The sequence below is a fragment of the Xenopus tropicalis genome, chromosome 2, assembly GCF_000004195.4.
Source record: "Xenopus tropicalis strain Nigerian chromosome 2, UCB_Xtro_10.0, whole genome shotgun sequence".
Lineage (NCBI taxonomy): Eukaryota > Metazoa > Chordata > Amphibia > Anura > Pipidae > Xenopus > Xenopus tropicalis.
The window spans coordinates 60765810-60892712 of record NC_030678.2 but is presented as its reverse complement, the minus strand read 5'-3'; the positions used below and the strand labels follow the sequence as shown (position 1 = coordinate 60892712).

General features: G+C 39.0%; 3 protein-coding genes across 5 annotated transcripts; 1 reads left to right on the top strand and 2 right to left on the bottom strand.

Annotated features, from left to right (window-relative positions):
* Positions 1-11552: 11552 nt before the first annotated feature.
* Positions 11553-47466, top strand: rhoc (ras homolog family member C). 2 transcript variants are annotated; one of them, XM_012962520.3, is made up of 6 exons: positions 11553-11806; positions 13065-13125; positions 37292-37449; positions 39505-39625; positions 43383-43513; positions 44366-47466. In XM_012962520.3, exons 3-6 carry the CDS (start codon positions 37294-37296, stop codon positions 44537-44539), a joined length of 582 nt encoding a protein of 193 aa, XP_012817974.1. In that variant the 5' UTR covers positions 11553-11806; positions 13065-13125; positions 37292-37293; the 3' UTR covers positions 44540-47466.
* Positions 47467-50262: 2796 nt separating this feature from the next.
* Positions 50263-84769, bottom strand: mov10 (Mov10 RISC complex RNA helicase). 2 transcript variants are annotated; one of them, XM_002932117.5, is made up of 22 exons: positions 84648-84769; positions 83260-83356; positions 82418-82554; positions 82108-82346; positions 81463-81706; positions 78680-78820; positions 77266-77428; positions 75352-75506; positions 74130-74303; positions 69792-69939; positions 68802-68963; positions 68363-68466; positions 67961-68058; positions 66732-66851; positions 65157-65259; positions 64484-64601; positions 63706-63897; positions 63208-63273; positions 61393-61518; positions 56917-57005; positions 52235-52350; positions 50263-50828 (listed from the first exon to the last, which is right to left on the bottom strand). In XM_002932117.5, the coding sequence occupies exons 1-22, from the start codon at positions 84707-84709 to the stop codon at positions 50764-50766; spliced, it is 2919 nt and encodes a 972-aa protein (XP_002932163.1). In that variant the 5' UTR covers positions 84710-84769; the 3' UTR covers positions 50263-50763. The 2 variants fall into 2 exon arrangements, with proteins under 2 accessions (XP_002932163.1, XP_031752670.1); XM_031896810.1 differs by lacking the exon at positions 84648-84769 and adding an exon at positions 83642-83728.
* An 8344-nt stretch (positions 84770-93113) lies between these two features.
* Positions 93114-122351, bottom strand: capza1 (capping actin protein of muscle Z-line subunit alpha 1; the record flags this gene model as incomplete). Its single annotated transcript, NM_001017324.3, is given in 10 exon segments — positions 93114-93733; positions 94760-94822; positions 96626-96697; positions 99232-99310; positions 100588-100667; positions 101041-101247; positions 103506-103569; positions 106539-106590; positions 111038-111101; positions 122250-122351. Coding segments are annotated over 10 exon segments (861 nt in total). The 3' UTR covers positions 93114-93592.
* Between the last annotated feature and the right edge of the window lie 4552 nt (positions 122352-126903).

Sequence of the window (126903 nt, the reverse complement as noted above, 5' to 3'; positions counted from 1 at the left end):
AGGACTGGAATTATGACTTTGGAAGAATTTTGTTGGGGAGTAGGAATGACATTGCCCAAGCAGAACTCCCCAGATCTGCTTAGGCTCTGTCGTTTTCCAGCCTCTTGGGACAAGTGCTGTGAAAATGACCCCTATCCCCACAATACAGACACAAGCCATTAGCCCGTATATGGCCTTTTTCCTCAAAAGATAAACGGGTAGAACCCAGCTGCATGGGTTCTTCAGATGACCTAGGGCAGAGGTCGGCAACCCGCGGCTCGTTTTGGCCTTAGGTGCGGCTCCGGTCAGGCTGGTGACTAACATCCTCCGCGGCGAGCAGCGCGCCTGAAAAGTCACTGAAAGACTACTGACTTTTAGTCTTTCAGTGGCTTTTCAGGCGCTGCTCTCCGCGGAGGATGATGTGTGTGCTGCCGCTGGCCGGCAGCCTATCAGAGAGGCCGCCGGACCGCGATGACGTCATCGCGCCGCCAGCGCTGAAGAGGACTGAAGCCAGACTGCAGGAGGACCGGACTGAAGGAAGGCGCGTGATTCGCTCTCAGGAGGTAAGTCACACTTTTAGGGGGGCCTGGCACATTAGGGGGGACTCTGGCACATTATAGGGAGGACTCTGGCACATTATAGGGGGGACTCTGGCACATTATAGGGGGGCCTGGCACATTAGGGGGACTCTGGCACATTATAGGGGGGCCTGGCACATTAGGGGGACTCTGGCACATTATAGGGGGGCCTGGCACATTAGGGGAGCCTGGCACATTAGGGGGGACTCTGGCACATTATAGGGGGGACTCTGGCACATTATAGGGGGGCCTGGCACATTAGGGGGACTCTGGCACATTATAGGGGGACTCTGGCACATTAGGGGGACTCTGGCACATTATAGGGGGGCCTGGCACATTAGGGGGGACTCTGGCACATTAGGGGGGACTCTGGCACAATATAGGGGGGCCTGGCACATTAGGGGGGACTCTGGCACATTATAGGGGGGCCTGGCACATTAGGGGGACTCTGGCACATTATAGGGGGGCCTGGCACATTAGGGGGGCCTGGCACATTAGGGGGGACTCTGGCACATTATAGGGGGGCCTGGCACATTAGGGGGGACTCTGGCACATTATAGGGGGGGCAATTGGACTCTGGCACATTTTGCGGCTCCAAGTTTTTTTTTCTTTTCGAAAACGGGTCCAAGTGGCTCTTTATGTCTTAAAGGTTGCAGACCCCTGTGATAGGGAAAGGAAGTCTTTTTTCTTGTGTGCCTGTAGGACTGTAATTGGCTATCCCCCTCCTACTGTGCTTCTGGCAGGACACACCCACCCCACATTTGTAACAAGGACAAGGATATTAAAGTAAAAGTAATAGTTTTAAAGCATTCAAAATACTAAATGGTTTGCAGGATAGGGCAATTATTGTGGCAGGGTAGAATAGAAAAATGTTTAGTGTTTAGTGCTCCAATATAGAGCCCATTTTATGATCTTTTTAAGCCCAAATTGAAAGAGAAACCATATATTATTTATTATTGCCTACAAAGGAGGGAGTTTTAGTTATGCTATATGTCTCCTTTAACCAACAGCTTCAGCAATTTGATAAAGGTTGACATGACAGTGGTCTCAATGAGCTAAGGCCCTAGACACTTCAGATAGCATATCAGAGTCTAAAATAATCTCTTTTTCCCCCTCTTCTTTTTTGATGCTGCTAAAACAAACTAAAAAAAATGCAAGGACTTCCATGAGAAGAAGTTGAACAAGAGCAAAGATTTAAACCACCCAATTTTAACACGATATGCTAAAATTGATAAGTGTTACATCCTCCTATTAAAATGAAATATAAACTCACAGTGGGCTTTTGATGAACAATGCCTGCAAAAACTAGCTCTGCAGCTCTTAGGGTACTATGGTTAAAGACAGGGCACAGGGCAAAGATCTCATTAATGGGATAAAAGTGGTGCCATCGCATAGATATCAGGTTAATGGTAAAAAAAATATAAACACCTTTCTAAGTAATAACCTAACTAAATGAAACATCCAATCACATTTTATTAGATCCATCGATACAGTGCTTTGTAAGTGCATTTTCTAGGACCAAGAAAACATTAAGCATACTTGGTCAGTGTCGGCTGAGCAATGCTTTGGTAATTTAGGAAACAAGTTTCAAGTGGTGTTCCACACACAGACTATTTCAGGAATTAGCAGGGTCACTTGCTGTCAGGAGGGACTGTCCCACAAAGATTTTTTTGCAGGGAAGCCCAGCACTTTTCAAGTTACACCACTGCATATAATATATTTTTAGGTTGCCATTGGGCTTCATGCCAAGTAGAGGAATTTGCTTAAGACAGCACAAAGGCAGCACAAAAATATAATATTTTAACCTCAACCACATAGTTTAACATAACAGAGCTCAGGCTCTTTTCTTCAAAAACAGAACCTTCTCAGACAAGTGTAAGCTCCTGTGAGGGCCCTACCAGGGTCCTGTGCACCTTTCTTATTATTTAAACCTTGTTTGTGAAATGATGAAGATTTTTCCTAATTGGAATGACACACATTTTAGTACATTTTCTACAACTGTCACAAGTCAAATTTTACGATGTATGAATGACCAATGTACAGTTCTCCAGCCGCCCCACATCTGCTGTATAATTTACTCAGAGTATCTCCAATCTTAATGCCCTGATACATACTACTAAACTTTGAACTAAACATGAACACCAAGATAAAGTCAAATGCCACCAAAGTCAACTGTTAAACATTGGGGTAGACTAATAATTGTATGGGGGTGGGCATATTGTGGAAGTCAATTTTACAAACCCTGATTAATATAATCAAAGAACAGATAGTGATGCTGGAGAGACAAATACATTTTCAATTTATGTATCCACCCCACCAGACCACTTTTGTTTTGCGTGATAGTTCCCTATGACCTCCCTCTTCATAGAAGGAGCAATCTTGAGTAACCTAAATAAGTATGACCCTTTTTAGAAAATGCTTAAACACTGGTATTGTCACATTTCCCAAAATGAAAAAAGATCTATGTTGTGAGAAACATAACTGATATATTATTGGAATATACAGCATTTTTAGAAGGATGGACCATTATTTGTGGCTCCTAGCACCCCACTAATACAGGGTACATTACTAAGGACAGGGCTGTCCAACAGGAGGCCAGTAGACAAAAGTGGCCCTTCAAGCCATTTGTATGACCCATTGACATTGTATTAAAATGTGGACCTCAGACATCTTCTATTAAATTATGATCTCACTACATGGAAATTTGACAGCATTGTTACTTATACAGTAAGCTTTATTCTCTTGTGTATATTTATGCATACAGAGAGGAGGTTTTGCCATGAATAAATGCTCATAGACTCCAATGGGTGAAAAAAAAAGTCACACTGTTTAAAAAAAAAAAAATGGTAGGTGAGTTTATTTATGTCACTAGAGCTTCCTTTTCAGGCCAGCTACTTCTAAGTTTGTTTTTCTGGTTTTAGTACTTTTACTTGAGTAGAAGGTTCCCAAATAAGAACAAAATGTTTACAGTGGTGGAGGGACAGTATCTACAGTATATCTTTTTATATGGCACTGCCCTGTGTATGAATATAGCCATCCTCAACAAAAGAATGTAATAAATACACTATGTAGAGGTTTAATAATAGGTGAATTTAAGAATACCAATGCTTTTCCACATAGTAGATGTAACTGAAACTGTAAAATCCTTTGTTAGAACTAAGAATTATGATTTTGGTCTACTAACTTGAACAAAGACTGGCCATATACAAAGTCACCAAATGTGTGATAAGCTTATACGTATCTTTGCCAGATTTGGCCACAAACTCACTGGCCCAAATCTGGCTGATGTGATTGTTTGGCCCCTTGGCCAATGTCTTACATAATAAGGGTCTATGGAGACACACTGGGTGAAGACCACATGAACATGCTGACATCTTGCCACCCAATAATATATCCTAACCTGCCATATAGATACCTGGCAATTTTTGGTCAAATATTGATTAAGCAGGCAATGATTTTGCCTAATTAAAGAAAATGTAATTCAATGCAAATTTCCAATATAAGCTTATCACACATTTTCAGTGTATTTAAAGATATTTGTAAATGTTATTGAATTCAGTGTCTGAATGTGTATGACGAAGTGCCCCATCAGGAATGAAATGCATTATCAATATAATAAATAGCATTTCCTTTTTGACTTGTATAGGTTAAAAACTCCTAGCAATACACTACCGTATTTCCAAAGCTACAAAACCTGGCATTTAAGGCCACAAATTCCACTAAGAGTAGGTTTACTCCAGGAAACCATATATTTTTGCTAGTCCAAAATGGGAAAATATGTCTTTCTACTTCCAAAAAACCAAGCTGTAATGGGGCAGATTTATCAAAGCACGAATTTCGATTTGTTAAAAGTACGATTGGAAAAAATTTGGAGTGACCACGATAATTTCTGATGTGTAAAAATTGTGTGAAAATTCTTTTCTTGTCGTATGAAAATTTTGTGGCTGCGATCCGATAGTTACGAAATGTTCATATCTGAATGATTGTAAAGGGGGTGAAACCATTCTGGTTTTGAAACTTCAATTCATGATTTTGGAAGCTTTCCATAGGACTCAATGGCACTCTGCAGCTCCAACCTGGCCAAAGAAAGTCACGATTCCAAAGCGGAAATTGACACAAGCCACGGAAAAGTAGCACAAATTAACAAAAATATAGTGGAAATAACGCCCAGTTCTAAAAATGTGATAAAATATGAATTTTTCTCGTTCGTACTCATTCAGACTTTAATGAATGGGCCCCCAAATGTAGCAGTTTTAACCCTTTAAGTGCCAGCCGAATTCATCATTTCGGTTCCCCCCAGTGCCAGACGTTTTTTAAGCATTTTGTACTCATTCACTTTAACAATGTTTTTTGGTAGGAAAACCTCCACGAAACTAGGGAAATTATATATCGTTTTTTGTCACTAATTGGGCTTCGACATACATACCAAATTTTATAACTTTTCTGGAGATATGATGTGTATTTTGGGTGAAATATGTAAAAAAAAAATAAAATTATGAAAAATTTCTGTATATTTTGAGGTTTTTTTCCATAGAAAAGTTAATTTTACTCACTTTTTTTTATTGTTTGTAAAAGCCCTGATACTCCCAATTCCAACGATACCAAATATGTGGTGGTACCCCACAGTTCCTGTCCAGAAGTAACCCCCAAACTAAGGCAATACTTAGTACAATATCACACCAGAACAAAGCAGAAAAGCGCTTGTAACAGTTAATGCAGCATAACTTATATGTAAATCTAAAATATCCCCTCATGTTTGGTATCTTTAGAAACTACAGACCTTCAGGTTTCTAGGTGCAATGTAGTTTTCACTCAAAAGCCAAATACCTTTTGTCAGTGCATTGTGAAATTTGGAACTTTTTATGACATTTTTTTTTTTTTCTAAAACGTAAACTTGGACGCATGATCAAATGTGGATTTGACAAAAAAAAATCTCATAAAAATTTTCTAACAAAGGCATATTTGAAAGACAAACTTCTCCTGAATAAAATGATGCCCCATATGTATGGGTGCACATAAAGACATGGGCACCAAACACTCCAAAGCAGGGGCAATGCACAAGGGCAATTACAGCTAAAAATGTGGGGGCTGCGCTCTATGTGCACTTCCTGCAGTTTTTCAGTGTTAACCCCCCCTACCTGTGAGATACCCCCACAATCTATATATTTACGAAAAGTGCACACCTTCAGCTATTCAGAGACACCACTCTTCTCTTTCTACATGGAAAATTGTGGCCACAGTCCCTTGCAGAAGTCGGCGCTTTGGTCAGAAATCAAGGAAAAACCAGATACAACCCTAGATTTTGGTCAGAAATCAAGGAAAAACCAGATAAAAACCTAGATTTCTCCCCAAAATCTCCATGGCAACTACCAAAAACTTACTAAACCTCAATTTGCAAGTTCCCCTGAATAAAACGATACCCCATATGTATGGGTGCACATAAAGACGTGGCCACCAAATGCCCCAAAACAGGGGCAATGCATAAGGGCAATTTCAGTTGAAATTTTGGGGGCTGCGCTCTATGTGCACTACCTGCAGTTTTTCAGTGTTAACCCCCCCTACCTGTGAGATAACCCCCACAATCTATATATTTACGAAAAGTGCACACCTTCAGCTATTCAGAGACACCACTCTTCTCTTTCTACATGGAAAATTGTGGCCGCAGTCCCTTGCAGAAGTTAGCGCTTTGGTCAGAAATCAAGGAAAAACTAGATACAAACCTAGATTTCTCCCCAAAATCTCCATGGCAACTACCAAAAACTTACTAACCATCAATCTGCAAGTTCCCCTGAATAAAACGATACCCCATATGTATGGGTGCACATAAAGACGTGGCCACCAAATGCCCCAAAACAGGGGCAATGCATAAGGGGAATTTCAGTTGAAATTTTGGGGGCTGCGCTCTATGTGCACTACCTGCAGTTTTTCAGTGATAACCCCCCCTACCTGTGAGATACCCCCACAATCTATATATTTACGAAAAGTGCACACCTTCAGCTATTCAGAGACACCACTCTTCTCTTTCTACATGGAAAATTGTGGCCGCAGTCCCTTGCAGAAGTCAGCGCTTTGGTCAGAAATCAAGGAAAAACCAGATACAACCCTAGATTTTGGTCAGAAATCAAGGAAAAACCAGATAAAAACCTAGATTTCTCCCCAAAATCTCCATGGCAACTACCAAAAACTTACTAAACCTCAATTTGCAAGTTCCCCTGAATAAAACGATACCCCATATGTATGGGTGCACATAAAGACGTGGCCACCAAATGCCCCAAAACAGGGGCAATGCATAAGGGCAATTTCAGTTGAAATTTTGGGGGCTGCGCTCTATGTGCACTACCTGCAGTTTTTCAGTGTTAACCCCCCCTACCTGTGAGATAACCCCCACAATCTATATATTTACGAAAAGTGCACACCTTCAGCTATTCAGAGACACCACTCTTCTCTTTCTACATGGAAAATTGTGGCCGCAGTCCCTTGCAGAAGTTAGCGCTTTGGTCAGAAATCAAGGAAAAACTAGATACAAACCTAGATTTCTCCCCAAAATCTCCATGGCAACTACCAAAAACTTACTAACCATCAATCTGCAAGTTCCCCTGAATAAAACGATACCCCATATGTATGGGTGCACATAAAGACGTGGCCACCAAATGCCCCAAAACAGGGGCAATGCATAAGGGGAATTTCAGTTGAAATTTTGGGGGCTGCGCTCTATGTGCACTACCTGCAGTTTTTCAGTGATAACCCCCCCTACCTGTGAGATACCCCCACAATCTATATATTTACGAAAAGTGCACACCTTCAGCTATTCAGAGACACCACTCTTCTCTTTCTACATGGAAAATTGTGGCCGCAGTCCCTTGCAGAAGTCAGCGCTTTGGTCAGAAATCAAGGAAAAACCAGATACAACCCTAGATTTTGGTCAGAAATCAAGGAAAAACCAGATAAAAACCTAGATTTCTCCCCAAAATCTCCATGGCAACTACCAAAAACTTACTAAACCTCAATTTGCAAGTTCCCCTGAATAAAACGATACCCCATATGTATGGGTGCACATAAAGACGTGGCCACCAAATGCCCCCAAACAGGGGCAATGCATAAGGGGGGGCTGTGCTCTATCTGCAGTTATTTAGTCTAAACACACCCATAACCTGTGAAATAACCCCCGCAAACTATATATTTCTGAAAAGTGCACACCTTCAGCTATTCAGAGACGCCACTCTCCTCTTTCTACATGGAAAATTGTGGCCGCAGTCCCTTGCAGAAGTTAGCGCTTTGGTCAGAAATCAAGGAAAAACCAGATACAAACCTAGATTTCTCCCCAAAATCTCCATGGCAACTACCAAAAACTTACTAACCATCAATCTGCAAGTTCCCCTGAATAAAACGATACCCCATATGTATGGGTGCACATAAAGACGTGGCCACCAAATGCCCCAAAACAGGGGCAATGCATAAGGGCAATTTCAGTTGAAATTTTGGGGGCTGCGCTCTATGTGCACTACCTGCAGTTTTTCAGTGTTAACCCCCCCTACCTGTGGAATAACCCCCACAATCTATATATTTACTAAAAGTGCACACCTTCAGCTATTCAGAGACACCACTCTTCTCTTTCTACATGGAAAATTGTGGCTGCAGTCCCTTGCAGAAGTCAGCGCTTTGGTCAGAAATCAAGGAAAAACCAGATACAAACCTAGATTTTGATCAGAAATCAAGGAAAAACCAGATAAAAAACCTAGATTTCTCCCCAAAATCTCCATGGCAACTACCAAAAACTTACTAAACCTCAATTTGCAAGTTCCCCTGAATAAAACGATACCCCATATGTATGGGTGCACATAAAGACGTGGCCACCAAATGCCCCCAAACAGGGGCAATGCATAAGGGCAATTTCAGTTGAAATTTTGGGGGCTGCGCTCTATGTGCACTACCTGCAGTTTTTCAGTGTTAACCCCCCTACCTGTGAGATAACCCCCACAATCTATATATTTACGAAAAGTGCACACCTTCAGCTATTCAGAGACGCCACTCTTCTCTTTCTACATGGAAAATTGTGGCCGCAGTCCCTTGCAGAAGTCAGCGCTTTGGTCAGAAATCAAGGAAAAACCAGATACAAACCTAGATTTTGGTCAGAAATCAAGGAAAAACCAGATAAAAAACCTAGATTTCTCCCCAAAATCTCCATGGCAACTACCAAAAACTTACTAACCATCAATCTGCAAGTTCCCCTGAATAAAACGATACCTATGTCTGGTTGCACATAAGTACATGGCCGCCAAACCTGAAAATGCATAATATTGGGGCTGCACTCTATGCACCCCTTTTTTTTTGCCTGCACCCGAATGAATGGGATACGCTCGGGTGCAGGCACATGTAGCCGATATACGCATGAAAACGCGTGAGAATGCAAAGTCTCGCGTTTTCTTGCGTATATCGGCTACACGTGCCTGCACCCGAGCGTATCCCATTCATTCGGGTGCAGGAACAAGTAGCAGGCGTAGGGCTGAATTTTCGGCAAGCGTTTTTCCACTTGCTGAAAAAATCAGCCCTACGCCTCGTGTGGCATCAGCCTAACCCTTGGCAATAGAAACTACCAGAACAATCTTAGCTCCTCTGGACCTTTCTAGAACAACTGAAATCAAATGGAATAAAACCACTAAAAGCAATCAAAGAACAATAGTTGCAATGAAATCGGTAAGAGCCCTGGATCCACCAATGTCACTGCAAAAGCAACCTTTTTGGGGGCACTAAACACACAATAAAGAACAATGCAAAGATAAAACACCGTAAAATCCAATAAAACCACCTAAACCAACAGAAGAACAATAATTGCAATGAAATCGGTGGTCAGAGCCCTGGATCCACCAACGTCACTGCAAATTCAGCACCAAATAGCAATAAAAAAAAGTTACAGTGCAATAGAATAATTCAAAAACAGAAATCAATTATGAAAATGCCAAAAAAACACTAAAATGCAACCAAATAAATCAGATAATTATAGAGCAAGATCAGAAATAAAGTTTTAGTAAAAAAAAAGACTGCCAAAGAAAGCAAAGAAAGAAAGAAAAGAAAAGAAAGAAAGAAAAAAAAAAAAAAAAAAAAAAAAAAGTGTAAGTGTAAGTGTGTGTGTAAGTGTCTGTGTGTGCTTGGGAAAGTTGTAAATAAGTGTGTATGTGTACAAAAGTGTAATAATGACAAAGATAGAAGAAAAAATGCAAAAAAAAAAAAAAAATTTTTTTAGACAGTTGAGATAGAAATAAGCAAAATAAACAGTGGTAGAGAGTTGTAGTTCAGCTTACCCAAGGCAGGCAGACGATCAGGGGCGATCAGGGGCGATCAATCCAGCAGGAAGGCAGCAGGGGAGCTCCATCTTGTCCGAAGTGCGCAGCAGGAGTGAGGAGCCGACAGTAGGCGGCGCTATTTAAAGGGACAGCAGTGGACACGTCATCAACGCGTGTCCACTGCTGTCATTGGCTGGCGACGCGATCGGTGCGGCTGGGGGACCCGGATCGGTGAGTATGTTCTTCATTGCTCGTTGCCTAGGGGGATCTGAGGGGTTTACAAGCGCTGCGCTGCTTTAAAAGCGAGCGCAGCGCTTGTAAACCCGACAGTGCCATTGGACGTAGATTCTACGTCCCATGGCACTTTGGTCCTTTAGTGCCTTGGACGTAGAATCTACGTCCCATGGCACTTAAAGGGTTAAAGAAAAACTAAAGCTTAACTAAAGAAATAGGCTAGAAATGTCCTACATTATCTTTTGGGCTTCTGTACCAGCCCAAGGTGACCACAGCCCTTTAGCAGGGAAGATCTGTGCCTGCAAAGATGCCCCAGTAGCTCCCCATCTTTTCTGCTGATTCACTGCACATGCTCTGTGCTGCTGTCACTTACCTGAGTTTAAGGACCGACTCAGTATTCTGCAAAAATAGAATAGAAATATAACAGTATAAGGCATTATACAGGGCATCAAAACTGAATAATTAGCCCTGTAGCATCAGCTTATATGACAGACAAGTCTCATTTCCTTCTTGATAATTTGCAAGATCCCTAAGCTCAGCTTCTGAACAGCTGCCCAGCGCACACTGAGCATTTGCAGTGTCCCAGACAGTACGGAATCCAAGATGAGGAGCTCCTTTGACCACTGTAAAGACCTGTATCATTACTACTATAGAGATGCTGAAACTAAGCTAGTGCAGTCAGTTTATTATATAAAATATAGCATTTCTAGCCATATTCATTTTTAGGGTTTAGTGTTAGGCACCCCCAAGTGACTTTAATCGCTTACCTTGTACCCCAGCACCAGCCCGGGGTTATTGTAGTGAGCACTTCCTCCTTCCTGCTTCGTTTTGCCAGCAAATTCCCGGGACCGGCGCATGCGCATTAGAGTGAAAAGCCAACTTCTCTGTTAAAGTTTGGCTTTTTCACTCTACTGCGCATGTGCGCGAGCAAAGCAGGGAGGAGGAAGCGCTACAGCTACCCCGGGCTGGTGCTGTTCTCTCCGAACAGGGGCACCAGCCCGGGGTAAAAGGTAGGTGATTTAAGTCACTTGGGGGTGCCTAACATTTTGGCACCCCCAAGTGACTTTTCCTTTCCTTCTTCTTTAAGCATCAAAATAATTGATTCATAATATAAGCATGGGATTTAAAATCTGGAATAATTCCTTTGCACTAATGCAGATATTTTCATACACTTATATACTGTGCCTGTGAAAAAAACAGATACCATACCTGTACAATTTCAGATTTGCTTCTATTTAATTACTATAAATCAAAGAAACATAACAAACATTTTCCTTAAAGAACCTACAGGTGCTTACTTAAAAAAAATACCCATTAAGTTAGAAAAAGACAGTGTGTTAGGCAGGCTGTTCTGTTTTAAGTTTGGTCACATTACACCGCTGTGTCATTTGTAGGGGGCGGGCGTTCAGCTCACTAAGTTAATATGTAGTGACAGGGTCCAGCACTAAACAGGTTAACGAGCTCTTTCCCACCTCCTCTCCCACAATCCTTTGACAATGATGTCATGTAGAACCCTGAGGGGGTGGAGGATTTAATTCTTCCTCTAGCAGGCAGCTGCCCCTCCTTCCTTCAGTGCAGCCTGCAGTCTGGAGAGTAGGGAGTGGGAGGTTGGCACTTGCACTACTCAGATACTGCTTGTCCGATACTGTAGCCCAGAAGCCCGCACTTGCCCCTGAGTGAAGCAAGAGGTCCCTCCGTACTCAGGAGAGGGGAAACAATTTGCCGTGTTCTAAGGTAAGAAAGCGCTCTACTCCAAGATCTTGTACGAGTGCTGTCTCCTGACCCTTCAGCTGCCACAGAAACTAATCCTTTAGATACCATAGAAACTAGCCCATTAACTGCCACAGTCTTTGCATGTGTTTATTCTTCATTTTTGTATACGCAACAGGGATGTCACACCTGTGGCCTTCAAACTCTTGTAGAACTACAAGTCTAGCACGTTTTGACTAAGGAGGAGTACTGGGAAATGTTTTGCAACCCTTGAAGGAGGGGCCACCCTTGCTCTGTACAAAGGGAAAAGAACTTAATTTTGTTTCACTCTTACACATTTGAATATATGTTTACTATATATTATGTAATATATTTCCTCTCAGCATTCAATGTTTAGGATGTGTCTAAACCAGAGCTACAATAAACTGGTGCCACCTGTTAAGTCCCTTTGCGCTTTAAAACGAAGGTCTATTTGAAAATTAAAATTGCCTAGAAATCCTTGTTGCCTTTATAGAGAAATGTTATCCTATTTATGGGAATAATTCCCCTCTACTGTCCTATACAGTTTAAAATTGTAGTCAGATGTTAACATAGAACCTTGTATGGCTGTATAATTCCACGTATCCTTGTGTAATGTATAGGCATCAATATGACACTACCCCCAGTGCCCATTATATATATATATATATATATATATATATTAGCATCTCCAAAGCTGTAACTTTTGAATGGTGCGTACACCCATACATGAGCATTTGTAACTGCTGAGTATTAAATCATAGCAAATCATGTCTGTTCAGCCTCTTCTAGCAGTTGTAGTGTAACTGCTGAATATTTCTGATCTGCAGGTGAATATGTGCATGTATGTTTACATGTCACAGTTGGTAACCATACATAAATTTATAAAAGCAGGCATTTGAAAAGCACTTTCTGTACTTTTAAAGTATTGATGTTTGGAGATCACTGAAGAGATACGAATTCAGATGCACCTTAACCACGTTATAAATTTGTATAGATTGCAGTTCTTTAGGCCCCAGTGCAAATAAAAAAGTCTTTAAAGGCAAAGAAAAGTGGCTTAACTCAAGCACAAATACTCATAAATTGCTTCTGTAGCTCTAAATGGGCTGTACCTATTTCACTGCTGAAATGGCATGTGCAATAAAAACCCCTGTAAATGTGGAGTATGTGTGTATGAATATGACGTTTATTATCAATATTTTTCGTTGAAAAAGACAAAAACAAGTTTGGGTTGCCACTTACTGATATTGTGCATTTTACTTAGTATTTTAGCTGCATGGTAGAGTAACAGAACAGGCTAGAATTCTGAAGGAGCCCTGGAGAAGGTATGATACTATGTGTGTGTTTTTGTGATCTGAATATGGCTGGTAAATAACACAGCAAAGTACACACCCTATCTTGATCCCTCTTTTGCTGTCCAGAGCTCATTTGCTGCAAACCTGTTTTGCTTGTGGTGACAGAGAGGGACAAGAGTGTCCTGTTCAGAGGTGGCATTCAGAAAAACTAATAGGAAAGAGGTGGAGGGGAGGGTGGGGGAATTTAGGAGGGGAAGATGAGGGTGTGGGTTGCTCTTTAGAGACAATCGGCTTGGGGAGCTATCAAATGCTCCGTGTTACAGTTCCCATGGAAACCAGTTTAAATAAGTTTCTTCAAAGATGCCATTCAGCTTTGCAGCTAGAATACTAAAGAATCAATATTTAATTTACCTTTAGAATTAGTTTTTTCACATTTTGCTTAATATTATCACTGTATTTTATTTGATTATGCAGTTAAATGAATTTATATTTGTGCTTAGCCTTTCAAAAATGTCCATTGAACCAGTTAGAATATCTGGGTATAGTGTAAGGAGTTGCTAAGCTGAGCAATACTTTTCTTGTAGAGCCTGCTTTAAATATATATACAAGTATAGTAACTAATTCCAAGTAATTAATTTTTTTCTTTTTTTTTACCCGCTACAGAAACTTACTCATTACTCCTCTAACTCATGAGTAGTTTATTCATTCTTAATTTTCTAGTGCTCATCCAGTGCTGCCACTGCTTATGTGTTGATTTATGCACAATGACTCAAAAAACTACTAGGCTTTACCTTTCAAATAAAAGTTATTTTTTTTTTGTTAACCAGATATGAGTTGCAGCCAGTTAGTGCGTCTCTAGCATCAAACATAATTTCACAGCCATGAAATGGAACATGAGGAAAAAACTTTGCAACCGTGTACCTTTGAAATATACCAGTTGTCATAATGTCCAATGAAAATGGACAAAACCAGTAAAATGGAACATGCTATGCTTGTTTACCTTTATAGGGTTGGTGCAGATGGAGTGCAAGTATTTGCCTATCCCTAGAGAAATATTCAATGTGGTTAAAGGAGAAGGAAAGGTAGAACCTCATTGGTGGTTGTTGCTTACTACCTTCCTCAGGCTTGCACTCTTTTAAAAAATGCACAGGAACAGTGTACTAAAGAGTAAACATTCCCTGTAAACTGTGGCAGTATAAGCTCGAACTGTCAAGATCAAAGGTCTTAAGGAAGACCAAAACTTTGGTATATTAAATGAACTTTATATTTTTTTTTTTTTTTTTTTTTTACCATATTCTAAATCTTTGTGAGTTCCTACCACTATATGGTATTCTATATTACTTGTGGTGTGCACCCAGGCATTTTTTCAATGAGTGCACTTAAAGACTTTAATACCATTAAATGTTTTAACATCCTAGAGAACTAGGGAGCACCAAAACATCAGATTTTTGTACAGGGTGTTGAAAATTAAAATTACGCATTTTAAGGGGTGTGCCATTGTTTGTATGTATTTGACTGTGCTCCCTTTTTTTGTTTTCGATACAACATGTCACATTAAGCATAATGTAGATCTTAACAGGTTAACTTCAGGATGTAACTTATCCTGTAAGTTACATCCTGATAAATGGTGCTTCTCGATGCTCTTTCTGTCTCATGACTGTTGAAAAATATTATGATATAAGAAGTCATCTTGGAGATCTGTGGCCTGAATAAAAGCACTTGGCCTTCAGCCTTGTGCTTTTATATGGTCATGCAACATTTCCATGACTTAAAATATCCTTATTTTACAAAAGGTGGTACTTTATTCAATATGTTATGGATATTGTGCAGTGTTTTACACTGGTGTTTGCAAGGTCCATTCCTGCTCAAACACATACTGCATTTTATCCTAATGTCCATGTGCACATAGAAAAGAATAGCCATTTCTATTAGACTGTAGCACTTCTGCAAACTGATTTTTTCAATGGCTCAATGAATAAGTAAACTTTACATGCGTTCAAGGAAGTACCATTTGCACTTCATGCATTGCTGCACAAGAACTATTACATTACATTACATTAACATTTATTTATAAAGCGCCAACATATTCCGCAGCGCTGTACAATAAGTGGGTTTCATACATTGGACATACAGAGTAACATATAAAGCAATCAATAACCGATACAAGAGGTGAAGAGGGCCCTGCCCAAAAGAGCTTACAATCTACAAAACTATCCATTATAACTGACACTATCAGTCTTGTATTAGTTCTAAGTTTCATCCCATGTGCTGGCAACCCTCTTCTTATATACGCTGGTTTAACCTATCTAATGGTGCAGTTCTAGTTTAGCAAGACGTGCATTTTCTACATTTCCCCAGCAGTGTACACACCCTTGCGTGCATGCTACAGTGCTACTGCTGGGTCTGCATGCCTGGACGAAGGCATGAATGGCTTCTTACAGTCATTGGTAACTTTAGTTCTCTTTGTTACTGGTGATGTGTGTGAGCTTGTTTAACAAGCAAATAATTCCTCCCAAACTCTCATACTTCCTGCACATTTTGTTTTTTATACAAATGTATATATGCTCTACAAAGGTAGTGGGATAAAGATAAACATCACTGGCAGTCGGATGCTTCATCCCACCATAAAATCTTTCTGTGTTTTGTTTCTGTATCTTATCCATCTGGCACTTACTCATCTCTAGAGAGTGGGCCAAAGCACAGGGCTGAGACAGATCTGGGCACATCACTTGGATCCCTGTGCCCCTGGAACCCTGTCAAATGAGACTGTGAGCAGATGCTAAGCTTAATGTTCTTATTCTTTGCAAGTAAAGAATACATGTATATATTTGTAGTATATTATAACATTCGGAAGTGGCTTTCACAGAGACAAATATTGACACCAACTGACGATTACATTTCATGTATTTTGCATATGACTGGTTGTGGGGTGAAGGTGCAAAAAAACAAACAAACAAAAAATCCAATAAAATAAGGGAGCGGTTGGCCACGTCTGATTATAGACTGGCCATACCCCAGTCATGCCTCAAAAGCTGTATGGAAGTCTGGACTGCTACTCTGGACTGCTAATGAAGGAGCATTTCCAGAATTTTTTACGGTGGTGGTGGTGTTAATTTCTTAAACACAGGCAAAATTATGGTGAACCACTGAAGGTGACTGGGAGACTTGTGGCCAAGAAATGGAGATAAATTTGGGAGAGCTGGCATTTTTGTGCTAGGGTGTGATCAAATAAGCTTTTATGTGTGTCCCTTTCACATAGGCAGGAAAAGTGCCCTACTCGGTCAGGTTGTTGTCCCTACCCCCCTCTTGTGGATCCACACATAGTACTTCTTACTACTAATTAGAATTGTTGTTTCATGAATTGTAAGTTCTTTAGCCTTTTGTGCAAAAGTTGATATGTTTCATGATATATGTTTTGCACTATTGTCTGTTTTATATAATATCCAGACATTCATGCATATCCTAATATTCCAATTAGACATATATATTGGGGAAATGGATAACCTTTTTATTTTCGTATTATAACCTGACATCAGTATCTATTTGTTGAAAGTTTACCTGGATGATTTAGCATGTGAAATCTGATCCATACAAAGGTAAACATTTTTGTAGTTTCTACTTTCACCCTATTGAGCCTATTTCAGCGCTGTCCAACTTCTTTGGTACCGAGGGCCGGAATTTTTCTGCCCAAGCGGCAGAGGGCCGATATTGAAAGCCAGTTTGACCACTCCCCCTTTTTAAACCACACCCACTTAAAACCACACCCATGTTATCACAAGAGTTTTTAAGACTATACCCACATTAATGGTGGTAGCGCAGCAAAACCCCAAATGGTTGGTGCTCACTGTAGGGATATCACCCTTCATTCATATGTGAAAGAATTATATTATGGCACATTAAGACACAACCTTAAATCCCTATGTCTCCTCTTCCCCTGTGGATAGCACAGCAACCCCCAGCACATAATTACACATCTTAGGGACCATATAATGACTATTTTCAAATGCTAACAAACTCCACAGGCAGCATAGGGCAGGCAGAGTATGGCACACACAGGCAGCATAGGGCAGGTAGAGTATGGCACACACAGGCAGCCTAGGGCAGGTAGAGTATGGCACACACAGGCAGCATAGGGCAGATAGAGTATGGCACAGGCAGGGTAGGGCAGGCAGAGTATGGCACACATGGGCAACATAGGACAAACAGAGTATGGTACATACTCTGCCTGCCCTACCCTGCCTGTGTGTGCCATACTCTGCCTGCCCTATGCTGCCTGGTGAAGAAGAAAATTCAGTATAAGTATTAATCCTCCTGAGAAGAGGTTGAAAATTAGTTTGGCATCCTAAGAATTGTGTCTTTTGCCAACCAGGGCATTCCAAATTAAACACCTTTATTCAGACTGGCAGAACTCATGTCGTTCTTTTATACAGACAACTGGGGAATTTTGTAAAAAGGGGAATTATAACACACTGCAGTAGAAAGTGTAGTGCAGTGCGTAGACTAATGCCATGCTGGTTTTTTTGTCACAATCCTTTATGAGATTGACGACCTTCATTTCAACAGCAGGTGTATTTCGGCTGGCAGAGAAGTTCCCAAAAACATCCGTGTCCCCACCCTAATAAACTCCAGAGGAGGCAAGACTGGATTCAGAACTTCTCCACCAGCTGAGAAACGCTCGTTTTTGTTTAGTCGACTGACAATGCTGACATTTGTAGCTTGGTAAAAGAGCCTATTTGTCTTCTCATACCTTTTATAATATGTCATGCTGATTTTAGCCTTTTCATGCAGTATGGAATCTGACACATTAACAGGAATTTGTTGCAGGTAGCATAAATATTTTGTTACAAAACGGTGTGTTTTAATTGGAAACCTTTTTCTAAGCCTTATGTAAATAGAATGCTGTGATTTAAATATTGTGACAGCAAATAGCAATGATTAAATTATATTCATGGACAGTATTTCAAAGCATTTGTTTCTGTGCATAAAAGATGAGGCCAGCATTACTTTAATTTGGTTTATGTACTTCATGTATATAACCCCATAACACTGTAAGCAATGTATAATTTAAGTTGTTTATGCATGCTAGTCAAGCCAGAGCCCCGTGCAGTGGCAGTTTAAATTTTTGATGATGAAGTCAAGGTTTATCATACATAATACATGGGGTGCCAACAGGAAATTCACACTCTTAATAGGGCAACACCAGAAAGAAAGCAAGATGGAAGCTACCAAAAGGGGGGCCATACAACGTTAAGCTGGTATTCCACAGGGAGACTAGTTGCCTGTAATAAATTTCTGCTACCACGGCAGATTAATCTCCCCCAAATGCCTTCTTACTTGCAATAATGTGAATCTCCAGTGGGAAGGCATACACATCGGTAAGTCTCCCAAAGTTTCATTGCAAAGATTAGCCGCCTGTGGTAGCAGAGATTTATCTCTGGCGACTAATCGAAATTAATCTTTGGTTTAGCTAACTCTGTGGAAAAGGTGGTACTCAAACTTAAAACTAACTGAGTTGATTTTTGCCTGCGTGTGCAATTATTGGGTTTTTTTCTGACCTTTTTTAGCCAGCAGTTTAAAATTCAGTTCTAGTTGCTAGGGTCACTGGCCCAGACCAGAAAGAGACTGGATTTTTCTTACAGTCTGACTAAATGCTTATCTTTCAAAAATACCAAAACATATGTAAATTGTCTTCTGATACTACTTGAAGGAGAAGGAAAGTGGTAATCACTTAACCTTATTCCCTGGGCAGGTGCTCAGCATTTTTCTTTTGCTTCTTTGTGGATGTGTATGTACAGTAGAGCGAAAAGCTAAACTTTAAAGAGTAAATAAAACTTATTTCTTCCAACTGTTCTCCATTAAGGGCTGTGGCAGACGGGGAGACTAGTCCCCGAAATCACGGAAGTTTCCTTTCAAGGCAACTTCCGCGATTTCCCCAGAATCGCGGCGCTGCGTATGCCATCCCTCCGGCGATTTACATTCTCGCCGGTGGGATGGTATTTCGGGGAGATTAGTCGCCCGCAACAAGGGAGATTTGTCGCGGGCGACTAATCTTAGCGTGTGCCACAGCCCTTACATTCCAGTGGATATGTTTGGAACCTGGAGACCATTCACAGGTGTATTCATTTATAGGAAATGTCCTTAAGGTACAAACAAATCAAGTTCCAGTACCATCCTTGTACTAATCTATCATAGAGACCTTGTAAATCTACTGATGTGTTTCTCTTATCAGTATATATGAGGTAACAGATACAGCTACACCCATGCTATGCTTAGGGCTTGATAACGCTGTTTGTTTGTTGAGAAAATAAATGAGGTAGTTTGGGGATTCTCACTTCACATTCCCTAACAATACCTGCCTGACAACACCAGTGTCTGCCATAGGCACCATGCTTTCCATTTATTTGACAGAAAGTCGCTTCAGGAGATAAAAGATATTTTAACCACAGCCTTTCTCCATAAGAGGACTAAGGTGGTCAGAACCAACCTTGTGACAAACTCCTTACGATCTTATGGAAATAAGCATTTAAAGCCTACATTTGCCTACAATATATATCAGTTGGTCACTTCTCCCCCACCCAAATGGCATAATTTGTACTGCATATATCCCCTCCGCTTGCCAGCACCAGCAAATAGCAGCTTTCACCCGGTGGCCATTTTTCCTCTGATACATAATCAGTTATATTTATATTTGCAAACAGCATATACACACAGACCCATATTCAGCATACATTCTGTTTACATATCCTTTAAGAGGACACGGGCTGATTCTAGCTGCCGATATCTGTCCCTTAGACTGATTCGGCAGCTAATCGGGCCGTGTATGGGCATTACAGATGGGCCTGCCTGACCGATATCTGGCCTGAAACCGGCCAGATTTTGATCGTGCAGGTTAAAAAATCTAGTCGGATCGGGGACCACATCGACTCGTTGATGTGGTCCCCGGACCGACTTTTCCTATACCCTGGGGCCAAACGTTCGAATTAGCCTGGATTCTCCCGATATCGCCCACCCGTTGGATGTCGCCAAGCGAGCGGATCTGAAGGTGTATGGGCAACATTTACAGGTAACAGTCTTCTTAAGATTATCAAGTGACAAATAGGTGAAACTGATTGTGTATTCAGAGTGCATGTGAAACACAAATTTCTTCATGATGGACTATCATTTTGTTAAAATTGCAATAGTTTATAAATTCAAAATAATTTTTACGATAATGGTTTATTACACTTATTGACCATTGTTTGACATTTTTTGTTGTGCTCTAATAAAAATATCCACAGGGAGATAATGTAAAGTCACCAAAAAAATCTATTAATCATTCTGTATGGGGCATATTTATGAAAGTGTAATAAGGCAGATAATCAAAGTCCACAAGGGCAGAAGTTGACATTGTACAGTTTACCAGAGTTTTCTGGTGAACTACTTGCTTACCCTTTGTTTTATAAACACTACACTTAACCCAGAAAAAGGTTATGCCCGTGGAACCTTCCATTATGTCCAATGTAAGTGTTTTGCTGTGTATGGGTTGTTTGGATTTTATATGAAGCAGGGTGAGGCGAGTCATATACTAATATATATTTAGTATCCATAAAACTATCCAACCATTGCTTTGCTTTGTAATATACTAAACAAAACACATTCTTAATTATGTACTGTTTGTTCCTGCATTTTGCTGTCCTTGAATTTGCAATACCTGTAATGGGGCTTCCTTTATACGTGTTGCTAAGCTGACACCTAGAATTGTCAAGCAGCTAAAAATACAATTCACAACTCCAAAATGGTTAGTCATATCTATCAAGTGATCAAATGAGCTGCCTAGCTCCTGAAGTTTCCATAACAACATAATAGCTCTTTTTTCTAGACCATTTAATTTGGGCATTAAACTTGCAAGATCAAGTTTTTGCCAGACTAGTACAATAAAAGCTTGTCCATTTTCATATGTGGGTGTTGTATATGGTGTATTTTCTCGGTACTTAGGTACTCTTGTTTTCCTCCCACATTCCAAAATCATACAGAAAAATAAACTGGTTTTCACCTTCAATGTTCAAATCTTATTAAACCTCCAATGCTCTCAGCGTATTAGAAAATCCATGTTCCATAAAAAAAAGGAACCATGGTGTGTAAATATGAGACTAGTGAAACTAGATTGCAAGCTGTATTGGGGTGTGACTAATGTCATTAACAGAGCTGTTAAAGCTGGCCATACACGGGCAGATCCGCTAGCTTGGCGATGTTTCCAAGCGAGCGGATCTTCACCCGATATCCCCACCTACGGGTCATCAACTGTTTATATTGGGATCTGTTACTTCCAAAGAAACTTATGTAATTATGTGTAAACTCCACTGACCCCCAATTAAAATTCCGACTTATTAGCACATTAATAATTTTTACTGTTTTTATGAACTACTTCTGACTAGTTATTGGGCCTCACAGCAAGATCACTGAATTATAAGCACAGTAATCAATGGAACTCTTTATATGATGGGCTTATTATAGAGTAACATCAGCTGTTTATATTGCACACACAAGGGATGTGGCCAAAATTTTGGTACTGTGTTCGTGGGGAGGGAGGGGGGGGCATATAAATAACTTGTGCGGGCCCCCAAAGTTTCCGATGGTGGCCCTGTCTGTAAAATATAAATATGAACTGTTTAGGGGAAAACATTGTGGATGTTGGAACTATCCAGAAACATTTTTTGCCCTTTTTTAGCCACCCCCAGTGATTATAAACATCTACCTGATACCCAGGGCCAGTTCTTTTAGCGGAAAGCTGCACCAGGCCAGGGTATTTTTGAGCAAGTGTCATGGAGCAATCTTCTTTTTCCTGCTTCTTCTCCGAGAAGAATTGGAGTGGAGTAAAAAGCAGAACTTTAAGCAGAAAGCTGGCTTAATCACTACTGCACATGGATCGGCCCTTAGTCATTTGAAGAATAAAAGACAACGATCACTCTGTAATGCCTCAGTAGTACCCTGGCCTGGTGCAGTTTTCTGGTAACAGGAGCACCAGCACAGTGTTTTAAGTAAGTAAATATAATGACTGGGGAGTGTACAGGTACACTGTCTGTGGATTACTGGATATGCCTCTGGTATTACATACAGCAGGGGTCTCAAACTTGCGGCCCGCGGGCCATTTGCGGCCCTCGGTACAGTATTTTGTGGCCCGCACCAACGCCTTCTCAAAAGCAATGAATGGATCGCGATTTTTATTGCGATTCAAGGGATAATGCAAGGCACGGCGGGCGGGAGCTGCTGATTGCGGAAATGACGTTATGCCATCATAACAGTTATTATGGGAAGACGTTCTGTGTGCACAATTAGCTCCTTAGCAGCTAATTGTGCACACAGAACGTCTTCCCATAATAACTGTTATGATGGCATAACGTCATTTCCGCAATCAGCAGCTCCCGCCCGCCGTGCCTTGCATTATCCCTTGAAAGCCAATTTTTTGTGAAATCTCTTATGCGGCCCAGCCTCATCCTGACTTTGCGTCCTGCGGCCCCCAGGTAAATTGAGTTTGAGCCCCCTGACATACAGTATCATAGTGTTACAGATAAAGGGTCTATAGTTGGATTGCCCTAGGGGTTTTCAGGAAAAGTGGTCTTTCCATTCTGTGGTGTACCATCCATTGAGGCTACTAAACAGTTAAACATAGAAAAAAACCTATAGGATTATTTTGCCATTAACATGGATTTATGTTTAATTAACATTAAATGGAAGATACTGTCTTGCTATTTCGGAGAAAAGGCTATCATAATACGAAAAATTACTGCTCTATATTAGGGCTTTCTGGATAGCAGGTTACTGATTTATAGATGTCAAAATGGGAAATCAAAACACCATGCTATTCTCCTGTCTGGGTAGGCTGCAGTAAGAGTGAATATATGTCCATTTTTTTTACTAGTTAATGTTTTAATGAGGCATAAAGAGACCCTGTTTTGTTGCCAATACAGCCCACCTGAACTCATAATTAAAGAATAAGTAAACCTTTACTCTGCACAAGGAAGCAAAGAAAAAAAATACCTTCTGACTGAGGAACACGGTCAGAGAGAATGCGAGAGAAAGGTAGGTAATTCTGGAGGCTTTTTAGAGTAATTTTACTCATAGAAAAAAAAGGTTTACTTATTCTTTAAGGTCGGGCTTTTTAGAGTTAGAACTAGTATGGCAATTTATGTACTGTATTTATTTACTAAACGGAAGAACAGAATTTTATTATAATGAATTATAATTGTTGATTTTGTTTTTACTAATAGGTTTTGTTTTGACATCTTAAGTGGTTTCTAAGTATGCTTATGCAACTTAAAGAAAAAACTGTGCTCTCAGACCATCTGATATGATGGTCCTATCTGTACTTGGCCATCTGATATTTAACATCATAATAAGTGACCTGTTAAATAATCTTACCAAACTGGAATATATAAATATTTCCCTTTTACATCTTTTCCCTTGAGCCACCATTTTGTGATGATCTGTGTGTTCATCACCTGACAGGAAATAATGCAGTAAAAGACAGAACTTTGCATGCTGTCAGTGCATTGCAAATTGCTGATACATTCTGCAACCAAGACCCATGAGCAGTGGGAATTATCAGCATCAACCAGAAAACAAACCTTGAACAAATCTTGAACTAGACTTGTCTGTCCATCTGCCTGTAATCTGGCCAATAACCACCTGATGTCACGGGCCCCCACAAGGCAAAATGACACCCCAAAAAGTCATGAGTCACTGGTATGCGCCTGATTTCATCGCCCCGCCCTCTTGTTTGTTTTTTGCCAGGGTCAAAGTTGGCAATTGTAACTCACAAAGAAATCATTACATTTTTAAAAGGACAGTATGAAATGCAAACTATTTAAGAACCAGGTTCTTTCTTTAAATGTCTACTATGGGTTCCTTTATGGGTTTCATACTTGAGTTGGATGATGTTTACATTTGGGTATTTCTAGTCTAGGCTAATATCACACTAGGCTTTTTGTCTGCTCATGGGAGAAGGTACCCAAATTAATACCTTTACATTTTTGTGCCAAAATCTGCTTTGTGTATCTGTGCATGCAGGCTGAGGCAGTGCCTGCCAGTGCACTTAACCCACAGAGCAGACACTGAAGGGTGTATCAAGTTGTTTTAAACAAAATGGAAAGCAGGTTTTTTACTCTCTCTGAAGTAGGTCCTCCTTTCAGATTTTCTGTTACCAGCTGGCAACATGTAATACAGGCATGGGATCAGTTACCTGGAAACCAGTTATCCGGAAAGCTCAGAACTACAGAATGGGCATCTTCTATAGCAGAGTTCGGGAACCTTTTTGGCTGAGTGAGCCATGAAGACCACATATTTTAAAATGTAATTCCGTGAGAGCCATACAGTATGTTTGGCCGCGGATGCTGCAGGGCAAGGTAGGGGGGGGGGTGCCAAGGATGCCGGATGCAGATGAGATGCAGAGGAGGGCATGGCCTGCGCTCGGCAGATAGAGGGCTTAAAACACGTCTTCTATCCGCCGAGCGCAGGCCACGCCCCCATTATTTTTTTTTATTAAAGATTTGGCAGCGAGCCAGATGCAGCCATCAAAAGAGCCACATCTGGCTCACGAGCCATAGGTTCCCTACCCCTGTTCTATAGACTCTATTTTCAAACCTCAAACCTGTTTTTTTTTTTTTTAAATGATCCTTTTTCTCTGTAATAATAAAACACTACTTTATCAACGCTAATATATAATGAATCCTCTTTGAAGGCAAAACAATCCTATTGGGTTTATCTCATGTTTAATTTTTTAGCAGACTTAAAGTATGGAGATCCAAATTACAGAAAGATCCCTTATCTGGAAAACTCCAGGTCCCAAGTATTCTGCATAATAGGTTCCATACCTGTATAGTAATAAAATGTGTGTGTGAGATGAGAATGGGCAAGTAGTATGACTATGAAAAATCCTGAGGATCCTCTTTCCATATTTATAGTCTGTGTGTATCTGTTTTCTACTGCAAGGCATCCTTACTGACAGCTTGATTATTGAAACTTGACAAGGCTTAACCTCACATGTGACACTTCTGAGCATGCTTGTAAAGAGTGCCCAGAGCAGTGTTCGGTCAAAAGCAGGGCACAGACCTATGTGGAATGTTGCTTGTTGCTAAGGATACATATGCAGGATTTTCTTATTCAATCTTACCTTTCACAGATGCTTCATTGTGCCTCCAGCTAACCTCCATAATATCTCAACAGTGAAGCCATAAATCACTGTACTAGTGCCTATAGAGGATGTTCCTTATCCACATCTGGCTCTGGAGCTTAAAATCTAAATTTCCTATCACATTTGCATGCTGGGGTCAATTTTATCAGAAGCAAGTTAGCCTGCCTTTGTGTGTTTTGGAATGTAATGTCCTTTCTGTTAAGCAGGGAGATGTATAGTTATGTTCCTTTCTTGATGTGGAAGCTTGCAACCCAACACTAAGGAAAATACTTTTCAATGTGTGAACAGACGATTTATCAAAGGAAAAAATGTATGAATAGCTCTATTCAGATGTCCTAGCACTGTGCCCCCAAGAATTTGTGTTTAAATCCTCCTAGCAGTGTCATTCTCAACTTCCCTGCAACATAATTTCAGCCAATTTAAGACACATGCACTCTGTTGTGCAATAGTGCCAAACATATCCCTTTGAACATCCTGCAGTGGACAAAGTGCAGTCTGAAATGTCAGATCGGAGTTCATCTGTAGGAATGCTTATGACTGATGAGATTACCTACTTACATGGTATGTCTGAGACTACTCTGACAAGTCGCACTTTACATGCTCACTTTTGTATAGATGCAAAAAAATAAATCTGGTCCTAAAGAACCTGCAACTTCATAAGGAATAAATATTTTACTCAAAATAATAATATTTTGGAAGGGTGGTCAAATGAAATAAATCAAATCTTAAGGGAACAGTAGCACAAAAAGTTTAAAGTAATTAAACTATGTAAAGTTTCCCACCACTGGTAAAAGTTCAGTGTTGCTTCATAAAGACTGCTCTAGTTTATATAGATAAGCTGCTGTGTAGCCACAGGTACAAAAGTGTGAAAAGGCACAGGTTACATAGCAGATAACACATAAGCTATGTAGAATAGAATGGTATTCTACAGAGCTTATTATCTATTATGTAAACTATGCCATTTAGTCCTGTTGCAATTTAAGTAGCTGCTCCATGGCTACACAGAAGTCTTGTTTATATAAACTATAGTAGTGTTTCTGAAGGAAATGCACAACTTTTACCAGTTCAGGGCAGCGTTGCATAACATTCTAATTACTTTGATCTGTAGTTGGGGAAAAAAAGCAATGGAAAAGGAATGGTGATATGCAACTCTGTTTCATCTTTGTCAGTTGAAGCCATCCAGATACATTTATCAAGGTTTTGTTTAGTTTTTGTGCAGTTTGTAACTGGTTCTGGGACTTTTGTTCAGTATCCTACCCTCCCCCCCTGCTACTTTACTTCCTCATGTACTGATGCACTATGTACTGGTCAACCTGGTGCATTGGCAGATTGAATTTTTTTTAAACCTGTCCTATTAGTGTGCCCCATACACCCACAGATAATCGTATGAAACAAAGATCATATGACCATTTATGTGGGTGTATGGATTGTTGAACTGCGTTTTTGTCTGAATTAGTTAGATATGAGTCTTTCAACACAGTCTTCCAGTATGCTGTAACTTCTTCCCATGTGTTGACAAATGCTAGTGTGAACAAAGGCTAAAAGGTGCAAATACTAGCAGCAGTAAAATGTCAAAAAAGATTGCTAAGAACACCCCCAATAGTTTTAGCTCACTCTGGTATTTTTTTTAACTTCCATGGACGGTTCATGGTTTTGACTCTGTAGTCCAGGGATCCCCAACCTTTTATATTTGTGAACCACATTTAAATGGAAAAAGTGTTGGGGAGCAACACAAGCATAAAAAAATGTTCCTGGGGGTGCCAAATAGTAACTATAAATAGTTACTTAATAGCCCCTATGTGGATTGGCAGCTTGCAGAAGGCTCTGTTTGGCATTATGTTTGGTTTTTATGCAACCAAAACTGGCCTCCTTACCAGAAATTAACAAATGAGCACCTGCTTTGAGGCTACTGGGAGCAACATCCAAGGGGTTGGTGAGCATGTTGGCATGACATGTTGCTCACAAGCCACTGGAATTTTTTTACATTTACTAATCCACGAATCCGAATGGGAATAATTCGGATTGGAAACTAACATTTTGCGACTTTTTCGTATTTTTTGCGATTTTTTTCGTCGGCGTTACGACTTTTTCGTAGCCGTTACGACTTGCGCAAATTGTCGCGACTTTTTTGTAGCCGTTACGATTTGCTCGTATATTGTCGCAACTTTTTCGTATTGAGCGCTCGTAAACGGCGGGCAAACCTTTTAGACTTTGCATGATTTTGGAAGCCTCCCATAGGACTCAATGGCACTCTGCTGCTCCAACCTGGCCCAAGGAAAGTCCAGATACTGAAGCTTGAATGAATCCGAAACTTTCGTACTCGGCACGACGGCTACGAAAAAGTCACTACAATTTACGAGCAAGTAGTAATGCTACGAAAAAGTCGCAACAATTTACGAAAAAAATCACAAAATACCGATCATTATGGAAAAAAAACGCTTTCGGACGTTCGTGGATTAGTAAATGTGCCCCTTACAGTGGATATAAAAAGTCTACACACCCCTGTTAAAATGTCAGGTTCCTGTGCTGTACAAAAATGAGACAAAGATAAATCATTTCAGAACTTTTTCCACCTTTAATGAGACCTATAAGCTGTACCACTCAATTGAAAAACAAACTGAAATCTTTTAGGTGGAGGAAAGAAAACAAAAAAAAAAATGTGGTTGCATAAGTGTGCACATACTTTGTTGAAGCACATTTTGATTTTATTACAGCACTCAGTCTTTTTGGGTATGAGTAATCAGCATGGCACATTTTGACTTTGCAAGATTTGCCCACTCTTCTTTGCAGAAACACTCCAAATCTGTCAGATTGTGAGGGCATCTCCTGGGCACACCCCTCTTCAGATCACCCCACAGATTTTCAATCGGATTCAGGTCTGGGCTCTGGCTGGGCTATTTCAAAACTTTAATTTTCTTCCGGTGAAGCCATTCCTTTGTTGATTTGGATGTATGCTTTGAGTCGTTGTCATGCTGAAAGATGTTCAGCTTTCTAGCAGAAGCCTGAAGGTTTTGTGCCAATATTGACTGGTATTTGGAACTGTTCATAATTCCCTCTATCTTAACTAAGGCCCCGGTTCCAGCTGAAGAAAAACAGCCCCAAAGCATGATGCTGCCACCACCATGCTTCACTGTGGGTATGGTGTTGTTTTGGTGATTTGGTGCAGTATTGTTTTTGTGCCCAACATATATGTTTTTTGGAATTATGGCCAAAAAGTTCAACCTTGGTTTTATCAGACCATAACACCTTTTCCCACATGCTTTTGGGAGATTTCAGATGTGTTTTTGCAAAATGTAGCCTGGCTTGGATGTTTTTCTTCGTGAGAAAAGGCTTTCGTCTTGCCACTTTACCCCATAGCCCAGACATATGAAGAATACGGGAGATTGTTGTGACATGTACCACACAGCCAGTACTTGCTAGATATTCCTGCATCTCCTTTAATGTTGCTGTAGGCCTCTTGGTAGCCTCCCTGACCAGTTTTCTTCTCCTCTTTTCATCAATTTTGGAGGGATGTCCAGTTCTTGGTAATGTCACTGCCATATTTTCTCCACTTGATGACTGTCTTCACTGGTATATCTAATGCCTTGGAAATTCTTTTGTACCCTCCTCCTGACTGATATCTTTTAACAATAAGATCCCTCTGATGCTTTGGAAGCTCTCTGTGGACCATGGCTTTTGCTGTGGGATGCAACTAAAAAAATGTCAGGAAAGACCAACTAGAGCAGCTGAACTTTATTTGGGGTTAATCAGAGGCACTTTAAATGATGGAAGGTGTATGCTGACTCCTATTTAACATGATTTTAAATGTGATTGCTTAATTATGAACACAGCTACATCCCCAGTTAGAAGAGGGTGTGCACACTTATGCAACCACATTTATTTGTTTTTTTTGTTTTCTTCCCTCCACCTAAAAAATTTCAGTTTGTTTTTCAATTGAGTGGTACATTTTATAGGTCACATTAAAGGTGGAAAAAGTTCTGAAATGATTTATCTTTGTCTCATTTTTCTACAGCACAGGAACCTGACATTTTACCAGGGGTGTGTAGAGTTTTTATACCCACTGTAAGTTGTAATGGCATTGACTACAGATTCATAATGAATGTACACTGTAAAATAAATTTCAGTTGCTGCCTCATACTGTGCAACTGTGCAACTTGGTTAGTTTACAACCTTTTATTTATTTTTGGATGAGTTTGACTTTTCAATTTTGCATGTGCCTTTTAATAGATATCTTCAATATTTTTCTGTAATTAATTGAATTGAATCTGAAGTTTAACATTCTCTATGAAGAGGGTACCCAAGAGGGATGTAAAACCAGGTCAATTTTTGATATTTTGGATATATTTGCATTAATCCAAGAATTTCCATTTTACAATGGCTTAAACTGCATTGTTCATAATGGCTTAGGGAATTGTAGCTATAATAAGCCCTAGAGTTCCTATTATTAGTTTATATATTTTTAACTCAACCCACTAACTGAGCGATTAAGGGGAGCCCATTAGACAGCCCAAACTTAGAGCATATTGCCTAGGTTTCATACAATTTTATCGTGTATGATAAGCTTTTATCATTGTTGGACCGTGTGTGCTCTCCAAATTAATGTCCTGATAATTTCTGTACCATGGCGATCGGTCATATAGTTAATTGCCCAGGTTAGAAAATTCTTGTCTGATAACGATAAAATCTGAGCATGTATGTGTATCAGACAATATCCTTGAGTGACCTACAATGGAAGTCATTTTCATACGATTGGCGTCTGCCAACTATTTCATGTTCAGAACATCCTCCAATTTGTATTTTAAAGGCTTTATCCTACAATTTCAGTCTGAATGTTGGTTTCAGATACGACTGGTATTTGAACATTCTTCAGAAGACTAAAATCTGAACGTGTATGGCCACCTTAAAGGTGACCGTACATGGGCAGATTTAAACTGCCAATTTTTAGCCCTTCAGACCATTTTGACAGCCTATCTACCCAAATGCTATGCATAAATCTTCTTGGTGGCATGTTGCCTTAGAATAAAATAGCTCAGTGTATCTGTCGAACTGAATTTTTTATCATGGCAAACTTTCCTTGGCATAGCTAGTGATTGTGAGCAAAGGTCAGTCTGCTTCTTGAAGAAACTTGTAACTGTTGGAAAGGGATGCTCTGAAGAGGCCAAACTTGGATGGATTTCATTAGCTTTTACTTTGAGATAGGTATTAGCCTTAGAGAGCTTTTCTCTATGAAAGGCACAGATGTTGTTATTTCAAATTAATTGAAATACTTGAAACATTTCTTATTTTATATGATAAAGCTTATACAGGTATAGGACCCATTATCCAGAAAGCTCAGGACCAAGGGTATGCCGGATAAGGGGTCTTTCTGTAATTTGGATCTCCACCCCTTAAGTCTACTAAAAAATCAATAAAACATTTATTAAACCCAATAGGATTGTTTTGCATCCAATAATGATTATTTATATCTTAGTTGGGATCAATTACAAGGTACTGTTTTATTATTACAGAGAAAAAATCAGTTTTAAAATTCCTGACTGGTAAGGTGTCTAGGTGCTTTTTTATATTGTAATAGTTTTTAGTAGGAAAGGTAAGCCTTATTTAACGTAAAATATTTTACACACCTATATAAATTAGCCCCTGGGTGGATTCTCTGTAGCCTGAAGAGTACACTTAATAAAAAAAAATATATTTATATATATTATGCATGCACATATACACGCACTTGTAAGAACACCTGATTTGATCAAACCTGAATTTAAAAGAGTCCAGCAGCATCAGATAACAAAATTCTGTTTGTCTTTTGTGTGGAGGGGTTACAGGATTCTCTCATTTGTAATATTTATGATCCATTTTTGGCTCTTTTGGCAATGGCCATACACAGGCAGGATGGGAAGTGAATTGTGGCCAATATCAATAGGCAGGTTTAAAAATCTTGCTTGGGCAAGGACTGCATTGGCTTGCTGATATGGTTCTCGGCCTGATGGCCTGCGTTCCTGTTGCTGTGTACCAATCGTTTGGCCCGGAGGCTGTTATCACCCCCCTCAAGGTGGGCACATCAGGGAAAGATCCGTTTACATTAGATTGCAGTTTTGTTATTATCTTTCTATTCAGATGTCATTCATACTCTAATTTATGTAAGATTGATGTTACATCATGGTCTGAATTTTTTTTTTTCCTGGGTTATGCCTACACTCGCACAAGCCTGACGTCTATTGTCAGTCAATGATAGCAGATTTAAATAATCCCATGATGAGGTGATGAGTTTAAAAATGTTGTGGTCCAAGTATCACTTTAACAGTCTGCTACACATGTATAAAATACAGCTAAAGAAATAGTTGCTTAGGAAATTGTCTGTAAATCTCACTTTGTACATAAGCGTGACTTGGCAGTGATCCTCTGTGGGTCTCGGTCAAGTTATTGAGTTACCCAAGAAGCTTGTGGCTAAGAGCTTGCTTTGAATATTTTAAATCAGTTAAGTGCATTGGTATAAGTAGAGGCTAATCGGCTTTCTGGTGGAATGCGGCTGGAATTCTATGAATGCTTTACTCTCCCTCCAAGCAGAACCCAAGCTTCCCTTCTTCTAACTGATTCTAAAAGTACAGCCTCCAGGATTCATACTGTGTTGTTCATATATATTTTAAATACATACATATTCTGTAAAATAACTTTTATTTTGAAAAAGTCAGTGATTCCAGATGTTTTGTAGTGAACAGCATATTAATGCAAGTCTCTGGTAAAATAAGGGGCGTTCTAAAAAGTTAAGTTGCCACTGTTTTGGTTTTTTTGTAACTTTACAATAAGAGTAAGGATTTTCTCGCTAGGCATGAAGATAGATGGTCATAAAATTGGTGATAACAAAAATCTCTTAACTTCAGCCTAAAAAACAGAAAGCAGCCATTTTCTGTCCATTCTCTGCTCTGTGTAGCTGCATGCAGGTAGAAGCTGTAAATGCCTGTGCAGCTACAGGGAAATGTTGAGTAAAGCAGATCTGGTTCTCTCCTCCTGATTAAAAATTACAGGCGGAGAGCAGCGGCTGCGGGGCAAACAGCCTACTAAAACTCCATGTGACCATGCCCTAACTAACTGAAAAACCAGAAAAAGTAAAAAATGAATACCAATAGCAAATTGTATTTGAATACCACTTTTGACATAATACTAAATTTTAAAGGTCAACTATACTTTAAGAGATGATTTTGGAAGTCCATTTGCCATCTGCTAAGTTATTGACTGCCAAAATGCATTGCTTATGCCCCCAGAAACCTCTACAAATTGTATGTACTGCTTCCTATAGTTTTGTGTGTGTCACTTATAGACAGACTTTGGGGAAGCGTATGTTACTTCCCCTTTAGCTATAAATAGCCTCCGGTGTTATTTTCCTTTTGGGTAGCTGCTGCTTTTGGTGGTTCTTTTCTTTTCTTACAGTATATCCTCAGTGTGAGTTCCACTGCAGAAATATTGTATTTCCCCGTTACTATGAAAGCTCATCAGTGTTATGTACTAATGACTGAACAGCAGAGCAGTTGTTAAGTTTATATTTACTACAAAGGCTCATTGACAAATGACTTTGTTACAGTTACTACCTAGCAATATAAGCTGCTCTCTAGTTGTCTTTAGGCTAATGTCATATGGAGAAATACAAAAAAAAACCGCATGGGAGCACATCTGCACCTATGCATATTCAAGCCACAATCTGCTGTGTGTGTGTGTATGCACATATGTAACATTAGTCTTGTTGCTGCTGGCCTCTTCTTAAATCTGCAATACTTTGAGCCCAATGATATATTGTATATACAAAGTTCATTACATTATAGATAGCTTGTACAATGTGTCAGCATCCTTGCTGTTTTTATCTCTGTCCAAGCCAATCTGAAAAGGTTGTTGGTTTGCAGGTATTGTAAAGTAATGGTCAGAGGCAAGGCACTATTGTGTTATAAAGGTCTAGAAGGTAAAAGTTTGCCCACATCTAGTAACCCACAACAATCAGATGCGCCCCCAGCACTTATGCCTTGCAGAATTTGGTTCCTAAGTTCAGATTGTCTCAAAAATAACCATTGGTATGAAGTAGACCATGATATTCTAAGTTGAACTGCCCCTTTTTTTTTTAATTTGAGAATTTTTATTGAGTTTCACAAGAAAGAAAACAGTACAATCAACATATTTGTTTTGTATTCTAACATCATTGTATGCTCGTTTGCAATAAAGGCTTCGAATTTGCTGACATATTGGTTTTGTGCTTATTCTTCTTTTTGGTTTCATGTTTATTTCACACTTTCAGTGGGCTGTAGTTGATTGGTTAAGAGAAAGTGATATAGTGGGGTGGGTAAAGGTATGGGGAATGGGTTGCGGGGATGGGTAGAGTAGGGTGGAAGTAGAGGGAAAGTTAGAGGTTACCGGTTCAGGTTGGTCACTATTCCGAGCTATCTGCCTGCTGGTTCTCCAGGTATTGGGCCCACGGATGCCACTCCAGTTCCCCCTCGTAGCTCTTATCCAGTAGTCTGTTCCTGATCGATTCCATGGCTTTGATCCAGTTTATTTTTGTTATGAGTGTTGGTGTGCCTGATATGTTAGGTTGCTTCCAGTTAGCTGCTAGTAGTGTTCTTGCTGCCGTTAGGATGTGAGCTGTCAGTTTGCGTGTTTGTTTGGGTTGTGTGTTACTTGTTTGTATTCCTAAGAGGAAAAGTTGTGGTGTGGGTTCAACAGTGGTGTGGAGGACCTCGGAGAGTAGAGTTGCTACTTTTTGCCAGAATTCCTGGGCTATTTTGCATGTCCACCATGTGTGTAGGAATGAACCTTGTTCTCCGCAGCCCCTAAAGCAGATTGATAGTTCTGGGTTGTTTGAGTTTACTAATGCGGGTAGGAGTGTAGTACCATCTGTAAATGATCTTATATGCTCGTTCACTTGAGGTTGCGCAGATCGAGGTTTTACTGGCTGTGGCCCATATATGTGACCAAGTTTTTTCTGGTATTGTGTAGTCTAGGTCTTCTTCCCATTTTTTCATGTATGTTTGTTGTAGGGGTGTTGTGTCTGCCGCTAGTCGGTGGTATAGTAAGGATATTAGGTGCCTTGGCTGAGTTTGTTTGTGGCATATGTTTTCGAAGTAAGTGAGTGTTTGGTTTGTTTGCGTTTTGGTTTTTGTTTCTACGAAGTGTTTGATTTGTAGGTATTGGAAAAGTTGAGTGTTTGGGATCTCGCGTTTGTCTGTGCATTCTTGAAATGTTATGACTTTTTGTTCTGGTGCGAAAGCTTTTATCGTGGTCAGGTTTGCATCTATCCAGGGCCTGAAGTTTGTGGCTGTGCAGCCTGGTATGAATTCTTTGTTGTTGAATATTGTTTTAAGTTTGGAGTTGGCGGGGCTTAGTTTTGATTTGTGTGCTATTGTGTCCCAAAGGTCTAATGCGTGTTTAGATGTTGGTAGTAATTCTGTAGTAGTTATTCTTGACAGTTTAGGTATCCAAAACAGGTGTGCTAGTTGTAAGGGTGAGGTAAATTGGTTTTCTATCGCTTTCCATGGCTCTCTTGTGGGTATGTGGGCGTTTATCATGGCCTCTAGTCTGCTTGCTAGATAGTAGCGGTATATGTATGGGAGTCCGAGGCCCCCCAGAGATTTGGGCTTGGTCATGATTGGTGCTTTGATTCTGGGTTTTTTACCTTCCCAGACGAAGTTTGTTATGGATTTTTGGAGGGCAGTTGCTGTTTGTTCTGGGAATTGTATTGGGAGTGTTCTGAATAGGTATAGTATTCTTGGGAGTAGGGTCATTTTTACTGCGGCTATCCTACCGAACCAGGAGAGGTGGTATGAGTGCCAAGTGATTAGGTCCTTTTTGAGTTTTTCTATTAATTTGGGGTAGTTGGCGTTATAGAGGGTTTGGTAGGAGGGGGTTAGGTTGATTCCTAGGTAGGTTATTGTGTCTTTTTCCCACTTGTAATAGCTTTAGTAGTTTTAGTTCTGGATTTGGCATATGTAGGGGGAGTGCGTGTGATTTGGTTGGGTTTATTTTGTATCCCGTAAGGTTTTGGAATTTTTCCAGGGTGGCTATCAGGTTTGGTAGTGTGGTTTGTGGGGAGGACAGTGTAAGGAGGATGTAGTCGGCGAACAGGCTGATCTTGTGTTCTGTGGGGCCAACTTGGAATCCTTTTATGTTGGGGTTTTGCCTGATCGCGTGGGCTAATGGTTCTAAGGAGAGGGCAAAGATTAGTGGAGACATGGGGCAGCCTTGTCGGGTTCCCCCGCGTATCTCGATTCGGTCTGAGTGGGTTCCCATGATTGTTACTTGTGCTGTCGGTTTTGTGTATAATTGTTGTAATCCCGTTATGTATGTTTTGGGCAGTCTCGATTTTTCTAGTACTGCGAACATGTATTTCCAGTTTAGTCTGTTAAATGCTTTTTGTGCATCCAGGGACAGTAGGAGTGTAGAGGATTTTATTTTGTGAGCTAGGGAAATTAGATTGGTCGCTTTTCGGACATTGTCTGCGGCTTGTCGGCCCGGTACAAAGCCTACCTGATCATGATGGATTAGTGTGGGGAGCACTGTGTTTAGTCTGGTGGCCATGAGTTTTGCAAATAGTTTAAGGTCTACATTTATCAGTGAGATAGGTCTGTTGTGGGGTGAACTGCCCCTTTTAATTAGTGAACTGCAAGCTTTTAAGTCACTGCACCAGATGGGGTCCCTGAGACAGATAACATGCTTGTCATTTTAAAAATACTTTCTAATGTGCCAGAGTTGCTCTTTTTCTGCAAGCACAGGAACAGCACAAAGTTTACCCTCCTGCTGTTGTGTTTTAGCTGGCAATATTGAAGTAAAAATATCCTTGGAGATAATACATGGGTCAATAAATATTGGCACTTTCGTTGCCCAAACATAAAGGGTACACATTTTGAGAAAGTTTCATGTGTTGAAATCATGGCTGGTTTAAAACTTGATTATCTTTATCCTGGTCCACAGTATAAATATAGCAAAGGCTGCTGGGAAGATCCAAGTGTTAATGCTTTTTAATGGGAGGAATAGAATAGGGAATGGTGATATTTTTTTCGGAGACGTTTAGCTTGTACTTGTAGAAACAGCAGTGGTCTATTCTTCTTACAGATAAACTATTTAGATTGCATTGGGTTTAGCACTTGCTGATAAGCTGGGGTGATATTATAGTTAACGATAAAAACGATATAACGATAAAACACTTTTTAGGGCAGGAGCATATTTAGCAGATTGTCTGCTTTGCTTCTCCTGTGTTTTGTACACATGTGGAGGAGAAGGGATTCACTTTAATGTGCTCAATCCTGTAGCTCTATTTATAGGCGCTGAAATCTGCTCAAAGGCCAACACCAGTAAACTAAGTGCAGTTCTGGAACGCCAGAACCTGTGTTTGCAAGGAACGGTGTGTGAACTGGGGCAGGTGTGTGCAAGCTTGCCTCCCCCCCCTTCTCATCTTATGTGTGTGTCATTAAGATGCACAAGTTAGGGAATTCCAGCAGGCAGTAGGGCAAAGGGAGCATGTCCTTACCTCCTACTCTGTGGCACAAGGTGCAGGGGACAGGTATGATACGAACACAAAGTGTTTGTTAGAGGGATGTGATTTTGTGCATCCAGGGCATCTGTAAATGAGGCCTTCTGTGAAGTAAAGTAAGATCTCTCAAATTAGAAAATTGGCAAAGAACATGTTTGATGCACAACCATAAACTGGTTTGAGCTTGAAGAATTAAACAAAACTGTAATACCTGTGGTAAATACAGGAAGGTAACACCTTGAGATAACAAGAATACAGTACGTTTCCCAGGGGACCACGGCAAAACATTGTAAATTCTGTGAAAATGTTCAATTCATGAAAGAAAAAATACAGCTTGTCTGAATGGGGACCGCAACTGATAACAATTCCAGAAGAAGAAAAAATCCAGGGGCATAAAATTGAGGTTGTTCTGTAATTTAGTTAAGTGGAACCATTACAAATTTTGTGCTGTCTAATATATTTTGTTCCTTTGGGTCTGGTCTGACTTTTTTTTTTTTTTCCTCCCCCAAAATTTGTTTTTGCAGCAATGGCAGCAATTCGGAAAAAGCTGGTGATCGTTGGAGATGGTGCATGTGGGAAGACCTGCTTGCTCATCGTATTCAGCAAGGATCAATTCCCTGAAGTCTATGTACCAACAGTCTTTGAGAACTACATTGCTGATATAGAAGTAGATGGAAAACAGGTGAGCTTTGGGGGGGTGAAAATATACTAAACATAGGGGTTTCTGAGAAATGCCATTTCTGCATTTATTGCAAATGCAGGAAATTGACACCTGAAAACTTTGATGTCTGGGTTTTGGCGTGATAATATCTGTCTAAGCCATAGTGACAGCAATTGTCATTTGTTTTTTCACAAAACAAGTTTAGCTTGTTCTGTTTAAAAAAAAAAATCACTGAGGCAAGACACCATAAGCTGCCCTTTGCAATGTAAACCTAAAATACGTTGTTTGCCCCTAAACATGTATGACCTAGTCCAGTAAAGTGAAAAGGTGTTTTTTTTTGTTTTGTTAGTTTGTTTTTTTGCCATTTAAAGTAGCAGTGTACCCCCTTGTATAGCTTAAATGGCACCTATCACCCTAAATTTGCTTCCCCCATCCGAGGTGCGGGCTAATAGAGCTCTCCGTACTCCGATTGGGGCAAACAATAGTGGAGGGTTTTTAGTTTTGTTTTTTCAGGAGCTCCCTCCCAGTGCGAGCAGCCTAATACTGTAGGGGGCTATTTTCTTTTTAAAAAGACTATTGTTTCCCCAACTATTAGCCTGCACCTCTGGTGAGGGAAGCAATTTTTTGGGTGATACGTGCCCTTTAAGCACATTGAATAGGGCTTATTGTTCTTAATCACAAAAAAACTCTCTTGGGGTTTTTTTATGGAGCAGGGGCAGACAGGGAACCTGAAGCAACTCCATGTTTGGTCCTTGCAAGGCAGATAATTAGACTGCAATGCAACAACCTTCACCCTACCTGTTTGATGTGACTGTTTCATCTTACAGTTAAACAGAAATGCATTTTGCAGGGGGATTATTTTTTCCCCATTTGCCCAGTTTATCTCAAGAAATAACAAAACATTAGGTGTTTCATGATTAATAATAGGCAAAAATATATTTAGCAAACCTGATTTATTGACTTCATGTTAAACAAGGAGGTATACTGTCCCTTTAACATTTTATATCTGATTAAGCACCTACAAATATTACACCAACAAATGCACATTTTTATACAAGAAAGGTTTTCATCCTGTACTTGTAGCAAGCCATGAATAGCATTTGATCCTTGTTTTTATTCCTGTGTAAGAACTAAAAACCATTGTCTTCTACACCTTTTTATAAGTTGTGTAAACATGTGCCATTTAGCTTTTTTCAGATCAAACGGCTGCCGCCATGGCTACACAGCAGCTCTGTTATTTAAACTGTAGTAGTATTTCTAAAATACTTTTTTCTGTTACTGTTCATTTTTCGTTAAACACTTAAGGTGGCCATACACCGGCAGATCCGCTCGCTTGGCGATGTCGCCAAGCGAGCGGATCTTCACCCGATATCCCCACCTACGGGTGGCGATATCGGGGAGGCATGTCGGTGAATTCGATCGTTTGGCCCTGGGGCCAAACGATAGAATTCTGCAAGCGGCAATGGGGCAGTCGGTTCGGGGACCGCATCAACGAGCCGATGCAGTCCCCGATCCGACGGGATTTTCTAACCTGGCCGACCGATATCTGGCCAATTTCAGGCCAGATATCGGTCGGCCAGTCCGATCGTTTCTGCCCCTACACGGGCCGATAAGCTGCCGAGTCGGTCCAAGGGACCGATATCGGCAGCTTCTATCGGCCCGTGTATGGGGACCTTTAACCCAGATGTCTTAAAGGTTTAACTGATGCAAAAAGTCTTTTGTGTAGGAAGATAACAGGAGTTAGGTGTCATTCATGCCTTCTACAGGGTAATGAGACTCTTAGTCATATAAAATAGGAAATTTGTTTCCAAATAATAAGTTATTTGTTGGTGCTTGATCAATATATATATAAAAAAAATAATAATAAAATGTTTACTTTGACATTTGGTCTACAGGTCTGTTAAAGTCCTGTTATTTTAATGACCTGGATTAGTAAGCCAAATTATTATGTATGAATCGGGTCTGTATTATGTGTTTTGTAAAATGAAATAACTCTTTGTTTCTGCTTTGCTCTTTATCTAATCTGATAATCCTTCCTCTCCTCTTGAACAAGCTAATTAGGTTATTTCATTATAGGTGGAATTGGCTCTGTGGGACACAGCGGGACAGGAGGATTATGACAGGCTACGCCCCCTTTCTTACCCTGATACCGATGTTATCTTGATGTGTTTCTCAATTGACAGCCCTGACAGCTTAGGTATGAATCCCTTTTGTGCCTGTTCTACACTGCTTTTCCTTCTGCATGACTGCACAGAAAAAAAATATTAAAATGTGATTTTCCTCTGGAATTTAAACAAGCAAGTCTGAGTAGTGTGAGAAATATAACCATAAAGGTAGGCATGAGAAAGATACAGCTTTGTATGTATATTTCACAGCTTGAGAAATAGCCCAGCTTTGCCTAAAGATTGCAGGTAGGTTTTTGATTTCTGCATTCCTATGCCTGAAGCTGGCATAACATTGTAAGGTCCCCTCATTTGGCAAGGTCGCCCCATACACGAGCCAACTTGTCAGTTGGCAGATTTTATCGACACATGTATGGCCTCCTTGGGAGGTGCATTTATCAACATTCTAATTTTCTTGGCATTTAGAGGTTTTTGAAACCATGATTAAACTCTTTTTGCACTAAAACCACAAATATCTAGTCCTTTATTAAAAGATCTGAAGTGAAAAAGTACAAGCAGGAAAAAACTTGAAAACCATGACTTTTTCATATTGTTACTAGCGCCAAAACCTCTAGAATCATAAAGCAAAGAAAGGTCTTCCATTTTAAAAAAAGGACACCTGCCTTTGACTTTTTTACATGATCTCTAAACAGCTTTTAGAAGTAACCTTGTTGTACAGTTGCCAAAAGAACTATTTGGAGGTGGTTTGTCCAACAGTATACTAGTTACTCAAAAGGCAGTAATAAGGCAGCCAAGAGACCTGCTTTCGTTGATATCAGGAGGTTTTACAGCAATGCCATTTTCTTGTAAAGTTTTCTATACTGAAATGTTTTATGGCATACTCCACCTAGTGGAATGATGCGGAACATTTAAAAAAATGCATATCTTTAACCTAAGACATAGCTTTAATTGAACTTAATAAAAATATTCAAATAGTTGTAAATAGTGTAAATGCTACACTTTGATTGGTTGTTGTGGGTTTACTAGAACAGGAGCAAACTTTAACCCTTTCACTGCCAGCCGTTTTGGACAAAGTGGAACTTTTACTGCCAGACAGTCTTTGAACATTTTGCACTGTTTCACTTTAGGGGCCTTTCCTCGGGGGGACTTTTAGTTTACCCAGGAAAACTATATATCGTTTTTTTCAGGACAACCTAGGCTTTCAAAATATGGTGGAATTTTTGTGTAATTCCAATTCTGTAACATAGACATATATTTTTTATGTCTAAAAAATGAAGAAAATTTTTTTTCCATAATATAAACACATACACCAGAAACTAAAATTATTTTATGCATGAAAATACAACTGATTTGGAAAGTCCCATGTCTCCTGAACGTGCTTTACCTAAATATGTGGCATGTAGGGGCCCCAATGTGAACATACCCCCAAATGATCTATCATTTCTGTCATTTCAGCTTCTGCAAAATCAACATTTACATCATTATATGTGGGATAACGCTACTAAAAAGTACATTCACCCCAGAAAGTCATATATTTTTTATTCAAAATAGGTAAAGTTATTTTTGTACACCAAAGTTACACATGGCAAAGCTATGCTAAAATCAGACCAGGAACACTAATATAGGGATAAAAATGCAATAAAACCACAAAAATTGTGCAAATCAATGAAACAACAAAATAATGACAGCATAATTAGTGGTCAGAATATCTGATCCAATAGTCATGCAGTTTTTAGGGAAAAAACTAAAGACAAGGGGTAAAAAAAAAAACTTAAAAAAAAAAAAAATTGTGTATATAAGTGTGCTGAAGAGTGCTAGAGTGTGCTAGAATGTGCAAAATAGCAAAAAAAAAAAAATCTGTGCTAAATTGTGTGTATTAGGCAAATAGACAGCACTTACCATTAGAAGGTCTTAGGGATCGCAGGCAGGGCTCCTCTCTGTGGTCCTTCCAGCACAGGAAGTGCGTGGGCAGCGCGGGGGGACAAGCAACAGATGAAGACACAACACAAGCAGCAGGCGCAATGCGATTGCGTCTGCTGCTTGTAGGTCCATGCTGCGATGCGACATCTTGGACCGACTTGCCAGCCCCCTTGGCTCGTTGCCGAGGGGGTTGGGGGCACAGCTGACTCTCTGCACCGGCGGCTTTTGCATTGAAAAAAAGCATTAGAACCAATAACGTAGGTACTACAGCAGATAACTGCTTTTTTTAAAACTATGTTGTACCTACGTTGTTGGCAGGGAAGGGGTTAAAGGGATGCTATTGGGCTAAAGTAATAAAGGAAAAGTATATATTCAGAATAAATACTTAGCCAACATTTAAATAGGTGACCTATTAAAGAATCTTACCAAACTGACATATAAATATCTAAAATATTTCTTTTAGATTGTAAGCTCTTTAGGTCAGGGCTTTATATCATGCATAGGTTTGTTTCTTGTATGTAATCTGTATTTTTATTGTATACACTTATTACTTATGTACAATGTTGGATAATTTTTATATTGTTTATCTGAACCACCATTGTGTGATAATCTGTATCACTGACCATCTGACAGGAAATAATGCAGCTTCTACTGGTAACAAGAAGCAGCCTTGGCGTAAAAGATATAACTGTCTGTTGGTTCATGTAACCTTGCATATTCATGCCCTTTGTCAGTATCAGACTGGGAACCCAGGGGCCCACCAGAAAACCTTAGACCATAGGCCCGTTTTCCAAACTATTTTTCCTCCTTCCTCACCCAACCTCTTTATTTTCCTAGTCCCTTTTATTTACATGGTAGCATCTATTCTTCCATCTATTTCTCCTCTTTCTTCCCATTCACAAATAGGGAATGACCATGAAACAGGCCAAATGGTCAGGAGCAGGAGGGCCCACTGACACGTGGGCCCACCGTGAGTTTTCCTGGTATCCTGGTGGGCCAGTCTGACACTGCCTTTTTTTTTGTGTACTTAAATAGAAAGTTTTTTAAATAGGGAGTTATACAGTGGCACATACTATTAGAAATTTATAGTTTTCCTAAAAAGGATTCATTTATATGACACAGCGCTTTACATATGGATTGTTTTATTGATATCTGTTTGCTGGTTAGGCTTTAATGCCCCTATAGTAAACAAAATACTTATCTCTTGCAATTGACCAAAACTATTAATCTCCCAATTTCATAAGCAAAAGGACTATGAAACAACTCATTTGCTGGAGAAAGGGGGCGGGGCTAAATACAGCCCTGGTCTAAAGGTGGCCGTACACACCACAATTACAATCTTTCACACAATCATTGTTCATAAGAAAGATCGTTTGTCCACTCTACTGACGTTATGAGCTAAATCGTCAAATTTTCAGGTAGAAACAAAGGAATTCTTTACCCCATCAGACGATTTAGCATGAATGTTACAATGTTCACCTTTAAAGGTGCCCAATCAAAATTTTCAGTCTTGTCTAATCGCAGAGGCGACTGATATCCAAGACTTTTACCAGTATCGGTTGCCTTGTATTCTACTATACACACACCGATGTATCAAATATAATTTGTTTGTACGATAATATCATTGTGTGTTTTGCCCACCTGAAGCTTAGTGATTTATATTCATAGGATGGTGCCTCATAAATTGGAATGCCTCGGTGAATAGCACGTTCCTTTTCCTTTTAATGACATTTTCCTTCAATATATTGTAGCAGTATGAAATCTTAATATGAAGTGCTAAAGTGTAAAATCACGTAGTTTTTGCACATATATAGCAAGTTTATGTAAAGCACCTGAACTTGGCTGTAAACTGAAATACATTTTCTCTTATTCACATACAACCATACTTCTCTCCTCTTGTCTTTCCTTCAGAAAATATTCCCGAGAAATGGACACCGGAAGTGAAACATTTTTGTCCCAACGTACCCATTATTCTTGTTGGTAACAAAAAGGATCTAAGAAATGATGAACACACTAGAAGAGAGCTGACAAAGATGAAGCAGGTAACATACAGAAAGCGCAGCACACATTCACAAAACTTTTTGGTTAAATGAGGCAAACTTTTTGTGTGTAGGAACTAATTTTTCTGTGGTATTTTTATTTATCTTATGCCACTGACATTTTTTGAAAAAGTTACCGTATATACTCTAGTATAAGCCAACCTGATTAGGTACCTCGGCTTATAATTTTACCTAAAAAAAACTGGAAAAACTTATTGACTCGAGCCTAGGGTGGGAAATGCAGCAGCTACTGCTAAATTTCAATAACCAAAATAAATTCCAATAAAATTACATTAAATGAGGCATCAGTGGGGTATATGTTTTTAAATATTTATTTCAAAGAAAAACAGTAAACTAGCTCTGTAAGTGGAGAAGAGGGTCAACAAAAACAATATGGTATCAACAATGATACCTTAAGAGTACTACCCCCTTAGCTCAATCAGCAATCAAGCTACAACAGAAAGAGTTAAAATCCTTCAAAACTATGTATAGTTCATATAGAAGTGCAATGTCAAGTGCAGCATGGGACAGGTGAGGATGGTAGATGAAGATGAATTTGGGACGGGCCAGGGCACAGGAGGGTCTGGTTGCGGGTTTCCTAATTTGCACACAAAGGACAGAGGGTGGTAGTCTGGAGGGACCCATGGCAACCGACTCGAGTATAAGCCGAGGGTGACTTTTTTCAGCACATTTTGGGTGCTGAAAAACTAGGCTTATACGTGGACACTGCACAAGCTCACCTCCTTTTATTTATATCCCTTGCCTTTATTCCCCCATGCCACCTCTCTATATATTGCACCCCTACTTGATTTTTAACCATTCCTTTGCCTTTGTTCACTTATTGCTCATTTGCAGGAGCCAGTCAAACCAGAAGATGGCAGAGAAATGGCCAACAGAATCAATGCATTTGGTTACCTGGAGTGTTCTGCCAAGACAAAGGATGGTGTGAGAGAAGTTTTTGAAATGGCCACACGGGCTGCCTTACAAGTTAGGAAACACAGGAAGAAGCAACGTTGTTCCATTCTATAAGAAAAGTCCTAAAGCCTTTTAGAAAACCAAGAAAAGAACAACATGAGAAGCTCTTTTTTTGCTGCTGCACCACCTGCTATGTTGATGCCAGAGACTTCAGTAGCAAAGAGCTATATGCACAGTCTGTATTGTAATTGTATGTATCTATGTTTGTTTGTTATTTTTTTTTTTTAATTTGTTTTTCCCACCTATTGATCTCTCTAGAATTAGGCAATGTCTGGGATTGCGATAAAGCAGGGGATGATTTTAAACAACCCTGTCTCATTATGGGACCCATATTTTTTTTTTCTTCTGGTTTTAGACTTAAAAAGCACATGTGGGATTCTGGTTGGCTTTTTCTCTGTGCCATATTCTGGCTTTTCTAGTCAGAAAATATTGGTGTAATATTTTAAATGTCCAATGATCTTTTTATGAAATGGTCTATTTATCATTTTTGTCTGGCAATGGTCAGGGGTAGAAATTTCCCTTACTGTACTTAAACTCACTTGAATGTGTTTAGACTCTACATACATACATACTCTACATAACACAATACAGTCTACAATCAACTTGCCCTAATCACTCATTCCTGATGTTTTGCAGTGGCCTCCCTACTGCCTTCTATATTACCCTAGGTATAAACATATTTTGTGCCCAAATGGACCAAAAGAATTAGGTTCTCAACATGGGTTTTCTGAAGTTGACTTTAGGGCTCTTCTCTTTTGTAACAATGTGTTACTATTATTGAGAATATAGAGGGTTTATTTATGAATAGGTTTTTCAGTGTATTCAGTTAAAAAGTATGGCAAACCCAAAGATTTCTTCTTTGCATATTTACATATAGACCTAGAAATAATGCCAAAAGTAACATTATCACAGAATGTCCCTGTTAAAGTTTACAGAGAATACATCAGTAATATGGCATCTCCTATTTATAGTGATATGCAAAATAAGTACCAATGGTGTGGTAACATTCAGATGATAGTTATACTTTACAAGAGGAAAATACATAAAATTTTGTTAAAATGATTTCCTTATAAGGGATTTTAAAATGTCCAATAGTTTCATGAAAGGTAAATGGATATTTTTGTTTCCTACATGGCCTTTTGCTAGTCCCTTGTATAAAAGTCCATTTGTCATTGTGATGCCCAAGATATACATATGCATTTTCAATCTATAGGCAAACATAGAATAACAACAATATGTTATGTTTGTTTTAACAAACAAAATGTTGCCTCCAGGACTCCTTATAGTGCTGCTTAGCTAAAGAATATCATTAAAGGGTTTTTAAGGGTTTAGCACAGTGATCTGTATTTTTTGGCCTAAACGTCAGTCCTTTACACTGTCTTTCAAAATTTCCTTTTGCCTTCTTAATTTGTACCTTCTTTTTACAGACTGAATTTTCTCCCTATTTGTAAAATATTCAGGAAAATATACAAGCATGGCTATTTGTGTGTTTAGAGCATTATTTTGGCAAATTTGCCGTTGCACACATAAAGGTCACTGCCATACTGTTTACAGGTGCTGTGCCAGTGTTGCTAGAATCCAATAGCACAGTGTTCTAGCAGTTTAGCAGCTCCCACTCATCTCCATCTGGATATCTAGATAAATGTTTTTGCGCACAATCTATATCTAAGGGGATGGAATTGGATGGTAAAAAACTGATACAGCAACTTCTTTACAAGCTTTATTTATTGCTTGCTCCAGCTTACGTCAGTAATCATTTTCATTACATTAAGACCTGTGCCAAATGTCTATAGCTTATTTTCCCCTATCCACGTTCAGATAATATATATTATCTTCTAATCCATTCATTGTCTTAGGGAAATGGCACATAGGGTGTTTTTTCAGTGGAGGGAGGGGGGGGGGACAAAATGCCCAAAACTACATTGCCATTGACCTGAATGTAAGTTGTCACTTAAATTATATAATCAAGAAAAAAATCATTGGCTGACATTCTCATACTGATGCTAGGGCAATAGGAGTGTATTTTGTTGCCTATAGTGAGCACCGTTTCCCAACTAGTCCCAGTCAATAATCAAGATCAGAAATCAAGAATGCCATTCTTTAGCTGATGATAGGATATCGTTTTACTAATATTGTACTTCCAAACTGTGGGGCTGGGCCCCCTGGGTGGAGCAGCAGTAGTGGTAAGGAGGGGCTAAACCAGTTAGGGTGAGATGTGAAGAGAATTACTTATTATAGATACTTCTGAAAACTTAGCATGAAGGTAACATTCAGTGTAATTCGGGGAAGCTACTATGGTTGATAGCACAATTTTAGAATATATTCATAACTTTGCTGTGAGCTAAGAGGAGCCCTCATGAAAGGTTTAAGCTCTGGGGCTTGAACCAAAAAAGTCCAGCAACCACTGGACTAAGGGTTGAGATATGACCTTTTCTGAAAGGTCTGATAGCTGATCATAAGCCACTGGCTGATTGCAAATGACTTTCTACAAAGACAAGAATTTCACATATTTCTTTATCAATAAAAAGCACATATTAAAAATGTACAGCAGGTGACTGCACCCACCAGAAAATTATTTATACTAAGGAAACAAGTTTTCTCTCCCTGTTTTGCTTTCCTGCTTCCCAAAAGCCCCTGCGCTATCACTAAATAATGCACACATTAAACACCAGCATTTTTGATAAGTGTAACAATCTGTTTGAAGAACCCTGTTTGTGCTTTGTCTTCTAAAAACATTATTGTATGTGCTGTGTACAGCAAAACAACAAACTAGCTTTATCTTCTTTCAGACCTTTGGCTTGTGTCCCACATATTTGCCTTTTTAATTAATAGAAATAAAGCCTATAACTGTAAGATAACTTTGTCTGTCCGGAATTCTGTTCTTTGCCTGACTGCCTGTAAAGTTTGATCTGACACATGTGACTTTTCAATTGTAAAAATAAAAATGTATAATGGGAAAATAAATGCAAAATGGTATTTTACTCTGTGTTTGTTCTTGGAGACATCGATGTGGCTTTTATAAATGCTCCCGAGTTGCTAACAAAAGATTAGCACAAAGGATTACCTACACAATGAGTCCCCATTGTAAGGGTCTCTCAAGCTGTTTTTTTTTTTTTTTTTAATGTGATTTAAAGCATGATTGACCAGTTTTAAGTGCGTGTTTTTGTCATATAGCTGGCAAAGAAATCTTTGCCTTAATATGTTTATTTTAGGCCATTACATTGGTTTGCCACTTCCCATTTAAGAGGTTGCTACATACCTCTCTGTGGGGCTTATGTATCAAAAAATTTGCCCTCTGTTGCAGGTAGAATAAAGTATCTGGTTGTTATGGACTACTGCGCTAAGGTAAATTTGCCCAATTTTAGTAGATAAACCATAGTGTGTCTCCGCCCATGATATGATGTGTCACACAGATCAGTTCCAAGAGGAACTCGCTGTTCATAATGATTAGTGTCATGGTTTGTTGTAATACAAGAAAAAGAGCAAGCACTGGCACTCCAAAGCAATTATAAGCAAGGCAAGCCTTTGCAAGGTTATTGCGAACGTGCAACTGCATCTGTGCACCAAGCATCACTGTTTGGAGAGCCAGAGTGTGCGGGTAAGAGTTTTTCTTTTTGTGTATTAGAGCACAAGTCACATGGCTGTGGCACCCTGGGAAATATGGAAGAATATGGCTAGCCCCATATGAAAAGTCAAAATTAAATATAAAAAAAATGTTTTTGAAAAAGATTTCAATGCAGGATTCTGCTGGAGAAGCTCTATTAACTGATGCATCCTATGACAGTATTCCTTTAAGAGAGTCCACAGTGACACTCACTGGGTTGACACTAGGAAAAATGGGAGAAGGAAAACAATACCAATTTATTTTTAAAACATAAATAAAAGTCAAGTAACAGGACCCTTGTCTACTGTCCCTGCAGAATAAACACAGCTATAATAGTTTTGCCCCCATTGTCATGTCCACTTAATGGTTGAGATGGTCCTTTGATGACTAAATCTTCCTTTAAGTATAGTACTTATGATTGGGTGCATGCCTTATACTTCACACACATAGCATTGACTTAAGTCCAAAAATGACAGGTATTCATCATCACATAAAGATTGTAGATGGAGACATGCCAATTACATCTTTATGGCCCTATGGGCAACTGAAACAATTGTATGTCAGGGCCTCAAAATTTAAAATTGCAGACAGATTGTTTTGGTACTGAATGCCAATTTACAAAGGGATAGTATACTTGGCCTTGCCTTCAATTAATTTGATTGTACATATATGTAATAGAGAACCAATATCCATTGGCACTTAGTGGTTCTCTGTCTCCCCTTTTAGTTTCGTCTCTAGAAAGTAGTAAAGCAGGCCATTATGTTGGACATCTGCCTGCTCCAGCCTTTATAGATTACATTTTTGGCTAACTAACTATATTGAAATTCATTTGATTGAAGACATTCACTCCTTCAGTACCAAAGTAAGTAGAAATGTTGTTAAACTATAACCATATTCATGTATTGCTGGATGCAAAATAAAATAATTGATGGATCTGAAGGCAGATGCGTAGCAGTTTCTATTAAAAAGTTTGTGGCAATGCTTATTTGCTGTTGCTTAAATTGGGAAATGCAAAAAAAAAAGTTAACAGAAAAATATTTGCAATGTGAAAATGTATGCCTTTGTGTGAACAAATTTTTCCTATTTGTGACTACATTTTTATTACAGCAAACTGCTACAGGTTGCATAAAGCCATGACTAATGCAGCGTCGAGCCCGTTGTACCCCTCTACCCTCCCCCTGTGCCCACAATAAAGCACGGACAACTTAATTGGGGAGAGAAGGCCACAGTTGTTTATTGCAAATTAACATAATCAGCAATTATATAGATATAAACAACCATAACTTTTATTAACCATTTTTAAATCCAAACATTAAATAACAGTCAAATAACTTATATCCTCCAAAGAGGTCTGACCCTGAGCCCAGGCCCGGAGCCTGTGTCCTGTCTACTATCGAAGTCCCATTCTGGATTATCCATCTCCCTGGGGACCCCAGGCCTACCCAGTTACCCACTCACCTTCCAACTGTACCTTTTTAATTTCCTCTGGGGCTCAAAGTCGACCCCACCCCCCGCACTGCGACTATGGTTTTCACCTATTTGGGAGGGAGGGAGACTGGTGAGATCACATCCGGGGTGTTCCTCCTTTTCTCTTGCTGAACTATCAACTAAGATCCGGTGGGGAGGGGAGGAAAAGGGCTGTCCTCCTAGCTTAGTCATGCCCTTCTTCCCTTCCGTTTTACTCGGGTCATTGGGTTCCCTTCTCTGCATCCAGAGTAAAAGAGAGTGGAACTGCAGCATTGAAACTGACCCGTTCCTATAAAATAAGAATCTGTCAGAATTACTGGGGGAGTGTAAACATCAATTTTTTTTCTGTTTAAAAATGCACCCAAGCACCCCCGGCCCAGCATTACCTACCTAAAGACAACACTCCGACAGTTTATTGCCTGTTCCATTCAGTCACGCTGTGCTGGAGGCGGTGTGATCCTGTTTTCATTTATAATTGGCCTATGGAAGGATTGTGCCACCTCCAGCACTTTATATTATTTATATGAGTTTTGTTTTACCAATTCACAGCAAATTGACCATTTTTTTTTGAAGAGCTTTACATAAAATGCAGCTTCCAAATAGGGGAGTACAACCAAGAGCTGGCATATGAAATCCTAGGAGAAATAAATTCTGTCCCCCTGCAATTGTGAAAAAAAAAAATCCCCAACACATTTATTCTTCTATAAATGTATATTTATTTCCATAAATTACAATATTTTTCTTTAATTAAATAGATTAACATTTACAATATGCTTTTTTGAAATAATGTACACCTTATTTATATCCCAGTCTCTTTATTTCTAAAATATTTCACAATGTTTTATTATTTCTTGCTTCGATGCTTGCTTACCATGTGTGCTGGATATAAAAATAAAAATACATATAACAGTTTGCTCTGCTATACCCATACAATTAATTTTACAGCAGAATTTATATGTGATGTGCTCATATGTGATGTGATATAACTCATTTAAAACCCTTTTATGCAGTGAAGGTGACGAAGGAAAAAAAACACTTAAATGCATTTACTTTGTGGTTTGTGATAACATGGCATGTTGTGGTTTTTTAGGGATTAGTTGAATTAAAGTTGCAAAGTGTGGTTTCCACGCGTGTTTCTAGAGAGGGTTTGTTGCCCTGTGTCTCCGATTTGACATTGCCCAATACAACCAAGTAAAGTATGAATGATTCAGTGTTCGTGTCTCCAATCTGGCTCAGCTTGCTGCTGGATAAAGCTCTCTCCAGTCTCTTGCCCTGTAAAAGAGAGCAGTTGCCACAGAGTAATCAGCATTGGACATCTCTTGAGATTAGAAGAAAGGAGGATTTATCTTCAGTTACCTGAAGGTACTTTTAAGGGTAAGGTTAAGGCTTAAGGTTACTGGTATTAAGAAATAGCCCAGTGTTTTTCAAGGAATTTGTCACATAATCCAGGATTTCTTTAGCCCTTTTCTCTGGATTAACTAGGAACTGTATAAGTTTGTAAACATGCCTTTCCCTAGCCTTAACAAGAATATATTGTATGTATGTATGTAAGTAGCATTATGGCTTATGCACTATACCTTCAATTGGTCATACATACAGGCTTAACAACTGGCCAGCTGGATTGTATTACATCAGTGCCATCAGTGCTGTCCAACTGGCAGCCCGCATGCGCCCCCCCCCTATTGTTTAAACATGTAATCCCCTGTACTGTTCACACCTTTTAATCTCTGCATTGTTCACACACTGCATTGCTCATACCTCAGACTCAGGCTGTAATCACCCACATTGTTCTCCTGTTCACACCTCAGCAGGAGCAGTGCCAGCATTGGCACACACAGGCAGCATAGGGCAGGCAGAGTATGGCACACACACAAGTAGCATAGGGCAGGCCGAGTACTGCCTGTGTGTGCCATACTCTGCCTGCCGACTGCTGCCTGTGGGAGGTGAACCTGGCAGGGGTTTGTTCTGTGAATTTGTTAGCAGTTGGAAATTAAATGGTCCTTAAGGTGTGTAATTATGTGGGGTTACTTTGCTATCCACAGGAGAGGGGGCATATGGATTTAAGGGTGTGTCTTAATATGACATAATATAATTCTTTCACATATGAATGATGGTGGATATCCCTGCAGTGAGGACCAAGCATTAGGGGTTTTGCTGCTCTACCATCATTGTGATAACATGGGTGCAGATTAAAAAAGGAAAGTAGTCAAAACTGGCTTCCATTAGTGGCCCTCCACCATGTAGGCTAGAGAAATTCCTGCCCTCGGCACTGCAGAAGTGGGACAGCCCTGCATTACATTTTCAGACTGCAGTCAAAAGACAGCACTGGGCATCTGTGCTGCTTCTCACATGCAGATGCCCGATTCCTGTTCAATTATGGCCTCAATGCCAAACCAAGTACATTCTAGGGTTTATGTGCACTGGTAAGTAGCACCCTGGGGATGTGCACTGAGCTTTCACTATGTTTCAGCACAGTGGGCTTGTTACTGAAACTGTATTGGTATGAGTTTTTAATAATTCATAGACTGCATCATAACTCTTACCAGACACCTTCTAATTCTAAATGACTTTCTCAGTTATAATAAAGTGTAAGTTTCCTGCATTACTGTGCCAGACATGGTTCACCCTATAACATATTCACTCTTCACCGCTTTCAGAAGTTGGTTGCCTCAACTTACCAGGTGGTGGGTCATTTATATCTAAGTCAGCCAGAAGATCTTCTATACCGCTATCAAACACATCTTCAAGTGGAAAGCCTGTGCAACTGCCATTATCTGAACAATACTTCAGAAACCTAGGCAAAAAAAATTGGACAATTTATGAATATCATGTCCCTAAACAAAATAAAAGGGCAGTGGCACACATAGCATTTCATCATCCAGGTCATGTCTCCAAGGGACTTCTGGCACGGTGGGGTGTAATCTAAAGTTTGGTCTCTTGCCAATGGAGCAAATAATCACCTGGGCAAAATAATGCCTAAAATTGCTATTTATGCAATTGTCCTAATGTATTAATAAAATGCATTCCCTATTTTACCCCAAAATGTTTCAATGTCTGTATATGAGATTATAAAATGACCCTAAGGTTCTTTTTTCTCCCCCATCTTTTGTGGTAAAAGATATTTACACTCATGGCTTTCCCAAATCTAAATTTGAACATGGCTAGAAATGCAGTATTTTACATACTAAACTTGCTGTACCAACAGACCTATAATAGCAACGACCAGGCCCGGATTTGTGGAGAGGCCACAAAGGCCCGGGCCTTGGGTGGCAGAAACCTGGGGGCGGCATGCCGCCCCGCTGCACTAAAATCTTTTAAAATTTTTGTTCACATACGGAGCAATGGGGACTTCTCCCTACTGCTCCGTATGCAACTTTGGCCAACCACGCATGCAACCCTCCTGTTCGCGCATGCGCACTCGGGGGGAGGGGGGCGTGCGACTGGGGGCGGCCTAGAGGTTTAGAAATCCGGCCCTGGCAACGACACCCATCTTCAAATTTGTTTACAGGAGCTTGCCATCTTGGATTTATAAGGCCATCTTTTGTGTGTCAGTTATACTCACATGCTCATTGTGTTCTGGGCTACTGTTGAGAAACTAACCATAGGGGTTGTAACAAACCATCAAGTAGAGAATGATGTCAATCTGCCCAAAAAGCTGATGCTACAGGACTATTTTTTAATTAAGATGCAGAACTACCATGTAAAGTGAATATAAACAATATACTAATTGGCCTTATATTGCAAACATTTACATTATATATTTATATTGTATATTGAAAGTTGAACCCTAAACTTAGGCTATTGACAGCAGCCAGAAAAATTAGGGGTTTCATATACTGGGGGCATTATCAGTGGAAAAGATGCTCACTGCTAAAAGGTCTGTTGTTTCCCTGGACTAGTAAAGAAGGCCCAAAAACATATACCTCCATATGTAATAAAAGCACTAAATTTGCCCAGGAGCAGTAACCTGTAGCAACCAATACAATTAAAACAGGTGACTGCTATGGGTTACTGCTCTTGGGCAACTTTAGTGCCTTTTATTAAATAACCCCATACATCTCACTGCCAAGATATTCAAAACTATTAGCAAAATACTTATTCCATTTCTGCCAACTGCCTCCTACACAGATGGAGGGCTGGCGCTTCCAAACTTACAATTGTATTATATGGCATCACAGCTATACTATTTATACTGGTGCTTCCTCCCAGACCCATACAACCCAAACATGACACTTCAGGCTCTCATCCTGGGCCCAATAGTAACTAAGTAACTTCAGTAACTTAAAGTTACTTGAAGTTAATGTGTAAGTTCCCCTATCGACGTGTAAAGGACTTCCCAAAAGTACCCTCTACACTCTTTCTACCCTATAGGAACTGGATTGCAACCCTGAAACTCCATATAAAAGACCCACTGTTGTTCTCTCCTAGGCTTCCATTATGGGACAGTTCATATCTTTAACATCTCTGATACTTACAAGAGTTCATCTTTTGGCCAACCCAGAACCTTAAATACCTTGGTGACCTTTTTTGTAAATTCCACCTTTCCCACATATGAGTAAATTAAAGTGCCAACCCCAAAAACCACAATTCTACAAATACAATTTCAGCACGCTTTTAATGCCCAATTCACTTCCATTATACCAGAAATAAGTTCACCAAGTATAGAACACATCCTCCACAAGCCTGAAGCCCCTAAATTAGTATTACAAATCTATGTGTATACTTCGCACTGCCAAACCCAAACCATTTGAAACAGCTAGAGCCTGATGGCTTGTTGACATCCCTCAACTGACCTTGGAGGACCGGGAGGAAGTAATTGTTACAACCATCCAATATCAACTAGGGATCGTCTTGTACAATATAAGATAATGCACCAATTATATATTACACCACATAAACTATGCAAAATGGGGAGGAAACCAGACCCCTCATGACCCAGGTGCAATGCCTCACCAGCAATTTTTTTGCATCCGATATGGTCGTGTCCTGACATTGCTAGATACTGGCACAAAATTCTTAAGTCACTAGCTGAGAATCTGGACTTCCCCCACATTATTTCTCCTTCCATATGCCTTTTGGGAATCCTAGAGGACACAATACTAAGAAGCTACTCCAGAAACAGATACGGTACCAAACTCTGCTTTTTTATGCCAGGAAAAATATTGCTATGCAGTGAATGGGAGCTTGCCCCCCTCCCCATCCATCAAAACATGGAAGCACTTGGTAAACCAGTCAATCCCATTAATTAAACTTACTTTAGAAGCGAGAGAGAGAAACACAAACTAAAGTTGACCAGATTTGGACCCTGTGGATTGAGGCAGGACTGGACTGATTCTGCACAGCATGATTCAACAGTAATGCGACATACCTACCCTTCACAGAGACTAACCTGTTTATCTGAATAGATAACCTAGAACTGTGGGGGAAATGTATTTTGTAAAATGTCTGGCACACCTGTCTGTCTGATGTTAATAAAATATACCTTTAAAAAAAAATAAAAAAAATAATCCCCATAACAGGTTACTTTTCTAAACTAATTCTGTGTTAATCTTTAGTTCTCCTTTAAGCCCATCTGTAATTTTAATCCCAAACCTATGGGAGCATATCATGTTATCTGCCTGTTAGTTATTTCTTAATGACCCTGAACATAACACATTAGGAATAGAAGGGAATTTTTTGCCAGCTTACAAACAGAATCAGTAGCACTAGCATTTTACGGCAACATCTGTTACCATGTAGTGTATCAGTAGGTGGCAGCATTACACTGTACTGCTAGGCAATTATGAAATATATTGCTGTTAAACATCAGAGAGAGATTCATGTCGATTAGGGGCACCGAGTATGAGTGCAACTTTTCCTCATGTGTAGGGATGTAGTGAACCTCAAAAAAAAAGTTTGCGAACTTACGCCAAAAAGTGCGAAAGTTTGCGAACCCCATAGACTTCAATGGGAAGGCGAACTTTAAAACCTAGAAAAGCCATTTCTGGCCAGAAAACTGATTTTAAAGTTGTTTAAAGGGTGTCACGACCTGGACAGTGGCATGCAGGAGGGGGATCAAGGGCAAAAATTTCAAGGCCGTTTTTTGCTATTTCGCACTATTAGCACCATGGAAACGGGATTTGGTGAAAAACGCCATGTGTGGCTTGTGCAGCGTTTTTAGGCCGAGTAAAAAACGCAGCGGAAAAACGCCACGCGAACCCAAATTGCGAACATGCGCGAAAAGTTCGCAAACTTGCGAACACCCGATGTTCGCGCTAATTAGTTCGCCGGCGAACAGTTCGCTACATCTCTACCCATGTGTTTATCATCAATCCAGCCCTGGCAGTAGGACAGCAAAAGGTATTAGTACTCATTATTCCATGTGTGGCTAACAAGGTTTTATGGGGAAATTCTGCATGCAATTTTCCTCACATGTTATACTACTCAAGTAATGGGCTGCAATGTCACAGCAACAGGGGAAAACTGCAGGGCACCTCCAGAAACTTTATTTTTGCATTAGTTCTAAGTAAGGATAAAGACTGAAAGAGAAACAAAATCAAACCTCTCTCTAGTAGGTATTCCAGGAAAAACATATTTGTTACTTTTCTGATGTAAGACAGATTAAAGGATAAGGAAAATCATTTTGGCATTTTACTGCCAATAGATTCGCCACATTAGTGCCACCCAAAACAATATATTTATTCTGCAGAACGCATTGCCATACCTAAGTAAAGAGCCCTAGAAGCTCCCTCTGTTTGCTTAAGACAGCAACTGACATTTTAAATAGCTTATAGCTCAGATCACACATTACTAAGGGAGGGAAAAGAGTTCTTAACATTCTTGTGGGTGGGGGAGAGAGAAGAGAATTGAGCAGACTCTGGCCACTGGAATTAAGCATTTTTCTGAGAGAGGAAGTCAGACACCCTAACATGTTTATAAAAAAAAAAAAAAAAAAAAAAAAAAGATTTCTTGTCTCATTTTTTGTAGAGTGCAGCGTTTCTTTGAGTGCTTATGGCTGTATTTACCTAAAGCTTACTTAGTATTTACCTAAAGCTTACTTAGTTTTTACTTTTCCTTCTCCTTTAAAAAGTAAAAACCTGCTAACAAATCGAGCATGGATGGCATTAAAACAGGATAAGCTACAGTTTATCCTATATTAAATGTCGTTACTGAGTTGACTTTTTTACATTTTATTTTCTTCTAGAAAAGTTAGCCCATGACACAGAACACCTACTGTAATCTCTCCGTCTACCCACATGCCTGCTACTAAAAGAAAAATTGCTCTCCAAACCTATCCTTCATATGTTATGGGATTTGGAGGAAGATACTGGACACTGACAACCAATAGTACTCTGTTCATAAAGATTTGTCTTATACTCACTTAGACCAGTTTGGATCTTTGTTAAGTATCCTTGGGTTGCCGATAAGAATTAAGAGCGCCTTTGCTCTAGTAACAGCCACATTAAACCTCTGAATTGAAAAGAGAAAAAAAAAGTGAAAGATATTTAAAACACATTTAAGTAAAGCCTACACATGGCACTTTAACTGTCATATGCTTTATGGAATAATTGTCATGCTGCTAACAAAAACTGCAGAATAACCCCTGTATGTAATAAAAGTACTAAGTTTGCCCAGTAGCAGTAACCCAAAACAACCAATAAGATGTTTGCTTTTAAACAGGTGACTAGTAAATTATACCAGCTGATTGGTTGCTATGGGTTACTGCTCCTGGGCAAACTTAGTGCCTTTTATTACATAATCTTATTTGACTATTAACTATACGGGTTAAAACAAAAATCTAAAATTTTCTTAAATGAAATATCATGGTGACAATGTGGTGTTTGCTCTTACTGTGTGTCAAATAATGAGATCCATTGCCAAGAATTTTTCCAGAAACAAATCACCGCAAAATACTTTTGGCACCTATTCAGCAAATTGTGTGGTTGGATTGTTTAACTGGTAGCTAGACAGGCCTCTGCATACTTCTTTGCATGACAAACAATTGTATACAGTTGTATTTAGACACAATCAATTTTCTTAAAGGAGAAGGAAAGGTAAAATCACTGGGGGGGGTTGCCAAAATGTTAGGCACCCCCAGTGATTGTAATCACTTACCTTATACCCAGAGACAGAAATCCTCTTTCGTCTGTCTTCATTCTTCTAAATCCTGGGCCAGCGCATGCGCAGTAGGGTAAAAATGTTCACTTTCTTGTTAAAGTTAAGCTTTTCACTTTACTGCACACGCGCAAGCATGCTCCCTATATACAGTATATGGGCCTCTCATATGTAGGCAAGACTGACCAGACCTTGAGTGTAAGCACAGGATGTCTACTTTCTGGTATATAGGGATTGTTCAAGTCCCTCCATTAGGAGGGAAGGTGACAGATCTAAAGTTCTTCTGCAGAGAGAAGTATTTTGGATAAAGACCTTGAATACATTATACCCATTTGGATTAAATGAAAATTGTTCATTCTTATGCTTCCTTAACCAACGTTAGGAGTTCCTCAATATCTTAAGTCTACTACCTTTGTTGATTACATATTTGTATATTTGTAATATGCCCTGTTTTTAACGTTAGGTATAATTTGTATTTCACAAATATTTTTTTGCTATAATCTACACTTTATAGGTATGTTTAAAATATGCTTTAGCCTTTTGTCATGTTTGGTGGTATTATTTCTCCTTGGTGCAGGGTTACAACTGATAGTGTTCCTCCCAGTCACATGACAAACCACACTCTGTTGGGTGAGAGCCTGTCTGTATATCTATTTATATATGTGCGGACATCACTTTGGATGTGGTCTTGAGACTGAAGACTGAAACGCTGACCTAGTCTGTAATGTTTTAAATTATAGATAAAAAAAAGTATATTTTTAAAGGATCCTGGTGTGCACCTGTTTACCCGGGAACTTGTAAGTAAATGTATATATTAAACCACTAAATTCCTTAAATGTGAATGTTTCACAGTAGAATACAAAAATTTAAACTGAAATATGCTTTTTGCTATGTTCATTCACTTACTGAGACACCATGCACCCACAATGCACCATTTGCACCCACAATCCATCAGGAATGCAAAGGAGACATCATGGCAGAATCCCCAGGTGCAAGGGAGAGATTTTCTTGATGCAGTTACAAATCGGGCACAGTTGCACCAACTGACATATTTTCAGTGTCCACGTGCAAGTAACGTGCACCCTATTTTTCACTGCAGGGTGCTGTGGTAAACCTAAAGTAACCATCTGGTCAGGAGATGGTGGCAGCTAAAGGGGTTCCACCGCACTAATAGATGCAGCAACTCCTGATTAAGTATGGAAGGCAGGAAGGCACTGAGCGTAACTATAGGGAAGTGTAAGGTGAACATTTTAACACAAGTGACTTAAATGAAAATGGTTTTAGGTGCAACTCACTGCGGGATAAAGTGCAAGGTGTCAACTTGAATACATTGCAAAGCACACAACTGGTATGAGATCCCTTATCCGGAAACCCATTATCCAGAAATCTCCAAATTATGGAAAGCCTGCCTCCCATACACTCCATTTTAATCAAATAGTACAGAATTTTGAAACTGATTTCCTTTTTCTCTGTAGCAATAAAACAGTACCTTGTAATTGATCCCAACTAAGATAATTAATCCTTATTGGATGTAAAACAATCCTATTGGGTTTAATTAATGTTTTATTGATTGTTTAGTAGACTTAAGGTAGGAGATCCAAATTATGGAAAGACCTCTTATCTGGAATACCCTTGGTCCCGAGCATTCTGGATAACGGGTCCTATACCTGTACAATGAGTCTGTGCCAGCATGGTTTTATGCTTAACAGCTTAACAGCTCTTCAAACTAATTTAATTGCCTTTTATGAGGAGGTGAGCACAGAAAGTTAAATGATAAAATTGAAGAATATTGGCCTAGAACAAAATTTTTTGGATGGAAAACTGGCTGAAGGATAGATTACAAAGTGTGGTGGTAAATGGAAAGTTTTCTAATTGGCCCAGTGTTGTTATTAAAGTACTGCAGGGGTCAGTCCTTGTTACTTTGCTTTTTAATTTGTTTATTAATGACCTGGAGGTGGTGATAGAAAGTACTGTTTCTATTTTTGCTGATGACACTAAATTGTGCAAAACTATAAGTTCCATGCAGGATGCTGCCACTTTGCAGAGCAATTTGACAAAATTGGAACTGGGCTCAGGGGATAAAAACATAATTTTGCCTCTTTGTAGGTCCCTGGTAAGGCCTCACCTTGAGTATGCAGTGCAGTTTCAGATTCCAGTCCTTAAAAAGGATATTAATGAGCTGGAGAGAGTGCAGAGACTAAACTGGTAAAGGGGATGGAAGATTTAAACTATGAGGTTAGAAAAAAAGGCACTTGTACATTAGAGGGGATTATAGGCAGATGGGGGATGTTCTTTTGTCCCATAAAAACAATCAACGCACCAAAGGCCACCCCTTTAGATTAGAGGAACGGAGCTTCCATTTGAAGCAGAGTAGGTGGTTTTTCACAGTGAGGGCAGTGAGGTTGTGGAATGCCCTTCCTAGTGATGTTGTAATGGTAGATTCTGTTAATGCTTATAAGAGGGGCTTGGGTGATTTCTTGAACAAGCATAGTATCCAAGGATATTGTGATACTAAAATTTACAGTTAGTATTGATGTTGGTATATATAGTTTATGTGAGTGTATGGATAGGTCAGTATAGGTTTGTGTGTAGCCGTCTTCGCGCTGCTTGCGCATGCGCAGTGGAGTTAAAAGCTCAACATTAACACAAAAGCCAGCTACCCTGAGCTGGTGCAGTTTTCTTCTAACAGGAGCACCAGCTCGAGGTATAAGGTAAGTGAATACCATGACTGGGGGGGTGCCTAAAATTTTGGCATTTTTATATTGTTTTATTGAGTCAGTTCCAGAGAACAGAGAGGGATAAACTGTTTTCAATTGCATTTATATTTACAAATAACTTTAAAAGCACTGAAAATTTTTAAAGGGATACTGTCATGGGAAAACATGTTTTTTTTCAAAATGCATCAGTTAACAGAACTGCTCCAGCAGAACCCTGCATTGATCTCTGTTTTTCAAAAACACAAACAGATTTATTTTATATTTAATTTTGAAATTTTACATGGGGCTAGCCATATTCTTTATTTCCCAGGGTGCCACAGCCATGTGACCTGTGCTCTAATAAACTTCAGTCACACTTTTCTGCTGAGCTGCAAGTTGGAGTGATATTGCCCCCCTCCCAGCAGCCGATTAGCAGAATTATGAGAAGGTAGCAAGTCCGGCTTGCGACTCCTCCAGGTACATGGGAGCAGAAGAAACAATAGGTTATCAGAATGCAATTCTAATGTGTAGTACTGGCTCCTTCTGAAAGCTCAGACTCAGGCACAATGCACTGAGATGGCACCTACATACCAATATTACAACTAAAAAAAAATACATTTGTTGGTACAAGAATACAATTTTAAATGGTAGAGTGAATTATTTGCTATGTAAACAGTGTAATTTAAAAATAAAAATTATAACATAAAAATTACGACAATATCCATTTAATGAAAGAATATTGTAAAGCTGCTTAGACTTAACTTCTCTTTCATTATTCAAAAACTTTTTTTTTGATGGAGGACCCTGTTAATAGATTAAATGTTGTGTGTGTTACTCTTAAACAGGTATTAAAAAACATTTAACTACCTGTTCTTCTACAGGTCCAAAAGAATTTCAGTAAAACCCCTTTAATGAACATCAGCTGAAACTGATAATAACATTATTGTAAGAAACCTAGTTCTACACTACAACTTCATAGATGTGCTTTTAGTTATGTTATTGCCTTAACTCATCCCTACATAATAATGAGCTCATGTGTTCTTTACCTTTGGGTTCTTCAGGAATCCAAGACTAAAACTTTCATCAAATTTAACATAATCCTGAGAACTTCGCACTGTGGATATCAGAATCACTTTACGCTCTTGGCCTTGAAATTCTTCCACTGATCCAACCTAAAAAATTAAACCAAGTGTTGAGTTTCCAGATTTTTTATCATTCTTCCCAGGAACAGAGGTTTCTATAATTGCTTGGCAGGAGATTTTGCAGTCTGAAAAAGGTTTACTAAACAAATACCATATAGACAATACATGAAATTTTAATTAGCATTCATTAATAGATCATTTTTGCAGAACACACCGTATATACTCGAGTATAAGCCGATCTGAGTATAAGCCGAGGTACCTAATTTTACCTAAGAAAACTGGAAAAACTCATTGACTCAAGTATAAGCCTAGGGTGGGAAATGCAGCCGCTACTGCTAAGTTTCAATAATCAAAATTATTTAATAGAAGGACACTCACAAGTGCTTACATGACTACCATATTAATAAACACAAGGTATGGGCTGGAAAATGAGGCGCATCCAACATAAAGATAACCATATGAAAGGTTGTACAGGTTAAGATCTCATTTAATTTTACATACATATTGAAATTGTGATGTGTAAATTTGTTATTTAATTCTTATATAGTTCTGTATACTTTTTGGGGTGAGTGATGTAGAATCACAAGTTTAAGAAAGATAAGATCATGTGTACTAGTAAACAGTAAATATTTCTGACTCTGATCTCATCCAGTCTCTTCTGCAAACCACTCTCTTGTTGCTAAGGTAAACAAGGCCCTAGCAACCAGATATGGACCTTAGATTGCAAGCTTCTCCAGGGCAGGGACTGATGTGATATAAATAACAGTAAGGCAATGCTCTTATGTTTTATTTATTTACTATGTGCAGGGCAGGATGCAATCTGCCATGTTTTCTGCAATGGAGTACAAAAGGCCCATTTTCCCTGATTAGGCAGCAGGGACAGGCAAACGCAGGCACTTAGGGCCCCCAGACTTGTGTATTGGATTGCATTTAGGGATAATTGGTGCACTTCTGGCTAGATTTTACTCTGGCTTGTTCAGAAGATTTGCATCAGTTTCTTCTTCAAAGTGTGGCATATCCCATGTGGCAAAGTGTGGCATATCCCATGTCGCAACGCACGCACCCCCCCGTGTTTTAAAAATGGCTAGCAGATGTTAAGAACTGTATTTTATGAAACAGAGTGCAGCAATTTCATTAATTGCATTTCCCAGTTCATTTCCTCAGAATATATTGGAAATAAAATCAGCTTTGTTCTCCAAACAAATTACAAGTCAAGTAGCACTGTCGGATTACTTGTGTCCTACCGGCGCATCCCATGTCGTGTGTCCCATGATGTGTGTGCGTGCTGCGGCGCACGGGGGGGAAGGCGCGTCGCGACAAGGGATGCGCCGGTACGACACAAGTAATCCGACAGTGCTACTTGACTAGAGTCTAAGCCGAGGATTCCTTTTTTTACACATTTTGAGTGCTGTAAAACTCGGCTTATACTCGAGTATAAGGTTGTGTGTCCTTAAGTTATTTTTTAAGTACTAGGAACCACCAAGAAGACAATAAGCATGAAAGTAAAAATACTGCAACCGCATTCTTTGGTTTTCTTACCTACTTTAACATAAAGGCAAAGAAGCGATAAACCTGAATGGTGAGGATATTTCAGGGAAAAAAAAAATAATCTAACGACATTAGATATTCATATATTTTGTATGTTCTACTCTCATTTGTTTTGTAACCCCAGAGTCACTCTTCAGTGGTTAGCATTTGAAATCATTGCCAGAATTTTACCTTTAGTTCTGCGATACCAGGCACAGCATAAAGTTCACTTTTAATAGCTTGGCGAATTTTCTCCACCTAAAAGGCAATATGAAAATCTGAAGAAATTTGATGATCTGCAGTTTTAAAACAAAACTGACCTTTGAGCAACTTCCAAAACATGTACTTAAATATTTAGAAACGCTTGTGCCTCTAACAGACCCCCCCTGTGTTTCATCACAGTTATCTAGAAATCATTTCTAGTGCAAGTCTGAAATACCATACTCCGTAATTAGCTTTGATTAAAACAGTACCTTGTACTTGAGCCTTACTGAGCTGTATAAATCTATACTGTTTGGTTTATTTAATTTAGCAGATTTAAGGCACAGAGATTAAATTATAGAGGATCGGTTATGGAGATCCATTCCAGATAATAAATCCTATACCTGTACCATGTTTCTTAATAACTTCCTTACATCTATTGCTGGGTTGGTGTGGTGAGAGGACTAAGAGTACCCCCTTAGATTGTACCTGTTTCCTGTAAGGAGAGATGATACCGATTTCCTTGGGAGCAATTTTGGCCAAGCATTTCTTGCCCTGTGTCTCAAAAAGAGCTTTGAGGTATATGAGCAGTTCTTCAATCTCATTAACATTAAAAAAGGAAGGGCTGTTGCCTTCTCGTTCGTCTTTTCCATGAACACCATGAAAAATTATTGGAAATCCCTTTTAAAAAAAAAAAAAAAAAAAATTAATGTAAACTATTTGGTGCACAATTACATTTCCTTCCATGAAACCTGCCTTACTACTGCTAGTATATACTTTTGATACAATATACCTCAAATAAAGTAAGGCCTTACTATCCTCTAGGTCAGTATACCCCAACCAGTGGCTCGTGAGCAACATGTTGTTGCTCACCTTCCCCTTTGATGTTGCCTCAGTGGCCTCAAAGCAGGTGCCCATTTTTACATTTCTGGCTGGGAGGCAAGTTTTGGAAGCACAGAGACACAATTTTACTTCAAGCAGAGCTACCTGCAGGCCAGCAGTTCACATGGGGCTACCAAATAACCAATCATAGCCCTTATTTGGCACCCCAAAGAACTTTTTTCATGCTTGAGTGTGTCTCAAGAGTAAAAAAAAAGGTTGGTGATCCCTGCTCTAAGAAAATCTTGCATGTGTTGTAGGTATTGAGAAAGTACTTTTCTTTTATATGACAATGAATGTAAAATAATAGATCTCAATTAAATATTTTCAGCAGATAATTTCTAAGAGCAATGCTTAGAATATACACACTCTAAAAATGATTTTTTACCTTTTGGGGAAGCTTCTCCCAGTTGCAATAGCTTTTTGATGCCATCTCATCTGCAGCCACTTTAAGCTCATTGTCATAAAATAGTTCATTGGGAATCTTTAGGATACTAGGGTGAGATCTAGTGAAGGAAGAAAATGGGGAATTTTGGCAAGTAGCAAGAGTTTACCTGGGGTGGCTACATGGCTATATGATTATATAAGGTGAAAGCACAATCATACATATATTCAGTCATGAACGGAAAACAATTTAATTTAAATGTGATCTATTATGTGTATATATTTTTACCACATCTAATTTTTTTTAAAGAAAAAAAAAAAGACAGACATTAAAAGTTTCAGTGATAGGAAGTCTGCAGGGGATATAAAAAACAGGATTACTGGTGGCATTTTGGCCCTGCATGTTACATTTGCTGCAGGCAGATAACTGTATGTTGGCTTATACAGCCTGGGAAAGTATTTTGCACATACATATTAATCTTAACCCAAATTGGGGTCTCTCTATATTCCTTGGAAATGTAACAGATTGGACAGTGAACAATGAAGACAAGAGAGTGTATTTTCCAATCATCAGATATAGGGAGAAATGAAGAGAAATAATACAGTTGTTACGGTGGCATTTAATCTGCGTGAGCATAGTGATCATGCTATTGCATGAGGTAAGTCAAAGGATGAACCTGTAGTTCCTGAGTAGCTTAGTGACAAATTTCGGGTCATAGCAGTCATTCACTTTCCTGTAGAGGTCATTCTGGGTCATCAGCCTTTCCAGCAAAGAGATGCCTAAAAAGACACATTTTTTAACACATAATATATATATATATATATATATATATATATATATATATATATATATATATATATATTAATATTAGAAAGAGTGCCGCACACACAGGGACTTGATACAAAAGAAAAAGTGGTTTTATTGAAAAAATTCCAACGTTTCGAGCACAATCTGTGCTCTTCCTCAGGGACAAACCAACAGACCATATCCCAGCACCCACAGTAAATACCCCCACCACACAAAATGGCACCAAAAACGGCCCTGGTTACCATGGCAACCAGTGTAAACAAGCCCCACACCCACCAGAGCAAGGTAAATTCAAATGTCAACACATACAGGCAAATAGAATGGGAGTGCAGTGCTAGAAAACAAGGTTAAGTTTAAAATCCTGTAGCTAGTAGGCAAATTGATACATGTTGCAAAAGACATACGTTGCAAAGAACAGTTACAAAAAATGTTACAAAAAACTATACAGAGAATGTTCACAGTCAGATAGCAAGCATTTCACTGGGCTAAGTGATGAATGCCTTAGTTGCTAGGAGCAAAAGGTTATAGCGGATGATTATTTGTAGGAGACAGGCATCAGGTATTAAACCCAGGACCCATGTCCGGACGCACCAGAGAAGCTAGGAATATAAAAGAACGCACACAGAGAGGAACCACCACCTGTCACCAGTACCCAGCAACCTCTGAACTACAGTGTGTAAATATGGTCATCATGTGGAGCAGAACATATCGCCCACAGAGGGCAAAACCACTTTTTCTTTTGTATCAAGTCCCTGTGTGTGCGGCACTCTTTCTACTATATTTTTGTTTTTTGACCTGCACCAAGGGCATTTGGACTTGTATAGGGTGTGCTCCTCCCTATATATATTATATTATATATTATATTATATTATATATACACACATAAACAAGTGCATCAGTGTGGGAACATTTTACCAACCATTATTGCGACGGTGCTGCTGTAGTATAGCAAACAAATATAGCACCATAAAGATATAGCAGAGGTTCTTATTTTATTTAACAACATTGCGGAATAAAGTTGGGGTTTTATAAATTTGTGTTAATAATAAGAAATGATAAACCGTGTTGCACACACTTATTGGTTTGTCATCATACTGGTGTATATACCACCCAGTAGATACTTTCCCCCATATGTAATAAGAGGCCCAGTAGCAGTAACCCATAGCAACCAATAAGATGTTTGCTTTTAGACAGGTGACCAGTAAATTCTACCTGCTGATTGGTTGCTATGGGTTACTGCTACTGGGCAAACTTTGTGCCTTTTATTATATAACCCCCATTATGTTTAACATTTACTGGCATCAGCAATATTGTGGACCAAAGATGGATGGAAAAACTAGAAAGAATATCACAATCATGTTGCGAGAAATGCAGGAAAATTTATATGTGGAATTAAAAACGAAGGCATGTGAAGAATGCCATCAAAACTTGTTTAATATCTTACCTAGTCCATGTTCTATGGCAATAGGCGATCTAAGTATTGGGCCGAGCTGCTTTGGATCACCAGCAAGAACAAGCTGTCCTCCATCTACATTGTTTTCTGGATCCATGGCATCCAAAATACCTTTAGGGAGACAGGAGAAGATAGAGAAGTTGGAGTGAAAATAAAATTTGTTACATGAGCAACTTGAGTATCTGCCTTTGCTGACTGGCACATAATAAAATGGAACAGAATATGATTTTCACATATTCTTACACCTATGTTGCAAAATGTCTACGGAGACATTTGCCAAGAGGCTCAATAAATACCATTAAAACACAGAACCCTATTCTACACTGCAAGATTAAAATATTAATGCATAGTAGGTGCACTTATGGGTTTCATCACTTAGATCAGGCAATGCTTTAAAGGAGAAGGAAAGGTAAAAACTCAGTAAGCTTTATCAGAAAGGTCTATGTAAATACAGCCATAAGCACTCACAGAAATGCTGCTCTGACTTCTCAGAAAAGAGATTAGTTGTGTCTGTGATTCCTGTGCCAGAGACACACAGCTTTCTGCTCTCGGCTCTTTCCTGCTCCCCCCTCCCTCAAGAATGCTAAGAACTCACTCCCCCCCCCTTAGGAATGTGGATTTGAGTCTAACTAACTGAGCATGTTCACTTGGTCTGCATGTCTGTGCAGGAGCGAGGCATTATGGGAACTTTCTTTATACAGCTCAGTGTCTTCCTGTTTGGCTTCAGATTTTCTGAACAGGTGAAATATGGGGAGACTTAAGGGCACTATTGAGAGAACTAAAGGTATGCCTGCAGCTTGAGATTAACTCTTTACTAGCCTTTCCTTCTCCTTTAAGTGGTTTACTCAGGTATGGTAATGGTTTCTGCAGAATAAATATATTGACTTTCCTTCTCCTTTAAGTGTTATGGTGTCCTGTGTTTTCATATCATAGCTTAATTTCAGCCTCTTTTTACCACTTTCAATTAACCATTTTTGGACACTGGAATATGTGGAGCTTACAGTCTTTTATCCCAATTATATTCACATGTACATCTCCAGAAAGTACTAACACTTTCTGCCAGTCTAAAAATATCAGTAAAGCAAATGGACAGTAAGCCACAAAGGACTGAAGAACACGGATTTCTTTATTTTTCCGTTTAAGTTTTTTTTATACACAATTGCTAGTAAATATTCTCTGAATCATGTAAAATTCTAGAAACTACACAAATTGTTTAGTACCTGCTATAGCTGTCACACATTCAGGTTCCACTGCATGACCAGCCTCATCAATAAACACATGAGAAAAGTGTCCCCTTGGAAAGTTTGCAGATGCCAGCCTGAGAGTGAAGAAGTATTGTTTTTTTACTTGTCATTTTAGTCACTGAGGCAATCAGTACAGGTCATAAGATTGCCTTCATCTGATTCATACTATAACTTGTTAAATTAACACTACGCATTCACATAGTTGTTTTTGAATACTTCATTAACTAATGAAGAAAAAATACTTGCATAACACTTTCTTCAATAATAGCTCTATTATATAATAGTGTAGTTTGTACATTAAAAAGCAGATATTGGAAGATCAGGGACCTAAATATTCAATGCACACCCAGAATTCTATAAATAAAATACAAGCTTTACCTTCCAGCTGTTACAAGAGTTGTGATGATGACTTTGTAATTTTTCAGATAATGTTTACTGGGGAAGACAAAGCTTTCCTTATCTTTATCCCAGTTGCAGCACGGCTGTGGGGAGACGTAGTCAGCAGAAACACAAGCAACAGAAAAAAAAAAAAAACTATTTCAGGCATAATTCAGACAGGTTCATAGAAAATTGCAAAATAATAGAATATGCACATACTTTTCTAAGAAACTATAGGGAACTATAATGGTAGCAGGGTGCTGGGAGAGCAGTATAGGGTTAAGCTGTATATGTGTTAGAAATCAAAGTTCAGAGTAATAATGTTAATGGTATATTTTAAACAGTCATTAATAAAGGAAGCAAGAGTAGGGAGATGCTATGCATTCTACAAGCCACTTTGAGGGCTCTTAATTAATGACGTCTACATTGTTAATTGTACCTTGATATTTTCTGGCACAGTTCGAAAGTCCCTACTGCTGGCTATTATTCTGTAAATTTGTCCTTGGTCAAGATGCTTGATGAGGCGCTCGCAGAGCAGGTCTGATGCACTGTTAGAGGGGGCACATGCCAGCACATGGCAGTTGGGGATGCACTTCACCACCTGCCCAGAAACAACAATTATAACTATATACATTAAAAATAAAATGCAGGTAAGTTTTGATTATTTGCTATATGTTATATACAATGAAGAACTGAAGTCCATCAACATCTGGTGGCCCAATGTTACAAAATGTTACAAATGTTAAAACCATTTTGCTGTAACATTATAGACGTTATACAACCAATGTTAATTGAATACTCTGTTTCATAGAAGCTTGAGGGATAGATTTTAAAAATCTAGTTTATTTTATGCAGGGGCATACTGGGAAAAAGGAAATACCTACTTAATGGATTCTGATTCAGTCACGGGGAAAAAAAATGCATCAGTTAATAATGTTCTTCTAACAGGAACAAAAAGTAGCAAAGCAGGTTTTTTGTTTGTTTTTTTTAAATTTGATGGGAGGCTAGCTATTCCCTTACTTTCGTAAGCATCCCCAGCCATGTAACTTGTGCTTTTATAAACTTCACTCACTATTTACTGCTGCATTGCAAGTGGTATAAAACCGTCCTTTCCCTACCCCCCGGCAGTCAATCAACAGAACAATTAGATACGTAATATAACAGCTCCCTGACACCTATGCTGAAGAATTCAGTTGTCTGAACTGTTAGCACCAACATGTTTCTATGCTGCTCTGCTTTCAGCGAATAGCACTGCTGGTAAAGAAACAGTCCTGTATTTTAGCGGTTGAGGAAACATGAAAAATTGCCCATGCTGCCTCCCGTTTATATTTGTAGCCCATGGGAAATCTGGGCTACCTATGGGGGATAAATCCCTCGCAAATACATTTGCAGAATTCCTTAAAAAAAATCCAAACAACCAAATACATACTTGCTTGATAGCTTCAACCAAGGTAACCGTTTTTCCAGTCCCTGGGGGTCCAAAGATAAGGTAAGGAGCAGGTCTAGATATTCCACTGAGAATTTGTTTCACAGCATTGTACTGCTCTGGGTTGCTTTCAAGGATTCTGTCATAAAGGCTAGGGGCAGAATAAAAGGAGATACCTCAAAAGAATGTTAGAGAATCTGTCAGATATATTGAGATCAACTGATCTACAATTCCCCATTCATTTTGCACATGAAGCAATTTTTGCCCACGGAAAATCGACACGTCCCGAAGAAGAAAACATTTGTAAAAAAGTCTATGAATATTCTCATTCATCCAGGTCATGATATACAGAATCTAGTAGAATTAAGTCTAAAACAACTGGACTTTTCTGAGTTTTTTCTTGAAAACGTTTCACCACTCATCCGAGTGGCTTCTTCAGTTCAAATGACTGGTAGAGAATTCCCCGGAAAATTGGTGCCACGGAAATGGGTGCCACGGAAATGGGAAATGGTTGCCACGAAAATCGAAAAAGGTGCCACGGAAACAAAAAATGGGTGCCATGGAAATCGGAGAAGAGTGCCACGGAAATGGGTGCCGCGAAAATCGAAAATGGTGCCGCGAAAACCGAAAACGGGTGTCACGAAAACCGAAAATGGGTGCCACAGAAATCGGAAATGGGTGCCACGGAATTGGGTGCCACGGAAACCGGATATCGAAAACGGGTGCCACGGAAATCGAAAACGGGTGCCACGGAAATCGAAAATGGGCGCCACGGAAATCGAAAATGGGTGCCACGGAAATCGAAAATGGGCGCCACGGATATCGAAAACGGGTGCCACGGAAATCGAAAACGGGTGCCACGGAAATCGAAAACGGGTGCCACTGAAATCGGAAACGGTGCCACGGAAACCGGAAACAGGTGCCACGGAAATCGAAAACGGGTGCCACGGAAATCGGAAACGGTGCCACGGAAACCGGAAACGGGTGCCACGGAAATCGGAAACGGTGCCACGGAAATGGGTGCCGCGAAAATCGAAAATGGTGCCGCGAAAACCGAAAACGGGTGTCACGAAAACCGAAAATGGGTGCCACAGAAATCGGAAATGGGTGCCACGAAACCGGGTGCCACGGAAATCGAAAACGGGTGCCACGGATATCGAAAACGGGTGCCACGGAAACCGAAAATGGGTGCCACGGAAACCGGAAAATAGGTGCCACGGAAATGGGTACCACAGAAATCGGAAATGGGTGCCACGGACATGGAGTGCCACGGAAATCGAAATTGGGTGCCACGGAAACCGAAATTGGGTGCCACGGAATTCGGTGCCACGGAAACCGGAAAAGGGTGCCACGGAAACCGGAAATGGGTACCACGGAAATGGGTACCACGGAAATCGAAAATGGTTGCCACGGAAATGGGTGCCACGGAAACCGGAAATGGGTGCCACGGAAACCGGAAATGGGTGCCACGGAAACCGAAAATGGGTGCCACGGAAATGGGTGCCACGGAAACCGAATATGGGTGCCACGGAATTGGGTGCCACGGAAACCGAAAATGGGTGCCACGGAATTGGGTGCCACGGAAATCGAAAATGGGTGCCACGGAAACCGAAAATGGGTGCCACGGAAATGGGTGCCACGGAAACCGAAAATGGGTGCCACGGAATTGGGTGCCACGGAAACCGAAATTGGGTGCCACAGAATTAGATGCCACGGAAACCGGAAATGGGTGCCACGGAAATGGGTGCCACGGAAACCGGAAATGGGTACCACGGAAATCGAAAATGGGTGCCACGGAAATGGGTGCCACGGAAACCGGAAATGGGTACCACGGAAATGGGTACCACGGAAATCGAAAATGGGTGCCACGGAAATGGGTGCCACGGAAACCGAAAATGGGTGCCACGGAAACCGAAAATGGGTGCCACGGAAACCGAAAATGGGTGCCACGGAATTCGGTACCACGGAAATCGAAAATGGGTGCCACGGAATTGGGTGCCATGGAAACCGGAAATGGGTGCCACGGAAACAAAAACTGGTGCCACGGAAATGGGTGCCGCGGATAACGGTCCCAATTACTTACTGCACCACCTTTTTACCACTATTACCACCACTACTACAAACATACACTTGCTCAAAAAAAAATTTAAGAGAACACAAAAATTCTTATATTTTTATATATTTATATATATTAAATTCTTATAACTAGATCTGAATCAATGAAATATTCTTTATTAAATACATACATTACTTATTCTTTATACATAGTTGAATGTGCGGACAACAAAATCACACAAAAATTGTTGATGGATGGAGCGAGACATGATATCCCAGATGTGCTCAAACTGGATTCAGGTCTGGGGAACGGGCGGGCCAGTCCGTAGTATCAATGCCTTCGTCTTACAGGAACTGCTTACACACTCCAGCCACATGAGGTCTAGCATTGTCTTGCATTAGGAGGAACCTAGGGCCAACAGCACCAGCATATGGTCTCACAAGGGGTCTGAGGATCTCATATCGATACCTAATGGCAGTCAGGCTACCTCTGGCGAACACTGACCTCAGGCCCTCATACCACCCTCATGGAGTCTTGTTTCTGACCATTTGAGCAGACATATGCACATTTGAGGTCATTTTGCAGGGCTCTGGCAGTGCTCCTGTTCCTCCTTGCACAAAGGCAGAGGTAGCGGTCCTGTTGCTGCCCTCCTACAGCCTTCTCCACGTCTCCTGATGTACTGGACACTACGCTGACTGACACAGCAAACCTCCTTGCCACCGCTCACATTGATGTGCCATCCTGGATGAGCTGCACTACCTGAGCTATTTGTGTGGGTGCATGCCCCGGCATTGTAGGGAGGTCATACAGGCACGTGGAGGCCACACACACACTACTGAGCCTCATTTTGACTTGTTTTAAGGACTTACTACTACTACAAATGTCAATCTTACTATTTACTATGCAGTATGTTATGTAGTTTCTATTTCTATTTCATTCAGCAATTCTCTTCAGTGAGGCAATTGGTCCCCTCTGTGCTTACTTCCTCTGTATCATACTGACCAAATTCATTTTAGTCTTAGAGTACAACAGGCAACAATTTAACAGCAAATTTATTGTGTGTTAAAAAGGACAACAAAAGTTGCCGCACATTGCTAGGCTTCAACGCATAAAAAAAAAAAAAATGAAGTACATTTTTTTATGCGTTCTTTCTTCCACAGGAACTTACGTAAAATAAAATCTGTCAATTCAGACGGCGATTTATGCTACGCAGATATTTACATCCTTTTTTGGCAAATTATATTTTACACAGCACAGGGTTTTGTTTTTTTACATGTAGCACAGCAAGTGTTGGAGATAATGCAACGGATTCAGCAAATTTTAACAGTTTCATTATATTGCCTAAATCACCATTAAATAGAAATAGTATGAAACAACTAAAAGAAAATTGGTAGAATAAATAAAACAGAAAGAAATGTAAAAGTCATTTGTGGAGTTTTATTTAAAAATAGTTCTATGAAGGCCAACTTCCCCTTCAGCATAGCTTTTTGCTTAAAGGTGGCCACACACGTGGCGATTTGCGATCTTTCATGCAACCATTGGTCGCACGAAAGATCGTTAAATCCGCCACTAACCTTCAGGGCTGAAACGACAGATAAGGAGGTAGAAACAATAGGATTTCTACCTCCTTCTGCCGATTCAGCCCTGACGGCAGATTTCGCTCAGGCGCCTTCTATGGCGCCCGATCAAAATCTTTTAAAGGAACAGTAACACTAAAAAATGAAAGAGCTTTAAAGTAATAAAAATATAATGCACTGTTGCCCTGCACTGGTAAAACTGGTGTGTTTGCTACAGTAACGCTACTATAATTTATATAATAAGCTGCTGTGTAGCCACGGGGGCAGCCATTCAAGCTGGAAAAAAGGAGAAAAGGCACAGGTTACATAGCAGATAACAGATAAGTTCTGTAGAATACAATAGTGTTTATCTGTTATCTGCTGCTATGTGCCTTTTCTCCTTTGAATGGCTGCCTCCATGGCTACATAGCAGCTTATTTATATAAATTATAGTAGACTTTCTGAAGTAAACACACAACTTTTACCAGTGCAGGGCAGCAGCACATTATATCTTAGTTACTTTTATACACTTTCATTTTTTGGTGTTACTGTTCTTTTAACCTGGCCGATCGGCGAGTCGACCGATATCAGCAGCCTCCAGCTATATCTGTTGACTCGCCGACTTGCCATACACACCGAATATCGTACGAAATGGGGTTTGCGTGTATGGCCAGCTTTAGACTACAGTACATTTGCAACAGATCAGTTCTTAATATTAAAAGCACTTACATCAGTCGCTGAGAGTCAGTAATACATTTGCCATGAGAAGCTTCTGGAAAGAGAATCTGATCCAGGTTTTTGTCTTTAGCCACATTTACTGCTCGGTGCTGGATTTTCAGTGGAAGGCGATTAAAAGTAAAAGTCACATCAAAATACAAGCCATTAAGAAATCTTCTCAAGAGGCTGTGGGAAAATCATCATTGCAGTTACTATACAGTATACCAGATATTTATTTTAAGACTAATTTATATAACATTTACTCAGAATTTTAAAAACCTTCATTATTCACATCAGTACCTGCCCCAGTGGAATAATTTACAGTCTAAAGTCACAATCTCTAATGTTAGTTAACTTGCTTAAATGTTTTTGATGTGTGGGGGACCTGCAGGACTTGACAGAAAACCATGCAGCCATAGCAAAACCATGCAGCCCCCTTGGAAATGGCATCACGGTCAGAATCTAATTCAAGATTCCACTGCTGTGAGGCAGCCACCGATTTATATACTGCATTTATTGGGGGAATTCTGGTAAATGAGTTGGCAGTTTCCTGTACTTTTATAGAGCTAGTGAGAGCTTATTTAACAAAGAGCCCTATGGTTGTAGTAGTAATATTCAAGTAGAGAGATCCATAGACCTGCCCCTAAAAGAGGTTTCTTTTGTGACTGCTGAGAAGAACTAAAATGATGTTTTGTAGACAGAAAGTTGAGGAAATACATCTATTTAAAGTAAAAACTAAAACAGCACATGAAACAACAGACAAGCATTTAAAGCAGGGGAGCAATTTTTACTAATCACGAGTGGAGTACTTAACCTTGTTTATTCACTTTAAGGTGCTGCAAAGCTAGAATAATAGCAATTATTTCTTAGGGCAGTGGCAGATGGGAAATAAGTTGCCCCGCGACAAATCTTCATTGCCGTGGCAACTAATCTCCCGACGGTCTCCCGACCGTAGCATACATTCTTGCTGGCGGGATGGCATTGCAGGGAGATTAGTAGCCCGTGGCAATGGAGATTTGTGGGCGACTAATCTCCCTGGCTACCACTGCCCTTGGGCTTACTAAACTCCAGAAAATACCCTGCCATAGACAATACTGAGAATAGCCTCTGCTAAAACACACAGACACAGTTATCCGTAAATGATCAGCATTGCCTGTTTTAGTAGCCACAACAAGTAGCTGCTACTAGTATCTCTGTGTGTCTTCACCCTAAAATTCATAGCTAAATGACTTACTTTTGAGAAAATCCAAGCTTCACCCTCTCCAGTTCGACACCGTGCACGTAGCCTTTGTAGCTGATGATTCCAGGCTTTCCGCGTTCATCAGACAAAGTAACAAACAGGTGGTCCCCCCTTAGCACCGAGGGCCTGTTTTCAGCAACACCAGGGACCTGAAAGAACAACTGATTCAGCATATCAATGTGCTTATTTTATGCTGCAAAGCAAGGAGCAAAATCAAAAAGATACCTAAAAGCCATTTATCTCAGAGGGAAGAAGGTTTCCTGCCCTTTTTATGCCAAAGTATGGCACCCATAGAACATCACAGAAGCATTCTTTTTTATGCTAGAGAATGCCACTTTAAGCAAAATATACCGTAATGTAAATAGCAGTATCAAAGTGTTCTACTGAGACTGCACAGTAAGGCTAATGCCAGACGAGGTGTAGGGCGGATATTTTCGGCAAGCGGAAAAGCACTTGCTGAAAAAATTCCGCCCTACGCCTCCTACATGTGCCTGCATTCTCATTCATTCGGGTGCAGGCACATGTAGGAGGCGTAGGGCAGAATTTTCAGCAAGCACTTTTCTGGATCAGGTACCAGTATACATGGGACCTTGGGTTTGCCTGATAATGGGTCTATTAGCAATTTTCAGCAATATACAGGTATCATACTAAAAAAAAACCAAAAAACAACAATAGTTTACTACTGTTTAATTATGGAGGGCAGCCTTTCTTGATCTCCGTCACTAACCATCTGCTGCTGTTCTGGAACTGTAACATATCCTGTCTTCCCTGCCCTGATACAATGGAAGTTGTTATGCTATACTTTTTCCATGCACATTCCAATGCTTGTAATGGGCACCACATTGCAATATGTTTGCATTCCTATTAAAGCCCACAAATGCCCAGGTAGGTCATCCATGGCAGCAGTTTTCATTATACCAGAGAAGGAAAGGTGGTGGCACATTGTAGTTCTGGACCAGCAATAGATGCTTAGGATTTAGACCTTTCAGTGACCAAAATAAAATAATCAATTGGAATCAAGGGGGCTGCTTGGCCTAACTAAAGGATAGTAAAACACTGGATTTCATGGTCTATTTAACATCATTAGGCTTAGTGCCTAAAAAGTTAAACATTGGGAATTAGTTTTTTTAAATAGAACACCTATGCATGTATACGTATGTACACTAATATATATATATATATATATATATATATATATATATATATATATATATATATATATATATGGTTGTATATGGTTGCCTTGAGAAAGGTCCCGATGGGGACCGAAACGTAACGTTGGCTGTTCATGCGTTTTTAATACACAATTGATTGTTTTTGGAACATAACTCGGTGTTGCTGGTCTTTTTTGGATAGATATATATATATATATATATATATATTATACATACATACATACATATACACACATACATACATACATATATACACACACACACATATATTATATAAAAATGAGAATAGAAAAGGACAGACAAACAATGCTTTTAATAGCAATTATATAAACAAAAAATGAGTATGTGAGCGTATCCCTGAATATGTGAAACTGTGTAGCCTACAGCTTTGTGTGTCACATTGTCCATATCCATTTTAGGGTAAGAATATGAAACAGTAGGGACGGACATTGAATTGAGTATGTAAGTACACATGTTCTATTGATTGATGTGTTCACTCCTTCAAGACTGTTCTGGAATCAGACACTGGACTAGTAGATGTAGGTTTCAGTCTTACCACATGCCCTAAACCTCTTTCCCTGGAGCAAGCAGGTGGTGTGATTTGCCAAGAGTCGTACACTTACACAATGTAATCAGGATTTTATGTTGTGTGTGGACATCACCACTATAACACCAAATAAAATATGTAAAGTAAGCAACAATCTACTTGCATTTATATAGTAAAAAAACTTACATTCAGAATCAAAAGCCGCTTATCCCTAGGATCGTGTTCCATTAGCTGGTCTGTCCGATCATACCGTCGGATGTCAAGTTCCATCTGTATCTCCTCCAAGTGCATCAGCAAATGAAATTTCTTGCTGTAGTTGCTGAAGGCCAAAGAACTGGCCAAGAGGTCCCTAAGGGATAAGAGAAAGTGTGGAAGCAGAACAGAGTAAGTTTTTGCTTAATAATAAAAAACCATGATTCTAAGCCACTTTCCAATATCAATTCATTAAACATTTTAGTGCTTTATAAGTTATTTGTTAAATGTAATTGCTATTGAAAGCAGCATTTGCTGAACACCTTGTTGTTACTTTTTAAACAATGTTGCAAAGGTCAGTCTCCTCCAGCAATACAGGTCTGTCAGTCTGCTGCCTTGTGTTACATTGAGTCACCAGGGCAGAGAATAGACAAAATGCTTTTAATTGCAATTATATAAACAAATAACCATTGCAAATTTGTAAGGAATGTATATTGCAAGTTGCTTAGAATTTTTTCTTCTTTTATTAGGCAAAAAATTATATTCTGTGTCGACTTGTCCTCCATCTTCTCTCATGCTTATGGAAAGCAAATTAAAAATCGAAATCTTAGATTCTAGTAGCCGCTACTAAATGACTCTTAAATACTTAGTCCATATGGTATTTATAAAAATATTTAATTAATCTAAAACATAGATTTATAAGGTGATTAAATGTTCTGATCATTTCATAAGGCTACTAAAACTAAATTGGGCTTCTGGAAAATAATTGGTCATTTACGGGAATAGTTGGTGCAAAGTAAAATTTTTGTTTAACAGACTGTAGAAAATATTGTTCTTGGATTTAAAAAAAAAAAATTCAAAGATTTTGCAACTATAGTATCATTTATTACCTAAAATTTGTATATATTTTATCTTTGTGTTTATCAAGGCATTAATGTATAAGAACAATGCAGGCAATGTTGCCGACAATATAAAGAAACTTATGTAATAAAGGGTGCATAGCTACAGGTCAACATTAGTAAGTAGCATTTACTGGTTATGTGATTGTTTGTTATGGCTTAATATACCTTGGTAAATGTCGCACCTTAATACATTACATGCGACAACTAAATGGTAAATTAGAGAGCCATTTGATGCAATTATAGCATAAATTCTGCTTCCAGCTAATAACCCTTACTATCAAAATATATTCTAGTATTACTCTTTATTTCCCCCCCAAAATGTAAATTATTTTCCAATTAACTATCATTTCAAACACCATTAATTTAAAAAGGTATTAGAGAGAAGCAAATCAAAATGCTTAAATGAATGATCATTTTGAATGAGTGGGTCAAGCCAAAAAGGACTTTAAGCTCTGACTAGGTATTCTAATGTACAAGTCTGTCCATAAGAAATAAATTTAACTGACCTGTGATCATTGCCAACGGATGAGGAACTTGTGGTGCTTCCAGAATTAGCAAATAGGCCATTTATGATGTCACTTCTTAGATTGTGAGGAGGAGTGAAGTCACCTAGTGGAATCTCCCTTTCTAATTCATAGTTCAATGAACTGGAAAAATAATAATTAGTTTCAGTAATACAGTGGAAATGTCATTTAACAACTTCCTAAAGTTATGGTCATGATATTGAATAGTGCCCTTTTTACTAAGTGATGTAAAGAATACATTTTAGGTAATTGGCATAGCACTTTGTGGCAGACATGCAAGTATATTCGTCCTACATCAAACATAAAGAGGTTCCACGAGTGACACAGGAAAGATAAAACACACAAACTGCCCATTGTGGCCAAGTATCTGCTGAAAGAAAAAATAAGCACTTAAAGAACTAAACCCTAAAATCATATGGGTAGACATGAAGTTATATATTGAACCAGATTAAAGGCACCAGATTAAAGTTTCACAATCTCTATAAAAGTAATGATTCAGACAAGTTGTGCAATGGGGGTCACCATCTTGGATTTTGCTTTTGGAGTGTCAGTATGCTCTGGGCCAGTATAGTGCCTTTTATATTCTACATATGCAGTATATTGAGAGTTGGTCCTGAAGCGCAGGTAACTGTCAGCAGCACCAAGTATGTGCAGTGAATCAGGAGTGTAAGAAAAAATACAGGGGAGCACTCACCAGGATAGCGACCAGTGTATATTACAACCGTGCTATCACGCCACCTTACAACCCCGATCCAGGCAAAATCATTCAACAAAAATAGAAGTAGGAGCGGAGCACCAGGTTGTTTCTCAATTAAAAATCTTCTTTATTGAAATCTTTAAGATCATAGCTGAGAGCATAACTTAACGCGTTTCGTGGCCATATGCCACTTCCTCAGTGAATCAGGAGAAAAGAAGATGGGGAGGAACTGGGGGCCTTTTCAGAGACACAGATCTTTACTGCTAAAAGGCTGTGGTTGCATTGGGCTGGTACACAAATCAAACATGTGCAGCATTTCTAGCCTACTTCCTTGTTAAGCTTTGGTTCCCCTTTAATAATGTGTGTTAGCAGAGTGATTGTGCAACAATGCAGAGGTACAGAAGTGAAAAGAACTCCATATTGAGTTAGGCTGCATTGACATCCCAAGCCAGCGTCCTTTATTGTAGGGGTCTTTAGTCTTCCTACAGGCCTCTCACACTGCACACCTATGCTCTGTCACTGGGATAACCAGAAGGCATTTATATAGGCATTTTTGTTCCAGAAACAAGAGAGAAATTTCATATCGCTACTAGAATTTTCCAAACTGTAATTATGAGTCTCACAGTTTGGGGTACACAGCTTCATTGGGATAACAATAGACTGTATACATCGGGTAACTGCTGAAACTGAAACTGCTGATGACGGTTGCTGGTCCTAAAGGCTTAATAACTTGCAATTCCCTGACCAAAAAGGTTTCATCTAGTTCTTTATAAATGCTTTGGTAATATTGGAGCCCTGCCATGCAGTACCATGGCTACAAGATCCAATATTGATCCTTATAGGCCGTCAAGCCAGAAGACACATGCTCTAGTTTTTAACACAGAATTACTGCATCCTTTCTAATTGTAGAAAAAACAATTCATTGTTAATAGAAGCAGTGGGAGGGCCTCATGAATACAGTTTCTGGTGATATTTGTGTTGAACAGTTGTTTTCTGTACCAGAGATTCTTGTTGCTATAGCAGATAAACTAGCAGAAAATTATTTTAACTTTTTATACATTAAAGTGACAGTTACACTAAAAATTACATTGAATGTACATAAGAAGTTTACTATAGGTCATGTTGATAGGTCTTTGGCTTATAGGGTGGCTCTTCCTAAACCTGATGTTCCTTCTCAACCTGTCAGTTATAGCTTCTAATGCAAACAGACACCTACTGCACGAATATAGCAGCCCCCTCCCAAAGGAATATAGGGGATCAGATAGGCAATATAACAGCACCAGGCAAATATTTTAAGGGCAAAATTATAAAAACCATGCAAAGATGATGTTATGATAAATGTAAAATAAGTTAATTTCTGGTGTCCTTATCTCTTTAAGGAAGCTCTTTCCAAATGTTACGCTACAAAAGAACCATAAACCAAAAAATGTCTGGGCGACCTTCCCAAGATTAGAGACTTGAAACTTGTAGAATTGAAAATTCTCAGCCACATAGGTCATTAGTCTGTGTATGGGCTCAAACAGAGCAATTATGTTATCAGACAGATAGGAAATTCACAAGTGAATTATCACAACTGTCAATGTATGAGTTGCATACTCTTCCTGGACTCTTATGATAATCTGAGCTAACTACTGGATCTTTGCATTTTTGGACCAATGTGGTCACAGATAGAACTGTTTGACAAAGTGAACAGTCTAATCTTCCCACGTTTGGTCAGCATAAATATTCATGCATTCACACAGTCATATCATACTGGTAAATGTAAGTGGATTTGCAGGCAGCTTGCTGAATCAGATCTTACTTTGGCTTTATACTTCATTTTACATATGACATTTAACAAAACAGCAGTTAAATTACAGCCAGTAAACCTGCTTTTCATGGGAATCAAAATCATTTGCATCTAGTTTTCGTGCTGCAGGAATTTGTGGATCACAGCGATTGGCCATTGTGTTGTGTACAGAATGCCTTAAAGAAGGGATTACACCAAATTATTCATTCGCAGCATTTCATCAAGTGCGGAAGCGTATAATAAAAGAAGGTGGTGTGATGCAATGTATCAAATTCTTACCTTTCTGGAGGAAAACCATCATCTTCAATCCTTTTGATTGGTTTGCGGAAATTTCTTTGAAATGGGATATACTTCGATGTTGGACCCAGCCGCTCAGCTAATTTACTGTTGGAAACAGCGGACAAAAACCTTCCAATATGAAAGCTTGGACTGTTACTGTCTCTTCTAAACTCAAACACAAGTGTAATGGGAAAATACCCATAGTGAGCTGTGCAGCTGTAAACTTTAATTTCATATTCATCGCCTGCAAATATAAATAACTTTAGTTAGAGATTTCATGAGGTGTTTAAAGGAAAAGGAAATAAAACTTACTTTTTACGTTTTTCTAACAGAAAGGCCATAAACACTGGAATGATGCTCTGAGCCCTACTGTGAAAACAAACACCACATTTATGTCCATCTGTTGTGTGCACATGAGCTTCTGCGTCAGATTTCCTTCTCTCAGGAACGGCAAGAGCCCGCACAACTTCCACCTCTCTCCCCCCCTCCCTTCATCCTCCTTCTAGCTTGCACTTGTGACTAATCTATTGGCAATAAAATGCCTCAGAAGTTTTCCTCCCCCTTCAATCACTATGCACTTTAAAAGGATTTATATATTTAAATGAAGGCATCCTGCAGCATCATAACAGTGGACTTATTTCTCACCTGGAGCCAGCTTTATGGGTTTACTCAGGGACACCTTGTATTCGTCTTCAAATGAGAAGATACGCATTTTACGCAACACTTTGTACTGTGTAAAGATCACTGATTCACTTGATTTATTTTGAATAATTATGGGGAATATCTTCTCTTCCTCCAGTGGCAAATGGAAACGTATCCTGCCATCACTTAGGTCGTACTCAGATGAAATGGAAATTCCATTTTTGTCACTGATGAATTCAGTTCTGTAAACATATTAGCCGTTATTTCAGTGCAACCAAGAAGTAACATTTTCTGGACTCCCTTTATAACTTACCGACGTTTCATCCACTCTGTAAATCTCTGTGCTTGAGTTCCGGTAGAACTCCCATCTGCTGATGCTTTGGCATGCTGTGCTTGGTCCTTCCTTATGGCTAAGTACTGATCAGGAAGTGACACTGTTTTACTTAAAAACTGTAACAAAGAAACATATTTTATTTGTTGTACTTATGTAGTACCCTAAGGGTCCCTTAGGTTGACAAATAGGTTGAGTTTTCCTTGTTCACCAATACTGATAAAGCTATATTGAACAAAAATAATACATTGACCTCCACAAGTTAATGGGGCCTATGGAAAATGCTGCAAGGTAGGTAAGAAATTACTTCATATTCAGCTGTATGGCTGTAAGAAAACTAAATAATTCAGAATCAGAGCAGCAGAATGGGGGTGTAAAAGGTTTTAATGAAAGCGCATTGTCTAGTTAATCTCACATTTCCCAGAAACAGCAAAAATCTCTAGGGGATTTCCTATGAATGTATAGAGTGGCACTTATGTCTGAAAATAAATGTAATATTCTGTAGTTGACATTTTTCATCAGTGCAGATTATTAAAAATACCTCAGGCAAAACAGCAAAGCAACTATGCACAAGGGGCAACGAAGCATAGTGTTTTGTTGCCATGTCTTTCTATGGTTCTGGATAGTCTCAAAACAATTCTGTTCTGAGTGGCCAAAATCCTATCCCTACACATGCTGTACGATTTAGAGTACCCTTTTCCATTCGCTTTTTATATTGCTCTGAAAAAAACCCAAAAAACAAGGTTCGTTCCCAAATCATACCATCGTATCTTTAAAGCAAGGTTACTATTTACAATAATACATAGGATGGAATAGTTGTAAACCTTTTTAAGTTGGATCCTATCTTGAGTCATTTTAGCTTTTCCTGCTGCTCGAAGTCCAAAGATTACTTGGGAAAAAGGTACTTTTTGGTCATCATGCCTGGTAGAAGGGGTAAAAGGTATACAAAATTATTAAAATTATTAAAATTAACTTAAGCTAATGACACTAATACTTTGTACCTGTATCTGAGTAAGGACCTACTAAAATCGGCAGCAGTAAGCGCTAACCACAAGTGCTAGCTGAGGTTGCCCACCACAAGCAGTAAATTGCATGTATTTATAAACTATAAACTCACATCTATACATGCTTCACTATAATTGAGCCAAAATACCAGTTGTTTTTACTTTTCTAAATAAAGTTGCAGAGGAGCCATAAAATAAACACCTGTTTTGATATGTTATCTTCCAGGTCTCTTTTGTGTGTTGCTTCTACATGTGCCAATAAGCAACCTTACATGAATGCTGCTTCTGTTCTGCAGCAGCCAACACGAATGCAACGTGTGGACAGCTTACGAGCGCTGATGCAATACTGAGGAAAACCTGAAATTCTCCTGCATTTTTAGCAATTACCAGGAATCCTCTGCAGGAGAGGTTTCTCACTAGCCAATAAATTGCCCAATCTGCACCGGGGTATCAGTTAAGCTATTACAATCACTAGGGGTGCCCAGTATTTAATCAGTTCCCCTTACCACTTAATAACCTTTTGCTGTCTAGTGAAGCAGATATTTAAGTACAACTGCTGGAGTGCTGCATGTGCAACAATACAGTTTCATCATTTTTTATAATTTTACTACAGAAAAAATATCAAAACAAAAAATACAGCGTGAGAATATAGGCTTTGGCTTTGCATAACCTTTAAACATAACTCTCTGCATTCAGTGCCTTAACTGTTTACATTTACACCAGGGACACTAATAAGAAAGCACTGTGGGGCAGAAATCTGGTTAGACCCACATGGTGTCCCTTCTAACATTTCTTCATTCATTAAGCATCTCTGAAGCAAATAAGGTACAGCTGCTAGTGGCCTGCAGCGTTCTCCACAAGTCATTTGCTATTTAATAGGAACTGTAAGCAGTTATGGATAGAGTTCAGTTAATAAGAAATATTAAAGTTAAACCCATCTTTGTAATTGAGAAGAAGCTTAGCGTTTAAAAAAAAAAAAAAAAAAAAAAAAAATTTTTATATTACCTGGTAATCTGTAATTTAGAAATCCCCTGCTAAATACAAACACTATTTATTACTCCTAGGTGTGTATTCGTTTGCCCTGGTATGCCAATTGTTTTCTCCAGCTTGTTTAGCTAAACATTATCATATAATGAAAATCTAATATTACCAACTTATACTCAATTATTCAAAATATTGCCATTTTTTCTAAAAAAGAACACATGAACCTGGTGTTGTAGAACTTGGGAATTCCATTCCATGAGCAGTCTTTCCTTGCAGAATAATACATTGTAACCTGTTCCAGAGCCAACTGATCAAATGAGCGTAATGCAGGTTGGTAAACTAGACTCCTTTAACTTTTTCCAAACTGGCTCCCAAGATGCTTTGGGGTTTAACTCATTAAGTCTGGTGATTTTATTGAATTAATGTTTAAAGCAGAATTTTATTCAGACAAATTTTTGTGAATAAAATACATATTCAGTAGGCAAAGCCACTGAATATACATTGCACTGTAGCTACTATAGGTATGCTTAGGGAATATAATATTGTACTACATAAAAAAAAAAAAAAAAAACACTTTGCAGGGTAGGGCTGATTAAAATATATCCCATGCAGATCTATTCATTAGTATGTACATTTAAGGAAGTTATCTGTTCAGTTTATTGTAAATATGAAATCTGTGAAATGTTTCTTAACAATTTACTTAACAATCTCTTTGTTGTGTAAGAATGTCCAAGAAAAGCTATGCAAATCAGGTCGTTATGAAGATTTATAAGTAAAGGTTCTCCACGCCCAGGGCTGCAGAGAGTCTAGCATAGCACCACACTATACTTTGCATTTTAAATGCATTTATATTAAAGAGGATTGTTAAAAAGTGCAGTAAAAAAGTCACTTTCCAAAACAGGTTTTATTTTAAAGAAAAAGTAACACGGCTTTTAGAATAAGCTTGTTTAGGCAGGGCCTTCTTTAGGCTGATGCCACACCAGGCGTAGGGCTGATTTTTTCGGCAAGCGGAAAAACGCTTGCCGAAAATTCAGCCCTACGCCTGCTACTTGTCCCTGCACCCGAATGAATGGAATACGCTCGGGTGCAGGCACATGTAGCCGATATACGCACGAAAACGCGAGAGAATGCAAAGTCTCGCGTTTTCGTGCGTATATCGGCTACATGTGCCTGCACCCGAGCGTATCCCATTCATTCGGGTGCAGGCACAAGTAGCAGGCGTAGGGCTGAATTTTCGGCAAGCGTTTTTCCGCTTGCCGAAAAAATCAGCCCTACGCCTGGTGTGGCATCAGCCTTACCTTTTGTATCAATTATTAGTTGCTTTTGTATGTAAATCTGTATATTCAATGTACAAGTATGGGATCCCCTATCCAGAAACCCGTTATCCAGAAAGTTCCAAATTACGGAAAGGCCATCTCCCATAGACTCCATTATAAGCAAACAATTTTTAATTTTAAAACTGATTTCCTTTTTCCCTGTAATAATAAAACAGTACCTTGTACTTGATCCCAACTAATATATAATTAATCCTTATTGAAGTCAAAACAATTCTATTGGGTTTATTCAATATTTAAATGATTTTTAGCAGACTTAAGTTATGGAGATCCAAATTACAGGAAAATCCCAGGTCCCGAGCATTCTGGATAACAGGTGCCATCTTTGTATATATAATAATTATCTAATAATAATAAAAGCCAGTTCTCTCTATGCGGCTTCTCAGCTGGACTATATATTTTAGCATATGATTTTTTTATTTTATCTGCCAAAATTGCTGTCTGTGTAATTGAACAAAAATGAATAAAAAGGGAAAAAAGCTTTAATAAATAAAGCAAGTAGAGAATTATCTGATTAGTGATGAGGGAAAAAATTCAAAGATTCGCAAAACGTCATCAAAAAAATAGTTGCGCACGTAAAAAAAATGGTCTTTTTTTGTGCCACGACAATTTCTTGTCGCACGCCAAATTTTTCTGCAGCAAAATTTTGCGACCGTTTTGTGGAAAAATCTGCCAATGGCGAAAAAATTAGCTCATTACTAGCTGAGATCAATGCAACTGTATTATACACATGTTTCAGTGATGATTGGTATTGTATTGAGCCCACAGGTATAGTAAAAGTTGGGATCATTGGCACTGTATTGTGAGGTTTGGGATCAATGGCATTGTATTGTGCCCACAGATATAGTAAGGGCTGGGATTGTACTGTACTCATATACAGAATGCTTTAGGATTGTCGCTACAGCATTGTGACAATATGTACTGGTATCAAATACATATACAGGTATAGGACCCATTATCCAGAATGCTCGGGACCAAGGGTATTCCGGATAAGGGGTCTTTAATTTGGATCTTCATACCTTAAGTCTATTAAAAAATCAATTTAAACATTAACTAAACTCAATAAGATTATTTTATATCCAGTAAGGATTAATTATATCTTAGTTTGGATCAAATACAAAGCACTGTTTTATTTTTACAGAGAAAAAGGAAATCAATTTTTAAAATCTGAATTATTTGATTAAAATGGAGTCTATGGGAGACAGGCTTTCCGTAATTCAGAGCTTTCTGGATATCGGGTTTTCGGATAAGGGATCCCATACCTGTATATGTATTGTCACAAAAATTGCTGAATATTGCTGAATGCACTGAGAATATCCTACCTGAGAAGGTATTCTTTATAGATGGATTTCAGTTCTTCTTTGTCTTGAATATGTTGCTTTTCTGTTTCAATCAAATATTGCAAAAATTTAGCCCCAGCTGCCTTTAGTTCACTTATTCTGTATTTAGGCATTTCCTTCTGGAGCCTAGGCTCTCTTTTGCATGGAAAGGTGGAAAGGATGGCTATCTGTCCTCTGAAATGAGTCTCCTTTTATACATGTAGGGCTGAATACATATACTAAGTGAGTCATTATAGAAGAAAAATGAAAAAGTTCAAAAGGATCCACCCATAAAGAAGAAATGAAACAAGAATATTACAAAGTTGCTGTGTCATCACAGTAATTGATAGTTGTCACTAGAGTTCATGTCTGCTGCTTTAACTTTGCTTTTATGTTGTTGGTTATAATAAACTTTTGCATTTGATTTTAACTCCATATTGGAGACAAAACAATCCTATTGCATTTATTTAACGTTTAACTGATTTTTGGCAGGCCTGTGGAATGGTGATCCAAATTACAGAAATATCCCTTATCCAGAAAACCTCAGGTCCCAAGCACTCTGGATAACAGATCCTATACAATACCTCTACAATACAAGACATTGGTATTTGGTATAAAATTATTCAATTTACTAGTTTAACTAGTGTTATTAAAACAACTTGGTTTGTGAATTAAGCTTAAAGCTTCCCTTTGTTGAGAGGTTTTCCAAGAAAATGTAATAAATCTGCCCTTTATTGTTGACAATTTTTTTCCTCCCAAAAACAAGCATAAGTTACTGGTAATTTATGAGTTATTACAAAACAAAGCAGAGAGAATTACAGAACAGTATTTAACTGATATAATTTAACTGACTGATGTAATGTTTTATTTAGAAATATAACTGGCTGTTCGATCTTATAGATCAGCAGCAGAGTATATTGTACACTTTTTTTTTCTGGCACAGATTTTATTGCCTAATTATTCCTGCTCTAAACGAATCAGGAGAAATGAAACTAGCCATGTTTATCCTACCTATAAAAACACACTGTTTTACAAGAGTAACGTGGAGCACAGTATTTCTGAATGTAGTATATTTCTAGTTGTAAAACAGTGATAAAAAGCTAAATGAAACTGTGCAATATACTGTTCCACTGATGACTTTTATTATTCTTCATTTATATATGGCTGACATTTAAAACAGGCTACAGCAATTGTTGTTTCAGGTAGAGCAAAATGGTAAAGGTTAATGTATTAAAGGGGAAGTTTACTTGCACAAAACATATGAGGTCTCATTTACAAGTGCAAAAATGCTGCAATTGGACTTTTTTGCAGTTTGCACTCACTCCATGATTTATTGTACAAATAGCCTCTGTGGTCTGTTCACAAAAGCAGCACTGATTGCACTAGTTAGTGCAATGTATTAGTGAGGGGCAGACAGCGCGCCACATGAAAATAATCTCTGCACTTATTTTTGATCCAGCGCTCAGTGTAGGGAGCAGCAACCCCAGGCTCTGTAAGTGATCGCAAAGGGCACACTCTTGCACCCCTTAGCGCTCTTAAACTTGCCCCTCAGGGTTCATAAATGACCCCTAATGTTTTTAAATAGTATACCACAAATATTTTCTTTTTAATAGCTATTTTTTTTACTGCTATTCCCTTCTCCTCCTCTCATGTTTCTTAGTGGCTGCTCAGTCAGCCAGCTTGCTAACTTACTGATATGTTAGTTGATGTGACAAATAAGAGAAAAGAAACACATTGACTAGAGTAGAAAGTAGACAGAATAGAAAGACATAATTGCCCATATTAAGGATATGCACTTTCCAAATATACTGTATATGGTTTTCTAGGTGGTCAACTTACTTGTTATGGCTTACCACACATATAATGCAGGCACTATGCCAGTTTAGCAGCAGCCAAAGTGTCAGCCATGAACATTTGTATTCACTATTTTCTAGAGATGCACTGAATCCACAATTTTAGGATCCAGCTGAACCCTGAATTCTGTACTTATTTCCTGCCCTTCCTACATGAGTTTGAGATTTGCCACCAATACTGAATTCCTACGCACGTTCTTCATTCAAAAGAAGGCATCAGTGGTGGTTACAGGTGCAAGTACTGTTTCTATTATCTGTTGGAATGTTTATTGTGTCCTCAAAAGAACCAGTCTATGACCTTGCTGGAGGTGTAGTAATCCAGTTATACAAGCCATGCCGTGAAACTCCTTTTTACAAGGTGCAATGTTTTTTTTTACCTTGCAAAAACAGGAGTGCCACTACGTGTGTAGTTGTGCCAAATGGCTTTATAAATATCTGGCAGTTTGCAGAAACCCTGTAAAGGCAGACCTTTGGCTATTGTTACTTACTATTGTTAAACTGGAGCAGGAGCAGTGATAGGCTAGTATTAGAAAATTAAAGATTTCTCACTGCTAATATTGTTGACATGCACTAGATGCCTACTGTGATGAAAAGTGTGATTGTACATATTTACAAAAAAGAAGCTTCTTAATAAAAGAGAATATTCATGTTAATTGCTGAGTTAGCAGGCTGTGACTTGGCAAAACCAGCTAAATATGTGGTCTGTGTATCTCTACTGACTTGGTTTCAGTGGGCGTGTTTATACAGTAATTTCATGTACATAGGAGTGTTATCTGCTAAGTCAGTAATTCTTTCCAGTCAGTTGATTCTTTCCCAATATATTGGCACCGTTGGGTTCGGTAATTTGGCTTGGGTTACATTATTTCCATATTTCAGGACACGGTTTCACTTTTAGTCATCAGGGAAAGGTCGCACGTTTAGATCCACTTCTCCCAGCCCTACGTTTTTCCATCAGGCTGAGAGAAGCAGATCTACTTTTTTATGCTGCCCATGTGCCTGCCCTGTATCCCCCTCAGTGCAGGCACACACAGCGGAGCCTAGGTCCACCTGTAAAACGTGAAAGCATATGTGAAAGGATTATATTATGTCATATTAAGACATAACCTTAAATTCATATGCCTCCTCCTCCCCTGTGGATATCACAGCAGCCCCCAGCATATAATGACTATTTCCAAATGCAAACTCCCAGAACAAACCCCTGCCAGGGAGAGTATGGCACACACAGGAAACATAGGGCAGGCGGAGTATGGCACACACTGGCAACATAGGGCTGGTGGAGTATGGCACACACAGGCAGCATAGGGCAGGCAGAGTATGGCACACACAGGCAGCATAGGGCAGGCAGAGTATGTCACACACAGGCAATATAGGGTAGGCTGAGTATGGCACACACATGTAGCATAGGGCAGGTGGAGTATGGCACATAGGCAGCATAGGGCAGGCAGAGTACTGCCTTACCCTGCCTGTTTGTGTCATACTATGCCTGCCCTATGCTGCTGTGTGTGACATACACACAGGCAGCATAGGGCAGGTAGTACATACAGTGACACAATGCTGGCATTGCTCCTAGTTTGTCTGAGGTGTGAACAGGTGAACAATGTGGGTGCTTACAGTCTGAGCCTGAGGTGTGAGCAATGCAGGGACTAAAAGTTGTAAACAGTGCAGGGGTTTACAGCCTCAATCTGAGGTGTGACCAATGCAGGGAGCCAGTTAATCTCAGTACTGATACCATTTAAATCTTAGGTAAGCAGTCACAGCAGGCAGTTTTCACCTTGCTTGTGTCTTTGCTTATGACGTGATTTATAGCTGAACATGTCGATTAGGCAAATTGCTGACTATATAAACCTATTCAGTGCCTACAAGGTGTTTTTGTACCTTGACCTATTTTTTTTTTTTAGTTCTTTACTATCCTGTTTATATAGTTGGTCTGTATGCCCAAAATAGTGTTGTTTTTTGTCCTTGCTCCTAATTTCTACCCTGCTCTTACACCACTCACTTGTCAGTTGTATCTCATCTATAGCAAATTTTTGGTATTTGGCCCTAGGGCCTGGTCTCTGTGAGCTGCCCTTTGTCCTAATCCTGTCTATTCTCTTCTTTTCTTCTTGTTACTATGGTCTTAAAACTGGTTTACCCAATTCTGTATCCATGCAGAACTACGCTGCTCCTTTGTACTATCTATTCGGCACCCTCCCTTGAAACTGGGCTTATTTCTAGTAATAAAAAGCTTCATTTGTTCTATTGGATTTACCTTGCTTTGGCTGCCTCCAATGGGGTTATGTAATAAAAGATGCTACGTTTGCCCAGGAGCAGTAACCCATAGCAACCAATAAAATGTTTACTTTTAAACATGTGACCAGTAAATGCTACCTACTGATTAGTTGCTATGGGTTGCTGCTCCTGGGCAAACTTAGAATCTTTTATTACATAACCACATTGGAGGCAGCCAAAGCAAGAGAATACAATAGAAAAAAAAGGAAGCTGAATTACGTTGACTGTCGGATGTAGATGCATTTTGTAGAATCCCACACAATCTCAAGTTGTTGCATGACAAGATTTTGTGGGTGTAGTTTAACCCTTAGGCTTTTATGGAAGCTTATGAATCGGTACAGGCTGATACATTTTATAGCTTCAAGAAGGTTTGGATGGCTTTTTAGCAAGTGAGGGAATACAGTGTTATGGGAGATAGCTCTTAGTACAAGTTGATTCAGGGACTGGTCCGATTGCCATCTTGAAGTCAAGAAGGATTTTTTTTCCCCTCTAGGGCAAAATAGTTGATCCAGAAGAAGACCCTTCTGTAGCCTCTCCTAGCAGTTAAGCAGGTTTCATAAAAGGTTGAACGTGATGGACGTGTGTCTTTTTTCAACATAACGCACTACGTTACTATGTACTGGTGGCAGATTAACAAAACGAGAGAATTTTTATGGAAATTTTTGTAAGATAAATCTTTTCACTTTGGTGCAAATATTTTTATTTAGGATTTATACACATTTTCCCCAATGATCATATACCTGTGGTACAAACTGTAGGTGCCACAAACCCGTTAAAGCGCTATAAGACATTTGCATTTCTGCATTTTTTTTTTTTTACATACACAAGCCATTACCCCCAAACGATCATTTCTCACTCTCTAGAATAAAAAAATCTATAGCGTCATAAAATGATGTTCACCTCAAAGTAAGGCTAGTACCAAGAATCAGCTCCTACACCGGCACCAGCCTTCTACCTTGCCTGCACCCTGAAGCATTGTCTCCACCCTGAGTGCAGGCACAAGCAGCAGATATGGGCTGTGAAATGTGAACTCTGTGCAATCTGTTTGCCGATATCCACCACGTCTGCCTGCACCCAGGCAGAGACAATGCTTCCGGGTGCAGACAAGGTAGAAGGCTGGTCCCAGTGTTTTTCCGCAGGCTGAGAATCAGCCCTGTGTGGCACTAGCCCAAGAAAACAAAAGCCAAAGAGAAAAAAAACATTTAAAGGTAAGGAGACAGAATTCAAGTTTTGTCTGTTGGGTTACCAAAACACAGGTTCCCCAATGTTGGGTACTGAAGTAACAGATTCTTAGCATTAATTGGGGTATTTCCCCTATGTACACTGAAAACAGGCATGGTACATCTCTTCCAGTTGATTAAATTCCAGGTTTTGCAGCTTTTTTCTTTAAACTGCATTTCAGACATCACTTTTGTCTACAGCAAAAAAAAAACCCCCCCAAACAAAAAAAATGTGGTACCGTAGTAAAAAATGGACTATATATAGTTTGAAGGAATTTAATCAGCTGCAAAAGTGCAACAACAAAGAAGTTTGAAAAACATTTAATGGGCAACACTATATCCCCTTTAACTCTAATTACACCTGCTGTGTATTTCACAATGAACAAGTTTCCTTAAAATCAGGTGCAAAAATAAAATATGGATTCAAAATGTAGATGAAGGTGAAGGATTCTACAATTTCATCCAAAACCTGGAAATCCCACCACTGAATATTTATGTGAAAAAAGCATAAAAAGCCAGCAGTTTTCTAAAAAGATGTTCTTCTAAACATACTGAAGTACAGTATTAAATGTATCCCTGTGTGTTAAGTTCATAAAAATAAAGGGTGTCACCAAATGAGTTACAACATCTGAAATAATGGGAAAGCATACTCAGCTCATATAGGCACCTTCAGTAATGTACAAAAGAAAATCTCCATTTAAAGGCGGAACCGATTTATTCCAATAGTTCCAACATAAACTTTATATGTGCCACTTAGCAGAAGGGAAGGGAGGGGTCTCAGTTCTTTTTGTTAACGAAGGTTAAACTGGCACCTAAAAGCTGGTACATATTCTAACTACAAGAATTCACGTGTTCCTCTGGCACATTTGACATATGCCAGATCAATAAATGTAGGGACTCCATTTGTAGATTTCAGGGTAAATAATATAAAAACTCAGATTGTTCTGCGGCACTTCAAGTTAGAAAATACAATGACTTTGATTGCAAAATATCACATTTTACAAACCACTATATTTTGTCTCCTTTGAAAAAAACCTCATTTGTGTTGGGGGCCGACAAAAACATTTGTTACGAGCCACTCCTGCACATAAGGGTATACACAGTATATTTGTAAGACCAAACAGTTCTCAGTTTGCTTTGCACACTAAACGTTGCCCTTGCTCCTTTAAAGCTTCTCAAGCGTTCTGCATCTCTTTGCCAATCTTGTAGCTGAGTATTTTATTCCAGTCGATCTTGGTGCGGGTCACTGGTAGCTGCCGGCGTAAGGCTTTGAAAGTTGTGTCTGACATGGTCTGATAGTTCTCGCTTATGGCAGTCTGCAGCAAGAAATCAAAGAGCTATTATAGCAGAGAAACACTTACAGAAAGGGCTGGTTAACTTTTAAATGAACTTTTACTATGTTTTCATTTTTCATTTGTGGTTTTTAAATTTATTAGCGCAGTGGTTCGAATGAGAACAGGGAATATGAATAGAAGTGGGTCTAAATACAAAGTTAAGTAGTACAAAGTAACAACCTTAATAAAAAGTAACAATAATAAAATTGTAGCCTCAAAGAGCAATAGTTTTTTGGCTGCTAGGGCAAGAGACCCCCTTTTAAAAAAGCTTAAAGTCAGTAGAAGAAAGTAAATAATTCAAAAACAAAATAAAAAAAATGAAGGCCAACTGAAAAGTTGCTAAGAACTAGCCAGTCTAGGGGTAGTTATCACCCTGCGCTATGCATTCACTATAATACGTCAGCCAAGCTGTGGCTTTCATGCAGTTGTTGAACAAAAGCTTTCATCGATCTTGAGTAATGCAGTTCATCAACTGCTGCCAATTTACTACTTGGATATTAGTAAACTAGTAATACAAAAAGCAACGAAATACCATATTGGGCATATAGCAAGTACAATACCCAGAATACTTTTCATATTGTCAGTGCTGAGTGGCTTAGCACATGGCTTATTCCTGTACTCACCCTTCACTACTAAGCAAACACATTACAAAACTATATATTAAAAGATTGACATTCAGGGAACATTCAGGTTTTGACGGAGAATCTCACATTCCTACTAGACTGCAGCAACTGTGTCAAAACCAAATATTTTATGATAATATCCTCTATTTGGTGGTTGGTTGGGGCAGAGCTCCCTCCGACTTTTGCTTATAATTGCTGATTTGGACTAGCTGTCCTTAATAAATGGATCAATGATACCCCCAAATTGCATAGCATTTGTCCATTTTAGCCACTGGCCAATGAGTCTGTATGATATGTGTACAAAGTGCGAGGCAGTGAGAATAGCTAACAAAGCAGCTGCCAACCTGTTCCTTGCATGCCTTAATATTAAACTAAACCACCTTACCTGGTATTCATTCTCTGCTTGCTCTATAATTTTTACAAATTCCTTGGCAGTTTGAGCTTCACCCTAAAAGAGAAAGAGGAAAAGCACATAAGCACATGGTAACATCACCTAGTAGAGAAAATATTGAAACTATAGTGATAAAAGTAAAAGCACCTGTGCAGGGTTGAAGGTCTGTGCTTTAGGTTAAGGCCACAAGTTGCTTATTCTCAGCAATCCAAAAAATTCTTGCAGAGAGTATGCCCCTTTGCTTGAAAAAACTTCTACTTGTGCCTGCGCTGGGAAGTACTGAATAGGCTTAGGTGCAGGCACATGTAGCAGATATCTGCTAAAAAAAAAAAAAAATGCAAGACTTTGCATTTTTGGCAAAATATCGGCTACATGTGCATTAGTCACTGGTGGGTGCCAAACAAATCGGTATTCCCCAGTAGTTTGCACAATCTGGTCACATTTGAGTGCGTTATGCACTTAAAGCACTAAAAGAAAGCATTCTTCAGCCGCAGGAAGAAAACTGCAAGAAAATGCCAAAAGCAGAATTAAGTGCTATTTAGTGTAAATACAACTAGGCAGCAGTTTGTTGTGCTTTTTGCCTTTACTTGCAGTTTTCTTAACTTTGGTATATACTATTGCAACTTTGGCAGATTGATTGTAACAAGGCTTTAATTCTTGTTTCTTTGTATTCAGCCTTCTCTGGGACAACAAAAACCTGTGTCTGTGTCCACTAGAGTGCAAAACAACTTCCGCCTATCTGTATACATACAGATAAGCAGAGAAGAAATGTCCTGTATAAATAGTTAGGCTGATGCCCCACGGAGTGAGTTAGTCACCCATCATAGATTTCTGCTATCACAGACGACTAACCACTCTGAAATGACTTTTCATCAGCATCTATAGGAGTCGCTGGGGGAAAGGCCTTCACATCACTGCAGTTGCCTGCAGGAGGAAACTTTGCACGAATTTGGAAAGCCAAAGCAATGCGAAGGCCTTTCCACCAGCAACTCCTATTGTTGCCAGTGGAAAGGAATTTCAGAGAGGTTAGCCGCCCACAATAGCAGAGAAATATCGCAGGCGACTAACATGCTCAGTCATGAATAAGATCATATTAAAAAGGTAATTTTTTTTTTAAATATGGTACATTATACACAGGTCAGATAATTAAAATGTCCGTAATGTTTTTCTTATCTCATTTAGAAATGGTATCGCATGCAGAAAAGGTATGTGCCATAGCACAACAAGCTATTTCCCCATGCTTCTGTGTATCTTAAAGGAACAGTAACACTAAAAAATAAAAATGTTTTAAAATAATTAAAATATAATGTACTGTTGCCCTGCACTGGTAAAAGTTGTGTGTTTGCTTTAGAAAGACTACTGTAGTTAATAGAAATAGCTGTTGTGTAGCCATGGGGGCAGCCATTTAAATTGAAAAAAGGAGAAAAGGCACAGGTTACATAAGAAGATACCAGATAAAGTGTGTAGAATACAATGGGAATCTATGCTACTTATCTGTTATCTGCTTAGTAACCTGTGCCTTTTCTCCTTTTTTCAATTTAAATGGCTGCCCCCATGGCTACACAGCAGGGTATTTATATAAACTGTAGTAGTGTTTACGAAGCAAACACACAACTTTTACCAGTGCAGAGCAATAGTATATAATATATTAATTATTTTTATACACTTTCATTTTTTGGTGTTACTGTTCCTTTAAGTAAAAAGAAACACTAACAATAAATATAGTAGAATACGGCAACAATATGTACGCACAAACATTTTTTGTAATCATAAGAGACAACTAAAATTCGACAGTGTACAAAAAGTACTTCAACATATAAATATGTCCAATATATGCATTTTTCAACATGTTATACTTACAGAGATTGCTAAGGATTCCTGAACATCTTTGTGGCTAACTAACTGAACGTTTCCATCCTCATAGTAATGAACCTGTAGCAATGAAAGCATGATTACTACAAATTGTCATGAACTAAACTCTTTTTATACCATTTTAAAGGTTCAACTGTTATATACTTTTGTGTCGGAAAATGACTACAGTTATAACTAGAAAGGAAAGTGTGAGAACAAACTTCATGTTGGGTTGAAAAAACATGAAGTCACTGAATGAAATCTAATCTGTTGTTGGCTCCACCCACTTTTTCTAACCTTGGGTCACAGTTATATAGCAAAGTTTGGGAACCCTGGTTTTAATAGTGTCTGAATGGCAGCAATTTAAATTTCCCCACTGAAAGTCAATGAGTGACATCTGATTGGCGGTTGGTGGCGCCACCCACTTTTTCTACCCTGAAACTGCAGTTACCCAGTGACTAACTCTACAAAGTTTAGGGACCCTAGGATTAATAGTTAAAGAACAGCAGAAGTATAAATTTAAACCAATAAAAGTCATTAGGTAAAGTGTGATTGGTGGTTGTACCCACTTTTTCTAACCTTGAGTTGAAGTCACCCAGTGACAAATAGTGGGCACCCAAAGGCAGTATTTTAAATTTAAACCAATAAAATTCAATGGATTAAATCTGATTGGGTGTTAGTGGCCCAACCCACTTTTCCTATTTGTCAACTGCAGTCCCCCAGTGACCAACTTCGCAAAGTTTGGGGACTCGGGCATAAAAATTGTGGGACTGACAGCATTTTACACTTCACCATTGAAAGTAAAACGGTGAAATGTTGGTGGCTCTGCCCACTCTTTCTAAATTTGAACGGCAAATACCCAGTGACTAACTTTGGAAAGTTTAACAACCCTGGAATTAATACATAAATAATTGCATTAGTTTAAATATAAACCAATGAAATTTAATGGGTGAAAATGGATTGGCTGTTGGTGGCCCCGCCCACTTGTGCTAACCCTGAATACGCAGTCAGCCAGTGACTGACTGCGCAAAGTTTGGGAACCCTGACATAAATAGTGTGAGAAAGGCAGCATTTTAAATTTAAACCAAAAAAAACTGAATAGGTGAAGTCTGATTGGCTCTTGGTGGCTCCACCCACTTTTTAAAACCTAAAAATTCAGTCCCCTATTGACCAACTGTGAAAAGTTTAGGGACCCTGGTGTTAATACTGTGAGAATGGCAGCAGGTTGGATTTCCCAATTGAAAGTAAATAGGTGAAATCAGATTGGCTGTTGGTGGCTCCACCCACTTTTTCTAACCTTGAACCGCAGTTACCTGGTGCCTAACTTTGCAAAGTTTGGGGACCCCGGTATTATTACTGTGAGAATGGCAGCAGGTTGAATTTCCGTCAAGTCAATAGGTAAAATCTGATTAGCTGTTCACAGCTCCCCCCACTTTTGGGCATCCAATAATCATATATTTTCAAGTTTGGTGTGTGTAGCCTCAAAGCTGTAAGATTGGCAGCAGTTTCAATTTCCCCATTAAAGTCAATGGGTTAAATTTGATTGGCTGTTGTTGGTCCCGCCCATGTTGGGGTCATCCAACAAATGTCGCCGTTTCATTCGGGGTGACCCCATTATTATGTTATTCAAGTTTGGGGGGGTGTAGCTTCAAAGCTGTAAGATTGGCAGCAGTCTGAAAATCTTCCCTGTCAAAGTCAATGGCAAAATCGGGGTGTTCGGAGAGGTGCCACATAAAGATTGGGGGCGGGATCGCTTAGAAAAGCACAAGCAACCTGCTCCGCTATAGGGCGAAGAAGTGTGGAGAGTTTGGGTGTTGTACCCCTAAAACTGTAGGAAGAAAAGCCTTTAGAATATGGGGGGCACTAAGAATAATAAGAAAAAGCGGAAGAATAGAAGTCGAAAAAGTCGAAGAACAGTATGTTGAGTTTTTCAACCCAACATAAATAATTAGAAGCATGAGTGTCAATCTGACAAATGTCCTCTTCATATGAATCCCGAGACCTGTTTGCCTTTTGCCTTGAACTTTAATATGCTGCAGGTGCAAGTAATCTAAGCTACCTCTTTAATCAGACTTCTTTCATTTAAATATTATTTTAAATATTTTTATACCGCCAGTGTTAGAGCCCCTAGCAACCAGACTGACTGAGAGGCTAACTCTCAATCAAAAATCTACAGAGCATTACTGGACTTGACAAGATCTAATAGCAAAATTGGCAATACATGCAACCACAAATGAAGTTCCTAAAACTAATGCCAAACGTGGCATATTCTTGGCAAGCCAGAAACCAATTACCGAGAATACGTCCCTACACTTGAAAAAAACCTTCTACTTGAGCCAGCACCAGGAAGCATTGAATATGCTTGGGTGCACACATAGCGTAAAACTACGCTACATGTGCACCCGAGAGTATTCAATGCTTCCCGGTGCAGGCTCAAGTAGAAGGTTTTTTTATTTTTTTGTTTTTGTTTTTTTAAGTATAGGTGCGTATTCTCGGCAAGCATTTTTTTGGCTTGCTGAGAATACGCAACGTGTGGGCATTAGCCTTAAGTACACTGCCCCAGAACATATAATAATAAAATATTACACATTTCTTACATTATTGCAGGTACCAACCTGAATCTTTAGAACTCCTACCAACTGAGCAGTGGATTGTGAGACAGTAAATTTCCATTCAGATCTCCAGCGACCATTCCTGAAAAATTGAAACATGGCAGGTTAGAAAAGAGTAAAATGATCAAGTAACATTAATATATTTATATATTCTAATTCTATGCAACATTTTTGCTCATAGTGTCCAAAAATTTCCTTATGCATATAGGCTACCCGGTATCCATTAGGTCTCTGAGCACATCTTTTCCCAGTTCCCAGCAATGGCAACATCAGAAATAAACCAAAGATATTATAATACAGTAATGGGAATTTAAATGAAACGCCACTATTTGAGCAAGAGTGGAACAATGTTTTATTGTATCTTTGACAAGTTGGGATTTTTTTGTGCTCCTATGAATTGCCGGTAAAATATGTTTCTTTATTGCATTGGAGCAGTATCCCATAGATATGAGTTCTCAACTACAAAAAGTTATAGATGCCAAATATTAACAGATTAACAGAAAATATCTTCAGATGATCTTGCTGTGTCATAAAATATGTTTTTTTTTGTTTTTGTTTTTTTACACCAAGGCTCCCCATAACGCTTTAGATGGCCTTTTCACCTTTAAGATGAAAGATGACTGGCTGAAAATAAAAAATCCTGGCCAACTGCTGGCCCTTACATTGATGTAAAAAGCGCATATAAAGCAGAAATTTTGGAAATTGTCTGGTTAAAGGAACAGTAACACCAAAAAATGAAAGTGTTTTAAAGTAATTAAAATATAATGTACTGTTGCCCTGCACTGGTAAAACTGGTAAGTTTGCAACAGAAACGCTACTATAGTTTATATAAATGAGCTGCTATGTCAACACGGGGGCAGCCATTGAAGCTGGGAAAAAGGAGAAAAGGCACAGGTTACATAGCAGATAACAGATAAGCTTTTTAGAATATAATGGGGTTTCATCTGTTATCTGCTAAGTAACCTGTGCCTTTTCTCCTGTAAATGGCTGCCCCCGGGGCTACACAGCAGCTTTCTTTATATAAACTATAGTAGTCTTTCTAAGGCAAACACACCAGTTGTAGCAGTACAGGGCAGCATTACATTATATAGTAATTACTTTTATACACTTTCATTTTTTGGTGTTACTGTCCCTTTAAATAGGAGACATGTGGAACTGCTGTACTAGTAAACTTTCCGGATAATAGACAATACCCCCTGCATAGACATATTATGCTACTTTTTTTTTTATTTACATTTATGTAAAAATGTAGCAAATAAAAAACTATATATAGTATATATAACAGACTTGTACAAATGATGGCATTCCACCATCATTGCAGAAGGCTGACTGTCTTTGAAGCAGATAGCACAGACTTACCAAAAGTTCTTGGGTTGAAACTGGTGGCTTTCAATACAAGATATTATTGTCTGTTGTCCGTCTATTGTCTTTCCATAAACCTAAAAGCATGATAAACAGCATTTAGTTCCTGATTTAAGGTTTATATATAAATGGAAAAAAAGAGAGAGTGGTGTTAGATCATAGCATATGACCTAAGGTAAAAAAAAAAACAAAAAACTTCTCTCTATCCTTACAATAAAAATATTAATCAGTGTAATGAAAAAACTTGTTATTGGGGGTATTGATGATTATGAATAAAAAAAAACAAAAAAAAAAAACTCACTTAATTTTTCTGTTCTTTCTAGGTGGAAGCCTCCTCTTTTAAAAAGCTTATTTAACATTACACTATTTATAATAACTTACATAAATAACAATGTATGTGAAAATAATAATGGATTGCTTTATCATGCAAGGAAAATTAAACCACTTAACAGTGCAGACACCATTCGGATAGTGTTCTTTTACATAAGCCCTCAAGGCCACATCACAAGCATCTCTCCAGGATTTTAAAGATGCATCACTGTCATCAGGATGAGGATCACTAGCTTCTTTCCTTAAGTGATCAAACTTGAAGGAAATCCGATTCCGTGGATCCACAAATCTGCCATTGCCAAGATCTCCATGCTCTGTTATAAGGACCTATTGATGAAATTGCAAATAGTATGTCACAAACATCCCTCACTTACTTCTCTATCCGCATTTTGTTTAAAATGAATAAATTAAAAGCAAACAACTTATCACTGCTTATCCAAACTTATACAAAACGAAGAATTGTGTTAGACGTCTGTGAAGGCCTTTATTCATCCAGGTCATGATATACAGTACCTAGTATTGCAGAGAGACTAGTAGTGTAACAAACGTCCCCGCAACAACACATTTGTACAGTAAAGACATACCTTGAGGAAGGTCTTAGTGGCAGACTGAAACGCTGACCCTATTCTAACTGTATAGTGTAACCCACATCCCTATTCTAACTGTACAGTATCTTGTGTTAAGTCTAAAGCAACTGGACAAGCTAAGCATTCTTTTTTTGCAATTCATCTGACTACTTCAGTTCAAATGAGAGGTAGGAAATTCTCCAGCATTTTAAACAATCTTCATTATCCAATCACAACGGCCCCACTGAACATTCTGAACACTTAGCTAGTGGTGAAATGCATTCAAGATTACTTCGCAAATCCAGCTGCTTTGCACTATAGACACGGGGTTGGATTTAAACAACGCAAACCCATTTGCTGTTTAACAGTTTTCTGTTGGTTCTTCATTAACACATCTTGGCTTTGGTTAAGTGTTCTGTAATTATGACCATTTTGTAATAAAAGTGCCCATTACTGTTAATTTGATAAATATATAATAAATATAACAGCTAAACCCAAATGTATATGTATATATATATATATATACATCTGCCCCTGTGCACGGGATATCATATAAATATCAAAATAAAACAGCCAGCACCAAGGGTCTTTGTGTTTCAAAAAATCTCTTGTGTATTATAATTGCATGTACATTTGTAATTGTACATGCAATTATAATACACAAGAGATTTTTTGAAACACAAAGACCCTTGGTGCTGGCTGTTTTATTTTGAGATATATATATATATATATATATATATGAAATTAAGCAAACAGCTGTAGCTGTAACTTTGGCATTAACTGTGTAAGCAACACCTGGAAGGCATATTTATAGTTGGTAGAAAAATGCAAAGAGAGGCACTTAACACAGATGCAGTGTGTAACTCAGCTGGTATTGACAGGATTAAACATCAGTTACAATCATGCTCATTTATGAAGCTGTGTATTGATTGTATATACATGTTAGGCTTATTCCAGATGTGGCGTAGGGCGGATATTTTCGGCAAGCGGAATAGCGAATGATACACGCTCGGGTGCAGGCATATGTAGCCGATATACGCATAGAAACGCAAGACTTCGCATTATCTCACATTTTTATGCGTATATCGGCTACATGTGCCTGCACCTGAGCGTATCTCATTCATTCGGGTGCAGGCACATGTAGGACGCGTAGGGCGGAATTTTCAGCAAGAGCTTTTTTGCTTGCTGAAAATATCCACCCTACGCCTTGTCTGGCATTAGCCTAACATAGTCAAATTCTGGCATAGAGTCAGTTTGAAGAAACAACCCATTCCCTGGGGTCGAGTGCACTGCTTTTTCACTACTTTTCACGTCTAAATTTTTTCCCTGCCTGAATTCAACACGTGGGTTATACCAGGTTAAAGGCGGTATAAAATAAAAGCATTATTTTGGGTATCAATTTGTCTTTAGGAAACACCTAGCACAATCACCTTGTAATGAATTACCATTTTCTTTAAATTTGAGTAGCTGCTACATGTTAAATTGGCCATACAAGCAGATACAGATAAATCCATTCTGTGTATATTTGGCAGCCTACGGATCCTGACCAATATTCGTGTACTATAGATATTGGTCGGTTCAAGAATCCTGCAGGTGTGAAAATTATCTGCTAAAGCACCGCCAGTCTGTGCATGGGGCATTGGTAGATGAGGAAATAAAGAGGAGCCGCGTGAACTGTAGAAATGGGGCAATGTATGCAATCTGTTGGCCACTTTTAGTGTATTCATCAAAAACAAAACAACAGATGTGTACTGAACACTTTACAAAGCTTGAAGAGGACCGACAGGGCACCTTATTGGAAGCCTAACATTTTTGCTTGATCTTTCTGAAGCTCACCAGCAATCTCATAGAAATGAGCATGTTTAGGCTACTCTAACAACTGGTTCAGCCATACTTAACAATGGCACTTGATCAATATAATTAACATTTTATTTAACTTGCAACAGCTGCACAGTGCATACCACAAATATATACACAAACAAACTTATACCTATAGGAAACAATAATCAATATACTCACTGAGTCATCGTAGCCTTCAATCTTAGCAGGTGTAAACTGATCCATGTTATATTGGGCAAAAGCACTAGTGGGACACAAAACACAAAGCATATTAATCTTTTTTGTATTGAGTATACATATATAATACTTTATTTTGGGCCAGAAAAATAATAAATGAATTAGTAATTTTTGCATCCTACAAAAAGCTAAAGGGACAACACACCCCGTTTAAAACCATTGTTTAATATACATCTTGTCCCTTTAGATCAGTGCTGTCCAACTTCTGTGATACCGAGGGCCGGAATCCTTCTGGCCTACATGGTGGAGGGCCTATAATGGAAGCCAGTTTTGACCACTCCCCTTTTTTAAACTGCACCCACTTCAAACTACACCCATGTTATCACAAGAGCTTTTAAGACCGTCCCCACATTAATGGTGGCAACACAGCAAAAACCCAATGGTTGGTGCTCACTGAAGGGATATCACCCTTCATTCATATGTGAAAGAATTATATTATCTCATATTAAGACATATGCTTTAATCCATATGCCTCCTCCTCCTCCTCTGTGGATAACACAGCAACTCCCAGCACATAATTACACAACTCAGGGACCATATAATGACTATTTCCAAATGCTAACAAACTTCCAGAACAAACCCCTGCCAGGTTCACCTACCACAGGCGGCATAGGGCAGGCAGAGTAAGGCACACACAGCCAACATAAAGAAAGGCAGAGTATGGCACACACAGGCAGCATAGGGAAGGCAGAGTATGGCACACACAGGCAGCATAAGGAAAGGCAAAGTATGGCACACACAGGCAGCATAAGGAAAGGCAAAGTATGGCACACACAGACAGCATAGGGGAGGCATAGGGCAGGCAGAGTACTGCCTGTTCTACCCTGCCTGTGTGTGCAATACTCTGCCTGTGCTGATTGTGTCTGCCATACTCTACCTTCCCCATGCTGCCTGTGTGTGCCATACTATGCCTGCCCTACCCTACCTATGTGTACCATACTCTGCCTGCCCTACCTATGTGTGCCATTCTATGCCTGCCCTACCCTGCCTATGTGTGCCATTCTATGCCTGCCCTACCCTGCCTATGTATGCCACACTATTCCTGCCCTCCCCTGCCTATGTGTGCCACACTATTCCTGCCCTCCCCTGCCTATGTGTGCCACACTATTCCTGCCCTCCCCTGCCTATGTGTGCCACACTATTCCTGCCCTCCCCTGCCTATGTGTGCCATACTATTCCTGCCCTCCCCTGCCTATGTGTGCCATACTATGCCTGCCCTATGACACACACACAGGCAGCATACAGTGACACAATGCTGGATGTGTCAGAGGGAATGTCTGAGGTGTGAATAGGTGAACAATGTGGGTAATTACAGCCTGAGGTGTGAACAATGCAGGGGATGAACATTGCAGACATTAAAAGGTGTGAACAGTACAGGGGATTACATGATTAAACAATGCAGGGGGATTACAGTCTGAATCTGAGGTGTTAGCAATGCAGGGGGCCAGTTAATCACAGTACTGATACCATTTAAAGCTTACACAAAGGTAAGCCATCAAAGCAGCCAGACAGGTGGGGGGCCACACAGAGGGGGGTCGTGGGCCGCCAGTTGGACAGCCCTGCTTTAGATGATTACAGAATACTAGCAGAATAGCACATTGTTCCTAGAGAAGAGTAGCCATCCCTGCACAGATGTGGCAACATCATATGCAAACTCAAAGGTGCCCTCAGATGGCCAAATAGTGGAAAGTTTATCAAAACCACTGCAAAGCTAATATATCTTGGGCTGCATACGGTAAGATAAATAAGATTCACCACTGACACTTTTATTGCAACGCAAAATGTTTTCAAAGGAATATTTACTATGAACCCTTGCAAATTCATAGGCGACAATAACGGCAAAGGATCATAAATAAAATCTTCATAAAATCATTCTGGGGTTTTTTCTGGAGCAAATTACCCAACCGGCAATAGTTTGGACATTTCTGTTAAATTAGTAGTACAGTAGTTTATGTTACTGATGAGGTTTCAGCAGTATAGCATTAATGAGAAAGTCCACTCAGAAAGTCAGATGCACAACCTTATGTATAAGAAGGCATTTGTGGATGATCATAGGAATTTCACTATTCACAGTAGGACCCAGGACTAAATATGCATATGCATAGGATTTTAAACAGAATTTTACTAAAATTAACAAAGGACTAACGGGAATTATTAGAATGGAGCACAATTTTTGGTTTAAAATGTGAGAAACAAAGGTAATTATTTAGTAGATACAGGTTTGGAAGCATTTTCAGTCTTGAGTCTGTGTGGATAGGTCTCTATCAGCTTTGCATATGTAGACACAAAACAGCTCAAACTCTGTCAGGTTGCATTGGGATCAGGAGCAAACCACCTTTTTCAAGTCCAGCCACTTGGATCTGTGGATTGGGGTCTGGATTCTGACTCCATTCCAAGATATAAAGCAATTCTTGTGTAGTTCTGGCTTCATGCTTGGGGTAATTGTGATGCCAAGTGCATATTTTATTTATACAGTACCAGCAAGTAATGTAACATTTAAAAGTAAAACTCATGTGCACTTGGGTTTATTTGAAGGGGTTGCATTTGATGGTCTTTTTTTCAACCCACATTAACTATGTAACATAGAAGTAACTTATATTAAAGGGGTAGTTTATCTTTAAATTAACTTTTAGCTTGATGTAGATATTCTTAAACAATTTGCAATTGGTCTCCATTTTTTTTTTTAAATTGTGGTTTTTAAATCATATAGATTTTTGTTCAGCAGCTTTCCAGTCTGGTATTTCAGCAGGTATCTGGTTGCTAGGGTCTTATTTACCTTACCCTAGCAACCAGCCAGTGGTTTGAATGAGAGACTGGTATATAAATAGAAGTTTAGAGGCTGAATGTGGCATTATTTTTTTATTCTAAAAGCCTGGATAACATTTTGTATGCATGAACATATTCTGCAAAATACAATTTTATGGTAAAGAAAAATAAATTATGAATAAAAAACAAATGAACAAAAAAGCAACTTACTGGGCTGCTCCTTCCCTGAGCAGGTTGTCATTGTTGAGTAGAAGTCTGACATCTGTAAAAATAACAATTTAGTATAAGTACATAAAACAAATGATGGAAAAACAAAACCAAATATTTATTCATTAACAATCCTTTTACACATTCACACAACTCACAATTTGCCAAGTGTACACACACCTATACACACTTACACAATTTTGTGGCTGTTTTTTTAACATTGTGGATTTTTTTGCCAAAGGAATTGCACAGTACGGTTAGTGAATACGTTATTCACTAACCGTGCTGTGCAATTCCTTCTGTATAATATTATAGTGATTATATTAAATTTTTGGTGAATTTTTAGCCACTTTATTGCATTTTTCCTGATTTTACTGTATTTTCAGTTCTGTATAGGTGTTGGTTTGTTTCTGTCCATAAAACTTATTTGACTAAGCTAAAATATTCAAACTGTGATTCTGATTGCCGATTACAGTAGAAAACAAAAAAAAAGCATTGATTTTATTTTTATTGCATTTTATATTGTTCTTTGTTACTAATTTGTGCCTATGGAAATTCTGTCTGTTTTATATCAATTTGGGTGCCTCTGTATGCCAAACAGAATGGTAAATCTATGCACATTGGCCATCACACATGTTTAGCAGACCCCTGGCATTTATATTTGGAACGTTTCATGTTTGTACATTTCAAAATGTAGGGTACATAATGGGATAAAATGCAAGCTTTGTGAAGATCAAAAAATTAATGAAAACCATCATGTTTAGCATAGCTTTGTAGTTTGCAGTAGAAAGATCTATTTACCCATTTTTGTTTGGTCAGTATGTGTACTTTCTGAAAATGGTTTTCTAGGGTCTCTATACTGTTAGTGGGTCTTATAGCACATAATACATATTCTGGGTGCTTAGTGCAGCAGCCAAAGCATCAGACGTGAAAATTAATATGCACCAATTTCATTTGGGTGCCTCTGTACGCCACTTAGTTTTGTAAATCTATACATACCAGGCATCAAACTGTTCTGGGGTCAACTTACCTATTTGTATTTTTATGTGTTTTTACCCCACTAAATTCTTTTTGGGGTCTCTATATGCCAAATACTTTGGTGATCCTATGCACACTGGACATTAAACTGTTAAATGGACCCCTAGCATGTTATAGGTACCTAATGTTATGTGGGAGATAAGGTGCTTAAAAGTAGAAGCTTTGAGGCAATTTTTTTTTAGAATTTCCATAAATGTTTATAGAAACTGCTAAGCTCAGAAAAGCATTGCTGCTTTGCTGGATTTGGCAGTACTTTTGAAAAATGTATGGTTTCCTGAGGTAAACCTAATGTTTTAGAATTTTTGGATTCAGAATCTAAAGAACACCATATTTTGCTGTAATGCTTTGAAAAAAAAGTAATTTACTGCTGGTTTTTGACTTTTTAATCTATATAAGTCAGAGATTTCCATAAAACTATACATAACTGTCATTGGCAAGTTTGAGAGACATAAGGATTTCTGAATCAGTTGAAATTTTGCTGATAAAATAAAAATGTTTGTGGCATAAATCCCTAAAAACAACATGAAAAAAAACAATTTGTCTTTTTTTATATTTAGAGCTCTAAATCTTGTTTGAGAAGTGGAAATACAAGTATAGGACCCATTATCCAGAATGCTCGGGACCAAGGGTATTCCGGATAAGGGGTCTTTCCGTAATTTGGATCACCATACCTTAAGTCTACTAAAAAAATCAATAAAACATGAATTAAACCCAATAGAATTGTTTTGCATCCAATAAGGGTTAATTAAATCTTAGTTGGGATCAATTACAAGGTGCTGTTTTATTACTACAGAGAAAAAGGAAATCAGTTTTAAAATTATGAATCATTTGATTAAAATGGAGTCTATGGGAGACAGGCTTTGCGTAATTCGGAGCTTTCTGGATAATGGGTTTCTGGATAACAGATCCCATACCTGTACACAAAAACTAGATTTAGAAAGCCCAGGTTTTCCTGAAAAAATGATTTACAGTTAAACTAAAATTCCGCCCCTACTAGGTGTCATGAAATGCCTCTAAAATGAGAAGCACAAAAAACATCTGGTGAAAATTAAGCTGGCACTTAAAGGAACAGTAACACCAAAAAATGAAAGTGTATAAAAAGTAATAAGAATAAAATATACTGCTGCCCTGCACTGGTACAACTGGTGTGTTTGCCTCAGAAATTTATATACACAAAGCTGCTGTTTAGCCATGGGGGCAGCCATTTAAAGGAGAAAAGGCACAGGCACATAAGAGATACCAGATAAACACTATTGTATTCTAGAGAGGTCATCTATTATCTGCTATGTAACCTGTGCCTTTTCTCCTTTTTTCCAACTTTAATGGCTGCCCCCATGGCTACACAGCAGCTTATTTATAAAAACTATAGTAGTATTACTGTAGCAAACACACAACTTTTACCAGTGCAGGGCAACAGTACATTATATTTTAATTACTTTAAAACACTTTCATTTTTTGGTGTTGCTGTTCCTTTAAAGGGTTAATAGGCAACTGTTTTTTGAGTTTATATTGTGAGCAAATAATAAACCACAATTAGAATCTTGATCCATAAAAGTCTGGAATTAAGTAGGAAAACACACTACAATTTTTCTGTGCCTATAGAGGACTAATATCAGGCATACCAATAACGAGTGAATTACATACATTTTACCTTTCATGTATTCTTATTCTGCAAACTGGAAGAGCCCTATTTAAGAAATCTAAACATAACTACTCTCAGGGTCCTGAGAGTAATATAAATTATATACCTATAATTGAATCTGCAAGACATCCAATAACATACTTTTAGGTTAATTAGTTTCTAATGAAATTTATCCTTGCGAGTGTCTGTGGCGGGGAATTTAGATTAAGTTCCAGTGGGATAGGGAATGAAGTGAATGATTAAACAATGTCTTTAGAGCACTGGGTAATATCTTGAAATTACATAAATAAAAATATAATAAAACATTATAATAATAAAATATCAATATAATGAATAGTAATTTTGGCTTGCACTTGTAAACCAGCTAAAGAGAACTGAACCTAAGTCATTCTTCCCTCAGAAAAAGAAACTTTTCAAAATAGTGGATAATTACCATTACTTCTAATGGTCTCAAGGTTTAGTGAGCAAATGAAAATTTAAACTAAACCAGAGTGATTTTAATAAGAAACAAAATGCAGGGCTAACTGTGAAGTAGAAATTAGGTTAAAATCTACAACTTGCAGTAGTATAAATGGCAAAACCAATGTACATTGTTTTGCTGCCAGATATACAAAGTAATATGGAACCTCTGACAAAATGGCTCCCGCTGGGATGGCACACGCTGCGCAGGCGAGGCAACTTCTGCAATTTGCCAAAATCGCCTGCGCAGCGTGTGCCATCCCACCCGTGACTTACATTTTCGCCGGTGGGATGGTAGTTCGGGGAGATTAGTCGCCCGTGACAAGGGAGATTTGTCGCGGGCGACTAATCTCCCCATGTGCCAGAGCCCTAAGAGATGGAAGTGTTCACAGGAACTGCGCCAAGCACAACAAGCACACAAAGCTTAACGGCCAATTATTTACTGTATTTACAACCTGTAATTGGCATGTGTTAAAAGAAAACTAATCCCGTTGACTTATGTAATTCTTGGGAAGGGCAGATAAGCATAATTCTATGTGATCCTTCCCTACCTCAAAACATCTCAGTGATTACTATACTAAAACAATTTAAAAACTGCCCATTGAAGATTATGTTGCCCATAAAAATAATATAAGTGAAATAAATATGTCAAGCTTTTAACTTAAATGCAATTACACAGATAAATGTCTAACACTAAATACCAGCACATTTGGGATATTATAACAAGGGCCCATGGATGTAATGATTCTATATATGTACAGGCTGGCTAGGCACTTGAATAACAATTGTATGCATATTCACTGGCACAAAACATGCGTGAATTTAAGGGAAAGAGCCTCCATACATGAAGCAGGAAACAGTGATGTACTATGCTAGCCAGTCAAAATGTTTACAGGGTAACCCCTTTGAAATAAAAAATAACAAAAGTGGTATAAAGGTGATATCTTTATTGGCTAACTAAGATTATCACAGCAAGCTTTCAGAACATTTTAGTTCCTTTTTCAAGCCGATTACCACAAATACCTTTCCTGACAACGACCTAGCCTCAATAAGGGCAGTCATCTGAAAGCCCTTGTGTAAGACTGTGTCACTTGGGTAACAAATCTTTAGTATCAAACTGCCTGAAATCGCTCTGTAGCCCACTAGGGTGACCAACTTTTCTAGAAAAAAAAATACTGGCAACTCATCTACTTATGTCCCAGTACCCCAAGCATTGGTGCAAGCACAAAAATAATTACAGATGTTTTGTCTCCTCCTCCTGAGCTCATAATTACCGAGACAAAAAAAAAAAAAAAATCCCACACTATGCCATGTGCCACAGTCCTAAGCATGAAAATAAATACAAATATGGACATTAACTTACCATTAAACACCTCGTTGAATTCTCCTGGGGGTGCATGGGTAATGAACTTAGCTGCAATGCGCACCTGCAACATAACCAAAAGTGGTGTTATGGGACTTTTGTATAAAACAAATATAAAAATACAACTACTTTCAATATGAATAAAACGTGTTTGTGCACACGCGTGCTCTATCTGGTCCCCTTTAGGACAGAGCTGCTTTAGAAGAAAGTTGTGAACTCACAAGGAGCACTAACTACAACCTGTCCTGTAAAAGAGGAACCTTCGTAAGGCTATAAGAAAAAGAGTGAATAGTTCCCTTTTTTATTTTCTTGGAATAATTTTTTCCCATATAAATTTTCACATAAGAAATTACCTGACCCTTTATTAAGAGAAGTGATTATTCAATACATTTTCCTGTGTGCCAAATAACATATAGACTGTTCACTGATCTACTATATCTATGAAATGTAAGGTCAACTTGTGCATACAACTGTTACAGATTTAATTAACCTAACTTCTGAGTATTAAAATAACGGCAACTATTTACCGTGTGTCTTCTTCCTAAAGGGTTTAAGGCAACATGTAGCAATTTGGCATTGATAAAAATTCAGTTAACCCTAACCCCTGATAACTTCCTAATATGATCAAGGCAAATTACCTGAGGAAATTCACAAGCACTGATAATTGTTCCATGAAATATTTAGTAAATTAACAACAAATCTATTTGTAGCAAAGATTACAACCGAGAATACACTGTAAGAGCCAATTGTTTTGTGTGGTCACCAAAATTGTGGACTTTGACCTGAACAAAAGTGGGTCATGTATGATTGTTTGGCTCTAAGGCCAATGATTGGATCTTAAGAAAACACATCACTGCGGCAATGTGGTCTTTGTCTAATAGGGTTTTAAACCAATCCAATGGATATTTTGGTCAGTGAGAGGGCTGTTGTAGAGCTAGTAAGCATGTTCGTCACTGCAGAATTCTCTTGCACCTGTATTTAATTTGGAGGTGATTATTTTGGAACGGTAGGAGGAGAAACAGCCTGTTTAAAGTTGGCCATACATGTTTAGATTTTAGTCTTCTTCCAACAAATGTTCAGATATCGACCACATGTTTAAATGCAATGATCTAAAACTAACATTTAGACTGAAATTGTAGAATAAAGCCAAATCCAATGTTCTGAACATGAACCAGTTGTTCAAAAGTGACTTATTGAAAATGCATTGTAGGTTCCTACAAGGATATCGTCAGATATACAATACAGGTGGAGATTTTATGAAAATCTTCTAACCTGTCTGATTGACTAAACAACAAAATCGCCATGGTACGAAAATTATTGGGATAATTTGGAGCCCACACATTGTTCGAAAATCAAACCATCATTTTGTACAAATATATACAGGTCCTTCTCAAAAAATTAGCATATTGTGATAAAGTTCATTATTTTCTGTAATGTACTGATAAACATTAGACCTTCATGTATTTTAGATTCATTACACACAACTGAAGTAGTTCAAGCCTTTTAGTGTTTTAATATTGATAATTGTGGCATACAGCTCATGAAAACCCAAAACTCCTATCTCAAAAAATTAGCATATTTCATCCGACCAATAAAAGAAAAGTGTTTTTAATACAAAAAAATTCAACCTTCAAATAATTATGTTCAGTTATGCACTCAATACTTGGTCGGGAATCCTTTTGCAGAAATGACTGCTTCAATGCGGCGTGGCATGGAGGCAATCAGCCTGTGGCACTGCTCAGGTGTTATGGAGAACCAGGATGCTTCAATAGCGGCCTTAAGCTCATCCAGAGTGTTGGGTCTTGTGTCTCTCAACTTTCTCTTCACAATATCCCACAGATTCTCTATGGGGTTCAGGTCAGGAGAGTTGGCAGGCCAATTGAGCACAGTAATACCATGGTCAGTAAACCATTTACCAGTGGTTTTGGCACTGTGAGCAGGTGCCAGGTCGCTGCATTGACCCTGCCCTTGATAAAACACAGTGGACCAACACCAGCAGCTGACATGGCACCCCAGACCATCACTGACTGTGGGTACTTGACACTGGACTTCAGGCATTTTGGCATTTCCTTCTCCTCAGTCTTCCTCCAGACTCTGGCACCTTGATTTCCGAATGACATGCAAAAGTTGCTTTCATCCGAAAAAAGTACTTTGGACCATTGAGCAACAGTCCAGTGCTGCTTCTCTGTAGCCCAGGTCAGGCGCTTCTGCCGCTGTTTCTGGTTCAAAAGTGGCTTGACCTGGGGAATGCGGCACCTGTAGCCCATTTCCTGCACACGCCTGTACACGGTGGCTCTGGATGTTTCTACTCCAGACTCAGTCCACTGGTTCCGCAGGTCCCCCAAGGTCAGGAATCGGTCCTTCTCCACAATCTTCCTCAGGGCCCGGTCACCTCTTCTCGTTGTGCAGCGTTTTCTGCCACACTTTTTCCTTCCCACAGACTTCCCACTGAGGTGCCTTGATACATGCTAATTTTTTGAGATAGGAGTTTTGGGTTTTCATGAGCTGTATGCCAAAGTCATCAATATTAAAACACTAAAAGGCTTGAACTACTTCAGTTGTGTGTAATGAATCTAAAATATATGAAAGTCTAATGTTTATCAGTACATTACAGAAAATAATGAACTTTAACACAATATGCTAATTTTTTGAGAAGGACCTGTATGTGCGCGCTCGGCCAGCTTAAGGGCTCATGTTGCATTTGGCACTTACATGCAACTGTGTCAGCATGGGCAGATAAAGTATAAATTGTGTTTTGTCCCATGCTCCTCTTTGGTAAAACACAGGAAAATGCCACCGCAGGGCTAAACACCCATGTGTACGAGTCTTTATGGAAGGTAAATGTCCCCTTTTGAGAATCATTTTTTGTTCTCATTGGTAGGTTTTATGTGAATCATTGTAACATCCTTTTCACTCATATACTGAACAGGTAGTTCTAAGACTAAATTGAGGGATTTCCTTTTTACTATGAATTTTGCTTTCCTTCTTGATAAATTACACAAATAAGGTCAAGTACATTTTATTCTATTGATATTGATTTTTCAGGGGGTTGATTTTCTCTCAAAAAGCCGCATTTTATACAAGAACCCTTAAGAATAGCCACTGCAAGCTGTCATACAACAACAGTACATGGAATTAAAAGTAACCCAAGCCAAGCAGGCTTCTCTTTTACAACTTCTCCTGCCCTAGATGGTGTTCAAACTGCAGCATATGCTTTTCTTAGAATGATACAGCAGAGTAAGCATGTACAGTATCATTGCACTGTACAGCTTTTAACATGTGTGAGGAATCTATATAAAATTGTTAGTTTATTTCCATAAGTATCAAGATTAGGTATAGTTTTAGATTAGAACGTAATATAAAAATAAAAATGTTACTAAATAAAAATGTTACTAAACACAGCAGGGTAAAGGAAATCACAAAGGCTCAAGCTATAAATGAGGTTTATCTAGGGCAAGAATCCCCAACCTTTTATACACGCGAGCCACATTTAAATGGAAAAAGTGTTGGGGAGCAACACAAGCATGAAAAATGTTCCTGGGGGTGCCAATAAGAGCTATGATTGGCTACATAATAGCCCCTATGTGGACCGGCAGCCTACAGAAGGCTCGGTTTGGCATTAGACTTGGCTTTTATGCAACCAAAACTTGCCTACTAACTAGGGTTGGGCGATATACCGTTTAATACCGAATACCGGTGTTTATTTTTTTTAAACTATATTCATTCTTCAGATACCGCAATACCGGGGTGTCAGGGTACTCATCCGTGCGGGCCAGTCTCGCGCCTCCTTGTGTGCGCGTGCGTCAAAGCACATGTACATGTCAAAGCGTGCACGTCCGCGACGCGCTGACGGCGCCGGTTCTGCACATGGGTGGGGGGTATTTAAAGCTATCAAACGCCTCCTCCTGTGCTATGTTGTCTGCGGCCTTGCCTGGGAAACTAAGCCTGCCTGATTTACCTTACGACTTTCTGTTGCCGATCCTTCGCTTGCCTGACTCTGATTTTCAATACTGCAGTAATTATTCTCTAATTTATTAGGAAATTGGGTTAACACCTAATCATGCATGGAAAAAAAAAATACCGTCAAATACCGTGACACAGATATAATTTTGAAAAATACTGTGATATAAATTTTTGGTCATACCGCCCAGTTCTACTACTAACCAGAAATTCAAAAATAAGCCCCTGCTTTGAGGCCTCTGGGAGTAACATCCAAGGGGTTGGGAAGTAACTTGTTGCTCACGAGCCACTGGTTGGGGATCACTGATCTAGGGTATTCAGCGTTTGACTGTACTACAGATCACCCATATTTGTTTAGGAAATGGTACAGGACTGCTTGAATCTCTACATCAGAAAAATACACCCAGTGGCATTTGCTGCACATTCGGGTTTACTAGACAATGGAGTTCACTTAATGTGAAATTTAGAGCACAGCTCTAGAAATCAGTTTGGTGAAACTGTATAACATACAAACTCTTGAGAACACTGGTAAGGAGAAGCTGCCAAGAACTTATTGCGCAACACAGTGAAGCAGCGCTACATCTGGCTACATGCACTGCCGCTGCTCTAAGCAGTATGTGCACCACACTTCCTGCTTTGGTTTTTTTTTCCAGTTTCAGGCAGTTATAATAAACTTTGCTAAAGCAGTTGCCTGACAAAATGAGTTAGTTCCCTGATGAAAGGTTTGAAGACAAAACAGCAAATCTGTGTGACATAAAAACAAGGGTACTTTTGAAGAAATGCTGTATTTATGCTAACATTAAAAACAAAGTTATGGACACTACCTCTTTAGGTAATAATTAATACATTTTGAATGAGCATCAACACTGATCCAATATTTGCACCCACTTCTTTGTCTATACTAGCTCTGTACATTGATTTGCTGGGTGCTCCTCCACTATTACATGAGGTATAAGGGTGCTGACCTAACTAAAGCAGGCATTAAGTGCAGGACTGCTGTTACATTTTGCATCTATAGGAGATGGATGTTACACCAGCTAATTTGTGTACAATGGAAGCACATGGGCAGTTGCTTGCCACTCCTTTTCTTTCAGCGCAACTTGTGCTAATTTGCATTTTAATACGCTGTTCCAGCCTTTGCGCCTACAGTGCCTGGCACTAAATATTGTGCCTGATGGCAGTGGGTGAAATCACACTGGAATTCTATGGAAGAAATTTGCAGAATCTCTAGCATAATACCAGAAAGACTATAGTTGGCCTATTTATTCACACAACTGCATCTATGCAGCTTTTCTGTTGTGCAAAGCCCTCTGCTGCACAATTATCCACACAATTGCTATCTGCCAGCCTACTAACAGCACTTTTCAAACCACCACAACTCCATCCTTTAGCCCTTGGACTACAGAATTCAATGCACAGAGAATAAGAAATAAAAGTCACGTACATGTATCCATCTTGCTCAGACTCAGAAGAGAGGTTAAAGGACTGGAGCAGGTAGCATTTCTGGAAGCACCTCTGCAGAGTTTTCTCTCGCAACTTATTAGCTTTAAAATCTAAAAGTCGACTAAAGTTAGCCATACACGGTAAGATTCACTAATTTGGCGAGGTCAGCAAGCGACCTTAAGATGTGTGATATCGGATCACAATAACGGGATGCAAGTTGCTGGGACGAGGACCACATCAACACAGCAATGCGCTCCTCATCCCGACAAAAGTAATTTAACAGTAATTTAACCCTAGGTGGCTAGACAGTATAGTAGCTCAGTACTTCTGTTAAAAAAAGCATATTACCCGTGTAAAACTGCTAATGTCATAAAAACTAATGCAAAATGTATGCAAATTGTATTTAGAGTATTTTGAATTGCTCTGAGTAATTTTACATTAATTTTGGTTTTAATCATCAAATTATAACATTTTAAAGTTCAAATTTCAGTTCAGAATCAATGTATCTCCAACACAATAACAGTATCTATTATCCAGCAAGTCTTAAACATATCCCAGATTCATATACTGTACTGTAACCCCAGAAAATTAGTTTTAAAAAGGCTGTAGGTAATCTGTTTGTCATTTTCCTGCACACAAGGAAAACTGTCTGAGATGAAATTTAACAAATTACATCCAAGTCACAGCACTGGTCTGACAAACAGTTGTCAACACAATTAGGTTCCCATTACTCTGACAACATGCAGACAAGTTAAATTTACTGTCCATGCAACGTTTCATATACTACAGTATTTTAAAAAGGAAGTTAAGATACAGTTCACTTTTAGCTAAAGTGACTGGAATATTATTGCATGGAACAGCTGTGCAATTTCTATGCTCCCATAGAAATGCTCCCATTAACGGACAGACAAGGATAAGTCACTGATCACTATGGTATATATTTTGATATTAAAAGATTGTAGGATTGGTTCCAGAATAGCTAACACTAAAGTGCAAGGGTTAACACTGCAAAAGAAGAAACTCGCATTTCCTGTCTTGACTTGCATAAAGCACCAGTAAAAAACACTAGTATTTATTATAAATTCAGTTGCCATGTAGAAACCGTTCTTTTGTTTGACAAGCAGAAGTGAATACAACTGTTAAAACTTTAAAGGTTTTATGACTGAATTCAAAAAGGCACCAACGTTTACTTTATATAGTCCTATGTAACCCAATATAAATCAAATATTTTTTATGCAATGATATAAAACCTTACCCACATTTTTTATGAAATTCTTAAGCTACACACACAAAAAAAAAATTAAATTACAGGTATGGGACCCATTATCCGGAAACTCATTCTCCAGAAAGTTCAGAATTACGGGAAAGGCCATCTCCCACTGACTCCATTTTAATCAAGTAATTCAAATTATATCTCTGTAATAATAAAACAGTTCATTGTACTTGATTAATCCTTATTGTAGGCAAATCAATCCTATCAGGTTTAATTACTGTTTCAATATTCTTTTTAGTAGTCTTGAGGCATGGAAATCCAAATAACAGAAAGACCCCTTATCCGGAGAACCCCAGGCCCGAGCATTCTGGATAACAGGTCTCACACCTGTACTAAAGTAAATTTGGAAGCAGCTAGTCAACCTTAATTACCCCATAGGATATTTTATGTAAACAAACCACTCATTTTATTATTGGCGTGACAACTCTGACTGCAGCCTGCTATGCCTTTACATGACATTTTTCTGTTACAATAATAATTTCATCTCAAGGTTTTGCTGTGAAGTGGCCTACTTACTAACATATTCCCGTTTGGGTGTGCTTTCTGTGATGTTGGGGTGTATACAAACAACAATTCTCATGCAAACATATAGTTCTCTGACTCAAAAGGATGGAAAATATTTTTAATCCTGAATATGACTTTCTGGTAAAGGTCATTAGGAAAGCTCTATCCACCTTCAAAAACATTACTGTAAAAAAAAAAAAAAAAATTATGCTAGGTTAATGCAGGTGAATACTTGCATGCATACATAGTTGATGAAAAACGTTAATAAAAAGAGAGGAAAGCAGATGGTTTGCAATAGTAAAAGAAAATCACTCCCATACAAACATAGGGCCTAGTGCAAGAAAACATTTGTGTATGGTCTGACATCACTGACAAATGGTCAGAACCAAGAGACCTAGTAGTGAAAAAGAGCAGCCATAAAAAGACCCAAACTGTAGATTTTCTTACAACCTGTACTTTATTTTAAAATGAATGCTTGTCCACTTATCATACGACAGCTGCAGAAAGCTACTTGTGTTGATTTCCAATGCTGTCACTGTGTGATATATTTGCCAACAGATGGGATAAAGAGTGCTAAGAGAAAAGTGTGTTGCTACATTTTCTACTGTGATGTGTAGGTGAACAAAATGACATTACATGCACCTCAAACAGTGTAAAAATACTGTGTACAATTCAGTAAACTGTGTCTAGGAAGCAACCTTCAGAAAAGTAAATGCCCAACTCTGATCTTTTGCAAGTTAGGTGACCAATTTACTATGAGCAAAACTACACAGGTTATGGTCAAACCTTTGCAAAAATATTGCTGCGACTATTCAAATTGAAAGAATCAGAATCAAACCACTCCCAAACCACTTCTTATTATCATGGTTATATCCATTTATATTTCCAGTTTTCTCTCTTTACCTGTCTTACTTGCGATGTTCCATTACATAATATAGTTCTGTGGAATAAAATGTATATCTTAAGTATAATTTGACATGTTCTCTTCTGTCAGTGAAAACACCAATTCTGCTTGCTGGTGATGGCCAGCAGATAATTACAATTATAAAGTTGCTAAAAAAAAAATGATGGGAAAAGCTTTATCACCAACGTGTAATGGCAGCTATAATCGAGCCCTGCAGAAAGCCTGATTACAAGACTAGAGTACACTAATAAACAGTACTCTAGCTTATCACACCTTTGTCTCACTCGCAAAAGGCATAACGGAGCCAAAAGGTACCTGATCATACTGACAAAATTACTTTGATTAGGAATAGAATATACATCTGTAAAAAATTAGGACGGATTTAATATGGGACAAAGTTAAGGGCAATGGCATATGGGGAGATTTGTCCTGCACAGGAAACTGGGCGATTTTAGAAAACGAAGCACTGTGTATGCTTTTCCACCAGTGATTCAATTGCCTGCACAGACACCCATTTGTGATCTGATTGGCTTAAAACCTGGCAACATAATCAGTACTGAGCAAAACTAGCATGACTGCAAATGAACTCTCTTTCAGAATACTCAACTCCATTTGGTCTGTGCCTATATACTGGTAGGATCGTATTTCAGTGTGGCTTTAAATTTTGGGGAATAAATGTTTGGATAGTCACAAGGTGACCCCAATGTATAAATGGGTGAGCGTACAAACACACACTACTTTGGGTTGGGTAAAGCACAAAATGCTGGGCCTGGGCAAGAAGCAAGGACAGGAAGTGCTTCATTAGGTTTTTAAGATTGTGAGGCTGTAGCATCTACACTAGAAAAGGAGCTGCATTTGTTGCAATATAATAACTATCACTATAGTGTATTTTTTTGACATAGTTACAAATCTAAGGATTACACATGACAGTGTTTCAAGAAGAACTACAGAGTTACTTCCCGAAACCAAAAAACAATTTTAGGAAAGGGGATTAATTAGGAAAACTACAGGCTACGTGGATTAGAATGAATGGCATATACAAACTGCATGGTGGCAGCATATGGTTCATTGCAACAGTGCCAGTTTATTATTTAACCTTTTTCGCACATACTTTCAGATAGTAAGCTCCTTTGGGCAGGGCCTCATTACCTCTTGTAAGGTTATTGGTTGTTGTTTTTTTATGTTAATCTGTTGCTTAAAGTGAATGGTTGCATACTGCAGGTCAGTCCAGGTGGGAAAACAAACAGGCATGTTTGGGTCAGGTTCTAATTCTAATTTTTACCTGTTCAACAGTAATTTACTACCCATTTAAAAGCATACAAACAAAATATATAAAAAAGTGCCCATAAGAATGATTACAATAGTTACTACCTTCAGCAGGTCTTTCCTTTTTTTTCTTTGGGGGGGCATAAGTATCCCCCTAAAATAAGATTGTATGATAAATTTTGTAAAACTTTTTACAAAACGCTGGTGGTTGAGCTAAGCCATACTGAGATTTAAAGGAGAATGCAAGTCAAAATTTAAAAAGCATACTGTCCAATAGTCCTCCTATTGTTTAGTAAAAACGCCACACTTTTGGCTCACCTAATCAAATATTTACTCAGTCACACTTACTTCACATTTTCTGTTTTCTTGAACAGGCAGCCATCTTTAAAAAGGTATTCTCCCTTCCTTTCCCTCCTTGCTTCATACTGCACCTGTGTTTCATTGCCACTGCAGAGAAGTGCTGGAGGTGATCCTAAAAGCTAATCTTTTCAGTAATTCTAGGCTATTCTTGCCTATTAAAGCAGCATTGAGCCTGATAAGCCCTTGCTTTTAGACAAATATCGTAGAGGGCAATAGGGGATGTTCATTGTCCTTCCAGTAGATGGTTGTGTTTTATTGTAAACGTCACCTCTTTAAAGAATATATACACACATAACATTTAAAAACAAAAGTGAGAAAACAGATGCATTGCATCCCTTGACATGACATGTATTATGCCAAGCTTTGCCATACTATCAGAAAAGAAGACTTATTGCAAAGACCTTTTGCAAGCCTGACCTCTTGTATCAGTCAGTAGACAGCAAGGGCTATGCTGAAGTAAGCCTAATACAGACCCAAGCTCTTTTCTGATCTCTGTTCTATTATTAGAAGAAACCCTAGGAGTGGGCGCACACAGAAATACTGTGCACTCTGAAAGTGTATATGTACTACACAGCAATATTGTGCCCCCATGTTCATGAGTGGAGACAAGCAGAAGTATGCAAAACATGCTGGAGCGTGCAGAAAATGCTAGTATGAAACCCTGGGGACATTTCACTTTGGGTAAACCAGACTTACAGATATCTCATTTGCTTGTTAAGTTAATTTCCACGCATAAACATTAAAGGGACAAAATACTTGAAGGTAACTATTAAGGCTAAAATGTTACAATATTAAAGTCAAAAACTAACAGTAAACACAAATTATATATCGATAAAAAATACATGAACAAACTTGTTCTCTAATAAGGATATATCCAATACAATGTAGCAAGAGGGAGGGGCTCTATTGATACTACCTGTGTCACCTCCTTGTGACTCCAGGCATGGAATATGGTGACAATGCTCACAAATTTACTACACCTCAGAAAATGTAAGCATAACACAGTTACATACTCTCTTTGCTGAATTCATTTTAAACATTATCTAAAACAAAGTTGAACTTCCTATGCCTAGAGATTTGGGAAAATCCCTAGCCACACCAAAGAAACAAGCCAAATGGCAAACACACACGTATAAAAGCCACTGTAGATCTATTTCGTATGTATTACTCAAACACAACCCACAAGCGATAATAATATTTCCCCGCCGGCATGACAGTGACATACATGTATTTACGCGTACTCTGAGACCCACATAGTCAGATGTAGGATATCTGCATCAGGGACTACTTCTACGCATTCAGCCTTAAATGCACAAATGTACTCACTGAGGAAAAGCAGACCCTCGCATATAGGGTTAAAAAGTGAGGGAAGTAAACATTTAGGAGCAAAATATGAAAAAGAGCGTATTTGGCATGGCGCCTTAGCCAGGGCAACCTGAGCAGAAAGAGAATCCATACAAAAGTAACTACATGAAGTTGCATACCATGCGCTTAATACTTACCTTCTCTTCATCAGACACCCGATCTTCGTAATCAGCCATCTTGGCTCCGACTGGCCTAGCCCCAACTCGAATGAAGCGCAAGGCACAACTGGAAGGGAGGTGGAACTTCCGACGTGAAACGGAAGTGGGCAGGTGACGACATATTTCTAGGGGCAGCGGACTGTTGTGCAACAGTTTCAGATGGGATTTCTTGTTTTGCGTTGCGGAAGGTCATAATTCGTGCTTTGATGGTGCAAAAATCTACAAATAAAGCTCGGATTGCTCCGGGGTTTTTAGAATGAAACAGTTTTTTCTAACCTGACGTGTACAGCTATCGATTTTTAACTTTTGCGTGGGTGATGCTACTGTTCCGAATACCAATGCTCCGTAATTCAAGTCGTGCTAAAAAAGTTAACTTTTTTTATACCCGTATCCGCAGTGGCAGATGAATGAGATGTGAGGCACCTAGGCTACACTTCCCCGCTTCTTTCTAGGCTGTTCCCACTCTCAAATATAAACTAATGTGTAATTTGGGGCCCTGGCCCATACAATTATTATAAAAATTAAAATTGCTTGTTTTGATATGTATTATTTTTTATTTGTGCAGCTGCAGCTTGCTGGGTTCTTCAAGTCGCAAGCCCATTCTGTTTAAACACATATTTTTTTTTGTGCAGCTGCTGCCAGATGCCAGTTGAATGCCTGGACGGTGGTTGCCTGTGGGCAGAAGAAGGAGAAGACAAGTGGTGTGTGTCATGTTTGCCACGCGCCAGTGACATCACTGATGCGCCAATCATGATGCAATGTCAGGGAGCATGGTAGGGTTGCCACCTTTGCCAGGCTTTAAACCCAGACAAAGGGGCGTGTGTGATGACATCAGCGCTTTGCATTGCTGATGTCATCACACAAACCACCAATGTCATCACATAACGTCATTGCGTGATGACATCAGGGGCAGGGTTATTGTGTCCATCGGATGCGATTTCAAAGGTTTCTGCCCAGTTTTTATAATTTTGAAAACCGCCAGAAAGTTTAGACCCGGACAGCCCCTTAAAGTGATACTTACAGCTGAAAATTAAATCTTTTTTGTGCCTCAATCATAACATTGTCTTTGCATTATCTTTATATTTTTTCCTTAAAATGATTAGCCCAATGCTTTTACATTATCTGCTCCTATATATTTGTGCAGCAGTAGTCTGTTAGCATTAAAAGCTATAACTGACATGTTGAGATGGGACACTCAGGCTGGCAAAACAGTCAGGTTTAAGAATTTCAAGTAACAGTTACTTACAAAAGCAAACCTATTAGTGAACAACTATCAACATGACCTATAGGTAACTTTTAATGTACATTAATATTTTGAAGAGTAGCACTTTAGTGTAAATATAACTAAAAAAAAAACAGGCTGTCTGGGTCAAACTTGGACAGGTGGCACATGAACCTGTCCAGTTTTAACCCAGACAACCTGGAAACACTGGGCCGGGAATGTTCATTGATCAACCCTATCTTTTTTTGTATAAAAGGGAAAAAAATGTTTCAGTTCAGGACTGCCATTAGTAAAATGGCCCCCGATCAGCCCAAAACTCAGTTCATGATCTATCCAAACGCTACCCACTCCCACACAAGGCCCACCCCTTTTGTGACCCATGGGGCCCTTAAGTGTAGTACCCCTTTATTGGCTGCCCTGGTGGCCACTAATAGGTTCTACCTATGCAGTCCATGCTAATTAGTGAACAAATGACGGTAAATTTTTCTTACTGTTAATTAATAGTCTTTTGTACCACTTTACTGACATTTTCCCCTGAAACAGTCAGCTATCAGTCTCTAGTTGGCTGCTTTTCTGGGCTGTGCAAGAGAGCATGGGAAATCATGTGGTGCTAATTTGTTAGGACCCTTCTCCCCAATAGTTATAATCGCTAACTTGAGACCCAAAGCCAGTGATCACGGGCACTGGCCCAGAGTACTACAGTAATACAGAAGTGCAGCTTTGCCATTTCTTTTCTTTACCACGAATCCCTTGTAGCTGATGTGCTCATGTGCAGTAGAGTGAAAACTAAACTCAAAATCAAAAAGCTGGAGTTTTTTTTTTCACTGTTCAGTCACATCTTCCCAGAGCAGTAGAGAGCAACCAATAGCAGGAAAGGAAGATGACAAAGGGGTGTGCCTGTATTAGTATCTTGGGAAGTTGCAGTTCTAAGCTAAGAGGAGCACAGGCTCTGAGTGTTAAAAGAGAAGGAAAGGTTCAATAACTGTGGGGGTGCCAAATGTTAGGGTAAGGACACACGGGAAGATTAGTAGCCATGACCCTTGTGCTCATGTGCAGTAGAGTGAAAACTAAACTCAAAATCAAAAAGCTGGAGTTTTTTCTTCACTGTTCAGTCACATCTTCCCAGAGCAGTAGAGAGCAACCAATAGCAGGAAAGGAAGATGACAAAGGGGCGTGCCTGTATTAGTATTTTGGGAAGTTGCAGTTCTAAGCTAAGAGGAGCACAGGCTCTGGGTGTTAAAAGAGAAGGAAAGGTTCAATAACTGCGGGGGTGCCAAATGTTAGGGTAAAGACACACAGGAAGATTAGTAGCCATGACTTTTAATTAATTCGGAAAGTCGCACCAACTAATCGCCCCATGTGTCTTCGCCCTTAGGCACCTCCCGTGATTGTAATACCTTACCTGATACCCTGGGACAGTACCTGTGAGGAGCAAGCCTCTTCCAGCTTCAAGCTTCTTTTGTCTTTGTGTGTGTGTGTGTGTGCTTGCAGTAAAGTGGAAATGTTAGCCAAAAAAAAAAAATGTTTTTTTACTCTACTGCAAATACATTGTCCCAGAAGTAAAGAAGGGAGTACTGTGGGTTTATTCTTAAAGAAGCACCAGCCAAGGGTATCAGATATTTACAATCACTGGGGGTGCATAACATTTGGCAGTGACTGAGCCTTCTCATATAAGTAATCGCACTGTACGGTGCCTAAACATTTTTCACCCCTCATTGATTATGACTTTCTTCTCCTTTAAACACACTGTACTGTAGGATGACAGCTTTCCCCAGGGGCAAGGTAATTTGGTTGCACTTCACTACAATTTTCAGTCAGAATCGCTCGGAAGGACCCAAGTCGGCAGCTGAAATCTGCTCGTGTATGGCCACCTTTTGTCTTTTCATTGTCGTATAAATGGCAGAGGTGTGATAGCAAAACTAAAAAAATGGTTGCTTTAGTCTCAGCTTTGCTTCCGCTAAACACCACAAGGATGTTATTAGACTTCCTGAATGTTAAACAGCACTTTTTGTACATACTATTGCAAGTGGCTGCAATACTAAATTAAATCCCACAGAGTAACAATAGGTTTGAATGCAGTCATCTGCCGCACAACTGAAAACTACAGACAACTGAAATTTGTGTCCTTTACCTATAAACTGATTTTCTGCAAAATAAAACAAAATGCAATTCTATGCAATCTGCAAAATTTTCACTGGTATTAAAGTTATTTGTAAAAGTTATTCCTATTAAAAGCTGTATTTCTCTGATTTTTTATATTCTCCACACTCTTGGCTCTGACTCAAATGGATCTCATCAAACTCAGCTGGCAGCTGAGTTTTCAGCAGCCAGCAGAGTACTAGCTGCTTATTGCAAAATACCTGTTTGTACGTTACCTATGTAAAATGGATATCAGTCAATTTGTCTATTGGACAGGTTTGAAAATTTTTACTGCTGCTGTCAGCCAGTGCATGCTATTTCACAAGAAGAGAAAGAGATGAGGTTTCTGAGTCATGGGCGTGCTATGTATGTACCCTCATATGATATATGCAGTATGGGATTGGCTAGTTTATACTAGCCAACAAGTACTAGTACCAGTGGCTACCCTATAGGAACAGTTCAGTGTAAAAATTAAACTGGGTAAAATAGGTAGAAATAGACTGCACAAACTAAAAAAATGTTTGGAGTGAACAGACGTCTAACATAATATAGCCAGAACACAATTTTCTCCTTTACAGCTCTCTAAACTGTTAGCAGTCAGTAACCAATCATTGACTTGGGGGCGGGGGGGCGTATGGGACATAACTGTTCAGTTAGTTTTGTTTTGAATCTGACCTGCGTGCTCACAAATTAAATAGTTATGTCCCATGTGCCCCCCCCCCCAAGTCAATGATTGGTTAGTTACTGACTAACTAAGCGATTACAGAGCTGAAAGCAGGAGCAGGAGTTCTGGCTATTATGTTAGACATCTGTTACTTTAAGCTGAATCTTTTAGCTTTACAAGCCTTTAACAGACCTGGAATGTTATGTATCCAATCACAGCAGCTGGGGGTTATTGAGTTTTATAGAGTCCTATATTGACATGTTTACATGTTGCACAAGCTCCCTGGGATTTTTAAGAAAGGATCACAGTGTTTGTAGTTTTGTCTGGTTTGCTTTTCATGACTGAGCAGTAGGAATCTGTACAGAAAAAACCCTCTGTACAGGAAGTTCTTGGTGTAGAACCAGGGACCTGAGGTATTCTAGCTGCTGTTTCTCCGGGTTGAGCCACAGGAGGCCGTGTGGTCGTTGGTCTGTTGGATAATATCAATGACTTTCCCCCCGTCATAGTTCCCTTTTACCAGATCCAATAACCACCTTCCATCCAGATACAGGCGATAACCCAAATATGGTTCTATTTAAGCCTGCCTCTTCCAACAACCTGGGCTGGGT

Bases quoted from the DNA above. Each gene is read 5' to 3' on its own strand.
- rhoc (XM_012962520.3), top strand. From the start codon at position 37,294: ATGGCAGCAATTCGGAAAAAGCTGGTGATCGTTGGAGATGGTGCATGT. The intron at 39,626-43,382 runs GTATGAATCCCT...TCTTTCCTTCAG, and splicing joins TGACAGCCCTGACAGCTTAG to AAAATATTCCCGAGAAATGG. The intron at 43,514-44,365 runs GTAACATACAGA...GCTCATTTGCAG, and splicing joins AGCTGACAAAGATGAAGCAG to GAGCCAGTCAAACCAGAAGA.
- mov10 (XM_002932117.5), bottom strand. From the start codon at position 84,709: ATGTATTATTCTGCAAGGAAAGACTGCTCATGGAATGGAATTCCCAAG. The intron at 77,429-78,679 runs GTCAGTTAAATT...CTTATCCCTTAG, and splicing joins TCCGTTGGCAATGATCACAG to GGACCTCTTGGCCAGTTCTT. The intron at 63,274-63,705 runs GTACAATCTAAG...ATTGCCTTTTAG, and splicing joins TCTCTCCTTACAGGAAACAG to GTGGAGAAAATTCGCCAAGC.